Source organism: Odocoileus virginianus, chromosome 30 (genome assembly GCF_023699985.2).
Source record: "Odocoileus virginianus isolate 20LAN1187 ecotype Illinois chromosome 30, Ovbor_1.2, whole genome shotgun sequence".
Taxonomy (NCBI): Eukaryota; Metazoa; Chordata; class Mammalia; order Artiodactyla; family Cervidae; genus Odocoileus; species Odocoileus virginianus.
The window spans coordinates 36,862,452-37,004,516 of NC_069703.1; the positions used below are offsets into that span (position 1 = coordinate 36,862,452).

Genomic DNA, 142,065 nt, shown 5'->3' on the forward strand with positions numbered 1-142,065 from the left:
AGCCCATAGTTAGCATTCCCTCTTCCACTGATTCATTCCATCAACAAGTGTTTATAGGGTACCCAGACAAATCTGAAACTGGACCCACCCTGCTTGCCATCCATTGGTGACCTCCCAGTCAAGCCAAACCCCTTGTCCCGACGGACAACACCTTGCATGGCCTCCCAGACTCCTGCCTCCCTAGGGCCCCTCCATCCAATCACCCTCACGTTGCCACCTCGCCTCCCTCAGTCCGCAATGTGCTGCTCCTTTGCTGAAACACTCATTGCTGCTTTTTTTTTTTTTTAACCTGCCCAACTCCTACTTCTCCTCTGATCCTCAGCTCAGATGTGAACTCCTCCAGGAAGCCCTCCCTGACTGATCCCCATTACACCAGTCTGACTTGGTTCCCCTTTCCTATGCTTCTGTTGACTCCTCTGATAACGAACATCCATCACACTGTGATGCATATTAATTACCCATCCCCCTCCTGGGCTGGGTGTGTTCAAACTCAACATGACTCCATTAGCTCTAGCTGTATGCAGTGACACAGAGTGAAAAGCCACACAACAGTGGCTTGAACTAGTAAACGGATTAACTTGTTTCACAGAACAAGAACTTGGGGGCGGACAGTCCAAGACTGGTATGTCAGCTCGTGTGTATAACCACAGACTCAGGCTCCATCTACCACTCGGCTCCAACCATCTTATCATATGGCTTTTACCCTCATGGTCACAAGGTGGATGTTGTATCTCTAGTATGATGTTTCCATTCCAGGCAGGAAGGAGGAGGATGGGAAAAGGGCAAAAGCCCTTAAAAGTTCATCAGGTACTTAAAGAAAAATTCATCAGGTTTCTGCTACCAGGAAGGAGAGAATGGATACCGAGAGGCAGTTAGCAAGGTCTGCTGTGATGGCTAGACAGAATCGTTGCTTCTTCCAAGCCCACAGCCCCCACATATGTTCTGTCTCCAGATTTCTTTACTGGAGTAGATGACATCTCCACTCAGCTGCCCAAGTGAAAAACTCAGGGGTCATCCCTTACTCCACAGCCCACATCCAGCCCATCAGCATACTGCTGTTTCCATCATGACACAGATCCGGAACCCAACTTTGCCTCTCCAGCCTGTTGACCCCACCTTAGGCCAAACTTCCTTCCTCTCTCCCTCCTGCACTCCTGATAACTTTACATCCTTTACATCCTTCACAGTGGTTGAAGGCTTCTTTACAGACATAACCCCATCACATCCCTAGAGCCCCTAGAGGCTTTACATTACGCAGAATATATATACTGCACCCCTACCCTGGCCCACAGGCTTGCATGGCTGGGCCCTTCCCACCTCCCGGCAGCAGACCCTCTTGCTTACCCTATCCAGCCTAGCAGGCCTTGTGTGTGCCCTTTTCTCACACCTGCGGGCTCTTGCCTTTGGACCTTTGCACAGGCTGTTTCGTGTGCCAGGAATGCACTACCCTCTGCCCATCCACAAGAGGTGGCTCCTCACTCTCTGCCACGGGTCACTGCCTATGACATCAGCCCTTTTGTTTTCTCCACGCACTGCTCATAAGCCGTCCTGTTGTCTTTCTCCTCCACAGAATGTAAGCTCTTGAGGGCAGGACCCCATCTGCCTTGCGCACAGCCACATCCCCAAGGCCTAAGACTGCCTGGCGTGGCAGAGGATTCAGTATTTGTTCAGAGAATAAATGAATGAATGGAGAGGTTTGTTTGGGTGTTCCCTTAGAGGACCTTTCAGCTCTTAGACATCTAAAGAGGAAGGACAGGAAGGAGATTGAGGGTAGGGAACGTTGTCGGGAGCCGCCGGGATGCGCCCAGTCCATGACAAGGTCATGGGATGAGAGAGGAACCTGCAAGGCAGCTCTTCCCCTCAGGGTTGTCCCGGGGGCCCGATATGTCTCTTTCCTCTTTCTGCCTTACTGTTGTTGGGCTTTCTATTAATTTTTGGAAATATAACATGTAGTGATCAGGCCTCCCTGGAAAAGTCCAAGCCTATTTAGAAATGCTCATGATTGCTCTGGCTCAGGACCCGACCATAAACATCAAGTCAAAAAGGAAAAGGCCATAGGCATAGTTTGGCTGCTTGCTTAAAAGATTATAATGTTCTAGAACAGAAAAGAGTAGAAGCATTTAGGTTTAGAAGTAGATATACTGCTTCAGTTTACTTGCTCCTTGGTTGAGAGGGTTTTCATTGTTGCTATTTCCTTGCTGCTATTTGTCCATTGTTTCCCTTCCTTTAAACAGCATGGAATATTATGGGTATTTTTGTAGAATTAGGAAACTGGGTACATAGGATTTCAGTAGAAGATTTATATTAATCAGCTTACTGCCATTACCTCACTATTAATAGAGGTGTTTTGCTGCTTTAGAGGTGTTCTGCCGCTTCATAGTTAATCATTTTAAACTTTGTAACTTCAGGTAAAGAGAAATATCAGGGTTTTCACATGGTACTACTCTCAGAAATGTCAAACATGTTTGTGTAGCCCTTCCCATGTATTGTTTTATTGTCTAAAGAATTCATACTATACCTGAAATTTGTGGAATGTTGTTTTTGTTAGAGTGAAAATGTTAGGCCATTGAGGCAAGAAGACTAATGTATGGGACATTTAAGAAAAAAACCCTGTAATTGGAAATGTTCCAGATGAATACATAGGGGGAAAACATGGGAAAGAAAAATATTGACAGAAGCACAAAACCAATATCTGATGTAATATGTGGTGACTTAAGGGGGAGGTAACATTCATCCTATAAAAACTGAGCTGTCCTAAAAATAAAAAAAGCTTTTTCTTCCACGCAGCCTTCTGTGTGTGTCTGTCTTCTTCTTCGCCGATGCCACCCATCCCTTGGGTACTCCTGGGTCCGCTGGGACTGGACTCCAGCAAAACGTGATAACTTGAGATTCAAGTCAGAAACAGGAACCAATGAGTGACCATCTTTCCACCAACATCCAAACCCTTCCCGCTGACTTCCAACCTAGACAGCATATTAAAAAGCGGAGACATTACGTCGTCAACAAAGGTTTGTCTAGTCGAAGCTACGGTTTTTCCAGTAGTCATGTATGGATGTGAGAGTTGGACTATAAAGAAAGCTGATCGACAAGGAATTGATGCTTTTGAACTGTGGTGCTGGAGAAGACTCTTGAGAGTCCCTTGGACGGCAGGGAGATCTAACCAGTCCATCCTAAAGGAAATCAGTCCTGAATATTCATTGGAAGCACTGATGCTGAAGCTGAAACTCCAATACTTTGGCCACCTATGTGAAGAACTGACTCATTAGAAAAGACCCTGATGCTGGGAAAGATTGAAGGCAGGAGGAGAAGAGGACGACAGAGGATGAGATGGTTGGATGGCATCACCGACTCAACTGACGTGAATTTGAGTAAACTCCGGGAGTTGGTGATGGGCAGGGAAGCCTGGGTGCTGCAGTCCATGGGGTTGCAAAGAGTTGGACACGACTGAGCAACTGAACTGAACTGACTGCCCAAGTGATCCTGCCAGGCAGAGTGTCTCTGGGGTGGGAGCGAGGAGATGAGCACAGGCAGACAACATATGCAGCCAGCTCTATTCTGGCCAGAAGATGACCTCACCATCTGGGTAATAATGTTGAGAGCGCCCCCTGCTGGCTCAGCCACTAACCAACTCTGGAGTTGGTGACTGGAAGCTCCCTGAACTTGTTTCCTCCATGGAAATGGAATAATAATATTTAATTCACAAGAAAGTCTTAAGGATTCAGTAGGATGGAATATGCAAAACGCGTACACAATGTGGAGCAAATAGTACGTGCTCAAAACCCCTTAACCACAAAAGGAGGAAAGAGAGATAGGAAAGAGTCAGAAAGGGTCAGAAAATCCAAAGAGAAAGAGATGACAATCAAAAGAGGCAGGTGGCTGTAAACCAGGGGCAGCCCAGTCTGGCCCGCTGGGAGTTTGACTCTCCCACAAAATATACAGAAATATAAAGCACCCAAAACTAGTACCCACTCTCTGAAACTGACTTGAGTTCCACTGGTTCAACCCTCTCCTTTTACAAATGTTCTGAGCCCCAGAAGGAGCAAAAATGTCTCCAAGATGCCCAGAGAGTCAGCAGAAGAGCCCTGCGCGGAGGGGTGGCAAGTTGGGGGAGGAGTCGCGCAGGTGGGCCGGTGCAGGGGTTTATGTTTCCTGTTCTCTGCAGTCCAGAGGGAGAGGGCCTGCCTTCCTCTGTCCCCGCGGCCGCAGCGAGGGAAAATGGCAGACTCGGAACAGGGTCACTGGGCAAGAAGGGACAGGGCAGGCAGGCGACTGGCTTGTTCCTGCCCATGCCCAGCGCTAGGCGCTTCACTTAACCCAGCACAGACTCAATACTCATCCATCCTGCGAGGGATTATCCTCATTTCACAGGTGAGGGCACAGATGCCCCCGGGACCTGAAGAGCTAACAGGGCTCCATTCGGTGTGATTCCAAAAAGCTCCACCGCGCCTCTGCCTGGAATTGAAAGGCCTGGATTTGGGACCAAAACAAAGTGGCTGTAACCTTGGGTAATCCTTTCTCTCCAGTCTCAAGCTCTTCCTCTAAACAAGGAGGGTAGGCACTGGTCACTGAGGGCCCTTCCAGCCGGAGCTGACATTCTTAGAATTCTGAACAACAGCCTCCCACGACTGAGTCAGGAGATAGGCCTGCCAGACACCCCGCAGCTCTCATCTGGCCTTCCTGCCCCTGGAGAACTGGGCAGCCCCGCCCAGGGAGAGCCCCTCCTCCTGCCCTGGCCTCGGGCAGCACAGTGCCTCCTCTTCTCCCTTTCAGGGTGGTGCCCGTGCCCCCACACCTCTAGCCCAGGGAGCCTGGCCCTCAGCCCCCATCACTCTCTGGGGCAAATCTCAACCGTCTGGGGAAACGAAACTAAACAATGAATTCAGCCCTTCAATTTCCTCCAAATCTTCAAGGCTTTGGGGAGCCCACAGGTCAAGATTTAGATCAGGGCTTCTCCAACTTAAAAAAAAGGTTTTTAATCTAAGAACTTAGATTTTTTATAAAATTTAATATACTCGATAGTGGTAATGGTTACAGAACATTGTGGATGTTCTTAATGCCACTGCAATATACATTTAAAATGATTAGTATGGTACATTTTATGTTATGTATATTACAATAAAAAATTGATGAAATAACAAATTTTTTTTTTTTTTTGCTAGCCTCAACTTGGATAGTCTTCAACAGACCTTGTAAGGTTGTTATAAATGTCCCTAAATGCTTAACTTTCAATTTCTGTTCTTATCTTATTGCAGATGGCTAATGTTTTATGGACTGGTAGCAGTCCCAGGGCTGCTCTTTGATAGAGGTAGACTCTGGTTTTGCAGTTCCTTCCAGAAGGAACATTTCTGTACCCGCTGCTTCTCAAGCAGAAGCTTCTGGATACCAAGCCAGTCAATCCCAAGCAGCCCCAGACCAGACACACTGATCTGACTTATGCCTGGACTCCTCCTTCCACCCTAGTCTGTCTCTCAGGGTCTTCTTGATGTGCATTACAAATAACGTGTCCCTGTTGGTGGCCCCTGATAAGCAGAGGGAAGTGTGAGGTAGGGGAAGGAGTGGGGTGAACTACACGAGAGGAGTAAAGTTGTGCCGTCTTTGCTTCTAACCCCTATAGCAAACTTGGCCCAAGCATCACCTGCTACAGGAAGTCACCCTGGGCTCACAGCGGAACCGAGGAGCCCCCATCTGTGTCCCTGCACAGTAGCACAGTCTCTCTGCATGTATTCTCACTGAATGGTTGATGTGGAAAATCTGAAAGCGGGGCCTACTCCTCTGGGTGGGGTGGGCCTTGGTTTGAGGGCCTGGCTAGATTTCAGGTCTTGGCTAGGTGCTCCTGTGCCCAGGGTCTAGTCTGCACAGCTCTGAGCAGCTGCCCTGATGGTTGGGACTCCGGGCGCATCTCCACCAGGCTGTGGGGGACTGCAGAGTGGGACCTGTGTTTGGAGTGTTGTGTCAGAGTACAGTGGTCTCTGCTTGGCTGAGCAACAGAAAACATTGTGGGTTTTTGAAACATCTAGACACCTGGGCTCCAATTTTAGAAAGTCTACCTGCAAAGGTCTGATGAGCATCCTGAGTTTCTGTATTTTGAAAAAGTGCCATGTGACTCTGATGCCCAGTTGGTGTCTGGCCCATGAGAGGTGCCAGCGAGTGGTTTGGTGGCCATGATCACAGTTATGCAACATATCTGAAGAAGGGAACACAGGGACCTCCAGCCTGGAGGATGTTAGAAGGGAGTGTTACTTTTATCTATCCTTTTGTACCAGTTGGACTTTTGACTTAAAAAAAATCTGATGGACTGATAAAGTGACTACCATTTATGTCAAGAACTGCAGGGACTTCCCTGGCTGTCCAGTGGTTAAAATTCTGTGCTTCCAATGCATGGGGCACAGGTTCAATCCCTGGTTGGGGAACTAAGCTCCCACATGCCACAGTGGCCAAAAAAAGAAAACCCTGCAAACTCTCACCTCTTTTTATATCTGGGGCCTGCCATCCCTAAGGACAGAAGAGGGTGGGCCAGAGGCACAGAAGTGCTGTAATGTGCAAGCGCCACCTCAAGAGGGCAGCAGCTGCTCAGAGCTTGCTGATTACCTCTGGGTGGGACTGTGAGCACAGGGTTGCAGGATTTTCTGGCTTTTCAAGATAAGCCTGAAATCACATTTTCAACTGTAATTAATTGTCAACTAATTAAAAAAAATTAAAGCCTGGCACAGAGACAACAAGCCTGTGGACGGACTCTGGCTGCAGGCCAGCAGTTGGTGCGTTTGAATCTTGAATCTGAGAAGGATGTTAAGGACTGGGCACCTTCAAGGCCTGTCTACAGAGCCAGGACAGAGCCAGCCTTTGTTTCTAGAAAATTGGGTTGACTCCCCACGGGTCCACACAGGACAGGAACAATTCAGGTGCCCAGAGGAGTCACCGCCCACTGACAGTCATCTAATTCAGCACACATTAACCTCCCCCCATATGCCAGGCTCAGTGCTGGAGATCCAGTGACGTGACAGGCACAGCTCCTGCTCTGGGGGAACCCTTCCTTCTAACTGGAGACACGCGGTTGAAACAAATAATCAGGATAATGAATTCATTGTGAAACATGAGGAGCTGCTGTATAGCACAGGGTTGAGGTTGGAGTCCTGACTCCACTGATCAGCTATGTCACTTCTGGCAAATACCCTGATCTGTCTCAGTGGCCTCCTTTCCTACCTGTGAAATGGGCATGAAAATGTCATAGGGTTGTCTTGGAGATCCCCTGAGATCATGCAAATAATTATTAGTCACGGCTACGAAGTAGAGAGAACTGTAAGAGCATCTAAGAGGGAGACTAGGCTTCTCAGAGAACCCCATCAAGCCCTTCCCCAATCCCAGAAGCTTCTCCCCCAAGGTGTGAGGTCACATGTTGGACGTCTGGGCCCAAGGATCGCTGCACCCCCAGGGCTGTCCCCCGTGTGCTCTCCATTCTGCTGTGGCAGCCATGGGCATCTGGGTAATCTCCTACACTTGCCCCTGGTAGGATTTGGTGCCCAAGGAAGGTACTGCCCTTGATCTCACTGGGAGAAGGCTAGGCCTTTACCATCATGGACCAGTGCCCCTCCAAGACTGCTGCATTTGATGAGACAGCTCATCAAATCCTACAATTAAGTATTACAAATCTGGGTGCCTGTATAAAATGAGTCAGAAAACCTTCCTTGTGCCACCAAACTGCAGAATGCTAGCTTCCACTGGCAGAGACCTCAGCCATTGGGACACTATGGACCTTCTACTTGACCTGGGCAAAGAGGGAGGAAGGCAGATGGCAAGAGACTTAAATGCCAGTAATGTTTCTGGTGCCTTAAAGTTCAGCTCAGTGGAGGAACCCTCAATGGCCAAGATAGGATTCCTGATCTAATCAGGTAGAGAAGACCTGGAATTAGGCTTGAACATGGAAGGCAATTTCCAGGGTACCTAATCCAACCTCCCATTCAAAGCGTGAAGCTCCTCTCTAAGGAGCCTAGCCTTATCTTCTTGTTTGCAAGCAAATCACTTTCAACAGTGACTCAGAAACGCAACTAACAGTAAGGTGGCCAAGCAGTTATCTGGGAGGACAAAGCGGTGCTAAAATGTCACTGGAAATCAACACTCTTCATGGGGAGGAAAACAGAAGAAAGCAACACCTTTAAAAAGGGCTGGCGGGTGGGGTGAAATCTTGCTTCCTTAGAGTAACAGAAGATGGTCACTCATGGCCTTTTTGAGTGTGGCAGCACTGGCTGAATCCAGGGCAAGGGGGGATGTTTCAGGACAAGAGGGGACATTGAAATGCCAGGGCAGCCCCCCTTCCCAGAAGGGCCTGGACTCAGTGCCCCGGTTAGACCCTGACCAGCTTAGACCTGTGGGCGTTACCTCACCTCCCTAGACCTGTTCACTTCTCTGTCCTGTAGCAGCACCCACCTCACACCTTTGGACCTGAGGAGACGTCACAATGCCCGAAAGGAACTGCTCACCCTACCGTAGCCTCAGACCAGCAGCACCACTCTCCAGCCAGCCCTGGAGCGGTTTATTTCTCCTCCCGTTCCCACGGTCAGCAGTTAAGTCTCCCAGTTCCTTGGTGCGGTGTTTCCAGAGCCCAGTGGCCCCATCCAGCTCAGAGGCTCCTCACCTCATCCCCATGGTGCTTCGACAGCCTCCCACTGTGGTCTCCGTCACCTTTTCTCCAATTCACCCTGCCCTACGCCTCCATTCTCTCCCTCAGAATGGCTTTGTTCTCTGAACACTTCTGTTCTGTGCTCTGAAGCCCCCACAGCTCAGGATAAAGGGAATAGAGAGAGCATCTCTATGAGAGCCTGCAGTGAGCCAGTAACCATGGCAGGTCCTCATAAAGTACATGTTAACAACTTACTCGCCAGAGACGTATTAATGTCTTTTGCTTACCGGAACGTTATTGACCAGTGTTTCAAAATTCACTCATTTAACAAATTGTCAATTAGTTTCTGCAAAAACCTCCCAGTCAGTGAAGTGTTATTAAGTCCATATCTGACTCCTCAGAGGACTGGCTCGTCTTCCCTCCTCTATTAAGCTCCCCAGACTACCGAATCCTGTGGTTACACCCTCCACCAAACTACTGAAGCACACTTGGCTGAGTAGAAGCATGTGGTTGAGGCCATATTCTCACCAAGGCGTTCCACAATCCCCCCTGCCCGCTTCAGGTGTAAACACAAGATGTGCTGGGACCCCAATTCATCTTTGTGTCACTAGCACATAGATCAAAGTTGGGTACCTTCTAGCTATTTGTTCAATGTGGATTTAAGGGCTTTCTTCCCATTCCTTAAGCCCCTCCTTTCTGCCGAGGCCAATCACCACATCCAAGTACAAAAGGCTCAAGAGGAAGGGATGCATCTCATTTTTCCACTCAAGTCAAAGGAAACAGTGTGCTCTATGGTGACAGCCCCAGGCTGCAGTCAAACCTCTTCTGACCTCTGACGGAAGGGCTGCCGGGAGAGGCTGGCCTGGCTCACTCTGGGGACAGGACAGCACGGATGCCCCCCCAGGAGCTCCTGGACCCCCACTCCTTCCCTCCACGTTGTGCAGGTGTGCCTATGCTCAGGTGCTCAGTCAGGCCCAACTCTGAGACCCCAGGAGGACAGGTTCTTCTGTCCACGGGGTTCTCCAGGCCGGAATACTGGAGTAGGTTACCATTTCCTCCTCCAGGGGATCGAACCCGAGTCTCCTGCGTCTCCTGCATTGGCAGGTGGATTCTTTACCACTGAGCCATCTGGGAAGCCCTCCTTCCAAGTCACAGGCAAAGAATTTGAGTGGCAATTATCTAACCTAATTCAGTCCTCTCTTTTTGTTTGAGAAAACTGAGGCCCAGGACAAGTACCTCTCCGAAGGTCAAAGGTAAAATAGAAAAGCCAGGGCTTCTGATTTTATGGGTAAGATGGACCTTCAGTTCCATGACAATTGCTATCACAAGGTGGGAACTTTTGACGCTAAGTCAGGGCCACCACGGGGTTGGCTATAACCAACTGGGGGATCCCTCCTCAGGCGCACCTTAGACCCTCTTCTTATTTTTTCCTGAGCTCTGTTCTGTTCCCCACATGTCCCACAGAAACAAAAACCTACTGCTCTCTGTAGGACATCTAGTATCAAAACTGATGAATTACTACTTTCAGGCCATCTTTATATCCAAGCTACTCAGAAGTGGTGCTTTAAGGGTTCCCATGGGTACCGTCTCACCCACGCAAACCTCTAATACCTACTATAGGACAGACCGAAGACAGACAACGGTGCATTTCTGCACACAAGCTTTACCTCGACCTATGTGTTTAGATATTGCCATCGTTATACTGAACTACACTTGATCTTTTTCCTGTTTGCCTTATACAGCCATGACTCTTTAAATTCAATCTTCTTTCTGAACCCCTACAATTCATCACCTTATAAAATTTTAAGTCAATTCAAGGCACTTAAAAGCTGCACAGTCATTTCCAACTCAATGTAAACTTATTAGCTCCCTCACTAGCCTCTGGTTAAAAATGGTTATCATTTTTAGTGCTAAATATATACTAAATACAGTGCTTTACTACACACACACACACACACACACACACACACACACACACACACACACACCTTTAATCCTAACAACAAAGGAAGGTTGATAGGCTATTATTATCCTTATAAGTTTGATAAAACCCAAATCAAGAGCTGCAGAAGTATAAGCGTGGCAACATGCTGACCCCACTGCAGTATTAGCAGTCATCCTGGAAACTCTTTCACCGTAGGCGTGTAGCTTCCAAGAGCTTTTCTGCAGATAGTCTGAGAAGCAAATAATCATATGTAATTAAGGCTATTTCCCAAATAGCCTAGGAAAGCTGCCAAAGGCTTTCCCGGAATTCAGAGGCAAGCTGGTGAAAACTGTAAATACTGTAGCCTCTGGATGCAAGACAAAGCAACCACCAACCTTCACCACCCAAGTCAATGCTGCTCTAGAGAATAAGTTTCCCTCTATCACTTCACAGGGGGTGCTAGAGGGGTACAGAAAGTTTTACTAATCTTTTGATTCTTGAGAAATGGTACTTATGGCAGGCAAGTGTTAGGATTCACCCCCAACCCCAGCCTGTAACATAAAGCAAATAAAAGCATCTAATATCTCTAACTAGGATCTTAAGGTTTCTCTAAACTGTTCTCTAGAAACACCGTTCGCATCTCTAAACTGTTCTCTAGAAACACCGTTTGCGCCTTCAGTCTGCTTTTTTAATGGGGACACAGAAAACAAAAACTGCTTGTTTGAAAATAAACATCTGAAAGACTATCATAACAGCTGATCTGGGCTGAGGCATCACAACAAAGTGATGATTGTGGAAGAAGACAATGCAAACAACTCTGGAGCAAGAAACTCCAGGGCAGAGGACTCGCAGTGATGTGTGTGCTGGGTGTTTCTACCAGCCTCAAGGTCCCATCTGGAACAAATATAAACTAGGAGAGTCTCTATCTCTGGACAACTTATTACCTGGGCAGAAAGAAGTCACTGCCACCAACAGCACTGTGCAGCTTTATTAACCATTCAAGTACAGTAGCGTCTGTAAGATCGGGACAGAATTGGGATTTAAAAGTGAACAGATAATCAGCATCTAACAATTTGAAAGAAGCCACTACATACTCTTTTCACAGACATGTTTTCACGGAGCCAATACAGTACTAGCCATTAACCCAGCACACCAGGTGTACTGAGGTAGAAAAGATGCAACAAGAAAAATAGCTACATTAGAAAGACTTCAACACTTTAGAAAAAGAGTAAAACACTTTTCGTTTCTCCCCTTTAGCCCCTAGAACAACATCATACCGTCTGGATCTACCTATACAGTCCTACATTAGCTTCTAGAATATTTGTCAGGAGGGCAAAAGTAAAATGACACTGGCCAGTACAGTCTTTGGATATTTAGGAAGGGGAGGGGGAGAAAGTCAGTTCTCAGATCAAATTAGTCAGCTTCAGTCTCATCAGCAGGGTCTTTGGATTCTTTGTTCTTCCGCACTTCTTCAATGTGCTTGTCCTGTAAAGAAACAGTATATACCACCAGTCAAGTAAAAAAGTCTGCCAGGCCATGCCCCCAAGAGGCCCAAACCAGCATTAGTATGTACGTTATATGACATGTATAATAATATACTATTATTATATAAGTATATATCATGGGAATCACATAATTAAGAGTTATAAGTCATCATCTTCAAATTTCCTAGGTCACTCATTGAACCTAATGATTCAGCCTTCTGCTGCTCTTCCCAACAACATGCAATTGTGCTGCAAATTAGTGAATATTCCTTATTTTAAAATAAGACACCTCTGATTTAACTTGTTAACCACAAAATGGATGACAAAGATACCAAGCACGTGTGATCAAGGCAGAGTTCGAGCCATTTCACTGGTGCATCAAACCTCAGGCTCGTAAGCCTCTCAAAGCCAGGAGGAGACACCAACCTTCTCTCGCAAACGCTCCAGTTTGGCAGCCATTTGTGCCTCCCGGTTCTCTTTGTTGGCTTCCATCTTGTGGGTCAGCTTCTCTTCCGCCATTTTACTGAAGTTGTTGTTCTCCTCTATCGCTTTCTGAAGCACTTCTTTCTCGTGCTCCCGTTTCTCAGCAAGCTGCTTCAAGACCTCAGCTTCATGGGACTGGAAAAAAGTTTAATAGGCTAGGCTCTCTGAAATGTGATATAGCATTAGGTCAAATCACAGAAGAAAATTAATTGAGCAGACTGAAGATAGAAAGTTAGATCCCTTTAAATAATACTGAAGTCAGGACCTGAATTATTTGTATCAGAATACCGTAAAAATGATACTCTTTTTCTAGTGTTTGTATTTACTTTGGAAAACTGCCCATATTTGTTCAGAGATTCTTGCCCAATTAGTCCTTAAGGAAATCTTTGTAAGATTTACTGCTTAATGGTATCAAGACGATTTGAGTGATATATACTTAGAAATGGCACTTTATTGTGAAGACTTTTGATTTTTCAACTTCAAAGGCTACCTAAAGAAAATGAGCTCATTGTAAAAAAATGTAACCATATTGATAAAAAGGAAATCCACAGAAATGTTAGAAATATTAAAACTAAGCCTCCAGATTACTATTTAAGCCAAAGATTTGTTTTAAGGAAAAGCTTATTAGCATTTTTCTATGGACACTGCATTAACTTCCAGACCAATGGAGCTCTGTTACCATGGTGTACCTCCTTCAACAGACTCAGAATAGCTATTACCAGATTCCGATGTGTTTGGAAGCATCAGCTTGCAGGAAAACTTCAGAGCATCTGCCATTGGTTCTGTTAATTCTCCTCTTCAAAATCCCAGTCATGGTAAGAGTTTCACTATATTTAGCCAGTAACTATGTAAAGCTCTGGCTAATGACTACAGGGACAGCATTGATTCCTTAAAAAAAAAAATTATCTGTCCTGCCTTCGGCTGCATCTCTTCCATGAACTCAAACTACATGAAATCCATCAACTGGGACTAAACAGAAGAGCAGGTAGGAGGTGAAACACCATTGCAAACAGAGCCACTCCTCCTGAGGAGGTAATTCACTGTTGACAGCGGGTCAGCGCACACACAGCAAACGCATGGCTCTGAAACGTGCACAGCACGTGCTACAGCAGCTTAAAGGGGCCCCGAAGCGCATGTGTTCGCTTAAAGGTGCCGGACTTCAAAGCGCCAAACTGTGTTGGTTGCAGGCAGGTTACTACTTCACCTTTTTGTGCCTTCATTTACCTAATTTTAAAATTAAACCTATACATCCCAATCAAGAGTTGCTAGAAAAAGGACCTAAATGAGAATTTGTGTGTAATTCTTAACGACTAGAAGGACAATGAAGAGAGAGATACACCAACATGTTACCAATAGTGATTTCTGCGAAGCAGGATATGAATTTTCTTATTTATAAGCTTCTGTGGTTCTGTTTTTCTATAACAAGCATATTAATATTTGCTGACTCTTCTGATTAGTTCTTTTTAAAGATACCTACTTTAAAACAGAAGTACTAGGTAAAAGCTACCATAATACCCGTATGACAGCTGAGCAACACAATCATGTCACTGCCATTTAAGATGTTTTCATTGTACTGATCTCAAAAAACAAAACAAAAACTAAAAAACCACAGATTTACACACAACTTAAAAAACCAAACCCCAAAACCTTAAGAGACAAAAAAATGAATCAAAACAATTTATTTTCCAAAGAGAAAGCATGAAAAGCATGAATTTTGGTTTCAGACAGAACTGGGCTTAAACTCTAGCCCCAGTACTCACTAACTGTATGATTCAGGAAAACGAGTCAACGTTCCTGAGAACATTTTCTAATCCAGTATCTCAGACAACACCTACCCTGTAGGGTCAAGGTAGAAAAGGAGAACTATGTAAGTGCAGGAGATGGTCCACAATAGGAGCTCAATAAATGACGGCTGGTATTCTCTCCCTGCCACTGGCACTGTAATTTTCATAGTTATAGTCACCATCTAACTACAATTCTGTTTTCCTCCTCTTCTAAAACAGATTTGCCACGTTACATTAATAAATATCTGCTTTTCTGTTAAATTGGTGTTTACCTTGCGTCTTTCTTCTGCAGCTTCTAATTTCTTCTGAATTTCCTCCAGGGAAAGATCCTTCTTCTTAGGAGGGGAAAGGGGAAATTCTGGGACAGATTCTTTTGATCGAGGGCTGAGAATCAGCTCAAAAGCCTGGCCTGAGGCACGCTTCTCCAGTTCCTTCACCTGGATATCTGGATTTGATCATATTTATAATATATTCAGAAAAATGGAGTTTTTCCTATTCTAATGAACTGTTCTATCGTTTTCTAAAAACCAAATCAATTTAATGAATAGAATTAGGGCTGGTGAAGCAGCTGTGTTTACAGGCAAGAAATTATTATCTAAATACCATGTCCCAGAAAAGCAAAGCTCAACATTTTTGGATTGATAAATACCATTCTGAGACATCAGTATTTGACAATCATTTCCCCGAACAGAACAAAAACATGCAAAACTCCACATTTTCCTTTAGACCAAACCAAATCGTCTAATAATGAAATAATTAACTATGTACTCTCAGTACATTCAAGTGGTAATTTTTCTTCTTTAATTACTCTTCAATTTATAAGATAAGATTTTTTTTCTTGGTAAGACCAAAACACATGTGTCAAATTAAGATGGCTTAAGACCTGAGCCATCTCCTATTCTAAAATTAGAAGCCCATCACAATCTCAGCTTTTCCAAATAGATCACCTACCAGAAGAAGCCATGGTGAAGAGAAGACAAGAGACTGGCAGTGTACTCTACACGATTCACTGGCAAGGATAACCCTGAAAACGATTTTCAAAAGCATGCAATCAATTTCTTTGCATTTCCATGTCATTGATTCAAAGGGACCTCAAATCACATCCATATAAATCAATGTCAAAAAACCCCACTATTGTGGAATTAAATATGACATCATTTGTCAGAAAATTATTTAAAAATCTATAAAATACTCCAACACTGGGAAATCTGAATTGAATAGAATGTTGGTTGTACAAGATGAGGTTAACTGAGCGTGCCCGTTCAAAACATACTTTTTTAAAACGAGACAGGGATTTAAATCACGAGGTCCCCGCCCCTCAGTATATTCTCCCCCTGGTGAGAAGACAGTGCAGATTCAACGCCTAGTGAGACCGGAGCCATCTTGACACTGCCTACCACTCATTGTGCAAACGAGAACTACCCACCCCTGCTTTGTCTGTCTGCCATGTGGAAAACAGAACGCCCAAACTACTATTAACCAATAAAGTCGCACTTCTATTGTTCCTGCGGTTTAAGGTCCTCATTCAACAGCGGGTTAACATGAATTATCAACAATTTTATGAAGCTTCAGGTCTTAGGTTACACCTATTTGCTGCCTTGTGCAGAATTTTTCCACGGAGAAAAACCTCTACATCACTTGATCTTTTCAAAGGTCATGATTCCTGCAGACCCAAGTCTAGTGTCAAACACGTAGGAATACAAGTTCTCAACAGCGGGAACTTAAAATCCGAGGCAGGGAAACCGTCTAAGCCCGTCGGACGAGCATGAGACTCCCAGCACCAGACCCAGCATGGGCGTGGCCCTGGTCCGGGCGAGGAATAGCGGCAGGCCTCCCCCCGGCCAATCAGAGCCCGCCCTGCACTCCGGCCCCGGGCCCCGCCCCTTCCTCCCCGCGCCTTTTCGAATCTCCCCGAACTCTCAACACCCCGGAGCCCGCGCGCGTGGGAAGGGGAGGGGTGGGCGGGGCTAACGGTCCCATCCGGGTAACTCCGCCCACCCCGGGCTCTCCCCGCGCGCACTAGCCCCCCATCAACTCCCGCCAAAAACACCTTGAGGCGGGCCCCCGTCCCCCGTCCCCCGCCCCGCCGCAGCTGGCCGGGAGGTGCCAGTACTCGGGAGGAAACCGTGGGATACCCGCCATCAGCTCGCCACCTCTTTCCTTTGCTCCCAATCTTCCGCCACCCAAAGCCGTCCGCGCCCCCGGGCCGAACAGCTCTCGTAGGGGTATTAGCCTTCCGTGGGCAGCCTCACGAACCCTGGGCGGGGGCGCTGCCCTTTCCCGCCCCGCAGTCTGGCCCTCAGGTCGCTCCCTGGGGGCGCCGCCCCGCCCCTTCAAACAATGGGGACCCCGGCGGGGGCCGCGCCTGCAGGGGGGCGGGCCTACGCCCCCTATTGTCTTCTCGAAGACAACTCGGGGGCTACCTCGTCGGGCTCGCCCAGCTGGCCGCACCCCCTCCCCACCACAGCCGCGCCCCCAGGGAGCCAGGGACAAAGCCGAGGCTCCGCCCGAGCCACACACAAAGCGGAGCGACCCCCACCCCGCCCTCCAGCCCCTTCACGGCCCGCGGCCCCGCCCGCCGGCCTCCAGCAGGGGGTCGCTGCCCCAGGGCCGGCCCCTCCCGCTGGCCGCGTCCCTCTCGCTGCCCCCGGCCGGCCGCCGCCGCCTCCTCCCGAGAGTCCCACACCCACCTGCTTAGTCCGAGCCGCCTGGCCACACTCTGAGCACCAACAGACCCGGGCGCGCACAAAAGCGCCAAACAGCGGCACGTGACCTCCCCGCCGGGCTCCGCATTGGCTGGGAGCGGCGGCACGTGCCGACCCCTCCCCACCCCCTCCACCGCCCAAGCGGACCCCGCCCCTGGGGACCCCGGAGCACCTCGGGAAGTGTAGTTCAGGCTGGTGGGACAGGCGGACAATGCCAGGGGTGAGGGCTGCTTTGGGGCGGGGATGTCTCCAGGTGTGAGCCGGGGGGGCCGGGATGGTCATCTGGCCGGGGAAGGGGGTGATGCAGTGAGCTCCCGCCTGGGTTTGAACCAGTTCTCCCCTTCTTAGAAAAAGGGCGGGGCAAGGTCCCTTTCCACGTCTCAAGACAGTGGCCCCCCTGGACTCCACCTCTGTGGAGCCCCTTGCCCAACATAACACCCAAAGCACAGCCCTTCTTTGGGATAGAGCATTGCCCTTCCGGGGGCCCCTCGGTGCAGTCACCTAAGATGACCAAGCCCTTGTGACGGGACAATGCCACTCGACGCCTCCACCTGTCACCTGTATTGTGACATCATCATAATCTAACCTACTCAGCCCCAACAGGGCACGGGCGTGGCCCTTAACTCACTGTGTGCGTTCTTGCTACCCTCTAAGGGTCCCCGAGCTGTTGACCCTCTATAGAGACCTGTGGGGGAAAAGCAAAAGGCTCTGGAATTTGATCTCCTCTGGTGTAACAAAGTCACTCGGCTTAAATGCAGACTCCATCTGTTCTGCCAAGCCTTTTACCGGACGATAGGGAAGGAAGCTCAATTGCAGTTCTAGACTACACAGACTGCAGTTAAGTGTTGCTTTTGTTCTTGAAGCACGTGCTCCCGCATCAGTGCTGGGTCCTTATAAAGAATCAAAACAAAAGAAGCCACAAGGTCACGGTTCCCCCTGCCCTGGATAGATCAGATGCACAGCAGAAACACAAAAGAAAATTGCTCTGACCCTGGCTATCTTAGAACGGCTGGCCTCATTCTTAAAACACAGAAAGGCCAGAGGAAAAATAAATCAAATGAACATGGTTCCCTCAACCAAGGCTCTGTCCTTGGGGCTGGTCATTACACCAAAGCAGCTGCCTTGAGATCCTGACAAGGCAGAAGGACATCCTCATTTTACTGCTCAATGGGCTCCACCTCCCCCAACCAAGAAACAAACATGACCTACTTTGATGGAGCAGGAGTCCTAATTTAAAGCTATTTACTATGGATATGCAAGAGTTAAATACAATTCATAGGTGCTTGAGACAAGGAAAACTGGATTATACAGGCAGCAGACACACCACACAAAGCAAACAATTAGCAATGCACTGTTGCCTGAAATATGCTTGTTGCAGCATTTTCTCCAACAATTGCCCTTGTGTGGGGTCGGCCTCTCCCCCGCCCCCAATCTAAGTGGTTTTCCCTTAGCATGTGAGCAGGACCAGCAATAATTCAGATTCTCAGAGCCCTGAGAACCTTCTCCTTCTCAGACCAAACTTAGCCACCAAACAACCGGCTGTTTCCGTCAGTTTTCTGAGCAAAACCTCAGAAATCGTCAGGAAGACTGGAGGGGAGTTGGGATAAGACCTCATTGAAAAGTGATAGATTAACAGGCAACACACACGAGCAAGAAACCCAAGGCTGAGAAGTCTGTTATACCCTGAACCACGCTTTATCTACAAGTCTTTGTACTTGATCTGGAGGTTTGCAGAGGAAGGTCCCACCCATTTGATGCTTTTTTAAAAAAATTTATAAGAAATTGCCACAAAAATCTCACCTTTCTGACTATTAATGTTGTGACAGAAAAAATAAATCTTTCAAAACACTGATTATTTTAAAGCACTTATACCGTCCCCCCCCCCCCCCTTTTCTTTCTCCCTAGAGCAGATGTCTATTTCCATGGAAACCATGGCTAGGAACGAAGATGTTAGAACTCATGTAGATTTTTCATCTTTTTTAACGATGCCACTTGGCTTCTGGGTTTGTTGTTAGATGCCTGGTCCTGACAGTCTCTGTGATGAGGATTTCCTGAGATCCCCACTGCTCCTTGAGGACTGAGGAGACTGGAGTCGGGTTTCCCCCAAGAATGATCCTATGAATAAGAGAGGGTTTGGTGGGGCTTTAGGGTGGGGCTGCCTTTCTGAGAGCTAGACCACAGCTACGTATTGTCAGTTCTTCTGAGTGTTCATGAATGAGCTTTGGAATCGGAAGGGCTTTCAACTGTGAGAAAGAAAACAGCTTTGCCATCTCACTTTGGAAAGGGGCAGAAGCTCCCTTCTTGGAAGATTCCAAGAACTAACTTCAAAACCCACTCCCTCCTGAAGTGACAGCAAGGAGTTAACATTCGCATCCTGGGATTATCTGTCTTTGCCGATAGAATTATTTTTGCCTCTGCTCAGATGGTTTGGTCGAATTGCTGGGGAGCTGGCTGTGACTATGGAGTAACACAAAGTGAAGTTGAGATATGGCAGCCATCCAGCTTATTTGATCTGTGTAGACAGCTAAAGGAGAGCCCTTCAGGCTTCAAAGTCCAAAAGGATGTCTATGCTGATCAAACAAGTCGGGCTGTTGTCAGATCTGCTCTGTTCTTACAGAGCACCGGCTGCCTTTGTTCATTGTTGGTTCTGAGGCTGCAGGGTTTTCTCCCACAGAGGCGCCACTGAGTTCCACTGCTGTTTATAAGGCCTGTCCTTGGCCGAAGGTGTCGTGGGAGAGGTTTCCTCCGTGTCCCCAGCTCGCTGTTCCCTTTGTCCCCTAATCCTTAGGCATCATGCTCTAACACTCCCTTCCCTGTTCAAAACCTCTCTGTGAATCTGCTTTTTCACTTGCTTGTCTCCCTCACTAGACAACTAAGCCTAAGAAGGCAGGAGTTGTGTCTCTGTCTCTGGTATCCATCGTGCCTGCGCAGAACAGAGCCTGGCCTGGAGGGTGGGGCCTGGATGGTTGCAGGTGACTTTAGGCAAGAACCACCTCACTCATCCTCAGCTTCCACTTCTGTGATGCTCGACACCTGCACCAGCAGAGGTGGTGAGGATTGAGTGAGATAATGTATGTGGAAGTGCTTAGCACTATGCCTGGCCCCTCTCAGTGCTAAGACTTGTTAACCATTATTGCTAGAGAAGTTTCTTGATTGCTATAGGTTACTGAATAAATGAATTAATGATGACTAGTAGACTTTCTCCTTTGGGTGGAAATCATAGTCTCTGGGTTAACTCTTTCCCATGGAGTATTTTTAAAAATTCAATTAATTTAACATTTGGAATAAATAAACACATTCACACAGTTGAGACATAAAGTATGAAAATTCCTTCTCCTTCCCTCCCTCATCTATCCCCATCTGCCAAATCCTCTACTCACCCTTTCCCTACTTTAAGCACTGTCACTAGTTTCTTGTGTGTCCTAGGGTTTTCTTCAGGTAAGCAACTCTGCTTACATGTATGTTAGCAAATTTGTAGTCGCATAGTCTTAATCCCCCCTGCATAAGAAAATGGCAGTTTACTGTAACTGTTCTACACTTAGTGTTTTTTCACTTAAGAACACATATCAGGGATCTTTTCCATATTCATATATCAAGCATTTCCTGGATCTGGGATCCAATGCTCCATAATCTAGTTAACCAGTGTCCTGTCCACGGTCCTTAGATTAATATTTGCTATTTCAAACAATGCTGTAATGAACAAGCTAATATAGATGGTATTTCCCATCTGGGTAAGTATATCTGAGGGGTAAATATAGCTGAAACTCCAACACTTTGGCCACCTGATGCGAAGAACTGACTCATTGGAAAAGACCCTGATGCTGGGAAAGGTTGAAGGTGGGAGGAGAAGGGGACGACAGAGGATGAGATGGTTGGATGGCATCACCAACTCGGTGGGCATGAATTTGAGTAAGCTCCGGGAGTTGGTGATGGACAGGGAAGCTTGATGTGCCACAGTCCATGGGGTCGCAAAGAGTCAGACATGGCTGAGCAACTGAACTGAAGTATATCTGAAACATATTCCTAGAGTAGTATTGCTAGGTCAAAGGACAAACACATTTGTAATTTGGATAGTGCCAAATTGCCTTTCATAGAAGTTGTACCAGTTCAGCACCCACCATGTGGTATTTTAGTTCATTATCTCAATTCATTCAAAAATGATTTGAAAGGTTCTGTCCCCAGAAATTTCAGGCATTAGGGAAAAGGAGGGGGAGGAGTAGAAATTCCGAAAAAGACATGCTGTCAGTTTTGTCTGTGTTAATAATGCCTATAAATACTTGACAAGCAGCAACTGATCTTAGAGCAGCTCTGGTACCTACACTATATCAGTGTCTCAGTCTTTTGGTAGAAGTATCTGCAAGTGTCATCATGAGATTGGAAGCTTTTTGAAGGCAGGGTCTTTTTCATAGCTGTATCCCACTCCCCCCCCTCCATGATGCCTGACACAGTGGCTGGCACATATCTTATTTAATCAGTTCTAAGATGTATTTTGTCCCCGCATTTGTGTATCTTTAAAATCAGAGTGCTCATAGTCCATGAATACCATTTCATAATTGCTGACCACATATTTTCTCAGTGGTACATAAAATAACATCTTAAAAATAAACGGGATTTGTGACTCAACAAAATATGGTAAAGGGCACACATATTAAGTGTGTGAGTGGAATGGGGCCAAGATGTCACTGCCCATGCCATCTTCTCACTCTGTGTTCTAACCTTCATCCCTCTTATCTAAGTCCATGCCTTCTTCTAATGATGCCTTTTATGGGGATGCCTTCTTGAGCTGCCATCTCTCCCCTGAACTCTAACAAACATTTCCAGCTACCTAAAGGACAAGGACCCCTCCGTATGGATGCTCCATAAAGCTCTCAAATTCAGTATGACCCCACATTGAACTAACATCTTCCTATCAACCACATCTTGCTTTTCCATTCTGTTAGAGGCTTTGCTAGGCTCTCACCCTTCAGGCCTAAAACTTCAGTTAAATTCAACTCTTCCAGGACTTCCCTGATGAGCCAGTAGTTAAGAATTTGCCTCCCAATGCAGGGGATGGAGGTTTGAACCCTGGTTAAGGAAGTAAGATCCCACATGCTGCAGAGTAACTAAGCCTGCACGCTGCAACTAGAGAGAGGCTCCCAGATGCCACCATTAGAAAAAGCCCATGTACCACAAATAAAGACCCAGCACAACCAAAATTTTTTAAAAACACACACACAAATGGACTTTCCTGGTGGTCCAGTGGTTGGGAATCCACCTGCCAATGCAAGGGACATGGATTTGATCCCTGGTCCAGGAAGAGCCCACATGCCTTGGGGCAATCAAGCCTGGGCACCACAACTACTGAAGCCCATGCCCATAGAACCCAAGCTCTGCAACAAGAGAAGCCACCACAGTGAGACGCCCACACCCTGTAACGAGACAGTAGCCCCTGCTTTCCCCAACTACAGAGAGTCTGTGCACAGCAACAAAACCCAGCCCCCTCAAAAAGAGAGTCAACTCTTCCCTCTTTCTGTAAGCTTCCACTTATAGAAACAGCATTTTCTAATACAATGGAGCATTTAAAATGATAGTAACTCAAAGAATGAAGCTGGAGGACTCACACTTCTTGATTTTGAAACTTGCAGTAAAGTTACAGGAATCAAAACAGTGTGGTACTGGCATAGTAGTTGTGTCTGACTCTTTGTGACTCCATGGACCATGGAACTCTCCAGGCCAGAATACTGGAATGGGTAGCCTTTCCCTTCTCCAGGGGATCTTCCTAACCCAGGGATTGAACCCAGGTCTCCCGCATTGCAGGCAGATTGTTTACCCAGTTGAGCCACAAGAGAAACCCTTCTAATACAATGGAATGTTTAAAATGATAGTAACTAAAAGAATGAAGCTGGAGGACTCATAGTTCTTGATTTTGAAACTTGCAGCAAAGTTACAGGAATCAAAACAATGTGGTACTGGCATAAAGATAGACATTTAGACCAATAGAACAGAGTATCAAGCCTAGAAATAAGCCCTTGCATATATGGTCAAATGATTTTTGACAAGAGTGCTAAGATCCATTCAGTGGGGGAAAGGACAGTCTTTTCAACTAATAGTGCTGGAAAACTGGATGGCCACATGCAAAGAAATGAAGTTGAACTTTTACTTCACATCATATACAAAAAAATTAACTCAAAATCAATCAAGGATCTAAATATAAAGCCTAAAACTATAAAACTCTTAGAAGAAAACATAGGAAAATAGCTTCATAATACTGGATTTAGCAATGATTTCTTAGATGTGACACCAGGCAGCAAAAGAAAAACACAGACAAATTGAACTTTGGGGAAATTACAAATTTTGTGTGTCAAAATACATTATCAACAGAGTAAAAAGGCAACCCACAGAATGTAAGAAAATATTTTCAAATTATATATCTGATAAGGCATTAATATCACACTGAGGACATTATGCTAAGTGAAATAAGTCAGACAAAGAAAGACAAATTCCCTGTGATCTTACTTGTATGTACAATCTAAAACAATCCCCCACCCCTTGAAAAGAAAGAAGCTCATAGACACAGAAAAAGCTTGGTAGTTGGTGGAGTAGAGGGGGTGGCATGAGTGGGTGAAATGGGTGAAAGGGGTCAAAAGGTATAAACTTTCAGTTGTAAAATAAATAAGTCATGGAGATGTAAGGTACAGCATGGTGCCTATAGTTAATAATATTGCATTGCATACTTGAAAGTTACTAAGAAAGTAAATCTTAAAAAGTCCTCATCACAAGAAGACAAAATTTTGTAACATACAGTGACAGATATTAATTAGATGTTATGCTGGTAACGATTTTGCTACATACAAATATCCAAATCATGATGTTGTATACTTAAAACTAACATAATGTTAGTTGTCAGTTATACCTCAATGACGTTTTTATAAAAAATAAGCAAAAAGAAAATGGGCAAAGTATTTGAATAGACATTCCTCCAAAAGAGATATACACAATGCAGATAAACAGTATCACTAGTCATTAGGTAAATGCAAATCAAAATTAGGATGACTACTGTCAAAAATCCAGTAAATAGCAAGTGTTGGTGAGGGTGCAGAGAAATTGAACCCCCTGTGCACTGTTGGTGAGAATGAGATGGTACAGTTGCTGTGGAAAACAGTATGGAGGTTCACCCTGAAATTAAAAAGGGAACTATCACGGACTGGTGGTACAGTGGATAGGAATCCGCCTGCCAGTGCAGAGGACACAGGTCTGATCCCTGGTCCAGGAACTCCACGTGCCGCAGAGCAACGAAAGCCCGTGCTCCACAAATACTCAGCCCATGTGCAGCAACTACCGAAGCCCGTGCTTTAGAGCCTGTGCTCCACAAGAGGAACCGCCTCAGTGAGAAGCCTGTGCACTGCAATGAAGAATAACTCCTGCTCACAGCAACTAGAGAAAGCCCATACTCAGCAACGAAGACCCAGCACAGCCGCCCCCCCCCAAAAAAAAGCAAAAGCAGACATATTCTATGTTCCAGCAAGTACAGTTCTGGGAATACCTCTGCCAGGAGCTGGTGGGGAAGAGCGAATGAGGGATACTGTTTAATGAGGATAGAATTTCAGTTTCATAAGATGAAAAGAGTTAAGGAGATGGATGGTGGTGACGGTTGCATAACATTATGAATGTATTTAATATCACTGAACTGTATACTTTAAAATGGTCATGACTTTTTACGGTACTTTTTATGTTATGTATGTTTTCCTACAATAAAAAAGTTTTTTGAAAAAAAATGTTAACAGCCTGAACATACTCACAGACCACTTACCACAGGGCAGGTACTGGTCTAAACACTCCATGTTTGTTAATTGATGCTAACCCCCACAACAATCTTACGAGATTTATTAACTTGAATTGTAAAGATGAGGAAGTGAGGGTGACCAGTTGTCCCAATTTGCCTGGGACTAAGGGTTTTTCCTAGAATTCAGGACTTTCAGTGCTACAACCATGAAAGCTCTGTGCTTCAGAGCTAGGGAAAACCCTAATGAGTGGGTCCCTCTAAAAATAACTGAGGCCCAAAGAGACAGCATCTTCCTAGACATGTCAACAGGGTCCTTGTCCTAGGCTCTGCATGTCCAAGGGCTTCGCTCTGATCTGCTTCCTGCTGTGCCCATTTTCATAGGCAAGGAGTCCCCTGGGTCCAAGAAGCCATGCCCACCCTGAGCCTGGGCATTCTTCTAGACTACACTGTGAGAACCAGGACTCCAGAACTCACTGTCCAAATAGCCAGGGTCCACTTGCAGCAACTGTACCAACCCTTCCCTGGGTCTGTCCTCCCAAGGGCAAACTTCCTTGCCATTGAGTACACCCCATACCCAGGGCTGGCTACTCATAAGAGGTGTGGATACACTCTGGCCATGTGGTCTGGGGTGTGGAAGGTGCATACAGGAGCCATAAATAGGAAGAGAAGGGATCTATCTCAGCCACTTTCTGACCTGGAACTCCAAGGAACTCAAGAATTCTCAACTCAAAACTCAGTTTCTAGGTTACTTTGGAGGTATATTTGTCAAAGTATTGGGTTGACCAAACAGCTCAGTTGGTCTTTCCATACCACCTCATGGGAAAGTTCAAATGAAATTTTTGGCCAACTCAGTTCAGTTGAGTCATGCAGTCATGTCCACCTCTTTCCGACCCCATGGACTGCAGCACGTCAGGCCTCCCTGTCCATCGCCATCTCCTGGCTTTTACTCAAACTCATGTCCATTGAGTCGGTGATGCCATCCAACCATCTCAACCTCTGTCGTCCCCTTCTCCTCCTGCCTTCAATCTTTCCCAGCATCAGGGTCTTTTCAAATGAGTCAGCTCTTTGCATCAGGTGGCCAAAGTATTGGAGTTTCAGCTTTAACATCAGTCCTTCCAATGAATATTCAGGACTGATTTCCTTTAGGATGGACTGGTTGGACCTCCTTGCAATTCAAGGGACTCTCCAACACCACAGTTAAAAAGCATCAATTATTGGGCACTCAGCTTCCTTTATAGTCCAACACTCAGATCCATACATGACCACTGGAAAAACCATAGCCTTGACTAGACGGACCTTTGTTGGCAAACTAATGTCTCTGCTTTTTTTGTTGTTGTTCTTTTTTTTTGTCTCTGCTTTTTAATATGCTGTCTAAGTTGGTCATAACTTTTCTTCCAAGGAGTAAGCGTCTTTTAATTTCATGGCTGCAGTCGCCATCTGCAGTGATTTTGGAGCCCCGCAAAATAAAGTCTGCCACTGCTTCCACTGTTTCCCCATCTATCTGCCATGAATTGATGGGACCAGATGCCATGATCTTAGTTTTCTGAATGTTGAGCTTTAAGCCAACTTTTTCACTCTCCTCTTTCACTTTCACCAAGAGGCTCTTCAGTTCTTCTTTGCTTTCTGCCATAAGGGTGGTGTCATCTGCATATCTGAGGTTATTGACATTTCTCCTGGCAATCTTCATCCAGCCTGCATTTCTCATGATGTACTCTTTAACTTATATGTTAAATAAGCAGGGTGACAATATACAGCCTTGACCTACTCCTTTTCCTATTTGGAACTAGTCTATTGTTCCATGTCCAGTTCTAACTGTTGCTTCCTGACCTGCATACAGATTTCTCAAGATGCAGGTCAGGTGGTCTGGTATTTCCTTCTCTTTAAGAATTTTACACAGTTTATTGTGATTCACACAGTCAAAGGCTTTGGTATAGTCAATAAAGCAGAAATAGATGTTTTTCTGGAACTCTCTTGTTTTTTTGATGATCCAATGGATGTTGGCAATTTGATCTCTGGTTCCTCTCTTTTCTAAAACCAGCTTGAACATCTGGAAGTTCATGGTTCACGTACTGTTGAAGCCTGGCTTGGAGAATTTTGAGCATTACTTCACTAGAGTGTGAGATGAGTACAATTGTGCAGTAGTTTGAGCATTCTTTAGCATTGCCTTTCTTTGGGACTGGAATGAAAACTAACCTTTTCCAGTTCCGTGGCCACTGCTGAGTTTTCCAAATTTGCTGGCATATTGAGCGCAGCACTTTCACAGCATCATCTTTCAGGATTTGAAACAACTCAGCTGGAATTCCATCACCTTCACTAGCTTTGTTCATAGTGATGCTTCCTAAGGTCCACTTGACTTCACATTCCAGGATGTTTGGCTCTAGGTGAGTGATCACACCATCGTGATTATCTGGGCCGTGAAGATCTTTTTTGTATAGTTCTTCTGTGTATTCTTGCCACCTCTTCTTAATATCTTCTGCTTCTGTTAGGTCCATACAATTTCTGTCCTTTATTGTGCCCATCTTTGCATGAAATGTTCCCTTGGTATCTCTAATTTTCTTGAAGAGATTTCTAGTCTTTCCCATTCTATTGTTTTCCTCTATTTCTTTGCACTGATCACTGAGGAAGGCTTTTTTATCTCTCCTTGCTATTCTTTGGAACTCTGCTTTCAGATGGGTATATCTTTCCTTTTTACCTTTGCTTTTCACTTCTCTTCTTTTCACAGCTATTTGTAAAGCCTCCTCAGACAGCCATTTTGCTTTTTTGCATTTCCTTCTCTTGGGGATGGTCTTGATCCCTGTCTCCTGCACAATGTCACAAACCTCCATCCATAGTTCATCAGGCACTCTATCAGATCTAGTCTCTTAAATCTATTTCTCACTTCCACTGTATAATCGTAAGAGCTTTGATTGAGGTCATACCTGAATGGTCTAGTGGTTTTCCCTACTTTCTTCAATTTCAGTCTGAATTTGGCAATAAGGAGTTCATGATCTGAGCCACAGTCAGCTCCTAGTCTTGTTTTTGCTGACTGTATAGAGCTTCTCCACCTTTGGCTGCAAAGAATATAATCAGTCTGATTTTGGTATTGACCATCTGGTGATGTTCATGTGTAGAGTCTTCTCTTGTGTTGTTGGAAGAGGGTGTTGGCTATGACCAGTGTGTTCTCTTGGCAAAAATCTGTTAGCCTTTGCCCTGCTCCATTCTGTACTCCAAGGCCAAATTTGCCTGTTACACCAGGCAATTTTGCTATACCAAATTGTACTGGCCAACTCAGTACAAGGGTAAAACATACATTAAAAAAAAAACATTTGTTAGCTTGACTTATAACTCTTAAATGCTTCGACATTAGATACGTGGGCTTCCCTTTCATACTCCTGCCTTGGGTCTAGCAAATGCTAGCAGCAGGCCCCCAAAGAGATTTAAGTCATGTGACTAACCATGCCCCAGGGGAGCACAGAGGTTTTGCAGTCTGGTTCCAAGTCTAGGCTTTTAGCTATCACTCTAAACTGTTTTATTAGCCTAACCCTATAATTTTACAATGGGGGAGAAAAGCCAGACAGAGAACTTTAGACATTTGTCCAGGGTCACACAACTAACTCAGGTCACAGCAGAAATTTGAAGCTGTGCTTTATTTTTTTTAAAAATATTTATTTTTTGCTTCACTGGGTCTTTGTTACTGTGCACAGATTTTCTCCAGTTGCGGGGGGTGGGGAGTTACCCCCTAGATGCGGTACACAGGCTTCTCATTGTTGTGGTCTCTCTTGTAGGGCTCCCCTGGTGGCTAAGACAGTAAAGAATCTGCCTGTAATGCAGGAGACCCAGATTCAATCCCTGGGTCGGGAAGATCCCCTGGAGAAGGGAATGGCAACCGACTCCAGTATTCTTGCCTGGAGAATCCCACGGACAGAGGAATCTGGCAGGTTACAGCCCATGGAGTCACTTCCTAAAAAGTCACATTCCTGTGTGTTTTGCTGACAGCAATTCTCAGTCTTGAGTCCTTGGATTTTGTTTGTATCGAAATTCTCTCCACCTTCAAGGTCTTGATCAATCTTTCTGATCCCCATACACTCTCCTATAGTGTAGCTATCCATACCTACGTTTGCCCTCCTCAGTAGAAAGTAAGCTTCTTCAGGGCAGGATTCTATACGGTTTTGTCTTTGTATCCCTACAGTGCCATGAATAGACACTCACCAAATGTTAACCAGCTGGTTGATGTCTTTTTGGCCATTAAACCACACTTAGGGCTGAGGGTCAAACAGGACAAAACTAAGTATATGTATATATAATCTGCACCAACTATCACAGAGACATTTAAATATATTTATAAAATATATATATTTAACTTCTTTTTAAACTTTTAAATTTGAAATCATTTTAGATTTCCAGAACGTTTCGAAGGTAGTACACCTAGTTTCCATAGACCTTTCAGCCAGCTCCCTGCTAGGTTAACATCTTACATAGTCATGGTACATTTATCCAAACCAAAAGATTAAATCTAGCACAATACCATTAGCTAAATGACTGGCTTTATATGGATTCCCCGGTTGCCTACTGGGGTTCTTTCTGTGTTCCGGATCCTATTCAGGATACCACCTTGCATGTAGCATCTTATTTCCTTAGCCGTTGACATTTCTTTTACTGGTGAGGCTGGAGGCGGGGTGGGGGGTTGGATTGCTTTCTATGTTTCTTGGAATCCTTTTTCCAAATAATCAAAATGTGAGCAAGAAAGATGGCATAGGGATGGTGAGGTAGCAGCACTCGCCCTCTATTGGGCTGCTGGGGTTTCAAACAGGGAAGTGCCTGGAAGGATGATTTTCATCTGAGACCTCGTCTTTTTCTTGAATGGACACACGTGAGCCTAAAAACAGTATTACTTTAATTCATTAAATTTCTGGGCCATTCCATAGCCCATTTTCCCATGGACTGGCACAAAACACGTTCCCAGTTACTTATAAAAACTTCCAAGCAGTTGGCATTTATCAGCAATCTTAGCAATTCAGCGAGAACAGAGGTTACAGCTGTCACAGGAAGTTGAAACCAAGGCTGCTGAATCACACCCACCCAGGAGAAAGTGTTCACGGAGTAGTATTCAAGCTTGGAAGAGGGGGGTGTAGTTGGGGTGTCAGATGGAGGAGGGTGGGATGCTGTGTAAGAGAAAAGCGAGAGAAAAGCCCCTGTGTCTCCGGAATTCAGAGCTGATTTCCAGCCCTTCTGGGCTTATTGCTAAGCCCTTGCGTCAGTCAGTGAGCACCAGCACCATGGTGCACTCATGACTGCCCGCTTCCCGCCACTTGACTGGGTCACCACAGACCACCACCTCGATGGGCTTCAGTCTGCTCCCTGCCTCGAATCCATTACCAACAAGGGCACTTAACAACTCAAACCACTGGAGGATGGGGGCACCATCTAAGGGGGCAGAATGGGGTGTATTACTTTCATGGGGTTGCCTTAACAGGGTGCCACAAACTGGGTGGCCCAAACAACAGAAATATATTGCCTCTCATGGTTCCAGGGCTCAGAAATCCAAAATCTAGACGACAACAGGTTACTTCTGAGGGATGGGAGGGAGAATCCGCCACGCTCTCTTCTAGCTTCTGGCAGCCTCAGCTGTTGCTTGGCTTATAGATAGCAACCCCCTCCCCAAGCCCACATCCTCATATCATCTTCTTCTATGTGCATCTGTCTGTCCAAATTTCCCCTTTATATAAGGATACCAGTTGTACTGGATTAAGGCCTCCCCTGGGGACTTCCCTGGTGGTCTGGTGGTTAAGAATCCGCCTTCCAATGCAGTGGGTAGGGGTTCGATCCCTGGTCTGGGGACTAAGATACCACATGCTGCAGGGCAACTAAGGCCAGGTGCCACAACGCCTGTAGCCTGAGCACTCTAGAGCTCTTGCTCTGCAACCAGAGATGCCCCGGGCAATGCAACTAGAGAAAGCCTGCCCTACGCAGCAAAGAACCAGTGCAGCAAAAAAAAAAGAGGGCCTACCCTGCTGACCTTATCTTCTCCTGGTCATCTGAACAGACCCAATTTACAAATAAGGTCATGTTCAAGGTTACAGGTAGGACTTCAACATTTTGGTGGGAGGCAGGGATCCAATTCAATTCATAACAGGAAGCTTCCATAACAGATAGCTTTGGCTGAAGTCTATCCTGGAACAACGTGTGGCTTAAGAAGCTGGAATTTAGGCTTTCTTGTGAAATCTCCTGAATTTTAAATATCAGCACCTAATTAAATATAAGTAAACTGTTTCTAGGGGCTTCCTAGGTAAAGAACCCGACCTGCCAACACAGGAGAGGTAAGAGACTCAAATTTGCTCCCTGGGTGAGGCAGATACCCTGGAGGAGGGCATGGGAACCCACTCTAGCCTTCTTGCCTGGAGAATCCCATGAACAGAGAAGCCCGGCAGACTACAGTCCATGGGGTTGCAAAGAGTCAGACATGACTAAAGCAATTTAGCATGCACACGTGCACAAACTGTTTCTAGGGTTTCCCAGGTGGTGCTAGGGATTAAAAACAAAAACAAACCATCTATCAATGCAGGAGATGTAAGAGATGCCGGTTGGATCCCTGGGTCAAGGAAGATCCCCTGGAAGAGGGCATGGCAACCCACCCCAGTTATTCTTGCCTGGAGAATCCCATAGTCAGAGGAACCTGTGGGGCTACGGTCCATAGGGTCACAAAAAGTCGGACACCACTGAAGCGACTTAGCTCATGCACAAACTATTTCTAAAACCATGACTGCCAAAAGCAAGTCAGCCTCTAGACCACTGTCTCCACAGGGTTCTCTCTAAAAGTCTGATCCCATCCTTCCCCTTAACCCCGGGTGTATGGCCAAGGTCCCTAGCCTGGCACACGGGCTCTCCTCAGTCCACTTTTTCCCGTCTCTCCAGGATCTTTTCCTGCCATTGTTCTTTGCTGTGCCTCCACCCACCATACCGCCACATCAAAAGACCTGCCCTTTTCCAAACACGCTTGCTGTTCTACACCTCTGGGACTCTCTGTCCTCCCTCTGCTGATGCCTTCTCTCCTCCAGGCCACCGGAAAACTCCTGGCCATCTTTCAAGTGCTGTGTCATTGCCACCCACCCCCACTTCCCCAGTAAAATCTTCCCTGTTCATCCCCAAGGAGTTAACCTCTTCCTTCTGTAAGCCTCCACTGCACCCTACATTTCTCTAGCACAGCACTTGACATTTGATTTGCTATTATTTGATTACCCGTTTGCCTCCTGTCTGGACCACGAACTCTTTGAGGGTAGGGACTGCTGATCTGGATCACCTTGCACAGATCCCAGCCCGATGCAAGTACTCAGTAAGTAAGGAGTAAATGAACAGTCTGCATAGCCAATCAGTATCACGGGGACCCGAAGAAACACCATGTGGAGTCCCTGCCTTTAAGGTCCTTAGAGTCCAGCTGGGTTCATACGGTACCCACCAAAGAAAGGGCAAACCATCCTGGTGGTATTGACAACTGGCAGAAGAGGCTACTGGGGCCTATTGTCACTGTTGCTGTTCAGTTGCTGAGTCATGTGACCCCACGGACTGCATCACGCCAGGCTTCCCTGTCCTTCACCATCTCCCGGAGCTTGCTCATACTCATGTCCGTAGAGTTGGTGATGCCATCCAACCATCTCATCCTCTGTCGTCTTCTCCTCCTGCCTTCAATCTTTCCCAGCATCAGGATCTTTTTTAATGAGTCAGCTCTTCACATTAGGTGGCCAAAGTTTGGAGCTTCAGCTTCAGTGTCAGTCCTTCCAAAGAATACTCAGGGTTGATATCCTTAAGGTTGATTATGGTGGCTCATTACAAGAAGAGAGAGTGGGGTAAGGAAAAGAAAGTAGGAGAAAACCCAGGGAAACAAAGCTGCAGAAAGAGGAGCGGTAGAGGTACAAAAAAGAGGACCTGGGACCCACACTTGTGCCACATCCCTCTCCTGAATCAATTTTCCCTGCCTCAGTATGTTTCCAGGCTGCAATTCATTCCACCTTAAACCCTCTGATGACTCCTTCCAGAATCCCCTATTTCTCTGCCCACCCCACAACAATGCTCTCCAAAAAGGATGTCTTTGTTGCTGTCTCCTCTTAGCCTTTTCTCTTCAAACCCTCCTCATGCAAATTCATGTCCCACCTCTGTCTACAGACACTGTTCTTGCCAAGATCACCAATGACATCTATATTACCACACCCAAGGGGCAACTCCACTTTCTCATCATCCTTGCCACAGTTGACCTTGGGGATTTCATGAGTCACACAGTCACTCTTGGGCTTCCCAGGTGGCACTAGTGGTAAAGAACCCATCTGCCAATGCAAGGAGACATAAGAGACATGGGTTCAATCCCTGGGTTGGGAAGATCCCCTGGAGGAGAGAGCATGGCAACCCATTTCAGTATTCTTGCCTGGAGAATCCCATGGACAGATGAGCCTGGAGAGCTATAGTCCACAGCGTAGCAAAGAGTGGGACACAACCGAAGCCACTTAGCATACACACACACACACACACACACACACACACACACACACACACACAGAGTCACTCTTGAACCCCATCACTGCTTTTTTCCCTCTTCTTTAGGTAGACAAGTCACCATTTATTTGTCTGAAATGATTTGCAAACACAATCTGTTCCAAAGACAAAGGACAGGTGTGTTACAATTAAAAACCAATCTGGGGATTTCCCTCTTGGTTAAGTGGTTAAGACGAGATCCCACACGCAGCAACTAAGACCCAGCACAACCAAAAAAGAAAAAAAAAAAAACAAAAACCAATCTGAACTTTGCAGGTGGATTTTAAAAGGTGATCATTTAGTATATAAATTGCTTACCATATTCTTTTTGAATCTAAGATACATTTTAAAAATTACCATCTTTGGAATAGAATGTGTCAGTTGATATCACAGTTTAATTGGTACCAGTTTTTCTTTCTTGGTATTACATAAAATAATGGTGCATTCTGCAGTTGACATATTTGATGATGTATGGTACTAGATTGATGGAATGTCTAATAGCAGGATTTTGTTAAATAGAATTGTCTTCTACTGTATTTTTTTTTACAATTTTTTATTCTGTTGAAATACACATGACATAAAATTTACCATCTTACCCATTTTAAGTGTACAGTTCAGTGGTACTAAATACATGTATTTGGAATTCCCTAGCGGTCCAGTGTTTAGGACCAAGTGTTTAGAGCCACTGCCATGGCTCTGGGTTCAATCCCTGGTCAGGGAACTAAGATCCTGCAAGCCTTGGGGCACAGCCAATAAATAAATAAATACACGTATATTGTTGTGCAAGCATCGGCCCTATTTGTTTCTGTTGTTTAGCTGCTAAGTCGTGTCCAACTCTTTTGTGGACTGTAGCCACAAAAGCTACAGTAGCTTTTTTTGTGGACTGTAGCCCACCAGGCTCCTCCGTCCATGGGAATTTCCAGGCAAGAACACTGGAGAGGGTTGATGTTTCCTCCTGCAGGGGATCTTCTCCCCCCAGGGACCAAACCTGCATCTCCTGCATTGCAGGCAGATTTTTACCACGGAGCCACCTGGGAAGCCCTCATCAGCACCATCCATGCATGCCCAAAACTCTTGTACATCTGAAACCCTACCCCTGTTAAACAATAACTCTCTCCTCTCCCCCAGCCCCTGGCAGCCATCATTCTATTTTCTGTTTCTGTGATTTTTGACTACCCGGTACCTCACATGAGCAAAATCATACACTATTTGTCTTTTTGTGGCTGCATGATTTCACTGAGCATAATGTCCTCAAGGCTCATCCCTGTTGTAGCATATGTCAGCAATTACTTCCTTTTTAAGGCAGAGTTAAATATTCCATTGCAACATTTTGTTTATCCACTCATCCATTGATGGACATTTGGATTGCTTCCACCTTTTGGCTATTGTGAATAATGGTGCTACGGACACTTGTGTACAAATATCCCTGCATTAAAAAAAAAAAAAACTAAAGTAAATCCCCAAAAGCATAAAGAAGAAAATAACAGTTACTCATATTTCCCATCACCTAGAATTAACCATCATTTACATTTTGACATTTGTTTCCAGTGTTTTATGACTGTGCAGTTTAAAATTCACGAGAAGAGTTGACTCATTGGAAAAGACCCTGATGCTGGGAGGGATTGGGGGCAGGAGGAAAAGGGGACAACAGAGGATGAGATGGCTGGATGGCATCACCAACATGAGTTTGAGTAAAGTCCAGGAGTTGGTGATGGACAGGGAGGCCTGGCGTGCTGCTATTCATGGGGTCGCAGAGAGTCAGACATGACTGAGTGACTGAACTGAACTGAACTAAAGGTAGGAATGTAGTGTCACTTTTTTAAGAAAAAATTAGGAGTTACAAAGAAAGTTGAGGTTCCTGTTCACCTCTACTTACTCTCCCAACTCCCTGCCCCTCCTCCCCAGAGAAAGCCACGCTTGAGCTATGAGTGTATTCTGCAGTCCTTTCATTAAAAAAAAATAATTTTTTACATCTGTTTGAAGATAACATAGAAAATCCACAGTTCTAATATGTTGCAAAAACTGCATTATGCACATTATTCTATAACTTTGTTTTTATTTAATAGATTTTGAGCTCTATCCATGTCTCTGCATGTATAGATCTAAGTTATTCCTTCTAACTGCAATATTGTTACTCATTATGAATACGGGTCCTATTTTATTTGTACTTTCCCTATTGATGGCCATTGAGCTGTTTCACTGGTTTCTTATTAGGTATGATCCTGCAATGGACAGCCTTCTTGAATACATGTGCAAGTATTTCTCTAGGGTAGAAACCAAGAAAGAGAATTTTCAGGGCACAGGGCATGAATATTTTCAATTTTACTAGATAAGGACAAATCGAGAGAATGGATTTCCCCACAACCTCACCAGTCCTTGATATGGTCTGTTTTTATTCCTTCTCTGCATTTTTTTAAATGAGAAGAATGAAATCTGGGGTTGTACTGCTTTCTCGAAATCACCGAGCAGGTTAAGGACAGGGCCAAGACTAGACCCCACTTCAACTGGCACCGGAGGCACACTTTTTGCACCACTTTGTATTGCCCCTTGTCAGCTCTCCATGGAAAAATCCAGAAAAGACCCCAGTGTAAGGAGGGTGGGGAAGTCGGGGGGCAGGATGACTAAAATTCTCAACATGGTGATTATACCGCGACTAGAAATGATTGCACATCCTCCCAGAAAATGGCTTCGCCCCGCAGATCCGCGCTCCCACCAGAAGCAGTTGCAACCTGCGGCTCTCAGAGCTGCACCCAGGGTGGTGATTGGCTCTTATTCGGCCGACACAGGGTGGGACCAGAAATGGCGTCTCCAGCAGCTGGTTTTTCAGGGCAGCGGCTCTGTTCTGGGAGGAGGGGGCGGCCGAGCCTCGCTGGGCGTGGGGGTGCCCCCGTGGCCGACCTGCATTCGAGCTGGACCGCAGCATCCAGCACCAGCCCTGGCGACACCTCCCAGCCCCTTGCAGCCCCTCCAGCCGGCGCCCGGAGGGGCTGGAAGGGGGAGAGAGCGGCACGACGGAGATTTCCCGCGGACCTCCCAGCCGCGCCCACCCGGGCTGCTCCGAAAGGGTTCATCCCGGACACAGGCAGCCGCCGCCCGCCGTTAGCTTTGCGGGAGACGAGAAAGGCTGGACCGCCACTTCTCTCTTCCCAGTCTCCTCCGATCACGGTGTCAGCTCCGCAGCAGGGACCTCCAGGGAGGGCGACGACTAAACTCTGCCTGGGCCCCTCCGAGTGGAGTCCGGTGAAGCTGGGTGAGGTCCCAGACCCCAAGCCTTTCCTAAGGGCCAGTCCTGGCGTGGGGTTGTGTCTCCCCACGAGCTGGTGGCCTGGTTTCCTTTTTCCTCCCCAAGGCAGGAAAGAGCAGTGGGACAATTTGAGGAAAAGAACAAAGCTGGCACCGCCCAGGTCACTTCAAGAGCCTGGAAGGCTCCCTTTCTCTCCCAGTTGGGATTACTTGGAGAGCTGGCATTTTTTTTTCCCCTTTAAAATTTTCTTCTTAGCTACCACCGTTTGAGACCTTGCTACGTGCCAAGCACTGTACTAAGTGTATTAGCTTATTTCCTCCCCATGCCAACTCTTAGGACAGGATCAAAGGGGATGAGGAATTTCCCCAGGGTCACACCTATCGAGGGGCAACACTGGGATTAGAAATTTCCTCCAGATTCTGTGTTTTTATTTATTTTTATTTAAAAAAGTAATTATTTGCTCACTTTTGATGATCTTACACAGATCCTTTTGGGGAAAAAAATGAGAACACTGCAAACATCACCGTACTCTTTACTGAGTGGGAGGAATGAACAGGGCACTCTATTGCTGGTGAGAGTAGAAACAGGTAACACTTTTCGGGAAAGCAGTTTGGCTATTTGAATGGAGAGCTTTAAAAACTGTCCACACCCTTTAGTGAAGAAATGGTCACCCTCTATAGACAGCCATAGCTATCAAGATGTAAAATACATATTCCCTGGGACCCAGCAATTCCACCCAAAGGTACAGATGGATGCAGTAACACATGGACAAAATGGCATATATGTGAGGACATCATTACTGCACTGCTCGAATAGCAACAGATGGGAGACATCTAAAAATGTACCAATAGAATTGATTCGGTTAACCATGGCACACCCATTTAGGGCAATTCTGTGCACCATTTCTAGAAAATAAGGCAGTTTTCTATTTTACATGTGGAACAATCATCAAGAAATTTTAAGTGAAAAGAGAAAAAAGTATATGATGTGCTACTGTTTTTATATGAAAAAAGAATATATATACATACATGTACATAATATGTTTTTTTTTTCCTAAGAAAGATACACAAAAAGACAGGTGATATTCTTGCTTGTAAGAAGGAAACCCACAACTGAGGGACACATTTTTTTTTCCATTGTGTAATCTTTAGTACTTTTGGAATTTTGTATCATGTGCACATATTAGCAATTCAAAATTCAACTTAAAAAAAAAAAACAGATTCAGCAAAATTCCTATCTCTAGACCCAGTAATTCTCCTTCTGAGAATCTTGCTTAAGGAAATTATCAGATTTCAGATAAAGATTAATGCAAAAAGATATTCACTGAGGTGTTATCATAGTGAAAAAATGTAGGCAACTTAGAAGTCCAACAATGGAGAAAAGAAAATTATGGTGTGTACATATAATATTATCATGTAATCATAAAAAGGATGTCTACAAAAATATCTTAGTGACATAGGAAGATGCTTATACTGCTAAGTTTTTTTTAAAAAGCCAGGCAGAAAATTATCTATGCAATATGCTCTGATAGCTGTAACAATAGCAGGCATAGACAATAATTGTCAAAAAGTGAACAGTCAGGACTGCTGTGTGGAGGGAGTGTAAGTGATTTTGTTCCCCCCAGATAGCTTTTTATACCTTTCCACTTTTTTGTAGTGGGCATCTATTCCTTGAGTGGTCTTTAAAAAACAAAACAAAAACTTAAGAATAAAACCTCATAGTACTTAGAAAAATTAAAGACATATTCAGTAACCCACAAATACTACTTCTAGAAATAAACCCTGCATAAATAGATGAACAAGTTTGCAAAGTGTTATTACTAACCACAAAAGATGGTAAACAACTCAAGTGTCTATGGAAGGAGATGACTTCAACAAGTACAGAACATCCATCCTGCAGAATATTACGTAGCAATTATGGAGAATGGGGTAGGTAAACCAACCTGCAAAAAATCTGCAGAGTAACATATTATCGTAGCAGGGAAAGCAACTTGCAGAACAACATGGATGCAATGACTGCATTTAAGCTCAAGAAAGAAAAGCTGAAGCTCTGTGTGTTTGGACATTAATGTATGAAGGACATTAAATTGTTAACAATAGCTCTCTCTGGCAAAGGGAACACACTAAAAGAATATCTTCACATTTGACTCGACGTATGTCTGTGGTATTTGCATCTTTTATAAATGTGTTCTCATATCATTTGTGTGATTATAAAACAGCAATAACATAGGAGGAAAAGTATAAGCGTAGAGAAAGATCTGAAAAGATACACAACAAAATGATCAGTAGTTTCCAGCAGGGATGAGGGACTGGGATTTAAGGTGATGGGTCATTTTCTCAATTTACTCTATATACAGTGAGTTTTCCCCTGTAATTACGCCCACATGTGAACTACCTTCATAATTATAGCAGCAACATCAAAAGCCTGCCTGTTTGGCAGTAGCCTCTACATTTTCCCAGCTCTGTTCTTCCTCCGCGCTAAGGCTGTTTTCAGATGACCACCTTGCTGACATGCAACGCCTAGGAGCCCAAAGCCCGGGATGACTCCAGGACCTCAGCCTCGTTTCTCCTCTTACCAGAGAGGAGGAACCTGAGATGCTGAGCCACAGCCTTCTGGCAGCTCAGCTGGGAAAGGGGACTCGGGCAACCTGGATCCCAGGCCCCTTCTCTCCCACCTTCAGTTTCCAGAGATAACCCACAGGAGCCGGGCGAGGGAGGACAGGGCTTGAAGCCACAAATTAATGATATCAGTGTAGCATCAAATGCGGGAACAATAAACCCCATCATTTACCGAGTTGCCTCTGGGCTCAGCTTCAAGCTCCCTTCCCAGACAATGAATGGCTGGTCAGAGCCCCTGCCAGGTTTTCCGGAGAGACCGCGACGGAGCACGGGGCCAAATTGGCCTCTGGTGGCCAGCACTCTGGGATTCACCTCCAGTGACTTATCACCTCCAAGGCGGGAGCTGGGGAACCCTCCCGGGGCCCAGGAGCTCAGCGCCGGAAGATCTGTTTGCTCCAAAAGCTGAGCAGGGCAGCGGGAGGGCGCTGGCCTGGAAGCAGAAAATCGAGGCTTGGGGCGCCAGCACTGCCGCGTCTCCCTCTGTGACCCTGGCAACTCACCAGATCCTGGGAGTCTCGGACGTTGGGGGGCAGACAGGAGCCTCTGTATCTGGGGGAGAAAGGGCGGTGCCGAGCCCCTCCCCCACCAGGGCTGTCTCAGTCCTGGATGTAGGCGAAGCTGCTGTTCCCACTTCCCGCGCAGCTGCTGCCTGTCTGTCTCCATGGCAACCAGGCCAAAAGACTGATTTGCCAGTGTCCAGGCTCTAGAGCTTACCTCGAGGCTGGGTTTTCGTGTGTCTTTCTGGAAGCCGGTCCATTGCCACTCCCAGGTGCCTCCAACAGCATCCTCTAGCCATTGCGTGGGAGGCACCCTGGGCCAGCTAGAAAGAGCGCACAACTTATCCTTTATAAACCTCATCCCTTTGGAGAGAGGAAACGCAGCCTTAGGCCTAATGGCCTTGTAATCGCTGGTGATTGATCTTTCAAAGGCCCGAGGTCCCTATCCTTAGTTGCTCTGGGCTGCTAGTAGGGATTTGCAACAACAGATGGCTTAGGGGGCCAGGTCACTTGCACCGAGGTACCCCCATCTTCAGTTCAGTTCAGTCGCTCAGTTCAGTCTGACTCTTTGCGACCCCCTGGACTGCAGCATGCCAGGCCTCCCTGTCCATCACCAACTCCCGGAGTTTACTCAAACTCATGTCCATTGAGTCAGTGATGCCATCCAACCATCTCATCCTCTGCCATCCCCTTCTCCTGCCTTCAATCTTTCCCAGTATCAGGGTCTTTTCAAATAAGTCAGTTCTTCGCATCAGGTGGCCAAAATATTGCAGCTTCAACTTCAGCATCAGTCCTTCCAATGAATATTCAGGACTGATTTCCTTTAGGATGGACTGGTTGGATCTCCTTGCAGTCCAAGGGACTCTCAAGAGTCTTCTCTAACACCGCAGTTCAAAAGCATCAATTCTTCTGTGCTCAGCTTTCTGTATAGTCCAACTCTCACGTCCATACAAGACTACTGGAAAAATCATAGCTTTGACTAGATTGACCTTTGTTGGCAAAGTAACATCTCTGCTTTTTAATATGCTGTCTAGGATGGTCATAACTTTTCTTCCAAGGAGCAAGCGTCTTTTAATTTCATGGCGACAGTCACCATGTGCAGTGATTTTGGAGCCCAAGGAAATAAAGTCTGTCACTGTTTCCATTGTTTCCCCGTCTATTTGCCATAGAGTGATGGGAAAGACTAGAGATCTCTTCAAGAAAATTAGAGATACCAAGGGAACATTTCCTGCAAAAATGGGCTCAATAAAGGACAGAAATGGTATAGACCTAACAGAAGCAGAAGATATTAAGAAGAGGTGGCAAGAATACACAGAAGAACTATACAAAAAAGATCTTCAGGACCCAGATAATCACGATGGTGTGATCACTCACCTAGAGCCAGACATCCTGGAATGTGAAGTCAAGTGGGCCTTAGAAAGCATCACTACGAACAAAGCTAGTGGATGTGATGGAATTCCAGTTGAGCTATTTCAAATCCTGAAAGATGATGCTGTGAAAGTGCTGCACTCAATATGCCAGCAAATTTGGAAAGCTCAGCAGTGGCCACAGGACTGGAAAAAGTCCGTTTTCATCCCAATCCCTACAAAAGGAAATCCCAAAGAATACTCAAACTACCGCACAATTGCACTCATCTCACACACTAGTAAAGTAATGCTCAAAATTCTGTAAGCCAGGCTTCAACAGTACGTGAACCGAGAACTTCCAGATGTTCAAGCTGGTTTTAGAAAAGGCAGAGGAACCAGAGATCAAATTGCCAATATCCGCTGGATCATCGAAAAAGCAAGAGAGTTCCAGAAAAACATCTATTTCTGCTTTATTGACTATGCCAAAGCTTTCGACTGTGTGGATCACAGTAAACTGTGGAAAATTCTGAAAGAGATGGGGATACCAGACCACCTGACCTGCATCTTGAGAAACCTGTATGCAGGTCAGGAAGCAACAGTTAGAATTGGACATGGAATAACAGACTGGTTCCAAATAGGAAAAGGAGTAGGTCAAAGCTGTATATTGTCATCCTGCTTATTTAACTTATATGCAGAGTACATCATGAGAAACGCTGGGCTGGAAGACGCACAAGCTGGAATTAAGATTGCTGGGAGAAATATAAATAACCTCAGATATGCAGATGACACCACCCTTATGGCAGAAAGTGAAGAGGAACTAAAAAGCCTCTTGATGAAAGTGAAAGAGGAGAGTGAAAAAGTTGGCTTAAAGCTCAACATTCAGAAAACTAAGATCCTGGCATCTGGTCCCATCAATTCATGGCAGATAGATGGGGAGACAGTGGAAACAGTGTCAGACTTAATTTTGGGGGGCTCCAAAATCACTGCAGATGGTGACTGCAGCCATGAAATTAAAAGATGCTTACTCCTTGGAAGAAAAGTTATGACCAACCTAGATAGCATATTGAAAAGCAGAGACATTACTTTGCCAACAAAGGTTCGTCTGGTCAAGGCTATGGTTTTTCCAGTGGTCATGTATGGATGGGAGAGTTGGACTGTGAAGAAAGCTGAGCGCCGAAAAATTGATGCTTTTGAACCGTGGTGTTGGAGAAGACTCTTGAGAGTCCCTTGGACTGCAAGGAGATCCAACCAGTCCATCCTGAAGGAAATAAGTCCTGGATGTTCATTGGAAGGACTGATGCTGAAGCTGAAACTCCAATACTTTGGCCACCTGATGCAAAGAGCTGACTCATTTGAAAAGACCCTGATGCTGGGAAAGATTGAAGGCAGGAGGAGAAGAGGACGACAGAGGATGAGATGGCTGGATGGCATCACTGACTTGATGGGCATGAGTTTGAGTAAACTCCGGGAGTTTGTGATGAACAGGGAGGCCTGGCGTGCTGCAATTCATGGGGTTGCAAAGAGTCAGACACAACTGAGCGACTGAACTGACTGAATTGAACTGAACTGACTGAATTGAACTGAACTGATTGAACCAGATGCCATGATTTTTACTTTTCTGAATGTTGAGTTTTAAGCCAACTTTTTACTCTCCTCTTTCACTTTCATCAATAGGCTCTTTTATTGTTCTTCGCTTTCTGCCATAAGGGTGGTGTCATCTGCATATCTGAGGTTATTGATATTTCTCCTGGCAATCTTGATTCCAGCTTGTGCTTTATCAGCCCAGTGTTTCTCATGATGTACTCTGCATAACAGTTAAATAAGCAGGGTGACAATATACAGCCTTGATGTACTCCTTTCCTGGTTTGGAACCAGTCTGCTGTTCCATGTCCAGTTCTAACTGCTGCTTCCTGACCTGCATACAGATTTCTCAGGAGGCAGGTCAGGTGGTCTGGTATTCCATCTCTTTCAGAATTTTCCAGAGTTTGTGATGGTCCACACACTCAAAGGCTTTGCCATAGTCGATAAGGCAGAAGTAGATGGTTTTCTGGAACTCTCTTGCTTTTTCGATGATCCAGCGGATGTTGGCAATTTGATCTCTGGTTCCTCTGCCTTTTCTAAAACGAGCTTGAACATCTGGAAGTTCTCGGTTCACGTACTGTTGAAGCCTGGCTTAGAGAATTTTGAGCATTACTCTACTAGCATGTGAGATGACTACAATTGTGCAGTAGTTTCAGCATTCTTTGGCATTGCCTTTCTTAGGGATTGGAATGAAAACTGACCTTTTCCAGTCCTGTGGTCACTGCTGAGTTTTCCAAATTTGCTGGCATATTGAGTGCAGCACTTTCACAGCATCATCTTTCAGAATTTGAAATAGCTCAACTGGAATTCCATCACATCCACTAGCTTTGTTCGTAGTGATGCTTTCTAAGGCCCACTTGACTTCACATTCCAGGATGTCTGGCTCTAGGTGAGTGATCACACCATCGTGATTATCTGGGTCCTGAAGATCTTTTTTGTATAGTTCTTCTGTGTATTCTTGCCACCTCTTCTTAATATCTTCTGCTTCTGTTAAGTCCATACCATTTCTGTCCTTTACTGTGCTCATCTTTGCAGGAAATGTTCCCTTGGTATCTCTAATTTTCTTGAAGAGATCTCTAGACTTTCTCATTCTATTGTTTTCCCTCATCTATTGTTTTCCCCCATCCTACCCCTTTCCATTCCCTCAGGCTCCTCACTGCTCTTTGCTGACCTGTGGCTGGGTCCAGGAGTCCTACTGTGGCCTTTTCGGTTCTAACAATACTGAAATATAAAATATCTTGATGATATCCTTTCTTAGAGGGTCACAGAGGGTCAGGCAGGTATTCAGAGCTTTATAGACCTCTCCGTTTGACATTGATCTGCTGGAGAAGGGAGAGGCTGCCCACTCCAATATTCTTGGGCTTCCCTTGTAGCTCAGCTGGTAAAGAATCTGCCTACAATGCAGGAGACCTGGGTTTGATCCCTGGGTTGGGAAGATTCCCTAGAGAAGGGAAAGGCTACCCACTCAAGTATTCTGGCCTGGAGAATTCCCTGGACTGTATTGTCCATGGGGTCACAAACTGTCGGACACGACTGAGGGACTTTCACTTTGACATAGCAGTATTTGCCTAACTTTCTAATTTGCCTGGCTTCTCCCAAGGCCATGTTTAATTAGACAGATATCTTTTCCTATCTGTGCTCTGATACCCTGGCTATAAGCTTCCTAGAAGACAGGAATCTGCCTGCCAATGCAGGAGACTCCAGAGATGCAGGTTCGATCCCTGGGTCTAGAAGACCCCCTGGAATAGGAAATGCTAAACTATTCACATACTCCCCCATGCCTTGTACATCTGGTTTCCCCTGCACATACCCCACCCCCAACCCCAGTACCCTCCTTTTCATCTTCCCATTGGGGGACCTTCTCTGGCTCTAATTGTTGCTCATGGTACCCCTCTCTAAACTTCATAGCACTTCTGGACCACTGAGTAAATGGTCTCCCCAATTGCAGTCATCTCTTTAAAAGCCCTCACATCTATATGCTAATTATTTTTTTAGATCTGTCTTTCCTCCCTTTGAATTCCTCAAAGCCTGGGGTTTTCCTTGGGTCCCCGTACTCACCACAGTATCTGGCACAAAGGAAGTATTCAACAGAGACATTTCCATCACTGAGTGAATGAATGAAAGAAACAGTCTGAAGGCCACCAGTCCTCACTTTTGTATGAAGATGTTTAGAATCATACTTTGAATTTGTTAGCATGTTTTTAATGACCTCAAAACATTTCTGACATCACTCATTACTTTGATTCTCATCATACCCAAGAGGTAGGCAGGGAGAGGAATAGAACTCCCTCTGGCAGACAAGGACCCCAGGATGCTGAGAGATACAGTATTTGCTCAAGGTCATGGAAGAGATGGCCTAGAGTCATAGAGAGTTCCAACCTTCTGACTCTGGAGCTGGGGCTCATTCCACCACCACCACTGGCTTCCTCATGTTCCTGTGACCTCCCACATGAAAAGGGACATCAGGAAAAGAAAGAGCACTTGAGGCCAAGGATCCTTTGGTCTTCTGAGGGAGGATCCTTTGGTCTTCCTTCTTAGCCAAAGCCCAAATCCACAGCCCAAGGAAACAGGCATCTGAAACAATGGAAGCGCTGGGCTCAGAGCCAGCAGAGCTAGGTCCAGTCTTGGGGTTTCCACTTTCTAGCTATTTGATCTTGGATATGTCATTTACTTTCTCTGAGCCCCAGTTTCCTAAGAAGTGGCATGTGTCTGCTTCACAGGGTGATTAGAGGAAAAGCCACACTAACTTCTTCAGCTACTCAACGGTTTAAGGCCTTGCTGAGGATAAAATGGAATATCTGGCCACTGTGACATTTTATACCCTCTCCCTGGAAATGGCCAGTTGCTATCTGCTATTATATGCTCAGCCGCTTCAGTCGTGTCCTACTCTTTGTGACCCTGTGGACTGTATCCTGCCAGGCTCCTCTGTCCATGGGCTTCTCCAGGCAAGAATACTAGAGTGGGTTGCCATCTCCTTTTCCAGGGAATTTTCCTAACCTGGGGATTGAACCCACATCTCCTGCATTGCAGGCAGATTCTTAACCCATTGAGCCACCTGGGAAGCCCATCTGCTATTATTGTTATTAATATTTATGTTCCTATTATTAAGGTCATGAGTTCAGTCTCTGTTCTCATATAATCAACTTCACCTAGAGACAAGGAGGTTTATCCCAAAGCTATGGACACTGCCATTCCTTTGCACTGTTTGGTAAATATTCACTTGCCTGTTCTACCCACAAAATAAACTCCTCAGAGGTGAAGAATCTGCTTTTCTCAACTATTTCCAGGAACTGGTACACTGCCTAGCACACTGTAAACATTTAATAATCATAGCTATTGTTTACTGTACACTGTGCTAATCACTTTCTTATGTATCAGCTCATGTAATCCTTACAACTCTACAAGGTAAAAATATCATCATTCCCATTTTACAGATGTAGAAACTGAGGCTCAGAGAGCAAAATAACTTGTCCAGGCTAACAAAGCTAGGAAATATCAGGATTGGATAGAGGCTGACTAGCTTCAGAGTCTGTCTTCTTGCCATTCTGGTAGTTGACTCACTGCCATCCACCTCCACCACTGGAAACCCCTTCCTTCATAAAGCCATTTCTCTAGCTGAGAGGCAGAAGCTGGCTCTGATTCTCTTTTCTGTACTATCTGGGAATCTTACTCCTGGTTTTCCCAATACCAGGATGAGCCACTTTTCCTTTTCCTTTCCTTATCCCTGATGTCTGCAATGGTGGGGGCAAGAATTTCTTATCACAAGTACATGGAGGCTGATGGAAAAGAAATCTTCATCATGATTAAAATGATGAGGAAGCCAAGGGACACTTCAAGCTCCAGTCTGTCCTCAGGGAGGCCTTGCATCCTAATTTGGACCAAGTCACTGACTCTCTCCCCAGGGGGACTGCTGTGATTGTCTGTAAAATGATGACAATCCCACTGACCCTTCTGGGAAGGAGAAGAGGAGGTAGGCGGGAGGAATTAAAGCTTGGATGTGAGGAGGTTAAAGATGAAAAAGCAAGAGTTTCAGGCTGAATTTAGAGCATGATATCATTCTTTTTAGAAATCAAGAGTCTCTTTTAACTCATGTTTATGAAACTGCTTTTTGGAGTTTCTTGAATTTCTCATTTTGTTGACTTTCCATCTCTTATAATAAGAGTCAAAAGGGGGGAGACTTAAGTCCAGAGGGTACTTATGATGTAAGTCTTCACAGGAGAAACAAGAGACTCAAAAGGCTCACAAAGCCCTCCTGCTGCCACCAAGGAGTGAAAGATGGTGACCACAGAAGGAGGAAGTGGTGACAGCTTGGAAGGTGGCTTTGGCTAGCTGCAGGTACAGGAGAATTTTCAGTGGGAGACAAACAGGTCTTGGGGGACGGGGAGAGCTCACTCTGAGCTAGGGAGGGGTCCTTCAACACCCCTGTATTCCCACAGGCCCACGCGTGGACCGCTAAAGCGGACACTGTCGTCTGAGGGCTTGTGGGTTCAGCAAAGATAAAAATGGGACTTAACAGAAGAGAGAAAAATGCATTGAACACTCAACCCAGTTATGATTTAGGCGCAGCCGTGGGCAGAATAGCAATGAGCTCCTTATTTTAAGCAAGTGATAGAGAGATGAAAATAGATCAAGTGCATTGAATCAACCCAGGTTTTTGCAATCAGTGAACTGGATCGACCACACCCTTCTCAGAGAGAGAAGAGAGAAATATGAGGAAAAGGAAGAGCCTCTCTTTTCAGAGTGGAGTGTTCCAATTGCTGCCAAGTGACTTTCACCTAAATCATCACTGGAGAAGGTGTAGACCCCATCCTGGTGCTGAACTCAGAAAAGGAAGGAGATTCTAGTCCCTCCCCTTGGGCCTCTGGATCCAAGTAATACAGTCCAAAAACAAGAGAATCCTGGGCTGAGTGGACCTCCAGGTCATGTAGCAAAAGCTATGACAGTGTTTCCCATGTATGGTTTTGGTGCCAGATACTTTATATATATTATCACATTCCAACATCCTCATAAAGTAGGTATTTTACTTGCATTGCCGTAAATGGAGAGACTAAAGCTCAGGGTAAGGGTCTAGCCCAAGGTCACACAATTGAAAGTACAGAGCCAAGATCTGAACTTAGGCCTGTCTGACCCCCAAACTGTTGTTTTTTCTACTACACCACAGAGATCTCTATTCAACTGCCACTTCTCAGTGAGACCTTCCCTGACTCCTGAAGTAAACATGCACTGCCTTCTCCCTGGCACTCTCTATGCCCTGCCCCTATTTTATTTCTCATCTCAGCACTTAAAAGCATCTGGATTGTGTTAGTCATTCAGTCGTGTCCAACTCTTTGAAACCCCATGAACTGTAGCCTGCCAGGAGCCTGTGTCCATGGGATTCTCCAGGCAATAAAACTGGAGTGGGTTTCCTTTTCCTTCTCTAGGGAATCTTCCCAAACCAGGGATGGAACCCAGGTCTTCTGCATTGCAGGCAGATTCTTTACCATCTGAGCCATCAGCACTTAAAAGCATCTGGCTTAGTATAACTTTATTTATTTATTCGTTTATTGTCTGTGTTCTTCCCCTTACAACCTAGGCTCTGTGAAGGCAAAGACTTTTCTCCATAGTCCCAGTGTGTCAAGGAACAGTGTCTGGTAAAATGAATGAATTATTCAGTGAATAAGTGAATGTGGAATAATTTCTTGCCTGACTTTCTACTGGAATGCTGGCACCAATGCCCTCCACTTTTGATAAAAAGCAACCCAATGGTCCTTTAGAAAACCTGAAGGTTCTAGATTCTGACAGACTAAAAGGGAGAATAAACAGACAGCAGGCCTGCATTTTAAAAGAAAGGGCATTTATATGAGGAGCTGACATCCAAGCTGTCAAAGTGGGTGAGATGCAGATACGAGGTGCTAGTTCACAAGTTAATTTGAGTGCACAAGGGATCTGTGTATGAGAAAATAAAACAGGTAATTAGAGATGCTGGGCAGACAACGGAGCTCAGTCTCTAGGAAGAATTAACAAAGCCAATCCACAGCTTTGTTTGGCATGGATCATGTGTATGCTCATTCGTTGCCAATAACTTTCTTCTTCATTTAGGAAGATAAAATGGGGTGGGGGGGTGCAGATAAGACTTCCCTGCAGTACAGACATTGACTGTACCAGAGAAGAGATTTACAAAGTCACTTTTTTTTTCTGCCATGCCACATGACTTGCAGGATCTTAGCTCCCCAGCCAGGAATCCAAGACAGGCCGCAGCAGTGAAAGCTCTGAGTCCTAACTACTGGACCACCAGGCAATTCAGTGAAGTCACTTTAAAGCAGTAGTTCTTTAATTTGCCAAAACTGATAACTTGTGGAAAAGTTTCTTAACCTCAAGGGGGATTATATGAAATAATGTATGTAAAACCCTCAGTACAAAGCCTGGACCCTGGGGGCCACCTGATATTTACTATTAAATTAATATCATTTCTTGATAATCCAATAAACACAGCAAACTCTCCCTCCAGAAAAATGTACATTTGACCATACACTCAAAACTTTGCATATACTTTCAGAGGGGATGGGCACCTTCCAAAGGACCACTGAACCAGGAATTAAGGACAAGTGCCTTAAAGAAACAGATGGACTCCCAGGCCAGCAACATTTGGCTGTAACTTGTTAGAATATATTCACACACATAAAGAGACAATGTAGTATATAGAACAGGGTTAGTAAACCTCAGGAGCACAGAAATGGAGAGTTACAGAGGCAAATATAGGCTGGCCCCATTCAAGCACTACTAAGTGAAGGGTGCCTTGGTCCAAAAACCCATTTGTGGGACTTCCCTGGTGGTCCAGAGGTTAAGAATCTGTTTCCACTGTAGGGGGCATGGGTTCAATCCCTAACTGGGAAACTAAGATCCTGCCTGTCACATGGTGCAGCAACAAAACAAAACAAAACAAAACAAAACAAAACCATTTGTCTGTCCCTGGTGGCAATGGTTTAGCCCTTACTATGGAGATGTGTGTGGCAGTCCTTATGCCTGATATCTTTAACATTTGCATCATGACACCTAATTCCCCTTGCACTAACTGCATCCAATCACCAATCAATCTTCTGACTAGAACATGGCTTTACCTCTGGAGGGCCTATGGGGAGAGATAGAGGGGGCCTGGTCCCCTCCACTAACATTTCTCACTGTAAATTAGTGAATAGGCATTCAGGATTTGTAGAACAGTCTATGAGTATGGCTAACCCACTCCTCCTCTGCTAACATAAAGATCAATTTTCTATGCCCACAAGGTTTCTTGGGTGATAGCCAATAAACCCCAGGGTGCTGTGATTGAGAGCTCTGAATTTTCTTAAGAGTAATTTCTCTCTTAGGAATCTACCCTAGGGAAATAACTAGGAGTTGTGATGTATACATGCACATACAAAAGAGGTCCACCATAGTGGATTTACAGAAACATTTCGAGTTAATTTTTTAAATTGACATGCAGTTTTAAGAAATAACATTAAGAGATTCCATATACCCTTATGTGTAACTGTGTCAGTCTGTTTGGGCTGCTAGAACAAAATTACCATAGACTTGGGTGGTTTAAAAAACAAACACTTGGGACTTCCCTGGTGGTCCAGTGGCTAAGATGCTGAACTGTAGACATGGACATCACCAAATGGCCAATACCAAAATCAAATTGATTACATTCTTTGTAGCTGAAGATGGAGAGACTGTGGTGGTAGTCGCTTAGTCATGTCCAACTCTTGCGACCCCATGGACTGTAGCCTGCCAGGCTCCTTTGTCCATGGGATTATCCAGGCAAGAATACTGGAGTGGATTGCCATTTCCTTCTGCAGGGGATCTTCCTGACCCAGGGATCGAAGCTGGGTCTCCTGCATTGCAGACAGATTCTTTACTGACTGAGCTATGAGGGGAGCCTGAGGAGAAGCTGTATACAGTCAGCAAAAACAAGACCTGGAGCTGACTGTGGTTCAGATCATCAGCTTCACTAGCAAAATTCAGGCTTAAATTAAAGAAAGAGGAGAAAACCACTAGGCCAGTCTGGTATGGCTTAAACCAAATCCTCTATGAATATGCAGTAGAGGTAGCAAATAGATTCAAGGAATTAGATCTGGTAGACAGAGAGCCTGAAGAACTATGGACGGAGGTCTGTAATATTGTACAGGAGACCACGAACAAAACCATCCCAAAGAAAAAGAAAAGCAAGAAGGCAAAGTGGTTATCTGAGGAGGCCTTACAAATAGCTAAAGAAAGAAGAGAAATGAAAAGCAAAGGAGAAAGGGAAAGGTATATCCAACGAAATGCAGGTTTCCAGAGAACAGCCCGGAGAGACAAGAAGGCCTTCTTCAATGAACAGTGTGTAAAACTAGCAGGAATCCACAGACGGGGAAAGACTAGAAATCTCTTCAGGAAAATTGGAGCTATCAAGGGAATATATTGCCCAAAGATGGGTACAATAAAGGACATAAACTGTAGAAACCTAGTAGATGCTGAAAAGTTCAAGAAGAGATGGAAATAATACACAAAAGAACTGTACAAAAAAAGATCCAAATAAGCCGGATTGCTATGATGGTGTGGTCAGTCATCCAGAGCCAGACATTCTAGACAGCAAAGTCAAGTGGGCCTTAGGAAGCACTGCTGTTAATAAAGCTAGTGGATGCAATGGAATTCCAGTAGAACTATTCACAATCCTAAAGGATGATGCCATCAAGGTGTTGTATCCAATAAGTCAGCACATCTGGAAGACCCAGCCGTGGCCACAGGACTGGAAAAGGTCAGTCCTCATCCCAGTTCCCAAGAAGGGTAGTACTAAAGAATGTGCTAGCCATCAGACAATCACACTCCTCTCCCGTGCTAGTAAGGTCAGCTTAAAATCTCGCATGCTAGGCTTCAGCCTTATGCAAACCAAGAACTTCCAGATGCCAAAGCTGGGTTTAGAAAGGAAAGGGGAACCAGAGATCAAATTGCCAACATTTGCCGGATCATAGACGAAGCTAGGGAATTCCAGAAAAACACCTGCCTCTGTTTCGCTGACTACACTAAAGCCTTTGACTGTGTGGATCATGACGAACTGTGGGAAGGCTGTTAGAGTGATGGGAATACCAGACCATCTTACCTGTCTCCTGAGAAAGCTGATTGGTTTCTGAGAAACATGACTGGTTCAAGATTGAGCAAGGAGTATGACAGGGCTGTCTGCTGTCACCCTATTTGTTTTTGTATACCCTAGTGAATTTGTATCTATACACTGAGCACATCATGAGAAATGCTGGGCTAGATGAGTTACAAGCTGGAATTAAGATAGGCAGGAGAAACATCAACAACCTGAGATACGTGGATGAATAGCATTCTAATGGCAGAAAGTGAAGAACTAAAGAGCCTCTTGATGAGGGTGAAGGAGGACAGTAAACGAGCCGGCTTAAAACTAAATATTAAAAAAACTAAGATCATGGCATCCAGCCCCATTATTGCATGGCAAATAGAAGGGGAAAAGGTGGAAGTAGTGACAGATTTCCTCTCCTTGGGCTCTAAAATCACTGCAGAAGGTGACTGCTGCCATGAAACCAGAAAACATTTGCTTCTTGGCAGGAAAGCTATGACAAACCTAGACAGTGTGTTGAAAAGCAGAGACATTATTTTGCCAACAAAGGTCTGTATAGGTGAGGCTATAGTCTTCCCAGTGGTCATATATGGTTGTGAGAGCTGAACCCTAAAGAAGATGGAGAGCCAAAGAATTGATGCCTTCAAACTGGGGTGTTGGACAAGACTCCTGAGAGTCCCTTGGACAGCAAGGAGATCGAATCAGTCAGTCTTCAAGGAAATCAACCATGAATACTCATTTGAAGGACTATGCTGAAGCTGAACTCCAGTAATTTGGTCATCTGATGCAAACAGCTGACTCATTGGAAAAGTCCCTGATGCTGGGAAAGATTGAGGGCAGAAGGAGAAGAGGGTGTCAGAGGATGAGATGTCTGGATGGCATCACCGATGCAATGGACATGAACTTCAGCAAACTTCAGGAGGTGGTGAGGGACAGGGAGGCCTGGCGTGCTGCAGTCCATGGGATCAAAAAGAGTTGGACATGACTGGGTGACTGAACAACAACTGTGTCAGTCTGTTTGGGCTGCTAGAACAAAAATACCATAGACTTGGGTCGTTTAAAAAAACAAACACTTGGGACTTCCCTTGTGGTCCAGTGGCTAAGACACTGCACTCCCAACGCAGGGGACCAGAGTTCGATCCCTGATCAGTGAACTAGATCCCACATGCTGCAACTAAAGAACCTGCATGTTACAGTGAAGATCAAAAGATCCTGCATGCTGCAACTAAGACCTGGTGTAGCGAAATAAATAAATATTTTTAAAAACCACATTTCTCAGAGTTCTGGAGACTGGGAAGTCCAAGATCAAGGCCATTTTTCTTGATTCATAGACAGCTGTTTTCTCACTTGCTCTCACACAATGGCAGAGGGGGAGGAACTCTCCAGTATCCTTTTTATAAGGGCACTAATCCCCATCATGAGGGCACCATCCTCTTGAATATCCTCTTAATCACCTCCCCAAAGCCCCACTTCCAAACACCATCATATTGGGGATTAGATTCAATATATGAATTCTGAGGAGACACAAACATCCAGTCTATGGCAATAATGTCTTGTGTAACCACAATCAAGGAATTACTCAAACAATCCACACACTTTGTTCAGATTTCACTATTTTATGTGTACTCATTTGTGTTTATGGAAATTTATCACATATAGATCTGTGGGATCACCACCATAGTCAAGACATAGAATAGTTCCATCATAAGAAATTACACTAATTTTTACAGTAAAAAAGTAAAATCAACTTCAGCATCCAGCATCAGGAGACAGCTTACACAAATTGTGGTACAGTTATAGAGTAAACTATTATTCAGTCATTTAAGATGGTGAGTACGTAAATATTATGAAATGTTTGCAAAGATTATTTAGTATGGGAAAATGCTTATAGGGCTTCCCAGGTGGTGCTAGTGGTAAATAACCCACCTGCCAATGCAGGAGACTTAAGCGAGGTGGGTTTGATTCCTGGATCAGGGAAGGTCCCCTGGAGAGGGAAATGGTAACCACTCCAGTCTTCTTGCTTGGAGAAACCCATGGACAGAAGAGCCTGGTGGGCTACAGTCCACAGTGTCACAAAGAGTTGGACATGACTGAAGTGACTTAGCACTTAGCAGAAAGTTATAAGACACAAGGTTTTTTTTTTTTAAGACACAAAGTTTTATGTATGATATATATGTATATTTTAAAGTAAATGTTGAGGAATACTTGATGGAAATATACCATAAGTTTCTAACACTATTTCCCTTTTGATGGTAGGTTATGCTTTTCCTGTTTTATTTTTGTGTATTTTTCAAATATTTCTATAATAAGCACCTTTTGTGGGTTGAATGTGTTGTTGTTCAGTTGTTAAGTCATGACCGACTCTTTGTAACCCCATGGTCTGCAGCACACCAGGCTCCTCTGTCCTTCACTGTTTCCCAGAGTTTGCTCAAATTCATGTCCATTGAATGGGGTGGGATGTGGGAAAACACATGGGGGGAAAAACAAAGGAAAATCAAAGCAAAAGAAATAACCTGATAAAAATAGCAACTCAAGGTTGAGACTCAATCACGAAGAGGGACTGCTCCCAGGGGAGGCAATTGCTCTGTTTACACCAGGTGTCTGGGAATGCAGGGGGCTGTGGCCTCTTTTCCCAGCACCCAGCGCAGTTTAGAGGAAGTCTTACAGGCTCTGCAGCTCCCAAGCCTAAACTGCGTCCAGCAGGAAAATGAGAAAGTGAGGGCATCCTCTGGGTCTCAGCCTTGTTTATCAAAGACAAAAGAGGCTAACAAACTGAGTGGCAGGGCTCAGAGACTTGGGGCTGGGGGTGGAAGCAGCTGGTTTACCCTTGCCCGGCCCACACTCGCCTTCCAGATCTGCAACCCTGGAGGGAGAGGAAGGGAGTGTGGAAAGTGAGACAGAGGATGGGTGGAGCCTCTGCTCTGGCCAACTGCTCAGGCAGTGACCTGTGGGAGACAAATGAGGGCAGAACCTGGAATCTGCCCGGCCCTGGCCCACACCCAATGGCCAGGACACCGTGCCCTATCTGATAAGAGTATTGGCCTGGGAGTCAGCCATCTGAGTCTCAGGCCAACTGTGCTTCAAAGCAGGGCAGTTTGGCAAAGCCAACTTGATATGGGAGATATTCTGATAGAACTGAGTCAAAATACAAAATTACCATTCGAAAGTTATCAAGTAGCCTATAAAAGACAAACCCAATCCTTCCTTTCTCTCTGATGCTCACCCTACCCCTGACTTTCATTCCTTCATTAACCTTGACTCCATTCCTAATTCCTACCATGTCACTGAGCCCCTTCCCATCCTGGATTTCCAGAGGCGAAAGCTGGCACTGGGTGGGGCTCAGAGTGGAATTGAGGATGTCTGCTTAGCACATACCACTTGAAAGCAAAATATACATATAAATTTAGTGGTTTAATTTTAGGGTAAATTTCCTCATATGAATATAGGGCTGCATCAAAGCATCCACAGTTGAATGGCTGCTGGAAAATCTGCCAAAGGGATTGGAAGTATTTTCTAAATAAAGTGAGAGATCTTCGGGAGAATTTCCAGGGGAAAAAGCCGGAGAGGTCCCAGAAGAGAAAGAAAGAGATGATGCCACCTGGGAACTGAATACCCTGGAATTCTTATGAGGATGTGGGTGGTCGGTCTACCTGGAACTTTGCCCTTAAGGGTTCTGGCCCTTCTGCCATCCCACACGGTTCTGTAAACAGTCAGTCACAGTGCCATGCCTGCCCCGGGCATCAGAGGGGGCCATGGCTCAGGCCTGGCCAATTTCAGTGCCTAAATCCTGTCCACAGTGGCTGGTCCAAGAAGGGGGTACAGAGTCGAAACAGAGGCAGCCTCCTTCCACGGGGTCTAACAATAAGGTCCCCGGAGAGGACATCTCCAGGGGCTCCCTCTGGGGTCACGGGCTACAAGGATGAGGAGATTTGGGGCTGCTGGCGGCCATCTTGCCACCATGCAGTCAGCCAGCAACCCCACTTCAAACTTCCTAAGTCGAAAAAGTTCTTTTTGCTTAAACTGGATCAAGTCTGTTTTCTGTCGGTGGCAACAAACAGAGCCCTAACACATTCCACTCTCTATTTTGGCACTTATGGAGACCCCAAGGCTGCTAAAGGGAAGCCTGCTTAATAAGCCCAGGCCACTTATTAGAGCCCACAATCAGACCTCCCACTCAGGAAAGAGATCCTCTGTGAAAGGAAAACTTAGATGCCTCAGAAGAAACCTAAACCAAGGTTTAGGTTTGATTAGGGTTGATTATCAATCAGCCGAGTCCTTCATTCATAAATGTCTTTCAATCAAAAAGAGATGCATAACTAGATATGTATTAGTGAAGTGTCTGACCTTGGAGGATAAAGGTCAGCCTCCAAAGGTTTTAGAAGTAAAGAATCAAGATGTAGATTGACATCAGATCTCTTACCCACAAGACTAAATGCTGGCAGACAAAAGAGTGAGGTCTTCAAAGTTCTGAGGGGAAAAATGAATTTGAACCTAGAATTCAAATTCATTTAGCATACATGAGGTTGAGGTCCTAGAACTTTCCCTCTCATGCTTCATTTCAAAAAAGTACTCATGCTCTAGCAAAATGAAAAAAGTACTCATACTCAAACAAAATGGACCTGAGTGGGAGACAGGAAACAGGGGAACTAACCTCAGAGACCTATGAAGGTGGCATTTCATAAACTGCGTGAAGAAGAGCCTCCAAATTATTAAACCCGGGGGGTGAGTTTGCAGGTGTTACTTGTATTATTATTTTAACCTTTCTCTCCATTTTAATTTTTTCATAATTTAAAAGCTGGAAAAAATAAAAAAGTTCAGAACGAAAAAAATGATACATATCTATTATGTCAACATGAAAAAAGAGGCAGTTAAATGCTAAGATGAATTAAAATATTAGTAACTTAATGTTTCCTAACTTATAAGTTTCTGCCATCTAGATATTTAAACATATGCTCATTAAAAAAACATGTGATTTTAGGGTTGTACAACAAACTGAAAGTACTTAATAGCATAGAACTATACACATAAAAATGGTTAAAATGGTAAATTTTATGTTACATATATTTTACCACAAGAAAAAATTTCACAAAGTGTGACTTTAAACCATTCAATATTTTAACTATTCCTAAAAACTCTAGCTGGAACTTTCTGGGAAACAATAGCTTTAGCTGTGAGGAAATATTTATACACTGCAGAACCATTTTTGTGTGTGTTTCCTTGCACATGTGCATGCATGAGCAAGGGTTTCTTTAGGCGTACGCCTAGGGGTAGACTTGTTGGTTGGAGGATATGACCATTTGGAGCTCTGTATTCCAACTCACCAACTCCCACAGCAGGGTGTGAGTGGTCCAGTGCTCCGGCACTCATGTTTTCAGACTTGTCCATTTTGGGTGTGAAATCTGAGTCTCATTTTTTAAAATCTCTCATTTATTTATTTACTTATGGCTGTGCTGGGTCTTCCTTGCAGCACAAGGGCTTTCTCTAGTTGCAGCGAGCAGGGGCTACTCTCTAGTTGGGGTACATGGGCTTCTTATTGAGGTGGCATCTCTTGTTGCGAAGCACAGGCTCTAGGGCATGTGGGCATCAGCAGTTGTGATGCATGAGATTAGATGTCCCACAGAAAGGGATCTTAGTTCCCAATCAGGGATTGAACTCAAGTCTCTGGCATTGGCAGGTGGATTCCTAACCCCTGGGTCACCAGGGAAGTCCCTTGAGTCTCATTTTTATAGAGTAGGAGTAAGTGGTGTGTGATTGGTCAGCTTGGCTTAAAGGGTCAGGATAGCACCCAGCATCTGGTCCAGAAGGGACACAAGCAGGTATGATGTTGGTTGAATTGCATTCGTCAGGGATATTTGTCCCTTGGGAAGTGCTTTGTGTTAAGGGGAACCAGAGTGCACCCCCAAGCTCCTGGATCGGAGATGCACACCAAGGAAAGTAAAACTAACAAATGGAGATACACACCAAGAAAAGTAAAACTAACAAACCAGAGAGAAGGTGCTGGGCTAGCTGATGTGAGGTTTGCAGGTAGGATTCTTGGAGGAGGAGAGCCAGAAGCAACGCTAGGAAGAGAGGAGGAACAGAACGCAGTGAAGAGCAGGGGAAAGGGGGTATTTCAGAGATTAAAGCCTGTTACAAAGCTCAAAAGCAGGAGAAAATTCTTAGGCACTGAGGGAGAGAAGTGGGGTGTGTTTGACAGAAAAGAATTCAAACTAGAGAATAATCAGAAAATAAATTGATTCATGCCTCAGTATCTTCATTCATAAAATCTGGATGTTGATGTTACCTATCTCAAAAAATTGTTGGGAAAGTTACATGAAGTAATATATCTAAGGCATTTGGCATATTGCTTGGAACAAGAAAATTCAGTAAGTACTAGCTCTTGTTAATTAAGATCTCGTTAGGACTTCCCCAGTGGTCCAGTGGTTAAGAATCCATCTCTCAGTGCAGAGATGGGTTCAATCCCTGGTCTGGGAAGATCCACAACAGGAGAAGCCACTGCAATGAGAAGCCAACACACCACAAAACAGAGTCGCCTCTGCTTGCGGCAACTAGAGAAAGCCTTCTCACAGCAACAAAGACTAAACAGCCAAAAGAAAATTAATCAAAAAAAGATCTCATTAAACTAAGTCATCCAAGATCACACAGCTGATAAGTATGTGTCTAGGATGTGAATCAGTTCAGTTCAGTCGCCGAGTCGTGTCCTGGACCCCATGGACTGCAGCATGCTGGGCTTCCCTGTCCATCACCAAGATTCTCTGATTCCAAAGCCCAAACTCTAAACCACTGGGCTCTACCTAATAACTTCCATTTACTGAGCACAGTGCTCTATACTCTGTATTCCTTATCTCATTTAAACTTCATAACATCCCCAAGCTGGGTGTGGCTATTTTACAGAAAAGGAAATTCAGGATCATTTAACTCACTTGCCCAAGCTCACGCAGTTGGGACTCACACCCAGGCCTGCCCAGCACCACACTGGGAGTTAGGAGGCTCGGGTCCCAGCCCTAGATCTGCCACTGATCAACCTGGTATCACTGAGCCTGTTTCCTCATTTTTTTTTTTAATAACAGAAGCTAGGTTAGAGAACGGTCCCTCTGGTCCCTTTAAGCTCTACTGTTCTGGGAAGGTAGATTTAATGAAGTCACAGAGCGGTCCGGGAAGGAGGGAGGGGTGTGTCTGAGCCAGACAGGATCCCCATCCCCAGCTGATGGCACAACATCCACCAACAGAGATCCAGAGGCGCCAAGGGACAGGCCCGGGTCTCCAAAGCATTAGTCATCGTCTGCTCCCACTTCCCAGGGGACCAGCTGGGAAGCTGCTCCAATTATACTGGGATGATGAGGGATCTCTAGGATGATGAAAGTGTAGGAGAGGAGATGTCAAAATACACGGTGGGAGATCTGACTTATTCAGCCTGGAGAAGGGAAGCCAAGAAGGGCCAGTTTTCAAGTCTCCAGTGAGTACGGGGCTGGGTGGAAAGGTTAAGACTTGGGGTGTCTGAGACCTGGGCCCTAGTCCTGGCTCAGCCACCAACAAGCAGTATGACTTCTGTTTGGCAAGTTACTTCACCACCCAATCTTCAATTTCCATGTTAATAAGTTAGGGAAATAACTTTAAAACACACTCCACCAATTTATACCAAAAAAAAAAAAAAAGTATAATATTACATCCAAAAACAACTAGAAATGCTCAAACACCCTAGCAACAGAGAACACTTGTTAAGCAGGCCTGGGGGTGGGAGAGGTGTTGATGCAACAGAATGTTAAAATGCCATTTGAGACACTGAATAATAACAAACATTGATTGAACACTATTTGCTAGGTGCTAGGCAAAGGTCCTGACACACATGACCTCGTCTAACTAACATCCTCAAGCATCTTCTGAGGGAGGTGTTACCACCATCTTTCAGATGAGTTAGCTGAAGCCCCGAGAGGTTAAGTTACCCAACAAGTTAATAAATGAGGTCCGCAGGACTTCAGTCCAGAGGTCCCTCTGATTCAGGGAGCCGTGCCCCTAACCTTTACACTCACTGCCTCAGACTTGGGTATGAGGACCATGCAGAAATAGAGAAATGTACATATAAAGGTTAAGCAAAGGGGAAAAAAATCCTCCAGACTGATTATGTTAATACAAGAATGTTGTCATCCATGTTAGGTTTGGAAGTTTATAAAAATGGGCAATTTAGAATGCTGAGAACTTATTTAGGACTGCTCAAGTTTAGCTATTTCTGCTTGATTTTTGGTCATAGAGATGATAAAACATATAATACCTGGCTGAGGAGGTGAGCACTGATGATAGGGTCTTTCTAGTTTTAGTATTTCATTTCCAAGGTGATCAGAGGAGGAAAGTACAGCTACATTTCCTCATCAGTGAGAAGATACTGGAAATCTGAGGATATGACTCTCTTGTAACAAGCTTCTCTGTTACTTCACGTTGCCTACCGCACTGCTTCTCGGCCTTGACTGCATATTGGAATCATGTGAAAAATTTTAGGACCTGCTGGTGTCCAGGTCCACTCCCAGAGATTCTTACTGAATTGATATGGGTACAGCTTGGGCATCGGAAGTTTTAAAATTTCCTCACAATATTCCTTAATGCAGAAACATGTGAAAACCCCTGACCCACCCAATAAAGGCCTAACTCCTTCACTTGGCAGAGAAGGCCTTCTCTGATTTCTTCAGTAAACTTCCCTATATTCCTACTTTTCACCCGTTTTCTACAACCCAATTAGAATGTCCTGAACATGCTCTGTTCTACTATTTATATTTCTGTGCCTTTACCTGTTACTTCCTCTGACTGAAATAATTTCCTCTGTTTCTTCTCCCTTGTCTATCTGGAAAAATCCATTCATCTTCAATAGCAGGGCAGTCAGCCTCCAAGATGGCCCCCAATTATCCCCACTTTGTATTCCTGCCTTTCTGTGGTTCCCTTCCCACGCTGAATAGTCCTGACCTGTGTGATAATGACATTGCGGATAATGATGGAGTATGACTTCCAACGGTGGGTCATCCGAGACATCACAACCACAACCCTAACCCTCTCTTGGATCACTTGCTCTCACAGAAGCCAACTACCATGTCTTCAGCAGCCCTATGGAGAACTCCACGTGGTAAGGAACTGAGGCCTCCCGCCACCAGCCATGTGAGTGAGCCAGCTTGGATCCTTCGATCCCAGTCAAGGCTTCAGATGACAGATATCCCAGCTGACATCTTGACTACAACCTCATGAAAGATCTTAAGCCCGAATCACCCAGCTAAGCCATTCTGGAATCCCTGAGTCCTAAATTGTGAGATAATGTTTGTTGTTCTAAGCTGCTAAATTTGGGGATAATTTATTATACAGCAATAGATAACTTATACAAATACCAAGCTCAGGTATGTGACACTCAGTGAAGCCTTTTTAGCTTCTCCTCTGCTGAAGTTGAATTGAACCCCGTGTGCCGTTGCTGAGACTGACACCCTCTCCCTCCCCAGCCTCATCATAGCATCAGCACACAGGGCCTACCTGTGACTTGCCTTTTTTGCCCACTGCATTCTGTTCCAGGAGGAAAGGGGCAGCCACAGTGCAGGCTTCAGTAAGCATGTATGGAATGAATGAACACACGTGAGAACGGCTACCCGAGTTTAGCCCAGGCTTCTTCCCTACAGAAACTCCAAGGTATGCTGACCAGAAATCATGGATGTCATGGTGGATGGGTCCTGATGATTTTCTTAAAAACTTGACAAAACTCTGGCACCCATGGGTATATCTAAAGCACTGGACTGGAAGTCAGAAAATCTGGATTTTAATTCTAGTCTGTCAACTACCTGCTGAACTTCTCTGAGCGTTGGTTTCATCCCCTCAAATGAGGGGATGAGGTGGGCAAGGCAGACACGAGTGACCCCATTTTACAGAAAAAGGAAAAAAGGCTCTGAAGGGTTCCCTGGCTCTAGATCATATGGCAAAAAAACGTGTCAGTGTCTGAATTCAGACTTGGGTGTGATTCCATGAAAATGAATAATTATATATGCACACTTGGCAGGCTGAGCATCTAGGGACCATCTGGCTTAGCAGGCTGAGGAGGGCTGCATTTCTGAGCAGCTTCTTTTTTTAGATGAAAGCAAGATGGAAAAATAAGCTGTCAAACTACTTTCCCTCATTTTCCACATTGGTGAGATGTGCACTCAGTTTTGCCGTCTTTTTTAACTCTCAAATGCTGTATGTCCACGTATCTCAGTTCACTCCACCTGTCTTTGGCTACTCTGTCACTGACTCTGCCCTGGGCCCCACAGCTGGGATCTGGGAAACCCCTCTCCCCCCAAAAAAGGAAGCAGGGGCAGCTGGAGACATCTGAGGGTGGGCACACACCAGCTGTTCCCAAGTCTGGATGGGGAACAAGAAGCCTGCAGATGGGGGGATTCAGAGGAGGGACAGTGATCCCTGCTCCCCGTGTCAGTCAACAGGCAGATGCTTTTCCATCCAACAGATGGGTCCCGCTCCGGGAATAATATAGCAAAGTGTAATACTAACTATGACCCAGAATCTGTGTCTTCTGGGGAGCAGGAGGCCAAGAGATCAGATGTTAGCCGAATCTAATCAAGAAGGCTCTCGCAGGCAAAGTGGAACTCGAAATGAGCCTAAAGGAAGAGCAGGTGTTTGGATATACAGATGGGAGATTGGGAAGGCCCTGCAAGCAAGAAAACATTGTGAGAAAGGGCACACACGTTTTTTGGGGGGATGGGTATGCATATTAAGGGAACTGAGGAAAAAGAAGGCACAGCAAGAAGCAGAGAACTGAAGAGGTGGGGCAAGAATAGTGACGGGAGGAGATGCAATTCTACAGAGAAAAAGGAGTCCCAAAGATTCTTGACAACTCAAGTGATGGAGACTCGACCACCAGCCCATATTCCCACTGACAGGGAAACTGAAGTCATGAAAGGAAAGCATGCACACGGGTCACAGAGTGAGGGAGACAGGGGGACAAGAACCTGGGGTTCTGGGCATCAGCTTGGTCATCTTCCCGTGATACCACCCTTGCAGGCTGGTGGTGGTACACAAGCGGTGTTTCAGGCAGATCTGGCAGCAGAATGCAAAGGAAGACAGAGGTTTGAGTCCAGGAGACTGTAAAAATTATTCCAGGGCGAGTTGATGGAGGGACGAAACTCAAGTGAAGTGGGGAAGATGTGCTGGGTGTGAGGATCATGGCAAAGGGAGAAACAAGAGGACCTGGCAGGAATCAGACCCAGCAGTAAGGCTGAGAGCTGTGGACAGGTCATTCACAGGACATCCTCAGGCCTGGGAGTCTCTCCTGAGGAGGTCACAGGACATTTTATCTCCCTGACCTCAGACTCAAAGGCAGCAGACAAAAATTTACCAAATGGCCTCTACAATCACCTCCCTATCCCCAGGTCCTTTTCCCTTTCCCACCCTTTACACAGATCTTCTTTCTGAGTCTTCCACTCCAGATTTCCAGACCTTCGGTTTACATCTGCTGCTTAGGTGTCTGTGTTTGGATGATCAGGTGTGAAACTAAAACTCAAACCAGAACCTAAGAGTGTAGACTCTCCCTAGTGGTGAAGAAAACTGCAAAACTAGAACTGTGGTGTGAATTTTTATTTTTGAGGTGAGGAGCAGGGAGATCAGAGTGGAGAGAATGGGAAAACTCTCTTCATCTAGCTCCACCCTCCCATTACAGTGGGGCAATTAGCAGGGAGCTCACTGAAACTGGAGAAGCTGGAATGAGAATTAGACCAAGACCATCTTGGGCCATTCAGCACAAGGGCAGACTATCCCTAAACTTACAGGTATGTAAGAAGGGCCAAATAAAACAATAGTTATGATCACTAACTTTTAAAAAATTATTTATTTGGCTGTGCAGGGTCTTAGTTGTGCCATGCACTCTTAGTTGTGGTATGTGGGATCTGGTTCCCTGACCAGGGATTGAACCTGGGACCCCTGCATTGGGAGCATGGAGTCTTAGCCACTGGACCATCAGGGAGGTCCTCGTGGCTAATGTTATTAAGCCCTTAAAATAGACACTGTGCTAAGCACTTAACATACACTGTCTCATTTAACTATTACAACAACCCTAAGTTATACTATTGGAATTCCCATTTTACAAATGAGGAAGTTAAAGCTTGTAAAAGTTAACAAATTAGCATAAAGTCACAGGACTAATAGTGTTGGTGCTGTCTGATTTCAAATCATGTTCTTCGACCCTGAACTGCTTTCCTCATCTGTCAAATCAACAGAGCACCTGGCCCACAGTTCTCGGCAAAGCTCAGTTCTCTCCCAGATCTGCTTCTCAGGATATCATTAAATCTCAATGCAAGTCACACAGAAATTGCTGGGGAGTTTAACCTTCTTGATTCACTCTCATTAAATTACATTCCTTATAACCTGAGAGTTTAAGGAGAAGGTGTGTATGTGTATGCTTAGTTATGTCTGACTCTATGTGACCCCATGGACTGTAGCCTGCCAAGCTCCTCTGTCCATGGAATTTTCCAGGCATGAATATTGGATTAGATCACCATTTCCTACTCCAGAGGATCTTTCTGACCCAGGGAATCAAACCTGTGTCTCCTGCATCTCCTGCATTGGCAGGCAGATTCTTTACCACTGCCCTACTTGGGAAGTCCTTTTAAAGAGAAGGGTTATCTATGAGGCAAAACCAAGGTTATCTATTAGGCCATGGGGCCTGGTGATTAAGAGTTTAGATTTTGATGCCTGAATTCCAGTTTTGTCAAATTCTTTCTGTGAAAGCTGGATCAAATAATTTCTCTACGACCCTGTTTCCTCACACATAAAATGAGGCTAATACCATCTGACCTCATGGGCTTACTGTGAACAGCAAATGAAATGATGCATGTAAAGCCCTGGTCACAGTCTGGGACACATAGTAAGGGCCCAGTAAGTGTTGGCTATTATGATGATGATGATCATCATCAGTGTCATCAGTTTCCATGCAGCTATGGCCAGGGACACTTGGCTTTTGCATCCACTTTGATGGGACAGAAAGTGAGCTTCCTACTGAGGCTAGGTCCCAAGTACAGAGTAAGGCCTCTCCTGTCCCTCTGTCACTTTGCAGGCCCAGGGGTAAGTGGCGACCCAGAAGGCAAAAGAGGACAGACAAAGGTTCCTACAAGGCCAAGACACAGAGTTGGAGTCCATCAATTGACATTACAAGAGCCCAGTGGTCTTCTTGAAGAAGGGCAAGCAGGACACATACTGGAAACGGGCTTGGGAACCGCTGAGAGCATAACAAGAACCCGGTCAATCTTAGTCTGACATGTCCAGGACCTGGGAGGGATGGGGACACTCATTCCATCCCGTATTTACTTACTGGCTGTCCTGATGCACCACCCTGCACGCAGCAATGTCACAATATACCTTACCACTAGGATGCCTCCGCAGGTGTGGTCCAACAATGGGATGGGAAACAAGAATATGCAAGAGAAACCCAGGACATCTTTGCTTTTGGAAAGGATTCACTAGAATGCAATTTATGAGCACATACCAGTTACTTTGCAGGATTACTTTACCTATCTAAAAGGCCATTTAACTGCGGCCCTTCAGTTTGCTGGCAGCTAACAAAAAACTAGGACAAAAGACCAAAGACCTGTGGTACCCACTCTGAGAGTGAAAGGAATGATTACCAAGTCTAAGCACTAAAGGCTATGCATTCTAGTTGCAGGAGTGTCCCTAAAGCCCTCTCTCAGTAAACTAAGCCCTCTTAGCTTTACTTTGTTGTTATTGCTGTCCAGTCGCTAAGTCATGTCCAACTCTGAGACCCCAAGGGACTGCAGCACACCAGGCTCCTCTGTCCTCCACTCTCTCAGGGAGTTTGCTCAAACTCATGTCTATTGAATCAGTGATGCCACCCAACCACCTCATCCTCTGTCACCCCCTTCTCCTCCTGCCTTCAATCTTTCCCAGCATCAGGATCTTTTCCAAAGAGTTGGCTCTTCACATCAGGTGGCTAAAGTATTGGAGCTTCAGCAACAGTTGTTCCAATGAATATTCAGGATTGATTTCCTTGGACTGACTGGTTTGATCTTATTGCAGTCCAAGGGACTCTCGAGCGTCTTCCCCAGCATCACAGTTCAAAAGCATCAATTCTTCAGCACTCAGCCTTCTTTATGCACCGACTCTCACATTTACTTTAGATGGTTGAAAAGCAATGAAAAGAGCTAAGAGGCTAGCAGCTGGGAGCCTGGAGCAAAGGTGCAAACAGCTCTCCACATCTTCACAGACCAGAGGGCGCCATTGCGCTGATAACAGATCTGGACACAGGTGGTTTTGTTCTCTGGGGACTGAATGGAATGTTAGCTACAGCCAGATGACTAGCTTTGACCAATGAACTGTAAATGGAAATGATGATGGTCACCTCTGCGCAGGAGCTTTAAGGACTTAGCAGTGCTTCTCCACTCTCTCTTCCTGCTCCACCACAGCCAATGGGAACACCTCCAGAGAGTGGCAGCTCTCCTGGCCTGGGTCTCCAGGTAAGGATAAAAATGACACCGAGGAGAGCCTTGAGCCAACACACAGAGGACAAATAGCGTGGACAAGAAGTAAACGTTTATCCCTTTGGGGTCTGTTTGTTCCCACCGTACCATCTAGTCTATCCCAATGGAAACATCCTAAGAAGAGGTCAGATCACAGTAAGAAGTATGTGCGTTATATTTTTGGCAAATTACTGTTCAAATTACTGTTCAAAATAGTCAATACGACATTTTGTGACTTAAAGGATCATTTTCAGTGGGGAAGATTCCTCTACTCCAGTGACACTGGATCAATGAGTCATTGCCAGAACATGAACTGAATGGAGGAGATGGGTCCAGTTTCTAAACAACTTCCTTCTTTAGGAAGTTTCAGGTCTTCACAAGATATATTATTGTTATGGGTCTAAGGCAGATGCTGGGTCTCAGGTGCTCAAGCTGTTAGCACTGACTTCTCAGCATCTGCACAACCATCCCCAGGCATGAGGGATGGCTTCTGCTGGTTCTGTGAGTGCTGATGGGCTCTGGTCCCTGTCTGGGGCTTGGAAGGCACTTCTATGCGCTCTCACAGAAGGAAATCCATCATGTATGCTTGAGTAAAACAGCAAGCCAAAAAACCTCAGAATGTACGGTGTTGCTAAGCAGACATGGAACATTTACAAAATTGACCTCACACTGGGTCAACAAGCAGGTCTCAGGATATGTGGGTCATTTTCTCTGACCAAAAGCAGTTAAGGTAGAAAACAGCTATAGGGTAAGGACAAAAATCTCCCAAGTTTGGAAAGTAGGAAACATACTTTAAATAACACATGAGTTATACATCCTTTCACTTAATCCTAAGTGTGCATAATGCAGATCCTCATTTTAGAAATGCAGGAACTGAGACACTGTAATTTGCTCAAATGTACGCAGTGAGCAGTGGTGGAGCCTGGCTATAGGAAACCAGGTTATAGAACTCTAGAGCCTGGGGCTTTCATGACATCCTCCTCACGCTACGTCTCACTGGAATCCACAGATGCTTCCCAGGTAGGTCCACAGCCTCACTGGATGTGGTGCTTCACCTCTGAGAAAGAACAGCTGTTGACAGATGAGAGACACAGTCCCAGCTTGCCCTGGTGACACTGACCTTGGACCTGTCATATATAGTCGCATTTCCCTCTTTCTCTGGGGTCTCCCACTTGGACTGAAGTGAGAGGTCTAGAGTAGTGGAGAGGGGTGTCTGAGTTTGATATTCCCAGACAGCTTTGAACTAGATCCCTAGGAAGACTTCCTTTCCTTTTAAAGATCGTTTTCCACACTGGCACCCGTGGTAAGCAATCAAAGAAAGACAGAAGGAAAAGTTACTTCCAGATGGCTCCCCATCTTGCTGTAATGAAGATTAAATATAGAAAATACTCCAACATATCATTAGGCAAACATGAGTATTAATATCATTCACATTACAAATGGGACAAAACGGAAATTCAGTCTATAGCTTGACTTAACTCTGAGACTAGGACCTCAGAGCCAGAAGACAGACAACTAGAGCACCCAGATTCTGAGCAGGTTGGAGGCTCACAATACCTGGTAAGAGGCGAAACCAAAGTGTTTCTAGGCTTCTCTTTAGAGATGGCTTCCTGCAATCGAACTGACCAAACTCTCTCCCTTTTGCGGTGAGGGCCTGTTCAAATGGCTACTTACCACTGTCATACTACTTTCTCCATCAACCTATTTGTGTTGTTTCCTGTCAAGCAAGATTTTTAGCAAGACATCCAGAGCTTATGGGGTACCTCTTGTCCCTCAGCCTCTCTCCCTGTGCTATCATGACAAGGCTATCTGCCCCTTCTACAGGCTAACAAGTATACCTTCTCCTGACTAAATGCCCAGGACTATGCTTCATGCGATGAGCAGGCTTGAAAATAAACAGAAAAATCTGATGGTGGTCCAGATCCTAGAAAGCTACCTAAAGTGCTCAGAACTCACCGAGCAGCCCTGGGGAGGAGGGAAAGGCAGAGGAGGAGGAGGCGGTGCCAAGCTGAGCTAGAGGTCCGGAAGGTGGGAATTTTCCCTCCGTCCTTTGGCTTCATTTCTTCCACTGCAGAAGCCACACTGGTCCAAGGCGAGGGCGTTGGCTGGCTGGGTTAACAGGGCTCATAGTGCTCATCTTAGGGCTGAGGTCTTCCCCAGCCCCATCCCACTGCTTGTTCCCCACACCATCAAGTCTCAGTCCTCAGAATGTCCATTTGCCCATCAGTAAGTGACCCAAGTCCCAGCAGGAGTTTAAGATCAACAAGTCTGAGATTCAGGTACCCCGTTACCAATCAGCAGTCTGATTATATCCTCTCAATCAACACAGAGGGGTCATGGCAATTACTTCCTGACAGGAGGCAAGGGTGTCCCTGGGCAGGCCCCACGCGGAAACTCAGCTCAGTGACTTTCCACAATGACCAGTTGAGCCTACAGGCTGGACAAATGGTGTGGGGCCCCTGGGGTTAGTGATGGTCCAATGCCTTCAATGAGGTTGTTCCACTGGTCATAGTCCTCTTTCAGGTCTGAATGGGGAAAAAAAAAAAAACACAGAACGGTTAGGTAAACTTGTAAAGGAAGATCAGAGAGTAGCTTCCATGGATTTAGTGGGTCATCCCAGAGACAGGAGCACCTGGGATACTACAAGGACTGGTTATGGTGGCTGCGACTGGTAGGAGCAATAATGGAAACTACTATTCTTTCAGTGCTTTTATGCATGTGCTTCTTAAACAACTTCCTTAACCCGTAACAACTCAGTAATGACAATAATAACAGAAGGGAGCATTGATTGAAGGGCAATTCATTCCAGGAACTTTGCTAAACATGTATTGTTTCATTTAATTTTCATAATATCACTATGTGTCAAGTGCTGCATGCATGCTAAGTTACTTCAGTTGTGTCCAACTCTTTGCAACCCCATGGACTGTAGCCCACCAGGCTCCTCTGTCCATGGGATTCTCCAGGCAAGAATAATGGAATGGGTTGCCATGCACTTCTCCAGGGGATCTTCCCAACCCAGGGATGGAACTTGTGTCTCTTAAGTCTCCTGCATTGTAGGCAGGTCCTTTACCACTAGCGCCACCTGGGGAGCCCTGTGTCTTGGCCCAATTTTACAGCTGAGGAAACAGGCTCAGTGAAGATACCAGATTCATCCTATGTCAATACAACAGGTTAAGTGGCAGAGACAGAATTCAAACCCCGATGAGAAAGGGTGAGAAAGTGGAAACGCCACTTCCAAGTTCATGGATGTTGCTGAGCAAGAAGAGATCCTCCATAAGCCAGCCAGTGAATATGAATCCATGGCTGCCTCAGGGAACGGCAGAAAGAAGAGGACAGTAACATCATGAAGCAGCACAAACTAGGTATGATTCCAGAGAAGGCCCTGGGGCCACAGGCAGATGGAGCTAATGACATGGTAAGAACAGTCAGGAAGGGCCCAAGGCCGCAGGCTGAGGGAGCAGGACACAGCTGAGCAGGCAAATGGTGTTTCTGTTCAAAACAGACAAAAACCTGGGACATGGGTAGTAACCACTCTCCTTCATCTTCAGATCCCCAAGGCCCTGCCAAGGACCTGGCAGGGAATAGGTCCTCGACAAACAGTGTGCCATATTCATCACTTAAAAAAGTACAGAGCACGCTGCTGTGTGCCACAGTTTGTTCCTGATGCCAGAAATACAGCCACAGACAAATAGAAACCCTCATCCTCATAGAGTTCACAATCTAGGAGGCAGAGATAACAATAAACAGAACAACCTACACAGGATATGAAAAGGTGAGCAGCGCTGTGGCCAAAAAGCGAGCCAGACAGAGGCAATGCTGGCGGCCGGGGACCCGCGGTGAGGGGAGGAAGGGACGGCACAATGTTTCTAAAAAGGGCTGTCAACACAGGCCTCCCTGGGAAGGTGAGATGTGAGTGCAAAAGTGAAGGAGGTGAGAGGGAGCCACAAGATTACACAGGAAGAACGTTCGGGGCAGCAGGAACAGCGGGGCAAAGGCCTGAAGCAGGACTGTGCCTGGGACCTGGAGGCCTGTGCGGCGAGAGGGAAGCAGGCCCGGGGAAGAGCCACAGGAGGGACGCCGGGCGTTGACTTTGCCTCTCAGAGAAACAGGAGCCCCTGTAGGATCCTGAGCAGTGGAGTGACAAGATACGGCTTTCCTTCTACAAGGGGGCTTCCCCGGTGGCTCAGCTGGTAAAGAATCCACCCGCAATGCGGGAGACCTGGGTTCGATCCCTGAGTGGGGAAGATCCCCTGGAGAAGAAAACGGCTACCCATTCCAGTGTTCTGGCCTGGAGAATTTCATGGACTGTATAGTCCATGGGATCACGAAGCATCGGACATGACCAGGCGACTTTCATTTTCTTTCTAAAAGGATCACTCTGAAGGCTTGATAAAGAAAGGAGTGTGGGGACTTCCCTGGTAGTCGAGTGGTTAAGAATCTCCCTTCCAGGCTTTCTTGGTGGCTCAGCGGTAAAGAATCCGCCTGCCAAGGTAGGAGACAAGGGTTTGATCTCTGACCTAGGAAAATCCCACATGCCGTGGAGCAACTAAGCCTGTGCACCATAACTACCGAGCCTGTGCTCTAAGAGCCCACGTAGGACAACTACCGAAGCCTGAGAGCCCCAGAGCCCGTGCTCTGCAACAGGAGACGCCATCACAATGAGAAGCCCACGAACTGCAACTAGAGAGCAGCCTGCATGGCAAAGAAGACCCAGCACAGTCAAAAAGAAAGTTTAAACATTTTATTCAATGTGCAGGACTTCCCTGGTGGTACAGTGAACAAGAGTCCACCTGGCAATGCAGGGGCATGGGTTCGATCCCTGGTCCAGGAAGATTCTACACGTCTCAGGACCTCTAAGCCCGTGTACCACAGCTACTGAGTCCGTGCTCCAGAGCCTGCAGCTGCTGAGCCTGCATGCCACAACTCCCGAAGCCCATGCACCTAGAGCCCACGCTCTGCAACAAGAGCAGGTACCGCCATGAGAGGGCTGAGTACTACAACCAGAGCAGCCCCTGCTCAATGAAACCAGAGAACGCCGGCACGCAGCAGTGAAGATCAAGGGCAGCCCAGGGTAAAATAAGGAATTTTTTTAAGGTGCAACATCTCAAGGCACAAAATACAAAGTATTATTAGGAAAAACAAAAAAAGAACCCACATTCCAATGCAGAGGACATGGGTTCGATTCCTGGTTAGGAACTAGGATCCCACATACCATGGGGCAACTAAGCCAGAGCACCACAGCTAGGAAGCCCATGCACTGCAGTGAAGACCCCACATGCCACAAGTAAAACCTGATGCAGCCAAATAAATACATAAATTAGTTTAAAAAAGAAAAAAAGGACTGTGTGGGGACGCAGGGGTGGCAATAGGGAGTGGGCTGCCAATCCCTTCTCCAGTGGACCTTCCCGACCCAGGAATCAAACTGGGGTCTCTTGCATTGCAGGCGGATTCTTTACCAGCTGAGCTAACAGGGAAGCCCTTAAAAAGAAAGGACTGTGTGGGGAGGCAGGGGTGGTAATAGGGGGATCAGTTAGGAAACTCTTAAGTGAGAGACGAGTTGGATAGGATGATAGCTGTGGGGGTGGTGACAAATGATGACTTTCTATTTGTATTCTGAAGGTAGGGCCAATAGGATTTTCTGAGGGACTAGATGGGAGGTGTAAGAGAAGAGACAAGAATGGGACTTTGGCTTGAGTAACTTGAAGGATGGAGTTACTATTAACTGACAAAGGAAAGACTTGCAGTTGAAAGCTGTTTTTGTGTGTGATTCCCCTTAGAAGGCCAAGTAGAGATGTTGAGTTAATAAATCTGATGCTCATGGGAAAGCTCGAACTGGAGACAAACTGTAGAGTTTTCAGCATGGAGATGGCATTTAAAGCCAGAAGACCAGAGGGCATCGGGGGATACAGGTACAGAAGAGGTCCAAGCCCTGAGCGCTGGAAACACCAAGGCAGACAGAGGAGTAGCGGACACTGAGAGGGGAGAAAATCTGCAGTGAGGTGTCCTGGAAACAAAGACGGGGCTTCACGGAGGAGGGCCTCACCAGCTCTCCCAGCAGCTGCTGGGAATTCCAATGACATGAGGCATGAGAGGTGACCGCTGGATTTAGTACTGTGAATGTTTCATGGAGGAGTGGGATGCAAAAGCCTGACAGGTGTAAGTTCAAGAGAGAATGGGAAGAGAAGGATCAGAGAAAGTGAAGACACTTGTGTGAGTTCTGCTATCATGAGGGACAGGGAAATAGGGTGGTAACTGGGGGCCAAAGTGTGGGTCAAGACAGATTTTTTTAAAAGAGAAATTTCAGCAATGAGATGAGCCCACAGAGAGGGAAAAACTGATGATCTAATGTAAAGAGAAAGAAAATTGTTGACACAGTCCTCTTGAGCAGACCAGAGGGTGAAATCCAGTGCACAAGTGGAAGGGTTGGCCCAGTAAGACAACTGACTAGGAACCTCTAGGAACCAGATGGAAAGCTGAGTCTCTGCAAGAAGGTAGGGAGAGGCGGTGTTGGGATTCGAAGACGTACTGATGGCTTCCATTTTCTGAGTGAAGTGGAAGACAGAATTAATCAGCTGAGAGACTGAATAGGGGAAGAAGGTAATAGAGGTTTCAAGAGAAAGAAGGTGTGAAATTGTCTTCCAGGAGCGAGTGAGGGAGGATAAGCAGGTGGAAACAGGAGCTGCATGCAGTTAATATGAAAGACGCACCAAATCTTCTTAACAGAAGGTAACACAACCCCTGTGTCAGCAGAATGCTGCTCTCAGAGGTAATTTTTAGGATCAAAGGTAATTTTTTTTTAAGTTTTCTATTTTATTTTTTAATTTTAAGCATAATTGCTTCACAATTTTGTGTTGGTTTTTGCTGTCCAACAACGTGAATCAGCTATAAGTATATTTTTACTTCCTCCCTCTTGAGACTCCCTCCCACCCCCCAACCCCTCTGGTTTATCACAGAGCAATGAGCTGAGCTCCCAGGATCAGAGAGGTTTTTTAGGAATGGTGAGAGGTTCAGCTGAACCATTTACAACCTATTTTAGTTTCTCACATGACACGTACTGTATGGTCACCAAAAGGCTTTTCTCTCTTTGCAAAACTAATTACCCCAAGCTGAGAGTCTTTGCCTTTTTTCACCACCTTCTCTCTTATCAAGTGAAAACTGCAAGAGCCTCCTACCTGGGCTCTTTCCCTCTCAACCCACCCCATCTTGCCCATCCTCCATGACGCAGTCAGACTACAAACACAAGTCTAATGATGACAATCCCCTGCTTATCCATGAAGGGCACTCACAGCCCATGGAATAAAATTCAAACATATTTCAGGCATACATGGCTTCTAGATCTGGCTTCTGCCCACTTCTCTACCTTTATTTTCCAACAATTCCACTATCCTGAATGCCAGATACACTAAACATAGCTTCACAAAACTGACCAGGGCCACACCAGCCCTTGTGCCTTCTGTCTAGAAGACTCTTGCCTGCTGAGCCTTACTCATCTCTGACATTGAAGTCAAGTATCATTTTGTCCAGAGAGGCTCCTCTCCTGGCTGTCCTTTCCCTCCCGTCAGAGTTAGGATCTGTCTTCTGGGTCTCCTGAAGACTGAGAGTATCCCTGGGAGCCACTGGCAAAACAGTGCAGCCATGAAGCACCTGGGCTTTCCAATCAGAGAGCCTAGCAGGCATTCTAGCTTTGTTGTTGTTTAGTCACTAAGTCATGTCCAACTCTTTTGCGACCCCATGGCCCAGCCTCCTCTGTCCATGGGATTTTCCAGGCAAGAATATTGGAGTGGGTTGCCATTTCCTTCTCCAGGGGAATCTTCCTGGCCCAGGGATCAAACCCACACCTCCTGAATTGGTAAGCAGATTCTTTACCACTGAGCCACCTGCAAAGTCCCAATTCTTGCTTTGCCACTTACTAACCAGATAACCTTGACAAATTACTTAAATTCTCTAAGCTTTAGTATCCTCATCTGTAAAACAGAGTTAATAATACAAGTACTCACTGGAAAGGGCCATCTTCAGGATTATACATGCTGAAGTAACTGAAGTAGTTTAGCAGAAGGACTGGCATCAAGCCTGTCCTCAACAATCTTCCTCAGTCTAAGACTCTCCTAATCATCTGCTGGTCTCCAATAATGACTATCTTAGTTCAGAAGACATGGCTACTCAACGGAATCCAATCATGCCATAGAGAGGGCCCCTGTCATCTTTAATTTTTTAAAAAAATTTTTATTGGTCTCATCATGAGTCATGTGCGATCTTAGTTTCCAGACCAGAGATTGAATGCATGCTCCCTACACTGGAAGTATAGCATCTTAAGCTCTGGACCACCAGGGAAATCCCTCCCCTGTCATCTTTAGCTCTTCCCTAATGATACGGTTTTCAATCTGTCTGCCCTCTGATGGAGAAGGATCATTTCCAGTAGTCATGTATGGATGTGAGAGTTGGACTGTAAAGAAAGCTGAGTGCCGAAGAACTGATGCTTTTGAACTGTGGTGTTGGAGAAGACTCTTGAGAGTCCCTTGGACAGCAAGGAGATCCAACCAATCCATCCTAAAGGAGATCAGTCCTGGGTATTCATTGGCAGGACTGATGTTGAAGCCGAAACTCCAATACTTTGGCCATCTGATGAGAAGAACTGACTCATTTGAAAAGACCCTGATGCTGGGAGGGATTGGGGGCAGGAGGAGAAGGGGATGACAGAGGATGAGGTGGTTGGATGTAATCACTGACTCAATGGGTATGAGTTTGAGTAAACTCTGGGAGTTGGTGATGGACAGGGAGGCCTGGCGTGCTGCAGTTCATGGGGTTGCAGAATAGGACATGACTGAGTGACTGCACTGAACTGAACTGAATGATACAGTGCCTAAGAGGAAACAGGGAAAGTGAGTAGCAGACCATGTAGTCAGGGCCCATTAAAGTCTTGAGACAGATCCATTCTTCTCTTACCAGGGGATAAGAATGATGCTCTAAGGTCTCTACTAACCCTAAAGGCTCTAAACTCATCCTAGTATAATGGCTCACGATGAGCAAGATGAAACGAACAGCCATAAATACTGAAATGCAAATTTAGATTTAAAAAGTCCACACATTCAAAACAGGACAGATTCAGAGACCTCCCTGGTGGTCCAATGACTCAGACTCCACACTGCCAATGCAGGGGGCCTGGGTTCGATCCTTGGTCAGGGAACTAGATACCACATGCCCCAACTAAGAGTTCACGTGCCGCAGCTAAGGTTCAACGCAGCCAAATAAAGAAATAACAAAATAAGATAGATGCATTTTTAAAGGAAACTCAATCCAAATTAAATTTTTTCAGCATTTAGTGGAAAGGTTAATACACTCAGGCCATCCAGCTGGAAGTCTAATGTCCAGAACACGAGGCCACAGTCCCACTGAACCAGGCACTGGCCAGACCATATCTGGCATGTTGTATTCAAGTCAGGGCAGCATACATTCAAAGGCACACCAATGAACAGCCCATTCAAAGGGGGAAATTGCACAGGGAACAGGTGGAGGTACCAGGAACATTTAGCGTAATGAACAGAAAACTCAGAGGGACACCAGAGGTGACTTCAAATATCTAAAGAGCTGCCATGTGCAATGGTCTGAGGCTTCTTGGGGTGGTTCTTGAGGGAGATACCCAGGGCAAGTGGGGTGGATTTACAAAGAATCAGGTCTTGGTCTTAGGTTAGAGTTAGGTCAAGCCTTAGAATCCCAGTCCAGCGTGGTTCCCTTCTGAAGGATGCTGCCCTCTGCATAGCACGTGCTGAGGGGTCAGCCTGGCATAGTAGGGTAGCCTCCTCCATTCTGACTGGATCAAAAAGAGACATCTGATCGAGAGAGCTCCGGGCCCAGGCTGAGCAGTGGCCCACAATATGTTTTGGCAGGTAAAGATGGGCTGGTACCACCAAGCTATCTCTCTTGGGAATCTAGTCTAAGAAATTCCCAAAAATGCAGCGGTTAACAGTAGGAGCTGAAGATGAAAGGATGCAACGAGGGAGGGAACAAGATGCAAGTGGTTCAAGTCAACCAAACTGATGAGGAAGTAGAAGCTACGAATAAGCAGATGTTCTCAGCAAGAGAAAAAGCACGGCAGAGAAAGTACAGAGGAAACTGGAGCAAAGAGAAACCGAAATATCATGAGAGGAAGAGAGAGACAGACTGAGCCCAAGAGAGACAGAGAGAGAAGTCAGTCCTACAAACTTCCTCTGTTCCTGTAAATTTTCCCTTCCCACCTGGCCAGGTGTACTCTCAGAAACAAACTCCCCTTTTTCCTCGAGGTAAATTAGTGAATCTCTAGTCCTTTTAACCAAAAAGCACCTAACTAGAATATCAGTTCTTCAAAATATTAAAAGTTTCCAGGGACAGAGCGGGCTGACCCTTGAAGCAGTGTACTCCCCACGCTGCATGACCACATGGCAGAGAAGATATGACAGGACGTGTCCCTTGGGTTGGAGGCCGGACCAAAGACCCCTACAGGCCTGGCCATTTGCTGGCCTATGATTTATGACATTAGTCATCATCCTAACCCACAAATGTAGCCCATCTATCATCATAACCTCCTCCACAACACAGATAAAGTGAGTGATAATGAGTCAGAACAGAGAGGGTAGAGTACAGCAAGGTGAATGTTCCATTGACAATGAGGAAACCAAGGCTCAGAGAAGTTAAATGACTAGGCTAAGGTTACCCAGGTGGTTAAGAGACACAATCGGGATTTCCAAAATTTCAGCTAAGTGTTCTTTCTAGAATCCTATGCCATTCCTTCACTCAGGTTTTGCCATAAATCTCCCTGATCCAAGACATGTCAGAATAGACCACCGTGCAGGGAAATCTAAGAGACCCCTCCCCGCCAGCTTCCCCATAAGCTCCAGTTCTCTGCTTACCAAGATGCTTCTGCAGGAAGGCCAACATGGCCTGCACCACGGTCTCCTGACCTTCATAGGGGTCCAAGCTTCCACGGGTCTGACTGGAGAAGAATTTACTAATCCAGTTACCAGCCACAAAAACAAAGTCAGTTAGACTCCGATGAACAGAACCACTAGAGGAAAAGAAAAACAAGCATTTGGTAGGGGTCTAGAAGCCAAGGCACACAAATATTTAAGCACCCACATATTTAAGCACCCACAATGTGCAAGGTGCTTTACATGCATTATCTCACTTAATTTTCACAACAATCTAGTAAGGGAAGTATTTTCCTCTTTGAAAGAACCAAAGGAGAAAAACTATCTACCCAAGTTCACACAGTAAGAGACAGAGCTAAGGTTTGAAAGCAGGTGAGCCTGGCTTCAAAGCTGCCTCAACTCTGAGACCACAAGGCCTGACCGTGCAGGGAAAAGGCAGAGTCAGCTGGAGAGGGGTCAGGGCAAGGAGGTAAGGTCTGGAGCCCCTGCCACTCCCATGTAATTATGAACTATCACCCCACGGCTTTTACCCCATGACTTCTGAACATTGACAAAGCATATCAGCTCCTTCTTTAGCTCAGAACTGCACCACAAAGTAAACCAGAAAAAACAAAAACTTGCCTTTAAATAATCAGGAAAGTTAGGGCAAGTGCTTATAAAAGAGGGTTTCTGGATTACAATTTGTCATTTGACATCAACTGCACTTACTTTGAAGGTGAAATTCTCACTAGGTTCATTTCGAGCTAAATTACTCAAATAATTTACTAGTCAATTCAATGAGGGAAGGAAGATCTAAATGCCAAACTCTGTTTGATATGGTGAAGAAAAGCTGACTTTAAAATGTATTATTTAAGGCACACAGGAAAGTATAAAGAAAAACATAATGGATACTTTGAGTACCCAGCACTCAGTTTAAGAAATAATACGTTGTCAAGAGTTAAATCCACAGTCCCTGCATACATTTTTCCAACTGCTCTCACCCGCCCTTCCCTCTAGAGGTCACAATTATCCTGAATCTCAGGGACTTGGGGAAACTCTCCAGCATTTCTCTGCTGCCATGAAATCAAAATGAAAGGGGAGAGGCTGGCCCCACGGAAGACAGCATGGGCCAGCGTGGGCAAGGGAAGAAGCCAGGGCCTACTGAGCAGACCCCTAGCAGTCCGCCTCTCGGATCTGGCATTTCAAACACCTGAATGAGTCCGGAGGTCCATGACACGTAGTTACTTGTTGTTTTGCTGATTTGGGCTCCTTGAAGCACGTGTGTTATTTGGCTGACGTACAGGGCAGATCAAGTCGGAAACTTATCAGTGAGACTTTAGCCCTTCAACTGTAGCTGTAAGCCACTTCCTAGGTAAAGTTCATTTCTTAAAGTCACTCAAAATCTTCTCTCTGTGAAAAAGGGCTCCTAAAATCAAACTATCTGACAGTGCTAAGGATGGACATGAAGAGAATGTGGCTTTTCTAAGGCAAGAAATACATGGTTTAAGAAAGATACCTGAATTTAGGTATTCATGAAGGTCTCTAAAAATCTGTCTTGTGAATGTCATAGGTCTGCTATCTCCACACTTTCCAAAAGACTCAATAAAATTCCCAAAGGAGATAAGAGATTCCTGGAGTCCACCCAGACCCACACCTCTTCCTCTGCAATGCACAATCCCACAGTATCCTTTTCCAAAAAAGCAAAAGGTAAATCCTGCCATAAAGTCACACCGACTAGTGAAGAAATCACTGCAGGTAGAGCTAAGTGGAGCAGGACAGATATGAAATTTGAAAGGCATTAAGATATTGAGATACAGGAGGTAAACATTCTATCCATGGGTAGAACTTCCAGATAATTTAGAGGGAGCCACACAGCTGAGTAGAAAATGGAGCAGACCCTGGAGATTAGGCATGACCTTGGGGCTTACTCACAGGACAGTTATGATCCTGGATTGGTCGTGCTGGTCACAAATCTTCTTCATCAAGTTGACAGTTTCCGCTGTTTGGAACTTCTCAGCATTGATGAAGAAGATAGGGCCCCGGGCTGTGGGGTAAAAGTCACGTTCCAGAGGAAACATCCAAGCATCCAAAGCCACAGCACACCTGGAACAAGACCAGACATGTGGGATGGCCATGGAGAAACCCAAGCAAGAACAGTTAGGGTAGTGAGGGGAGAGTGGAGTTCTTCCTTTAGTGAGGCAAAGGTTCAGAGAGCCGGGAAGGGGAACCAGGGCCCACATCCTTCGGTTAGGATCTTTTTTAGAGATCACTTTTCAGTTGAGTTCAGTTCAGTTGCTCAGTCGTGTCTGACTTTTTGCAACCCCATGTACTGCAGCACGCCAGGCTTCCCTGTCCATCACCAACTCCCGGAGCTTATTCAAACTCATGTCCATTGAGCTGGTGATGCCATCCAACCATCTCATCCTCTGTCGTCCCCTTCTCCTCTTGCCCCCAATCCCTCCCAGCATCAGGGTCTTTTCAAATGAGTCAGCTCTTCGCATCAGGTGGCCACAGTATTGGAGTTTCAGCTTCAGCATCAGTCCTTCCAATGAATATTCAGGACTGATTTCCTTTAGGATGGACTGGGTGGATCTCCTTGCAGTCCAAGGGAGTCTCAAGATTCTTTTCCAACACCACAGTTCAAAAGCATCAACTCTTCAGTGCTCAGCTTTGTTTATAGGCCACCAAAAATTCTTCTAGATTTTTAAACTCTCTGAAAGCATGGATCTGATCTCCTCCTTCTCGTGGCTCTACTCTCAGGCAGCAGACTTGAGTCACACAGAATGACACTTCATTCATTACTCACTCATTCATTCCACTCATCCGGTACCTACTTGGTGCTTAAGCCTTGTGTTGTGGATACAGAGACAAATGACACAGTTCTGGGAGCTCCGGGAGCAGTGGAGACAGAACACACAAGGCAGCAGAATATAGCTCAGCGCTCTGATCATACAAGCTGCTAAGTCAGCCCAGAGCATACACGGCAGGTGGTCAGGGAAAGCCTCCCTGGGGCCACAACTCCAAGTCATGGCCACTTTGTCAAGCAGCAATCTCTGTCACCAAGGGCAAAACTAAGGTCCTAAGATTAGCATCCTACCCCCCCGCCAATGCTCCCCCCAGCTCAATAAAGGATGATCATCGTCCCCTCAAATGATGGGTGCACAAATGGAAAACCTCAATTCCTCTCTTTCCTTCTTCTCATACATCACTAAGTCTGGAAAATTCTAAAACCGATCCCGACTCCATCACCTCTCTCCATCCCCCTCCTCCATCCTAACGCAAATCCCTCATCCCTCACCTTGACTCTGAAATCACCTCCCTCTAACCAGACTCCTCGTTTTCAGTCTTGTCCTACAGCCTGCTCTTCACATGTATGCATGCATGCTAAGTTGCTTCGGTTGTGTCAGGCTCTTTGGGACCCCAAGGACTGCAGCCTGCTAGGCTGCTCTGTCCAGGGAAGAATACTGGAGTGGGTTGCCATGCCCTCCTCATGGGATCTTCCCAACCCAGGAATCGAATCCGCATCTCCTGCAACTCCTGCATAACAGGCTCTTTCTTCACCGCTGAACTACTGGAGAAGCCCTCATTCTTCACAGAGTGGTTTTTAAATGTAAATAAGATTTTTCTATACTTAAATTTTTTCAGTAGTTTCCCATCACACTTAGAATAAAATCTAACTTCCTTATCTGGCCAAAAGGCCCTGTGATCTGGCCGGTTTATCTTCCTAATCACATAGTTCCCCATCCTGCCCTGCTCCCCCATACCCCCCACCCCTGCCCCCTCTATGCTCTTCCCACACTAACACAGCAAGCTTCTTTCCACCTCAGGGCCTTTAGCTGTTCCCTGTGCCTAGACTGATCTTCTAGACCATTAAGTAGGTTGACTTCTTTTCCTTAGTCTCAGCTTTTGTCACTTTCTCAAGGAAGCCTCCAGATACCCTAGCTTTTCAGCCTGTTTCCTTCTCTTCTTTGCACTTGCCTGCAGGGGATCTGATTACTTGTTACTTTGTTTACCTTGCTTTCTTCTTCACCACTGAATCCCCACCTCCCAAAACAGTGCTGGCATGTGGAGCTAACTGCAGCATCACTGGGAAACTCACCTAAATTGCGTCTCCTTGGCCAAGGCCAGAATAGCTGTGGCCCCTCCAAACGAATGTCCCATTACAGCCACGCGGCTCACGTCAATGCTGCCCTGAAGGAAGCCAAGTCAGAAAGGTAGAGGTGCTTTTTTAGGGACTCTTCAGGGCAAAAGGAAGAAACAGGGAGACGATGACACAGAAGCACAATACAGAGCCCTCCAAAACCACGTGATTAAGCACCTCTTGCCCACTGGAGAGTAGCCACTGAGGCCACCCCTGGACCAAACAGCCTTCTCTGGGCAGGAATCCTGGAAACCGCATCTTCCATCTTTATTTTTATAATCTTACCATCTGTAATAGCTGGACCAGGTAGATACTCGAATATCTATCAATAAATGAATAAACTGAAATTATGTGACCAATCAGTGGAAGAGCACATTAAGGATGAGAACTCTCAGGAATTCCCTGACAGTCCAGTGCTTAGGACTCAGCACTTTGACTGCAGGGGCCTGGGTTCAACCCCAGGTCAGGGAACTAAGATCTTGGAAGCCACACAGCGCAGCCAAGAAAAAAGAATAAGAATTCTCTTCATCTAGATCCTTGCCTTGTAACAGGAGGGATGATAAATGCACCAAATCAAGGGCAGAATGGGGGCGCTCCTGCTGCCCCTCCACTTTGCTCTGAAGCAAGGACTGCTTGTACTGAAACCACCTCAGGTTCTACTTCCTCTGATATATGTCCTGACTTTTACCCAGCAGAGTGAGTCTGCTCACTCTAACAAGCTCTGCACGTGTCTATTTCTGGTTGTCCCCAGAAGCCTTCAGGACATGGTTATATAAACAGCAACTGCAGCTGCCTGCTAAAGGGCTCGGGAAATCTCTCTTGGATTCACTGTCCAGCCTCTGCCCTGAACCTGTGCCCTCCTTTGCTCTCTGCAAAATCTAGCCCAAGATTTTGTATCTAAATTCTCCCCTTCACGGGACTTCCTTGGCGATCCAGCAGTTAAGACTTTGCCTTCCAGTGGTTAAGACTTTGCCTTTCAATGCCAGGGGTGCAGAATCCTGGTGGGGAAGCTAAGATTCCTACATCATTTCAGTTCAGTTCAGTCGCTCAGTTGTCCTACATGCTTTCAGGTCAAAAAACCAAAACATAAAACAGAAACAATGTTGTAACAAATTCAACAGAGACTTTGAAAGTGGTCCGCATTTAAAAAAAAAAAAATTAAAAAAAAAAAAATTTCTCCCCACTTTGCTAAATTCCTCCAGATTGGTCCAGGCCTCTTCAGCTTTTTTAATGGTAATATATTCACATAACTCTAAAATCAGGAGCATACAGAAGTCTTCCCTTTCCACACAGTTGCCCACTCCCTACCCAGACAGGTGAGTTTCTTGTGCCTTTGCAGAGCTTACTTATCCTATACAGGTACACATGAATATATAATTTCTTGCTTTTACGTAAGTGATACTGTACCTTACTTTTTAATATAAGAATATTAGTATATCAAGAGTTTCCTTATCCTTTTTTACAGCCACATTTGATTTCACCATGCTACAGACCACTAGTGATCACCAAAACTGTTCTTCTTCCTGGACACACAGCTAGACTCTATTTCCCAGCAGTTAGATGCGGCCTTGTGATCGGATGTGGTAGTGGTTTTGTGATAAAATGTGAAAGTGATTATCTCCATTTCCCGGCCTGGTCTATAAACACTCTTCTGTACCAGCCTCTACACCCTTTCCCATTCCTGGCTTAGTGCACATGGTAAAGGTGGGTTTCACAGGTGGAAGAGAGTGGAGCAATTAGAGGAAGGTAGCCGGTTCCCTGAGTCAGTCCTTGTACAGAAGCACCCATTTTGGACTTCATGTGGGAGAGAAATAAATCTCTTCTTGTGTAAGCCACTGAGATTTGGGGCTTACATGTTATAGCAATTGCTTCCAAGTGGCTCAGTGGTAAAGAACCCGCCTGCCAATGCAGGAGCCGTAGGAAACTCAGGTTTGATCTCTGGGACAGGAATATCCCCTGGAGGTGGAAATGTCAACACACTCCAGTGTTCTTGCCTGAAAAACATCTCATGGACAGAGGAGCCTGGCAGGATACAGTCCATGGGGTCGCAAAGACTTGGACACAACTGAGCGACTGGGCATGGATGTTACAGCAATTAGTATTATCCAAAATAATACAACCGTTGTTCCATAATCTATTAGACCAGTTGTGCTCACTTATGGGTGAACATTTAGGATACTATCAATCTTCTGTTACAACACACAACACTGGGATGAATAACCTTGTACATACATCATGTCGCAAGTGTGCAAGGATATGTAAAATAAATTCACAGCATTGGAAATGGCTGAGTCCAACACAATGTGTATCTGTGCTGTTGACAGCTATTGCCAAACTGCCATGCAAGGGACAAGCTGCACTCACGCCAGTTACAGAGCAGTGCCTACTTCCCCACAGCTTTGCCAACAGGGTGAGTAATCAATTTTTGGATCTTGCCCAATCTGACAGATGAAAATTTACTTAGCTTTTTTTAAAAAAAATATTTATTTTATTCACTTGGCTGCACCGGGTCTTAGTTGCAATATGCAAGACGCTCTAGTTGAGGCATGTGACTCTCAGTTGCGACACATGGGATGTAGTTTCTGGACCAGGGATCAAACCTGGGCCCCCTACGTTGGGAGCATGGAGTCCCAGCCACTGAATATTAGGGAATCCCCTTCTTAGCTTTTTTTTTTTTAATTATTCTCTATTTCTCCAAAAGGCTGACTCTGGAACTAATCCAGCTACATGTAGCCTGCCATTCCCCAATGCCTGTTTCAGGCCCACAGGCCTGAACTGCAGTGCCTGGGGCCTACTTCTCCAGTGGGAACTGACAACACACGCTGGTAAAGTTCTCTGGATTTCAGGTCCTGCCTTATTTATTGGCTATCCAGGCTGATGCTTCTTCCTGGAAGACTTTACCAGAGCCTTTACAAGATATTGTCTAGAGAGACTCTGGGGCACAGGTTTTGGAGTCAAAAAGCCCCAGTGTAAAGTCTGACTCTACCACTTACTTAGCTATGTAACCTTGGGCAGATACTTGGCCTATTGGACCCTTGGTTTCTTTCTATGTAAAGAGATAACAATGTGTGTTTGTGAAAAGAGCTCTTATCATAGAAAGTATTCATAAAGGACTCACTGTTATTTTATATATATATATACACACATACAAACCATTTTATAAATTTACGATTCTCATTCATACAATGGAATGTTACACGGCTATTAAAAAATCACACCACAGGAAAATATTAACTGGCATAAGAAGACATACATACTGTTTTGCTAAATGAAAAAAAGGCCACAAACTAGCTTATATTAAATAATAATATTATTGTTTTTTTAAAAGCATTTTTAAAAGACCTAGAAGGACCAACATCAAAAAATTCTGTTTCATTTTCTTTCATGCTTATGTGTGCTTTCTTGGCTCTCTAAATAAAGGCTGAGCTACTTTTCAGATTATGGGGAAAAGGATAGGATGCAGGAGGAAAATATACTTTTATAGGCACCAAATTTCATAGCAGGGATAGCTTCTCTCCTTCTAGGGGTTCTTAGGAGTCCCTTAAGAGAAGGAACAAGCCTGCAGTAGACAGCACAGTGTCTGCAGCTCCACAGGCCTTCCTATGTGAATGAACCATCTCTCCCTCATCCGTGTGGCCCCAACGGACTGTCAGCCCTGGTGCTCAGGTTCCCCTAATGCAGAACTGGGTGTATAACCTAGGCAGGCCAACCAGAATACCCTATCCCTCTGACATAGTAACTGGCTCAGAATGGGCATATGACCCAAGAAGAGCCATGGCCTTTCCAGATCACTGGAAGTTAAAAAGTCTCTTTTCCTTTTAAATCTACAGCTGAGTTGAAATGCAGGCTTGGAATGCCAGCAACCACCTGTCTTGCCTGACGGAGAGAGTCTGGTGAGAATGAAGCCCATATACATAGAATGGAGCTGAGCCAGGAGAAGGGAGACAGTGCCAAGAGCTTTGATGACAATGCTTGAGACCCTGGATCTAGCTACACTGGCCTAAAGCCAATCTGCCTTTGGTCTTCCTACTTATTTGAGCCAATAAATTACCTTTTGGTTGAAGCTAGTGAGTTAGGTTTCTGTTATTTGTAACCAAGAAAGTCTTGATGAATAAAAAATGTTCCAGGTTATACCAACTGCTGCCATACCTTCAAGGTCATCAGATCCAACCCGCCAGGCAAGATGTTGAGCACAGTCTGCCCAGCAGTGACCTCTTGTAGGATCCTCAACACCCTCACACACTCGCTCACCCTCTGATGTACCTGCAATAGAGACAGTTCTGGAGGGAGTGGAATGCCACGCAGCCATCCAGTGGGAACCTCAGTCCCCCTCAGAGCCACGAAGAACACAGGGATGGCGTGCCCACCCACATCTCAGCAAGCACTGCAGGCCCCACATCCTGAGAAAGCCTCAGCTCCCTCACAGCCACTCACGTCAGCCCCACCTTCAGCACAATGGAGTCAACCCAGCTGTTCAGACTCTACCTACCTATCCATGGCAAAGAGAGGTGTAATATGGGTATACTGTGTGGCATACGAAAGCATCTCAAAAACAAAAGCACATAAAAGGGTTCCTATTTTCAACCCTGTACTGGATTCTGCTTGCCCATTTACAGCATATGTCTACTGCTTTTGTCTGCTAGTACTCATCCACCCTTACTTCTATTAACCTTGACTTCTGAGGATTGCCCCTCACCAAAAATCTAGCAATGCATTTCTGATGGGAACTTCATATTTTGGTACTTCTCCCCAGCCTAAGAGTCTCTATCCAGGATCTTTCATATTATATCTTGGGGAAGAAATTGGGGACAACCCCCAAACAACCCTATTCTATTGGATGGTGAGGGCGGACATGCAACCTCGTAAGGTAAGCCGGTTAGTAGATGAGACCAACCAGCAAGGGGACAGAAATGACAGTGGTTCCAGTGCCTGTCCTTCCTACAGTCTGCTATGTAAACCAACCAATTCTCCTTTTGTGGAACAAGCTTGAGTTGGGTTTTTGTCACTTGCAATTGTTAAGAGTTTTGATTAAGACCTCATTTCTCAGCTGTGACGAGCTCAGGACCACTCTGAGTGAGATTTCAAAAGAAGTTAGTTCAAAGTCTTCTTAGTGAGTGTCTTATATAGAAGACAGGCTTAGTAAACTCTCCCCCCCTATTGGCATAAGCCTACCTGGTAGTTCCGAACATAGAATTCCTTCTCCCCTTCCTCAATTTGACGGTGGGGGATCCACTCCTCCTCCAGGGCCTCATCGTCAGGCTGGTTCTCCTCTGGGGTCTGCTTGCAGAAACAGGTGGCCGCAGCTGACCCATCCCTGCAATACATGTGCCCCCAGGGACTTATCTCTCCCCTTTACCAAATCCTCCTTTTCAGCCAAGCCAGTCTAGCTTATTCTCTGGCTAAATGCGAAAAAGATAGGGGGCAGACATAGGAGAGTAGAAAAACATGGGGATTTGGGGGACTGACCTGGGTTTGAACCCCAATTCAGCTGTGTCACTTTCAGCAATGTTAGTCAATATCTTTGAACCCTGGTGTTCTCATGTTTTAAAATGGATATAATTCCTACCTTGCCTAACACTAGGACTGGAAATAATAAATCCACAGGAAACTAGCCTATACCCAAGCCCAGGATGGCAGGCACCTGACCCATGATGGTTCGTTGTGACTGTCATCCTTACCTGTGCTCTGGTACAGCAACCACAAAGCCACGAGAAGCCAGCTCCATGCAGAAGGCCGAATACAGTGTCCTAGAGATCCAGGAAGGAACCGAGAGAAGTGATCAAAGAATGGCCTGCCCTTAGCCTCCCGTCCAAACACACTCTGCTAGTAGCCCATCACAAAAGATGGAATGGAGGAAGCTTCATCTGCAGCAACCCTTCTTCAGGAGCTTTCCCCAGACAACATACCCCAACTCTCACCAAAGCTCCAAGTGTCCTCCTCCAGGGAGCATGTGCAGATTGATCCACCATGTTTTGCAACCCCATACACTGATTCATCTCCCTCATCCCAACCCCAATACAGTTTGGCTACTTCAAATAATTGCTTTTTTATTGTCTATATATTGTGCATGCTGCATGCCAAGTCGCTTCAGTTGCATCTGACTCTTTGCAACCCTATGGACCATACCCTGCCAGGCTCCTCTGTCCGCAGGGTTCTCCAGGCAAGAATACAAGCCCACTCCAGGCAAGGAGTGGGCTTCCATGCCCTCTGCATATTGTACATCTCCCTCCTTGAGCACAGCTAGAGCTAAGCAACCTCCCTAGGTCATGATATATTCTCAGAAGCAGACGCCACACACACAGAGCAAGATTATAAAAGAAGTCTGTTTTTTTACTTTATAGAACTACCATATTAGCTCTGTCTAGTTTTACTTTATCTGAGCAAAAAATAAACTTTATATTATTTATGTCACTATTGTTTGAAGTTTGTCTATTAAATACAACTTGCCTGTACCCTAACTGATTCAGGAAGGTCAGTTACTTAAATTTCTTTTCACCTTCTCTCACTTCTCCTGGGGAGGCAATGAACAGGATTTAAGAGCTAGAGATTTCTGATCCCTCCCCAGTTCAGACTGTAACCTTGAGCAAGTCCACCTTTCAGAGTTGGTTTGCTCATCTGTAAAATATTCTTCCACCCACCTACCTCACAAGACTATGTGGGAACCAAAGAAGACAGAGGCACATTACAAATGGTTAGGTAATATTTAAAAATACACACGCCTCACTGCGATGGAAAGTCACAAGTCTGTGACCCATGAGAAGGATTTCAGATCCTGAATTAACCATGGATACAATGAGAGGAAACCATGACCCTTTACCTCCCTGCCTTTTTTTCTTGGAATTTCACTACGGTTAATGAAGAGTATTTATAATTGATTCACCCAAGTCTATTTAGATGTGAAACCTCAAGACAAAGTCTTAGACCAAAAAGACTATGCTAAAGTCATGCACTCACCTGTTCTCTTGAGAAAATACCTGTGAGCTTAGGAAAGAGTATTTCTTAGCTTCTTTTCTCCACTAGACTACAATCTGAAGGCAGGGGCTCTATCTTATTCACTGCTGAACACCCAGCCACAGCATAGGCCCTCGCACATTGCAGGTACTAAATTTACTGAATAAGAAAGCAACATTGAAAACCATCTTGCTGTCCTTCTAGCCTCATCTCTACATCTGCTCTCCACTTCCTGCCATAGACTATAATTATGTGCATCTAGATGCAGTCTCCTGTGGATTAAATTCCTTGATTTGTTTTATTTCTGTATGTCCAACCTTTTTTTCATGCCAAGAAACTGGCACAGAGCAGGTGCTCAACAGAAATCTGCTGAATGTCTGGAACCTAGCAAAACATAAATATTTATTGGGAAACTACTGTTTTCCAGGTACTGCCCTAGACATCAGGAAAGAGAGCAGACAGACATGGTCTCTGCCTTCATGGAACTTACAATCTAGTAAAAAAGACATATTTTAAAGAATAATCACATAAATAATTAATTCATTACAATTATGTTAAGTACTGAGAAGTACAGATTGTCTTATGAAAGCAAGTCAGGATGGGTGTCCCTAAGAAGGTGACACCCAAACTAAGACCCTGAAGGTAATTTGGAATTAGCCAGGCAAAAGACTAAAGGTGGGGAGAAGAAGAGAGGAATAGAACAGGAAATATTCCAAGCAAAGGGAACAGCCACAGAGCACAGCACAGATGAAAACCCTAAGGCAGACATTTGCAGCATCATGGATGGACTGACTGAAGTAGTGAAAGGTTGTTGCTAAGCCGTAAAAGATGCCGGGATTCTTGGCTTCTGGAGGAGAAGAATTCAATCCAGGGCCAGTGATGAGGCTTGATCACTCAAAGCTTTTGCGTAGTAAAGTTCTATTAAAGTAGAAAAGAGATAGAGAAAGCTTCTGATGTAGACTTCAGAAGGGGGCAGAAAGAGTGCCCCCTGCTAGTCTTTAGCCAAATGTTATACAGCTACTAGCAGTCTGCTAATTAGAGAAAGAAAATGTCTCAAAACTCAGAGAATGGCACCAGGCCCTTCACCTACAACATGCCTTTTGAGATAACATAGGCACAGGTGAGTTGTCGGGGCCATAAAATGATTGACAGGAATCTTGAAGAAAGGCAGGATTCCAAGCAAATATAGCCTCATTAACATAGCTTAAGAGAACATTTGCATGAGTAAAATAAACTGGTTCTGAGTCTTAGGCGGTACCAACTAGAAGACAGAGTCTAGAGTAAATACATGGTTCATTAACATAACTTAAGACAAACATTTCCATAAGAAAAAAGCACTGGTTAGTTCAAGGTTTGAGAAAAGTTAAGTTCTGTGAGAGTTGGACTATAAAGAAAGCTGAGCGCTGAAGAACTGATGCTTTTGAACTGTGGTGTTGGAGAAGACTCTTGAGAGTCCCTTGGACTGCAAGGAGATCCAACCAGTCCATCCTAAAGGAGATGAGTCCTGAATATTCAGTGGAAGGACTGATGTTGAAGCTGAAACTCCAATACTTTGGCCACCTGATGTGAAGAACTGACTCATTGGAAAAGACCCTGAGGCTGGGAAAGATTGAGGGCAGGAGGAGAAGGGGACGACAGAGGATGAGATGGTTGGATGGCATCACTGACTCAATGGACATGAGTTTGAGTAAGCTCCAAGAGTTGGCGATGGACAGGGAGACCTGTCATACTGCAGTCCATGGGGTCACAAAGAATTGGACTCGACTGAGCAACTGAACTGAACTGAAGTTCTGGTGGAACCAGGTGCCCTCATGGCAACACAGAATTTTAAAAGATACCTCTTTTTAAACTTGTATAGAGAAGGGGGAAAAAAATCTAACACTTGTAGTTTGTTCCCTCCTGCTGCTTAAGAGAGAGATAAAAAATGTCTGACACTTGCCACCTATTTCCTCCATGTGGAGACCCCTGGCCTTCCTGCCTGTTACCCTCTTAGTAAGACAAAGAAATACTGTTAATTATATGTGGAATCTTAAAACAAAAAAAAAAGATACAAATGAACTTATTTACAAAACAGACTCACAGATTAAAAAACAAAGTTTTGGTTACCAGGGGGAAAGGGATAGTTAGGGAGTTTGGGATTGACATGTACACACTGCTATATCTAAAATGGGTAAGCAACAAGAACCTACTGTATAGCACAGGGAAATCTGCTTGATGTTATATAACAACCTAAGAAAAGAAATTTGAAAAAAAATAGATATATGTATATGTATAACTGAATTGCTTTGCTGTACACCTCAAACTAATGCTACACTGTTCATCAACTGTACTCTAATCTAAAACATAGAATTTTTATAATTAATTAAAAATTTATAATTTTTTAATTAAATATTTTATAATATTTATTTTATTAAATAAAATTTTATAATCTAATTTAAAAAATAGAGCATGTCTCAAAGACAAAAAAATAAAATAAAAATTCCAGTATCTTCAAACAATGAAAAAAACTCAAAAACTCTGAGGCAGAAACTAACATAGTACCTTTAGGGCTGTTTGCCTGGAAAGCTGGAGGTGGGCAAGTCGCAAGGAATGAGGCCAGAAACTTTGCCCTGTACCTGCCTTCAGATAAGATCATGACAAGAGCTGAATTAAGTTCAAAGGGCTACTAAATATAAAAAGGAATGCATTTGAGTTGGTTCTAATGAGGTGGACGAACCTAGAGCCTATTATACAAAGTGAAGTAAGTCAGAAAGAGAAAGACAAATATCGTATACTAACATTCCATATATGGAATACACCTAGGTGCAGAAATAAGAATTCATGGGGAGAATTCTGAATGGATACTAACTTGAAAGGGTGGTACTGATGAACCTATCAATAGGGCAGTGATGGAGATGCAGACATAGAGAACAGACTTTTGGACACAGCTGGGGAGGGAGGTGGATGATTTGAGAAAGTAGCACTGAAACATATACATGACCATAAGCAAAATAGATAGCCATTGGGAATCTGCTGAATGACATAGGAACCCAAAGCTCATGCTCTGCGACAACCTAGAGGGGTGGGATAGGGAGGGAGGTGGGAGGCGGGCTTAAGAGGGAGGGGACGTTTGTATACCTATGGCTGATTCATGTTGATGTATGGCAAAAGCCAACAAAATATTGTAGAGCAACTATCCTCCAATTAAAAATAAATAACTTTTTAAATAAATAAGAAGAACTTACTGATGTTCCTCAGAGCAGGAATATGCCAAAGCAAAAAATAATAATAATAAAATAAAATAGAGTGCTCGCTTTGGCAGCACATATACTAAAAATTGGAACAATACAAGAGAAGATTAGCATGGCCCCTATGCAAGGATGACACACAAATTCGTGAAGCATTCCATATTTTTTAAGAGCACCATGGGCAAGACCCAGCATCTGTACTAAGGCACAGCTTAATAAACCATACTAAACCATCAATAAATAAATAAATAAATAAAATAAAATAGAGCTCCCTGGCTACAGTGTAGACAGTCGTTCCAGTGGAGGTGGGCTGTGTTAAGGCAAAAATAGATGACGTTGTGTAACACTCTTGGACATAAACTAGATTTAATATGTTGATGAATGAACATACAGTGAGAATATTCACAAGCTTAAATAAGAACCACATGCACAGTAGTTAATACATAACTACACAACACACCAAGGGGCAGAAACAAGAATTCATGGGGAGAATTCTGAATGGATACTGACTTGTAAGGGCTTCCTGTTATCTCAGTTGGTAAAGAATCCGCCTGCAATTCCGCCTGCAATGCAGGAGACCCTGGTTCAATTCCTGAGTCAGAAAGATCCACTGGAGAAGAGATAGGCTACCCACACCAGTATTCTTGGGCTTCCCTTGTAGCTCAGCTGGTAAAGAATTCACCCAAAATGTGAGACCTGGGTTCGAACCCTGGGTTGGGAAGATCCCCTGGAGAAGGGAAAGGCTATCCACTCCAGTATTCTGGCCTGGAGAATTCCACGGACTGTATAATCCATAGGGTCGCAAAAAGTCAGACATGACTGAGTGACTTTCACTTTCACAGTTTCACTGTCTTGTAAAACTTAGGCCAGTGTTCCCTGAAGTATGATGAAGGGGATCTTACAGTTCATCACCCCACAATCCTCCATGCAGAGAGACGGAGAGGAGTACGGGCATAAGTGTGCACCTACTCGGTACCTGTCTGTGAGTCCTCACTTGGTGCCTCATCTGAGTCTGTCTGACAGATGAGGAAATCTAGGCTCAGACTCCTACCACGGTCCTGAGTTCACACAGCACAATGGTATGGCTGAGATCAACAGCTGAGGCTGCAAGCTCCACAGGAGCAGGGAGCGAGTCTGTCTTCATCACTGCTGTCCCCGATGCATGTCAACATGCATAATTGACTCTCTGAACATAAAGCTCAAGATCCTTCAAGCACTTCTGGGCTGTTATAAGAAAAGAAGGCTAAAACAAGTATTTATATAAATGCTAGAACATGAGAAGGGAAAAATATGAAGGTTGCTGAAAGGCTCCACCAGGTAAAAGGGGCTTGGGGAAGACCTTCTAAAAAAGGTGGACCCAGTGCTTTGGGATGAAGCAGATGATAGATAAGACAGCAGACAGATGGAAATATGGGTAGCTCTGCCTTTTGAGAACATGCTGAGAGTCAGAAGCTGCAACCAGGAGAGGAATGTGACAAGGTCTGGGGAAGAGCAACTCTTACCTGAAGGCTCCCATGCCATGAGAGAAGATGATCAAGGGGTATCCAGAGTCCTTTGTCTTAAAGGGGCCATTCCAGCTAACAGGCAGGTGACAAGATCCTAGCGGAGACATGGAATGTAGAATCTCTGGCTGCCCCCAAACTGTAATCCCAAAGGCAGCCTGGGCAGAAGCATGGTGGGGACCCAATGGTCCTCCTCTCAAGAGACCCACCTTTCACCCGAGCAGCCCAGGAAAATCAGTTATTTATTCTTTTCCTTCTTCTCTCCTCGGGAGCATGAACACAACAGAAAATGGGAAAACAAATCCAAACGGGAAGTACTGAACAACTTATGGGGTAAATCCCTGAGATGCTAAGGCAGTGGGCAAAGTTCCTAATGGTGAGGTCTTTGGGGGAAGTGGATGACTCAGTGTGATCTGACCCAGAGGAGGAGCTAGAGGGGTAACTGCAGGAGACGGTATGCTCCTTGGTGGTCAAGAGTGTTTCTTTAATCTACATTATAGCTGACACAGAGGGAAATAATGCATTCTGGATAAATGAGTAATAGCTGCCACCTATGGAACACACTCTGCATCCCAAGGACAGCACTAGAATGCATCTTTTATATATGTCCGACATTACAATCCTGCAAAGGTAGATATTCAAACACATTAAGTAACTGGCCCAAGCCCCATGCTCGTAAAGGATAAGGACTGGATTCGAATCCAGGGCAGTCTAACCCTGTAACTAAAGCTCTTATGTTTGTAATTCTCTCCACTCTCTATACCACACTGACTAACGGATGCCCCACTACAAAAGGGCTGGACAACACAAACTATAAGGTACTGTGTCTGCCTGGGGATCTCCAAGGGACATAATCAAGCAGCTGGGACAGCACCCAGAGGTGAGGCCAGCTCTTACCCACAGCCAGGTTGAAGAGCAAACCCCCCCAGCGCTTATTAAATTTCAGGTATTCGGCCAGGCCAGCGCAGTACTCATAGCGGGGAATCCACAGGGGCTGCTCCGAGGTCTCCTCTGCCTCTTGGCAGGGGTAGAACAGTCTAAAGAAGCTGCCCTGTAAGAAAAATAAAGACAGCAGCTGCTCAGAGCAAGAAGCCAAAGTATGGCTACGTTTCCCAACGGACACGATCAGCAATTGTGCGGGGTGCCAGTCAAGTGCTAAAACAGGGAAACCAAATAAAAATTAAAAAAAAAAACTGGGAAACTTTACCTTCAATTCACATACCTGCATTTTGCACTCAGAAAATCCAGAAAGAAGCAATTTTATGTTCAGCATTCATGTAAGGCTTATGTTATTTCAAACAGCCAACTGTATTTTGAATTACATCGGAGGGGTACTAAAATATTTCCAGTGCTTGGGCTATCAAAAGATTTCAATTTGGCCAGAAGCCCAGGCCGGGAGGAGCCCCAGAAGTGAAGGAGTAGCTCTTGTGTTGAATGGGGTGACATTGGTGGCACCCAGGGCAACCCTGGAGCCTGGCCCCTGGGAAGCAGCAGCAGCACATTCATTCCACATGGGAGTAAATGCCTCTCACAAGGGAGAGGGAGAGGGAGAGTTCAAGGGCCAGCCGGGAATGACCTAGGAACTGAAGGAGGGAAAGTCCCAGACTAAAGTAGGAGGCGGGGAACAGATGAGAGCAGAAGAGAAGAAAAAGGAGACTGTCTTCCTATGTGGGGCCAGGGAGTCAAAGGTCAATGGGTACATAGCCCACTGCTCCTCCTCTCATACACTCAGATTAGGGCGAGATCCAAAACCTTTCCAGGATCAGGCACCTGCTCTCATGACATCAGAGAGCTACGTTTGAAGTTAGAGGCCCCAATTCCTCCAAGTTGGGAAAGAGAACCCATCATCTCTTGTCTATGGAGATGTTTTTAATTGAAAAGAGGAGAAAAGTTCAGGGGAAAGAGACCTGGGCGCTCGATGATCAAATCCAGACCAGCTCTAACTCAGGTTTCCCCTAGCTGGAATTATATCATCAGACTTGCTGACAGACGCAGCGGGGACGTGCTGGAGACACTTACCTGGAGGCTCTGACCCTCCATCACATCCCCACAGCCTACGAGGTGGGGTCCTGTGACAGGTGGAAAGCTCACGGACTGGTTGACCCCCATCTCATCACCAGTTGAACTGAACAACGACTTGGGCAGTGGCTGAACTTGACGGCTGGAGGGTGGAACACAGAACAGCCTCTTGCTGGTTTCCTCTCGGCTTCCTGTTGCTTATTCATGTCATCAGCCACCCCTCTCTACCCCTCCTACCACTCCTCCTCCCTGCCAGTGACTCAGCCGATCTCTCACATCATCCACCTTGCTACACTGCCCTCACTAAGGTTTGCTGTGCTATGCTTAGTCACTCAGTCGTGTCCGACCCTCTGCAACCCCATGGACTGTAGCCAGGCTCCTCTGTCCATGGGGATTCTCCAGGCAAGAATACTCGAGTGGGATCCTCCTGGGGATCTTCCCAACCCAGGGACCAAACCCAAGTCTAGGGGGCTGCTTTTTCTGTTGCTATTGGTGGAGAGGTGAGGAGAAGATCATGGAAAGGAAGCCTCCATACCCCTCAAAACCCACTAGCAAGTGTTCATTTAGCACTATGTGCCCAGCACAGCAGCAACTGCGGCAGAGAACATAACACAGACCTTGTCCTCAGGAGGCTAAGAATAACAAAAACAACCACTAACATCTATTATTTACTATGTGTCAGCACTGACCTAAGATTTTTACATACTCTATGTCATTTCATCCTCTCAACAACCATCTGAGGAAGGTACTATTTAGACCCTGTTTTACAACCAAGAAAACTAGGGCATGAAGAGGTTGAATAACTTTCCCAAGTCACACTGCTTCTAGGTGGCAAACTCGGGTCTGTCTAATCTAGACCTGAGCTCTTAACCTGCACTGATCCTGCTAGTGGGGAGACTCAATGACATACGTACAAAATCACTGACCTAAACTATAAACTATAAAAGGCACTTATCTGGGTCTTAAATATGAGGAAGATTTTAGAGGCAGGGGAGAGGGAAGCATTTTTATAAAGGACATAATGTAAGAGCAGAAAGGGCCGGAAATAGGTTAGAGTATAATGTGGGCAGGAGATCAAACAGGAGCTTTCCACATGGCAGGCGTGCATGCTCTGACTAGAAAGCATTCCTATAACTTGGTTGCTTCTTGTTTGTTTTTTTAAAAACAAGGATGTCTTTTTTTTTTTTTTTTTTTAACCGTGCCGGGTCTTAGCTGCAGCATGTGAGATCTAGCGCCCCTGGCCAGGCCCTTGCATTGGGAGCATGGAGTCTTAACCACTGGACCACCAGGGAAGTTGAGGTTACTTTTTCAAATGGGACTAACACCACTGCTCTCCCTCCCTCTTCAATTACATCACCGCCAGCAGCAGTACCAGCATCAGCACGCTTACTCTGTGCCAGGAACTATAGCAAGGGCTTCACATACATGTATTATTTAATGAAATCCTTATAATAATCCCCTGGGATATGAACTGTTAGCTCATGAGGATGCTGATGCTTAACAAAGTGAGGCAATTTAGCCAAGAACAGTGAACAGAGCCAGAATTTGATCATGGGCAGTGTGGCTGTGACAGTAGAGACTGTGGTCCAACTTCCTAACATTCATCCTACCCTGCCCTCCTACGAAGATCCCTGGTGATCTGGGTGGGGTTGACACCTCCCTAACCTCTAGAGTTGGACCAATCAGCCCTACATATCCCCATCAGTATCTGGATGAAGAGTGGGCTCATGACACATGTTGGGCCAACCAGGGCAAAGCCCAGGACTTTGGTTTGACGGTCGAGTATGGACAAGTTCTTTCCTGTTTTGAACTAACATGATGTGTGGATGTGAAGCCTTGAACTGTTGCAACCACTGTGTTACCTTGTGAATGAAGTTACCCCTGGAGGATGCAGAGCTGAGAGAATCATAGAGAAATGGACTTATTTGTGAAGACATTAAGAATCTCTGGATTAGACCAGAGATCAAATTGCCAATATCCACTGGATCATCGAAAAAGCAAGAGAGTTCCAGAAAAACATCTATTTCTGCTTTATTGACTACGCCAAAGCCTTCGACTGTGTGAATCACAATTAACTGTGGAAAATTCTGAAAGAGATGGGAATACCAGAACATCTGACCTGCCTCTTGAGAAACCTGTATGCAGGTCAGGAAGCAACAGTTAGAATTGGACATGGAACAACAGACTGGTTCCAAATAGGAAGAGGAGTACATCAAGGCTGTATATTGTCACCCTGCTTATTTAACTTATATGCAGAGTACATCATGAGAAACGCTGGGCTGGAAGATGCACAAGCTGGAATCAAGATTGCCGGGAGAAATATCAATAACCTCAGATATGCAGATGACACCATCCTTATGGCAGAAAGTGAAGAGGAACTAAAAAGCCTCTTGATGAAAGTGAAAGAGGAGAGTCAAAAAGTGGGCTTAAAGCCTAACATTCAGAAAACTAAGATCATGGCATCTGGTCCCATCACCTCATGGGAAATAGATGGGGAGACAGTGGAAACAGTGTCAGATTTTATTTTTGGGGGCTCCAAAATCACTGCAGATGGTGACTTCAGCCATGAAATTAAAAGACGCTTACTCCCTGGAAGGAAAGTTATGACCAACCTAGACAGCATATTAAAAAGCAGAGACATTACTTTGCCAACAAAGGTCCATCTGTTCAAGACTATGGTTTTTCCAATGGTCATGTATGGATGTGAGGGTTGGACTGTGAAGGAAGCTGAGCACTGAAAATTTGATGCTTTTGAACTATGGTATTGGAGAAGACTCGAGAGTCCCTTGAACTGCAAGGAGATCCAACAAGTGCATCCTGAAGGAGATAAGTCCTGGGTGTTCATTGGAAGGACTGATGCTGAAGCTGAAACTTCAATACTTTGGCCACCTGATGTGAAAAGCTGATTCACTGGAAAAGATTCTGATGCTGGGAAAGATTTGAGGGCAGGAGGAGAAGGGGGTGACAGAGGATAAGATGGCTGGATGGCATCACCGACTCGATGGGCATGAGTTTGAGTAAACTCCGGGAGTTTGTGATGGACAGGGAGGCCTGGCGCGCTGCGATTCATGGGGTCGCAAAGAGTCGGACATGATTGAGCGACTGAACTGAACTGAACTAAAACTTGGGTCACTCCTAGACCGTCTGGTTACAGGAGCCAATAAATCCCTTTTTATCGTTTAAACCAACTGGGTTTAGATTTCTACTGCTTGAACCAAAAGCAACTAAAGTGACCCACTGAGTCCTGGGCCACATTTTCAGTCATTGCGTTATTCTGCTTTCTTTAAGACACTCTGGGATGGATTAGGTAGTTGGAGTCAAAAGATGCCTGGGCAAGAGACCTCAGGGATCACTTCTCCCCACAGTCAGCCCTGCACCACCACCTCGACGCAGCTCAGGACAGAACTGTGCTTTACTGATGAAGAGATCATGGTCCCAAGAGGTTAAGTGAAATGCTCAAGGTCACCAGAATTATTATTACACTTAGATCTCCTCATTTCCAACTTCCAGTTGTCTGGCCTAATGGAAAACTACAGACAAGCAATAATCTTAATGCCATTCTACTCAACTTTGGAAGACAATAAGTGGTATTCTTTCTACTACAGACTTGCTTCATCTTGTTTCTCTGAAGCAAATTTAAAAACTGAATTCTTTTTAAAAAGAAGCTAAGCTCCTGATGTAGTCAGTGGACTATTTAGCCAAAGGGAAGTCGAACATGTGCTGCTTAGTCGCAGACCCTGACCTTCTCCACTTGAGGGCAAATGCACAGAGGACCCACAGGGAGGGGAGGAGGCATAAGACAGGTCGCCCACAAGACAATGAAGCAGCTGACAGGTCACCCACAAGACAATGAGGCAGCTGAAGTTTTGTTAATATTTGCTGATTGAGTGAAAAGGAGAAACAATAGGATTTAGGCAACTAAGTGGATTTGGGGAGTTATGCAAGGAGGGAGAGCCAAAGATGAGTCAGGTTTCAGGACTGGGTGACCAGAATGATAATAGCTTATAGGAAGAGATGCTAGTCTTAATCCAAAAACAGAACACTGCATGAGGTAGGAATCAGGACAAGGACACTTGAAAATGCCGATAACAGAAGGGGAGCAGAATTCTCTGGTAATCCTGGCAAGTTTCTGGGAAGGACATCAACTAAATTGAATTTGGAAAGAAATAAAAATTAAAGAAGCTAACAGGACAGAGTAAGGATAACATGAAAATGGTGCCTGGCTCATATTGACTGATGCTCAAGTAGAACGGGGAGATGGGAAATCCAATCTAACCTGCAAATTTTTGTCTAAGAAACATTCACACAGAGCATCCAGTGTCATATCTAATAAATGTCAAGGAGTTCTCCAAGGAAATCAGTCCACATGTCTCTACCTATTTTGGTTCACCTTATCTAAACAATTTGGGGTGATGGCTACCTAAAAGCCTCTCTACCCATCTAAACCTACCCCACCCATCAAAGCCTAGTGAAATCTCTGGTACTCTGTGAGGCTTCCCAAGTACTTCCAATCTTCCTTCCTCTCAACTCGAGTATGTCTGCATCACTCACTTGATAACCAATCACAAGCTGCCTCAGGACAGCTCTTGAATTAGTTCCTACTCTAGCAGTGGAAACAGTGACCGATTTTATTTTCTTGGGCTCCAAAACCACTTCAGATGGTTACTGCAGTCAGGGAATTAAAAGACACTTGCTCCTCAGAAGAAAGATATGACAACCCTAGATAGCGTATTAAAAAGCAGAGGCATCACTTTGCCAACAAAGGTCCATATAGTCAAAGCTATGGTTTTTCTGGTAGTCATGTACAGATGTGCGAGTTGGACCATAAAAAAAGGCTGAGCACCAAAGAATTGATGCTTTCAAATTGTGGAGCTGGAGAAGACTCTTGAGAGTCCCTTGGACTGCAAGGAGATCAAACTAGTCAATCCTAAAGGAAATCCACCCTGAATATCTATTGGAAGGACTGATGCTGAAGCTCCAATACTTTGGCCACCTGATGTGAAAAGCTGATTCATTGGAAAAGACTCTGATGCTGGGAAAGATTTGAGGGCAGGAGGAGAAAGGGGTGACAGAGGATGAGATGGTTGGATGGCATCACCAACTCAATGTACGTGAGTTTGTGCAAACTCCAGGAAATAGTGAAGGACAGGGAAGACTGGCATGCTTCAGTCCATGGGGTTGGAAAGAGTCAGACACAACTTAGCAACTGAACAACAACTAGCAGTTTTCAATCAGCAACTTGCCTCCAAGAAGTGGTCCAAGTAAAATCTAGATCAGAGGGTCCTGAATCTATTATCACAATCATCTGGAAAACTTTTCAAAAACAAAGCTTTTAGGGCCCCCACTGCCAGAGGTCAATTAGTTTATAAAGCTTCCCAAGTTTTCTGATCTGCAAGGTTCGAGAACCTCTGGTCTAGACGGTACCCAGGATTTTTCTTTTTTTGAGACGTGTGCAAACAATAAACATTTACTGAGGGGATATGGTATTCCAGTCCACCATTTTCATATTAATGAAAAGATAATGATTATGATATCACTTGGTTTAATCCCCACAGCCACCTAGAAGCATGTTCCTGGCAGTTCCTGGCTTAATGTAGTGATTTGCATAGAACTGGTCTCAGTAATTAATTGACCCAATGCATGCTATTTAATTTTTTACACACTTATGCCTTATTTCTTCAGATATGCTACAGAGGTAGAATGTGTTTTATATTTCTTTGGAGGATAAACCATCTATCCTCATGTTTTCCCCACACAGAGGAACCCCATAAATGCTTCCTTTATTTGGCTTTGATTTAAACCCTTTCAATTCTTTAATCTCTGTCTTTTTGATCTAAAAATTAGACTACATGGTATAGTGGGAAAACAAAGGCTTTGGTGACAGTCTGAATTCCACCTCCACCATTTAATTGGCTGTTTAACCTTGAGCAAGTTCCTTCAATTCTAAGCCTCTGATAATTTTTCCACATTATAGAAATAACAGTCACTCATGAAGTTGCTGATGAGGATTAAATGAAAGTATGTGAAACACTTAACATATAGAAGGCATAATAACCATAACTAGCTACATGACCTCTTAGCCTAAGTTCCTTGAGAGTAAAATGAAGACACTTCATAAGTGAAATTTAGTAACAAAGTGATATTGCAGAGGGTCTGGTACATCTTAAGTGCTCATAAAATGTTAGGAATTAATTAACAATGTTATGTCTCTCTTTCATTATACCCAGCCAAGCTTTTTTGGGGGGAGGAGTGGTATTTGTAGTTTTCTGGATTAAATCCTTTGACAAAATGGTTTCTTTTCTTCCAGTCTTATCAGGTCTGAGACACCTATTCCAAAATCAGTCCCAGGTCTCCTGCATTGCAGGCAGATTCTTTATCGTCTGAGCCACAAGGGAAGCCCTTAAACAGGCCCAGAAGAGCCCAAAGTGAACAGAGAGGGTTTACATTGCAGCTGTCCATCTCCTGCTGGGGCCCCAATTCCAGTGAGCAGGGACCACCCTTCTGCCAGCTGTGTGGACTTATCATCCCTGGCTATTTCAGGACACAGTCCAAGATAAGCACTTCTCTGGGGCTTCCTTTCAGACAAAGCTCTCATTAGCCTGTGGTCTCTGGGGAAGTGAGGAAATATCATCCCGTTCTTAGAGAAAGCAGACGCCAGGCACTCAAGGGGCAGGTCTGAGCAACAAAGGGGCAGAGCTATAAAAGGAGCCAGGATGAGAGTATTTCAGAGCATTAATAATTACAGTAAAAATAATCTCTCTCGCTTGTGGAGGCTTTACAGTTTACAAAGTACTTTCACACATATTAGCTTATTGGCTCCAGAACATAGCCTCAAGCTGAGACTGAGAGCAACTGTCATCTCCACTTTGTAGATGAAGAGAGAGAGTCCCAGAGAGGGGGATATGATCTGCCCAAGGTCACGCAGCAAAGGAGTTGCAGAGCTGCAATAATAAAACCCAGCTCTGCTGAATTCCAGTTCTGAGCAACTCCGTGGATTGGGAAGAAGGAATGGTGACCCTTGTTCCATTAGCATGAAAACCAAGAAAGTGAGGCTAAGAGTGAAGCACATAGAAGGTGCGGAGCACAAAGAAGCCCAAGTTTCAGAAAGGGGATGCTGAGAGCTCACGGTGGGGCTCCAGGGGCACCAGGAGTGACAATGCAAGATGACAGTGGGAGAATAAAGGGTGCGGGTGGATATTGGCGGTGTCTCAACAGGAAACAGAAAAGGTGAAAGACTAATGGGGAGCTCCTGGGATTGAGACGAGGATCCCCCAAACAGGGCTGGAATGTGGCAAAATCCGCAGACACCTCCGTTCAGAATAGAGGTTTTCTCCAAACTTACCCAGTCTCGTTGATCTCTCAAAAGCAGCCCAGAAGGTCAACTCGACGGAAACGAGAAACTGCCCAGGAGCCGGTGGCCCCTTGGTAATTGTAGTTTCCAGAACTCGACATTGGCACTTACAAGCATTTCCCGCCTCTGTCCAGAACTATAACTCCCGAGGTGCACCGCGAAGATTGCCCATAAGATCCCAGGACTACAATTCCCAGAGTTCTACACGGCCCCCTCCTCGTTCTGTGAAACCGTCCAAAGTTCGGAATGAAGCACGATTCCTCCCCCTGGTGGTCGAGGAGCCGCCACCAGGATGACAAAGCCGGAGCGGAGGGTTACTGTATATAGTCCCGGTTAGTAACCCTCCGCCTCAGCGTTCCTCAAATAATTCCTGGGTGTGCCTGGAGCTAAGCAGGGATTAGCTTTATTCACAGGGGAGTTGAGGAGGAGATCTGAGCATGTCTTGTGTCCTTTACGAACCTGTACCTGTTGACACGTGTGATATTCAGTTGTCCTTCAGAAACTCCTGGCCAAGAACTGAGAGGAAACAGAGATTCCTCCCTGTCCCTCTGTCCCTAGCCCCTCCTCCATCCACCCGCACTTTGCTGGCCCTACGCTGGTTCTTAGAGACACCCTGGTGAACAAGTTAGTGTTGCTAACCTCAGAAGAATTCACAGTCCAGGGGAGAATTCCGACAAACGAAGAATTACACTGCGATAGTTGCTCTAATGGGGAAAGCGCAAGGGGTTATGGGAGCCTTCTTGAAACTGCGAACCTACGCAGGCTTGGGGGAAATAGGACAGTGTCTTCAAGGCTTCGTAGAGATCTTAGAGAAATGTTAACATTGCGAACTGAGGGAATAGGACTTGGCCAGGAATACAGAGAGTATGAAGAATATTTAACACTCTGGCTGGAGCACAGAGTGAGGAATGGAATCTCGAGGCACGCCTGAGGGGGGAGGCAGGGTCACGTCCTCAGGATTCTGTAAACTTTATAAGAAAATTGGATCATCCAAGCAACTTAGAAACTTTCAAAGACTTCCTACTCCTTGCTGAATGAGGTCCCAGCTTCTTACATTCTAGGTCCTCCCCAACCTGCCCCAAACCACCACTTACTCTGAAGTGTTGCTCATGGTTTTTTTTTTTCTGACAGGAATCGCTCTTCTGCCCTGCCCCCAGCTACGTTCACCCACTCTCAAGATGTCGTAGGTTCTCATTGTTCCCTCCACGCTTTTAGCTTTTATTCACGCTCTTCTCTCCACCAAACACTCTGCCCTGCTTTGCGGCTATCTAATCCAATTCTTCTTTACAATTCCTCTTGATCCTCCCTCTCCACGGAGCTTCCCTGATTCCCCTCCAGTCTAAACGACCTCTGCCCCCTCTCCGTTGATGGGATATTTGTCTGCACCTCACTCTGCCCTGGGCCATCTCCTCAGTGGGAAGTCTTGACTCTCCATTAAACTGTGAGTTCTTTGAGGGCAGATGATGAGTCCTACAGCTGGTCCCTCCTCCCTCCCAACCACATACCCTCAAATTGCCAGTGTCCAGATTCCATGCTCCAGACTTTTAGACCTTCGTCTCCTCCTGACACGCTGTCACCACCTCCAACCTTCCAGGAACCAAAATAAAGGCATCAGGAGAGAGTGATTGTAGCACCACACTGTGTAATCAAGCCCAGATTTAATTAAAGCTGTGGTTGGTGGCCGTGATGGCAGAACATAAAAAGCTTAGTGCACATCAGAGATGGTTCTCTTCGGCTAATTAATTAGAGCTCTGCAGCTGGCACAGAACTCATGACTAATCAGAGTCCCTAGTTAAGAGAGGGGCCACTGCAGTTTGTTTCTCTGTCTCCGACTCCCAGACTAGGCCATGCTGGGGACATCTGCTGGCCAAAAGTTTTAAACTTCCCAGGAAGAGGAATGTCACAGCCTCCTTTGTCAGTGTTAGGAAGATCTACCTTGGGCCCAAACTCCTGTTGCAAAATAAAATACTTGAGTTCAAATGCATTTCCTTCCAGTCTAGTCTTTTTGGAGATAAACAACCCAAATACTTTAAGTTTTTAACAAGTGCTTAATTTCCCAGGCTGTCACTCTAGATCCCATCTTCCAGTCATCCAAGGATCTCTTCTGGTTGACTACCATCCCACTCCAGCCTTTACCTTGTTGCTGAATTACTTTATTCATTTTTAAATATTTGTTTGTTTATTTGGCTGTTCCAGGTCTTAGTTGCAGCACTCCAGATCTTTGATCTTCATTTCAGTGTGCTGATTTTTTGGTTGTGGCATATTTAGTTGCAACGTGCAAACTCTTAGTTGAGGCATGTGGGATCTAGTTCCCTAACCAGGGATCCAACCCAGGCCCCCTGCATTGGGAGCTTGTACTCTTAAGCACTGGACCACCAGCGAAGTCCCTAAGTTACTTTAAGTTGGCATCTGGGTGACCAGTTTTAGATTTCCTCTTCTCCTCCCTACCTGCTGAAGTTGATGGACAACACTTTGAAATCAAACTATAACATGCATTCAATAAAGTGTGTGAAGTTCACTAATTGTACAGCTCAACCTTAAAAAAAAAATCTGATGTAACCGTCACCCAATTTGATATGTAGAACATTTCCAATGCCCCCAAGATGTTGTCTCTATCCCTTCCCAGTTTACAGTCACTCATCCCCTCAAGAGAGCCGTCAGCTTTTGTCTCTATCATCTCTGGACCCATTTGGAGTCCAGATGAATCCTCTTTTAATGTCTTCCTAACAGGCAGAGTGTATACGTTTAATAAAGATCAACATGACTTAGCGACTGAACAACAACAAACAGGCAGAGCGTGTATGCTTAATAAAGATAAAGAACAGTAACTGTCCTTCTCTATTATTGTTGCCATAATAATAATAGGACCTATTATTGGTACTGTAGTAACAAAATTAAGTGCTGGAAATAGGGCAGCAGTGAATAGAGAGGTTAATTCCCTACCCACATGGTACTTTCATTCTGTTGAGTGGAGACAGATAATAAACAGATAAACAAGGTAATTGCATACTCTTTAAATTTTATTTATTTATTTTTGGCAGTGCTGCATCTTGATTGCTATGTGTGTGGGCTTTCTCTAGTTGCAGTGAACAGGGGCTACTCCCCAGTTATGGTGTGCAGGTTTTTCATTGTGGTGATTTCTCTTGTTGAGGAGCACTAGCTCTAGGCTCTCGGACTTCAGTGTTTGCTGTCTGACTGCTCAGTAGTTGCGGAGCGTAGGCTTAGGTGCCCTGCGGCTTATGGGATCTTCCCGGACCAGGGATTGAACTGGTGCTCCCTTATTTGCAAGGTGGATTCTTAACCACTGGACCACCAGGGAAGCCTGATTGCATACTCTTAAATGTTCTAAAGGAAATTAAGATGCTTTGATGGAGAATAAAAGGAGCGAGTTATTCTCAATAGGATAATCAGGGAAGGATTCTCTGAGGACCTGGCATCAGAGCTCAGCCTAACCACACCTACTGTTTCTTTTACCTACTACATGTCAGACACGTCATTAGGGACTTTCAAATCCTTTAGGGAAGTACGTCAAATCCTCCTGGGAAGTATGTCATAGTCTTTCTGTTTTTCAGGCAAGAAAACAGAGGCTCAAAGAGGTAGTAGCAGACAGTGTTGATCCCTCTCTCCTATCCCCTCATCCCTTATGAGCCCCGATGCCAGTGTGGTGGTCTCCAGCAGCTGGGAGTCCCTCCACTCCAAGTCCCTTTTATCTCTGCTTCCTTGATTGAGGGCTTTCTTAGGCATCTATGAACGAGGAAAGGAGAGGCATGTGCCCCCTACCTCAAAGGCATCCTTCAGCCATCATGGAAACTGATGACTCCCCATCCTTAGATAGGATGATTCTGAGATGCAGTTCATGTTGTCTCTTAGAGTTTCCAGGGAACTGAACCCAACTGATGTGCCTCATCTTATTTTCTCCCCTCCTTGTCTCACTTTCCCCATGCTCTCCCTTCTGCTTTGAAATCACTTTCCAAATAGATCATGAGCACCCAAGTCTCAGGGTCTGCTTTTGGGGGAACTCAAGCCACCCCTTGATCCAAGCACAGCAAAGTAATTGGGTACATAATAATCTCTAATTGTGCCACGTCCTTTCACCCTCCATGCCTTTGCAAGTGCTGTCTCCTCTGCCAAAACATGTGTTGAATCCACTGTGATCCATACAACATCCACTTCACTCCATCCCTGCCACCCTCCACCCAATCATCTCCAGCTTCCAGTGTTCAGAACTGGTAAGAATTGTGTTTGTGCCAAGTGCTTGGCAAACCCCATCTCATTCAGTTGGCACAGAGATTCTGAGGCATCAGTAGTACCATTCCTGGTTTGCAGGTCAGGAAACTGAGATTCCTGGAGGCCAGGAGACTTGCCCAAGTTTTGCAGTTAGTAACTGGCAAAACCAGGGACCTAAATGCAGATCTACTTATTAACTCTGGGCTGGAGGGAAAGGGTAGGAATCGGGGTCTCTGAAGTTGTTTCAGCATTTTCTGCCCATCAGGTTCACTCCTCCTCATCCACAGTGACAAGCTGGTCCATGGACAGGCATGCACTCAGCCACTCACATGTGTTTGTTTGTGCTCTTCCCATTTGCTGGTGCTGTGTCTTTCCTGTCTGCTCTCTGTCCAGTTTTTCAAACTGAGCAGAGATGTCAGTTCCTCTGGGAAATCCTTCCTAGTTGAATCCCCCTGGGCTATCCTGACACTGGCATCCCTGTGACAGCACATATCACAAGGCAGTGAGGTGCCCTGTGTGCCTGTCTCCTCTGAACACAGCCTTGGGCTCTGGAGGGCATGGATGCCATCTTATTCATCTCTGTGGGTCTGGCACTGTACCTGGCACAGTGGGTGTTGGTTAAAAGATTGAGTGAAGAATTTCCCTGGCGGTCCAGTGGTTAAGACTCCACTCTTACAATGCAGGGAGAACAGGTTCTATCCCCAGTCAAGGGACTAAGATCTCACATGCCTTGAGGCATGGACAATATACTATATATATATATATATATATATATATATATATACATATGTACATAATATATTATATACATATATATTTGTGTATATATATATATATATATATATATATATAAAATGAGTGAATGAGTAAGAGGCACCCAGTAGAGATTGCAAACATGAATGCCTTCAGGGTCCAAGCAAGTCAAGTAAATCGGTGCAAGACGATAGGAAGCAAGAGGGGCTACCGCAAACTGGACAGCCAGTGGCTCACCTGACGTATTCATATTCAATTAAAGAACATGGGTGGGTGAAATTCAGCCTCTGTTCAGGAAAATAGTAATCATAATAGTTATAGTCAGCGTACTCTGCACCAGGAGATAAGGTGCATGATTCAGAGGGTGGGCTCTGAAAACTGGCTGCTGGATTTGAATCTCGGCTCTCGTACCTATTAGCTGTGAAACGTTGGTCAAGTCACTCAACCTCTCTGAGCAGCAGTTTCCTCACTTGCAGATGGAAATGATAGCACCTACCTTACAGAGTCGCTGGGAGGACTCAAAGCGCAAGTAATGGAAAGGACATAAAACGGTGCCCGGCACATGCGAACACCTGAGATGACAGGCTGTTGCCACTCCTTGACAGTGAGTGCTCAGAGAAGGCCTCCCTGAGGGGGTGACATGTAAACTGAGCCCTCATGTCCATAAGGAGCCACCCATGATGAGCTCTGGGAGGAGAACACTCCAGGCAGAGGGAACAGACGGGTGAAAGGTCCTCAAGCAGAAATGGCTTTGCTGGGTCTGGAGCACAGTGGCCAGAGAGGGGGGCTGGAGACAAGCTCTTGAGAGCAGACAGAGCCCAGATCACGGAGGGTCTTCTAAGCTGTGGAAAGAATATTCTCGGTGATGGAAGCCACTGGGGCAAGTTTGTTTCAAAACATAGCTTTTATTATTATTTAGGTGCTGTGAGGCTGACGGACCAGGAAACAACTACCCCTGAAAAAACAGTCTGGGACTTTTTTGGCGGTCCAGTGGTCAAGACTCCATGCTTCTACCACAGAGGCCCCGGGTTCCGTCTCTGATCTGGGAACTAAGATCACACATGCCATGCAATGCAGCCAAAAAACAAGAAAAAAGAGTTTGTTATACACACAGGCAGCAAGAGGAAGGGGCACAGCATGCCACAGAGGGGCCACATGGGAAGCATCAGGGTCAGTCAGGTGGAAGAGGGAGGGAGGGAGGGGAAAACACGGGCAAGGACCTTTATTGTGGTTTCCATGGGAGGAGCTGGTGAGAGAGCAGGCAGGCTTAGAATTGGCTGGTGTGAATAATTTCAGTGACTCTGAGGCATGGGGACTATTTCCAGTTGTTTCTGGTACCTGACCCTGGAGTGCATAGGGCGGTGGAATAGTGGCCCTGAGTGTGAAAGCCCGTGTGAAAGGATGTGATGGATTCAGTTCAGTTCACTCAGTGCTGTCCAACTCTTTGCGACCCCATGGACTGCAGTACACCAGGCTTCCCTGTCCATCACTAAATCCCGGAGCTTGCTCAAACTCATGTCCATCAAGTCAGTCATGCCCTCCAGCCATCTCATCCTCTGTCATCCCCTTCTCCTGCCTTCAGTCTTTCCCAGCATCGGTATCTTTTCAAATGAGTCAGTTCTTCACATCAGGTGGCCAAAGTATTGGAGCTTCAGCTTCAACATCAGTCCTTCCAATGAATATTCAGGACTGATTTCATTTAGGATGGACTGATTGGATCTCCTTGCAGTCCAAGGGACTCTCAAGAGTCTTCTCCAACACCACAACACTAACTTTTCCAACAGTTCGAAAGCATCCATTCTTTGGCACTTAGCTTCCTTTATGGTCCAACTCTCACATCCATACTACTGGAAAAACCATAGCTTTGACTAGACAGACCTTTGTCGGCAGTGGTTGGTTTTGCCTGGATTGGTTGGGATTTTCTTTTTTTTTTTTGGATTGGCTTTGTCTGGATTTGTTGGTTTGCATTTGAAAAGCAGGCTCAAAAGATGAGCTGTTTACTGTCTGTAGGAAATGGCAACCCTAGGAGGGGAAGTCCCTCCCAGGTCAGCAAGGCCCTGGTGTCAAACATCAAAACACAGAAACTAAAAACACAGGGTTAACATGGAATTACAGCCAAGGCGGCATGGGGTTTACATTTTGTCAAATCCCCCTGGTTGCTGTGAGGACACAGTGAGCAAGAGAAAAGCAGAGACCAGAGCCCAGTGCAATGATCCAGGTGTGAAATGATGGTGGCCTGGACTACAGAGGATGCAGGGGACGTGGGAGCTGGCTAGCATCAGGGTCTGTATGAGGCGGGGCTACAGGACCTGATGGACATCCAATGAGGACACCTTTGGATTATAAGAAGTGACCTGAAGCCCATCTTGTTCTTATTTCTGGAGTTCACACCTGTGTTTCCTTCCCCAGTTATGGACTGTACTATCTCACTTTTTTGACGTTGATGGTGTAGCAAAGGGATTCTCGGAAATACTTCTGGATTAGAGATTGAAATAAAGTGTTCAACATAGTGCCTGACACACAGTAGGTACTCAACAAATCAGTAGCCTTTTGTCCCATGAGGGAAAGTAGAAAGCCAAGCAGATCTGATGTCAAACAGATTGTGGTTTGGCCCCAGTTCTACCGCCCACTAGCTGGGTGGCCCTAGACAAGTGATTTCACCTCTGCATTTTCTGTCCCTAATCTGGAAACAGGAGTAAGAGCCCCTCACCCTTCTGGTGCTTGTAAGAATTCAATGAGGCGATGTACAATATGTCAGGGTCTCCATCAATTGCAGTAATAATAATCGCATCTTTAGGAATGTCAGTCTAAGCCAGACTCCCAAGGTAGGGTCCAGACTCCAGAAAAAGGGGACTGAACCCCTTTCAACTCCACCTTGGAGCACCTCTAGGCTTGATCCCTGCCCCTAGCTCCCACCCCTTTGCTGAACATCTCCTGAAAGAGCCAACAGAAAGCTGTGTTTACTCTGCCAAGCAGCATCCCTGGGGAGGGAGGTGAGGACAAATAAATTTTCCTGCCTCAGCTCTGGAAAGCAGGCTGTTAGTTACCTGTGGTTCCAGGCAGCCTGCCTGCTAGGTAAACACTTGCTAAGCTGGCCCCAGTGCTTAACCCCTTGGCACCCAGGGCTGAGGTGGAGATGTCCAGGCGTGGACAGCTCTGGGAGGTTCCAGGAACTAGAGGAGGCTGGGCATGGCTTCTGGAGTCTACAGAGAAGGTCTAATTCATGTGAAATATTCAGGAAGATGGCACAGAATGACTTCAGAACTAGGGTTTAAATTGACTTTATCTGGCCTGTCCAGATCAGCTGTCCACCAGTCCCTACCCTCAACCCCTGCCCCAGGAATGCAGGCTCCAAAGGAGCAGCAGGAGCTGAAAGCTCAGCCTACGGTTTTCAGCAGGCATTCTGGTTTGTGAGGGACTGGACCAGAGATGCCCACACACCTCAATCTCCACTGGCTTTCTCCAGATAACAGAAAAACCACCATGCAGGAAGTAGAGGCCTGCCTCCCTGGGGAGAGGAGCCAGACCCTGGGCCACAACTGGGTGGGCCAGTTAGAAGGTAGTCTTGGGCTGACTATCATTATTCATATATGTGTATCCCTGTAAAGTTTGCCAAGCACTTTCCCACATGTTGTCTCATTTAAGGAGCCCCATAATGAACCTGTGAAGCTGAAATTAGCCCCCCACCCCCCGCTGTGATGTAGTGGCTCAAAACCAGGCTCTATTACTCACTAGCTGTGATGCCTTGGAGCAATCGCTTCACCTCTCTGAACCTCATTAACCTCACCTGTGAAATGGGGCTGATAGTTGCCCTGGAAGTTTCGCTGCCCTGGATCCAAAGAGCTCAACATCAGCTGGCATGTGGTCAGCAAATCTGTAAGCCCTTCTCTCAGATCCCTCATTTTATAGAAGAGGAAAATGAGGCTCAGTGAGCTGTCAACTTATAGTCTTCAAAATGTTTTTAAAAAATTATTTGAAAATTATTTGAAATTTTATTTGAAAATTATTTGAAAGCATAGTGAGGGGCTTCCCTGGTGGCTTAGTGGTAAAGAATCCACCTGCCAATGCAGGAGACTCGGGTTTACATCCTGATGGGGGAAGATCCCACGCCATTGAACGACTAAGCCTGTGTGCCACAACTATCGAGCCTGTGCTGAAAAGCCCAGGAGCCATGACTACTGAAGCTCTCGTGCCCTAGAGCCCTGCTTCTCCACAACAAGAGGAGCCACTGCAATAAGCCCGAGCATCACAGGTGGAAAGTAGCCCCCACTCACCATAACTAGAGAAAAGCCCATGCAACAACGAAAACCCAGCACAGCCATATGTAAATAAATGTTTTTGTTTTTTTAAATTCATCATACTGCTGCTGCTTAGTCTCTTCAGTCATGTCTGACTCTGTGCGACCCCATAGACAGAAGTCCACCAGGCTCCTCCGTCCCTGGGATTCTCCAGGCAAGAACATGGGAGTGGGTTTCCATTTCCTTCTCCAATACATGAAAGTGAAAAGTGAAAGGGAAGTCGCTCAGTCGTGTCCGACTCTTAGCGACCTTGTGGACTGCAGCCTACCAGGCTCCTCCGCCCATGGGATTTTCCAGAGTACTGGAGTGGGGTGCCATTGCCTTCTCCAAAATGCATCGTGAGCACCTGTCAAAGTTGTATTTCACTCATTCATGAGGACTCTTTCAGGATGACAAAGCTTGTTCAGAGGGGTACATGCTAATCCACTTCAGTAGTGTTAGACTCTTTGCAACCCCTATGGACTATAGCCCCCCAGACACCTCTGTCTGTGGGATTCTTCGGTCAGACTACTGGAGTGTGTTGTCATGCCCTCCTCCAGGGGATCTTCCTGACCCAGAGATTGAACCCACTTCTCCTGTGTCTCCTGCATTGGCAGGCGGGTTCTTTACCCTAGCACCATCTGGGAAGCCCCTGGTTCAGAGGGATCATTGATCAGCAAAGCACAGAGAAGGTTGAAATAAGATCGCTAATCAGAGTCCCAACTGGCAAATGCCCTACAGCAGAGGTCCCCAACCTCCGGGCCGAGGATGACATCTCCTTGTCAGATCAGTGGCCGCATGGGATTGAACACAAAGTACACAATAAGTCTGGGTGGAAGGGGAGTTTGGAGAATGGATACATGTGTGTGTATGGCTGAGTTCCTTCGCTGTTCACCTGAAACTACCACAACACTGTTAATCAGCTATCCACAAATTGTTGTTGTCGTTAACCCAAGGACTGTAGCCCATGAGGCTCCTCTGTCCATGGGATTTCCCAAGCAAGAATACTGGAGTGGGTTGCCGTTTCCTTCTCCAGAGGATCTTCCCGACCCACAGATCAAACAGCGTCTCCTGCATTGGCAGGCGGACTCTTTACCACTGAGTGACCAGGGAAGCCCTTACCCGAATACAAAAGTTTAAAAATAAAGTGCACAATAAATGCAATGCACTTGAATCATCCCCAAACCATGCCCACCATCCCTGATCCACGGAAAAATTGTCTTCCATGAAATTGGTCCCTGGTGCCAAAAAGGTTGGGGACCGCCACCCTACAGCACATGACTGTAACCTTTGAGGTGATCTCTGCTGGTCAGAAATCATTTGTATCACTACTGGACAAATGTCCTTTCTATCTTATCTGTTTTCTATAAGTTAGCATCTTAGTCTCAGGCTTATAAAACATCTGGACCCTAATGTGACCCTCAGGGTCTATTAGACGATGCCCCAGTGGACAGATGAAGGTCAAGCACTATCCCCATTGCCTCACTTCCAAGTTCGTATACTCTTCCTTAATAAAGTCAAGTGTTGACAGGATGGGAAAGGGAAGGACTGACTTGCAACCTATATTAGGATTACTTCTGAGTGAGAATTCCAGATCTTGTTGCTCTGGAAAGCCTAGTCCTGCTACCATATTAGGCTGATGGTAAGAAATTGAAGGCCCAGGAAGAAAGGGTGTGACTTGTCCAAGGTCACAAAGCATGCCTGGGGGAGAAGCAGAGGGCAGACCTGCTTTCCCAACTCCCCTCCCAGAGTCCCTTGGGCTGCTCCCCTGGCCCTCCCCCAGGTGTGAATTATCCGCTGTGGGCCTAGTGGGACAGACACATTTTAGCAGGAGCTGGATTGATACTGCAGGGCCCTGTAGGTCTTCACCATGGTTTGGGGTTATCTGTGCTCCAGCAAGTGGAAGCTGAGACCCCAGAGCCTCCCAAAGCCTTCAGCCCCCGCTCCTATTAATTCTGCAGTGAGACACCCAGATGGTTCCAAGCAGGAGGAAAAAACACCAGCAGATAAGAAGCAGCAGATGGGTTTCCACGGTGATAGCTCCAAGTGTCTTTCTTCTGGAACGGAGATGGGCTTGCAGGAGGGAAAACACAGGGGCGGGAAGGAAAACCCAAATCCTGGCCCCAATCTACCCAGATGGACAGCTTGGAAACCTTTTGTGCAAATCATCTTCCTGCCCCGGGACCTAAGGGGGGACAGAGGACTTCATTTGTTGGGTGCCTGAGGGTCAGGCATGGTGTTCTGAATGCCAAACATTCATGATCTCATCTAATTCTCTTCCCAGCAAGCCTTTGAGGAAGGAGCTATTAGCAGCATTTTACAGATGAAGAAGCAGAAGCACAGAGAGATGAAGCCGCTTGCATAGAAACACAAACTTGCTAAGTACTCTTGACCACAGCACTCTACAGGGCACCAAGCCCCTTCTCCCTGGGAGACTAGATATAATCTTTCTGGAAATTTCAGCCCAACCCAGAGAAGGAAGGCCCGGAGGGAGGCAGACTCAGGGTGCAAAAAGGGAACACTTCAGATCAAATACAAAGATGTTAGTGCCCATTTTCTACCTGGGCACCTTGGCCAACATGACCCCTGGCACTTCAGGTAAGAAGAAATCCCATGCTTAGGCAGCCCCCAGGCAGCATGATGCCACTATGGAAATGAAACAAACACGGTAGTGCTCAGAGCTCCCGAACGCCAGCGAGAGCACCTCCTTGTCCCCAAATCCTAATAAAAGGCCTGCTGCAAACTTACCCTGCAGGAAACAAGACTTCTGCCTCCTCCCAGAAGCCTCCAGGCAGGAGCCAGACCCCAGGCCTTCTGTCTTCCTCTCCTCGCTTGTCTTCCTCCTCCTATTCACTGCTCTCTACTCCTTCCTGCCCTGTCCCACTCCCCTCTCCCCGAAGTGGTAATTTCTCTCCCACTGATCAGAGCCCAGGTATGGGACTGGGACTCCTGGAGGCTTCTATGAACACTGAAGAGCCTGATGGAGGCCCTGGAGCACTTGGCAGAGCCCAGAGGTATATTTTTAGGATAAGCCCAGGGCAGTCCTGCCTGGCAGGATGCCCTGCCTTCTCTTCCTCCAACCAAGCCCCAGAGCAACTGCGTGATTTGCTTCTGGCCAAGTCCAGGCCCCAGCTGGCCTGAGAGCCCCGCTGCAGAGATGGAAGTAGGAGAGGCCTTGTGTACGGATGCAAGTGTGGGTGTGGGCACGAGCCAGCCAGTGTGCCCAGGGCTGGGGCTAGGGGAGCTGGAGCCATATCCCCACAAACCCCTCACCAGCTGGCCTTGGCCTCCTACCCTTCCAACATCGTCCATCATCCATTCATTCACTCATTCAACAAGCATGTGTTGGCCATTTATTATACTAATTCTGGGAATGAGAAGGATGAATGGGATATGACTCTCAGCCTCAGAACCGAAATCCTGACCGTCTTCCCCTAAGCGGCTCCCCACTCAGTTCATCTCAGTTGACAGCAGCTCCATCCTGTCTGCGGCTCAGGCTCAAGCCAAACCTCACATCTGACCCATCAGTACATTCGTTGTTTCACCCTGGCTCAAAATAGATCCAGGATCTAACTGCTTCTTACTCCTTTCACCCGTGTCGCCCTAGTCCAAACCACCATCACAGCTCACCTGCCTGACTTACCTGGACCCACGAGACTCCCTGCTTCTGTCTCTGCTGCCAAATCAGCCTCTTGCCTGGAGTCCCAGCGGTGCTGGGAAAACAAGGTCAGACCAAGCACACAGCAGACAGAGGCCCCACCAGAACCTGCGCCCTGGCGGGAATGACCTTCCCCTACAAATACCTTCTGCTTACTCCCTCACCTCAAAGGTCAGCTTTTCCTGCCTTTTTTTTTTTTAATGTTTATGTATTTATTTGGCTGCATCACGCCTCACTCGCAGCACATAGAATCTTTTACTTGCGACATGGGAACACTTTAGTTGCCGCATGTGAAATCTGGTTCCCCGACCAGGGATCAAACCCAGGCCCCCTGCATGGGGAGCTTGTAGTCTTAGCCACTGAACCACCAGGGAAGGCCCCACAGAGGCCTGCCTTTAACATTGAACAGTGCAGGCCCTTCCCTTCTCCAGAGCACTATTGCCAACTATCGCGTGGGGTATGTTACGTGTCTGTTTTGTTTATTGCTGATTTTCCCTCTCAGGAAAGCAAACTCCACCAGAGCAAGATTTTGCTTGGTTCACTCCCTGAGGGCCTGCCTGGCGCAGAGTAGGGGCTCATTAAGTAGCTGTGGAATGACTGAGTGACTTGTGGGGTGACCCAGAAAAAAAAGTCCCTGCCTCCACTTCTGCTGTTTCCTGTCTGTCCCCACAAAGGCAACCACAGTGATGTCACTGCCTCACACAGCTTTTCTGGCCCGCTGCGTTAGGCAGCCTCTCTGGGCCCTCCCAGAGTCCCCTTCCGTCGTCCTGTAATTGCCTGGTAGCTGACCTCTCTTTCCCTAGAACAGTGAATTTCGGGGGAGAGAGTGCATAATGTTTGTCTCGCTCAGGAACTAGAATGGTCCAGAGGTGAAAGGAATGGACAGCCTGGGTCTAAGTCCAGGCTGAGGTGTGGAAATTGAGGCAAGTTACCTAAGCTGGGGCTTCCCTGGCAGTCCAGTGGTTAAGGTCCTTGCTTCCAACACAGGAGGTGCAGGTTCGGTCCCTGATCTGGGAACTCAGATCCCATATACCAAGGGGTGAGGCCCCCCAAAAGAAGTTACCTGTGCTCCCTGGGTCCATTTCCTTACCTGGAAAATGGGGATAATAATAGTATCTCCCTCAAAACCCCCTCAGGAGAGGATTAAATAAGCAAATGGGCTGACCCGTAGAGCCACAGATGGCCCTAAGTATACTATGAATGTTAGCTATTATTGTTCTTCAGAATTATATCTCCAGAGCCTGGCACAAAACCTAGCCTGTGTTTAGTACTTATTAAGAGTTTGCTGGATGAGGGACTTCCCTCGTAGTCCAGTGGCTAAAAACCCACCTTCCAATGCAGCGGACACAAATTCAATCCCTGATCAGGGAACTAAGATCCCAGATGCCGAGGGGCAACTACTGAGCCCATGCTCTCTGTGGAGACCAAACACCACAAATCCTGTGTGCTGCAACTAAGACCAGAAGTAGCCAAAATAAATAAATATAAATATATTTTTAAAAAGTATTTGCTGGATGAATGAATGAGTGTGTACAGGCAGGCAGGAACGGCACGAGAACCTAAAGGAGGGCCGGAGGAGAGTCAGGGAAGCTTGCTGTAGGAAGGAAGCTTTGGGCTAATCCCTGTAGGAGGAGGAGGAGTTAGTGGAGGAAGGTGAAAGGCAGGAGCAGCGAGCGTAAAGTCCCCTTTCTCTTGCTGCAGGAGAGAGCCTGATGCCTGTGGAAAGTCAGCGCCTCACTTAGTGACTGACCCTTAGTGTGAAGAGGCCAGAGTCCCCCTGTGTGGGCCATTTTGAGGACATTCTTGAGTGTGTGAATGGTGCCCCACCCCAGGCTGGCTGCCCCCTGAGGCCCTAACATCCCCCTGACGGAGCCTGTGGTGGCTCCCTCATCGCATCAGCAGCCCTCTGAGATCAGGGGAAGGCAAGAAGGCAGGAGGCTAGGACTTCCCTGGTGGTCCAGGGGTTTAGAATCCACCTTCCAACGTGAGGGATGCTGGACCAGTCCCTTGTTGGGGAACTAGGATCCCAGTTGACTTGTGGCAACTAGACCCGCATAGCAACTGCTTGGCCCTCATGCCACCCCACACCACAACGGAGAACCCATGTGCCGCAATGAAGATCTGATGCAGCCAAATAAGTAAGTAAATATTTTTAAATTAAAAAAAAGAAAGAAGCCAGGAGACTGCTACTTGTTGAGGGACCCCCCCTACCACAGGGTAGGCCTGGGTTTTAACTAGGCTATGGTCTTAAAGTGGATATTATTATTCCCTCCCTAGAGAAGAAGGGACAGAGGCCCAACATTGTCCAGCCAGTAAGAGAGAGAAGCAGAGGCCACTCCAGGTCAGACGGGGCTCCTGGGAGCCAGTCTGTCTGTCTATCACTTCAGTGACTCCCCAGTGGGTGACATCACCCATTCCTGACTCCCCTCACAGAGCACAGACCCAAGAACTGAGAGGTGGGGGGTGGCTGGGGGAACCCTCAGTGGCGTGTGGATTAATTGAGAGTCAGGAAATGGAGCCTTCAGGGAAAAGAAGGTGCTGGTCACTTAGTCATGTCAGACTGTTTGCGGCTCCTCTGTCCATGGAATTCTTCAGGCAAGAATCCTGGAGTGGGCTGCCATTTCCTTTCTCCATGGGATCTTCCCAACCCAGGGATCTAACCCAGATCTCCTGCACTGCAGGCAGATTCTTTACCATCTGAGCCACCAGGAAAACCCTTCACCCTCAGTCCACATATGGACTGGAACAAGGATCCAGTGCTACAGACCCTTCCGACAGTTCCAGGTAAGGGCTAACCCATGGGCCTGAGTGTAAGGTGTCAGGAAAGGTGCTGAAAAAGCTGGAGCTAGAGTTGGATTGGCAGAGGGTAAGGGCGAGGGGCTGAAGGAAGAGAGACCAATCCTGGGAATAGTTAGAAGCATCTTATCCAATATCACACACCCACCCCGCAGCAACTTGATGCCTCACTTATCTCATCTGTTGATGGAAGGGGTTAAAACGTGGAGAGCCTGTATCCCAGCCAGAAGCAAGTCCCCCAGCTGCAGTGACCAGTGGGAAGCTCTAAGGACTCTAGTCAGGAGCTCAAGGTTCAAATCCCACCCTACCACTCCTTAGCAGGGTCTCCTTAGAAGATACCATTCCTCTCTCTGAGTTTCACTTTGCTCATCCATAGGAAATGGCAGTGATTAAACCTTGGCCTCGGAAGGCTGATGTGAGATAGATGTTGGAATAGCTCAAGGCCAACCATGAGTTGTGGGCCCTGCTGGTTATCATTATTAGCAATCCAGAAAACTGGTTTGGAAGGGGTTAAGTGGAAAGCGTGCCTCCCAGACAGGAGCCAATCAGAGCTGGCAGGGGAGGAGTCAGGCTGCCACTGGGAAAGAGATCTAGATTGACCAAACGCTGCCCTAAGAGGAGAGGCGAGACACAGCAAGGCTTGGGAGCCATGGGGCAGGGGCTTGGCAGGGGGTCCCCGGCCTCTGCACCCTGATAGCTCCAAGCCAGAGGGTGCAAGACCAGCTGCTAGAGGTGGAGGGAAGATGGACTGAGCTGCCTGGGCTGGGACAGCGGCAGGGTGGGAGAGGACCAGGACTCAGAGCCCTCCCAGCCCCCCAGGCAGGGGGCACTGCCTGCGCTCAGGCCTTGCCCTCAGCTGACCCTGAGAGCCCACATGAGATGTAGGGTCTAATTTTAGCTCCAGCCACAGGGCCCTCAGTTCAGGAGTGCTTGCCAGTGGACACAGGGTGGCCGGGCTGCTCAGGGGCTCCTCAGAAAGGGGGAGGATTGGGGAAACCAGCCCTGCTTCCGTCCAACCCTGTACCCTGGCCAAACCGCCTCGTGTGGGAGTCCTGACGGGTCCCCCATGGCCTGGCAGACCGCCCTCCTCTCCCTCAAGGCCAAGGTCAGGGGGTGCAGCCAGGAGGGCAGAAGGACACTGGCTGGCAGTCTGGACAGGGGTTGCATCAGCCTGAGCAGCGCCCAGGGGCAGGGGGCCCTGCTGGGAAGGGCAAAAGTTGTCCAAAGGCGGAGGAAGCAGAGTCCAGACCACAAGAAGGCAGGGCCAGAGAGCGGGGTCCTCCCTGGCCCGTGACTTGTGACTTGCTGTTGGATCTTGCCCTCCGTAGGCCTCAGTCTTCCCATCTGTACAATGAGGGCGCTGACCTAGAAGGTGGATCCCCATCCCAGAGGTGCCCCCCCTCTGAGTCCCTGGCTTCCCCTGCTTCCTGCAGCCCTGGCTGTGGGTGGCCACATGCAGTCATGGAGAAGAAAGTCCCTCTGGCTGGCCCTGTCGGCCTCCTGGCTCCTCATCCTGCTAAGAGTCTTCCCAGTTCTCCGCCTGAAAGAGCCCGCCAGACGCCAGGCAGGGTCCCCCCAAGGCTGGCCCCACTGGCTGGACACAGAGCTCCTGCAGAGTTTCTCCCAGCCTGGGGAGCTCCTGGAAGACGGTCTTCAACCTCCTCAAGCCCCCCGTGGCGGCAGCTGCACCCAGGGAGCTTGCTTTGATGCCTCGAGGTGCAGAGGTGGTGGCCTCAAGGTGTTCGTGTACCCGGCGGTTGGACCCATCTCTGAGACTCCACGCAAGGTCCTGACTTCCATCGAGGGCTCCCGCTACCACACAGCCAGCGCTACGGAGGCCTGCCTCCTCATCCTCGTCCTCGGCCCCGACACCCCTGCGGGAGAGTGCCACCCGGTGCCCCCGCAGTGGGATGGGGGCAAGAACCATCTGGTCCTCAGTCTCCACCCCGCCCCTTGCCTCCGGATCTTCCAGCTGGGACAGGCGATGGTGGCCGAGGCCAGCCCCACGGTGGACACCTTCCGGCCCGGCTTTGACGTGGCCCTCCCTCTTCTCCCTGAAGCCCACCCTTTGCGAGGGGGGGCCCTTGGCCAGCTGCGGCAGCACAGCCCCCTCCCTGGGGTGGCCCTGATAGCCGTGGCAGAAGAGAGGGGCGGGTGGCGCACGGCGGGCACCAACTTCTCTGCCTGCCCCTGGGATGGGCGCTGTGAGCAGGACCATGGACCCAAGCAGTAAGTGGACCTCTCCCCTCGGGGGCTGGATGGGAGGGGTCTGTGGTGGGAGTGAGCCCAGGAGCTGGGGTAGGATTGAGATGGGCAAATTTAGACCTCAGCTGCAGCAGGAGGGAATCGGGTTAGACAACAGAGAACATGACCACCAAGATGGTGATCTGCTGCAAGGGGTGTTCAAAGCAGATTTTGGAATTTTTTCCTGGGGATCTTTAAAAGCATAAAATGTGACTCACTCCTATTTACTCTTCTTTTATGCCAATCCTTCCTTCCCTAACATTTTATTTAACATACAAGTCTATAGTGCTTCCTATGTGCTCGTGCTAGTCGCTCAATCATGTCCAACTCTTTGAGATCCTATGGACTGTAGCCTGCCAGCTCCTCTGTCCATGGATTTCTCCAGGCAAAAATACTGGAGTGGGTAGCCATTCCCTTCTCCAGGGGAATCTTCCTGACCCAGGGATTGAACCTGGGTCTCTTGCCTTGCAGGCAGATTCTTTACCATCTGAGCCACCAGGGAAGTCCCGCTATGTGCTAAGCACTTTTTATAAATGATTGTCATAAAATAATACTAATGTCTATCTTTTAAGTATTGGTGTACCAGACACTAAAGCCCAGAGAGGTTAAGTAACTTTCCTGAGGCCACCCAGCCAGAAAGAGTACAGCCAGTATTTTAACCTAGGATTGCCTGGCTCCAAAGCCTTCAGCATTAGAGTTCTGGGTTTTAAGCAGGAGTTTATGATCAATTCTGTCACATGCCTCTGGGCCATGATCACAGATGGAAGCTGCTCCTATGTCTCATTTTGGGGATTAACCTCTAGCCTTTGGCTATAGCAAATATGGATTAAATCAGACCTGCAAAAGAATTCCGACCAGTGAGAGTGTCTGAATACATACAAGGGACATGGGGACCCATGGGGACATGGAGAACTCATTCAAAAATGTCTCTACCTGGGCTAGTTGGGGTGATACATCTCAGGTGGTAAAGCAGTTAACCCCTAAGCACCCTAACTCCTCCTGGCACCCCCAGGAAGCCAGCAATATCCACAGGCTGGCTGGGCAGACTGGAGTTGGAACCTGTCACTCTAGAATCCTTCTCTTGTCCGCTATGTCAGATATCTCCCTGTTCTTTGCTAGAACAACATGGCTTATTCTGAGCTCCACGTCCCTCCCAGGAATTCTTCACGTGGCCAAGCTCCATTTTTGCCTCTGCCTGGCGCTTCTGGGGCTTCTCTCAGCCACAGGGCTCTTGTGGGAATGGAATCTCTCTACCTCCCAAAGGCATGTGGTCTCCAGGGAGCCCCGCAGCCAGGTTAGGAATAGCAGACCTGCCCTTCAGTCCCCATGGCCCTTCTGCCAGGACCCATCCCTAGCAGGCTTCTTCTGGACCTCACCTGAAATGCTGGGGATCCCCCCAGGCACCTCAAGCTCCAAATTCAGACAGAGCTGACCTTTGGTGACAATGTTCTCCACTCACTTGCCCGGCCTTACTTCTGATTAGACACTTAGCCATTCTTAATTACAGGAAGTTCTTTCAGCTGACTTTAGTGACTGCTAAATGCTGTTGATTACTGGTGAATCTGAAAGGTATTTTAGCCTGAACTTTGAGAAACTGAAACCTGGGGCGTGCACACTGTAGGTAGGAGGACTCACTAAATGTTTACTGATTGAATCCAAACTGGCCAGAACCGGCCAAGGTTTTCTAATAGTTGCGGGCCACCGTCTGAGCTGCCTTTTCGATGAGTTTATTTCCAAGGTGTCATGCCTGGCAGCCGCTAACTGTCCCCCGAACTTCAAGCAGTTCTGTCTTTGGCCTCCACCCACTTGTAGGCGTCAGGACTTGTTATCTCTGGAGTAGCTGGAGCCTCAGTTTCCCTGAAGTGCCAGGCAGCTGTCTGAACAGCCAGTCAAGTATACGGACAGAGAGAAGGAGGCCCACAGCCATGGGCCAGCCCCCAGAAGGTGGCCTGAATAAACAAGTGCTGGCCAGAGAAAGAGGCAATTCACGTCCCTGCCACTGGCCCACATTCACTCCGCTGGGGGTGGGGGGAAGGGAGGAAAGGAGCATATGGGGAGAGCCCACTCTCCAGGGCCAGGTGCTGGGCCAGCCATGGCCAATCCTCTCAAGCACCTTTCAAGGGAGGTGTTACTATCCCCATTTCAGGGAACAGGAAACTGAGGCTCAGAGAGGTGGAGGGAGCCAGCTAAGGGCCTTTGGTGACAAGCTCCTTGGTTCACCAGGGCCTCCCTCACCAGGGCTGACCTGGCATTTATGAGCTGCAGAGCTTGAGATTAAACCACACACTTCTGGCTCCAAAGCCCATATTTTCCACCTTCGTTGAACAGTCTCCTGTTGCTTTGGAATAAGCCTCTAACAGTTTAAATTGTTATTTATTTACTTTTATGAATAGGGGATTCATTCACACAGTACAAAATTCCAAACGCACAAAAGGGCATACAGTAATAACTCCCTGCCATTCGTGCCTCGGGCCACCCAGTTTTCCTTCCTGGAGCCAAACACCGTTGCCAGTCTCTCTTGTGTCTTTTCTGAAGTGCTCTGTGTGGATATAAACATGCACAGGTTCTTTCCTGCTTTGGTTTTTTTTTTAACATAAATTTAATGGATGTTATAAGATCCCCTGGCCTGTCGCCACTGCGCCCCGAAGGTGCAGTGCCTAGGGCCCATGATCTTGTAGGAGCCCATGAAACTGTTTTCATTTCTTTGAAAATCAGAAGGAAAAAAGAAATGAACTTTTGAATAGAAGAAAATGCTTTAATATATAATACTAGTATGTTCATTTTTATACCAACGCAGTTGTCGAATATAATTTTTATATTTTTATGGTTGAGGGGCTGCAAAGGCCAAAGCCTAGGGCATTGCAAATTGCAATGCGGCCCTGCCTGGGGCCATGGGTGGAGTCACCTCGTCAGCAGCCTTGGGCACTGAGGCCCCAAGTCCATGGCAAACACTTTACAGAGTCACAGATGATCAGCAGTCACCATGACATCCCTTCTACAACACACACGCATGTGCGCACGCGCACACACACACATGCAGTGCTCAACCAGCCTCCGATAGGGAACTCAAGCCCTCCCAAGGCCACCCACTGACTACTCTCAGCCAGCTCCAGTCCTAGAATTTGTGCCCAAACTGACCTTTCAGACATCTGGTCCACTGGTCCTGAGTCTCTCCTCTGTCACACACTGAGCTTTCATCTGTCTAGCCCCACGAGTGCCCCTTCTCTGCCAGGCGCTCTGCTTGGCCCTGGGGATACCGGCTGAGAGAGACACAGCCCCGTCCCTCAAGCAGCTCGGTCTCATTAGAGAGACAGACAAGTCCCTGGTTATGACAGACGTTGTTAAGCAGAGAGAGGCTGGGCCAGCTGCCTGCCTGGCCCCTCTACTTCAGAGCTGCGGAACCTCTTTAGGCCTCAGTTTCCTCACCTGTAGAATGGAGCATACACATCCCTCTCATCTAATAGGGTTGCTGTGAGAATGAAGCGAGTCTAAGTACTTAAAGCACTTAGAACAAAGGACATGCTCAGTGAAGGCTAGCTTGGTTCTTTTCTACTTCAGGGCACAGAGAGGCTGTGGGAGCAGAGGAAGGCACCATCTCTAGAGAGACCATGGAGGGCTTCCCAGAGGAGGTGATCTTTGAACTTCAGACAGTAAGACGGAGTAGGGGGGGCTCTTCAGGCTGCAAGGCAGGGAAAGGCGCTCCAGGCTGAGGGAGAAGGGTGAGCCAACGCACAGAGGGGACGGCCGAGGTTGACGAGGACTGACTGGCACAGTTTACTCAGCAAGGCCCCTGGCTCTGGCTTCTCTGCAGCCTTACACTTAGGAGTCTTCAGTCCTTTAGGGGTTCACTGAGGGAGGGAGAGAGGACTGTGGCCGGCTGGCGCTGTGGCTTTTAGTGAGATGGAGGGTGTCCTGGTTTTAACTTGTAGCTTCTTCCAGGAGAAGCCTGGCGGACACCTGAGCATCAGACCAAGAAAGCAGGGTCCGCTGGGAGACCCCTGGGTAGTAGCTCCGGGGTGGCTCAGATAACCCAGGGTCAGGGGTCAGCACACTGTGGCTCTAGTTCCAGCTCAGCCCCCACGCTCTCTGAGACCCTGAGCCAGTCCTCGGGCTCTCTGACACTCAGTCTCCCCATCTGTTCAACGAAGGTTGGTCCAGAGGCTAAGTACTCCTAGGATTGCTTCCTGAAGGTTCAGACTCAGGACCAGACAGGCTGTAGCTGAGGAGGGTCCTGGGATTCTCTCGGCCCTACTCCTCAGTCCCACTCAGGGCAGGTCTATGGGCCCCAGAGTCCTGTGCACAGCCATACGTGCACATACACACACACCACACCACACACACAGACACACACACACACACGACACCACACTACACACACCCCATAGCCCAGAGTCTTGTGCACACCTATGCGTGTACACATACCACACCACACCACACACACACACACGCAGTGTGGAGTCCTGTGCACACCCCTGCGTCAGTGCACACACACACATGCACACACACACACACCGGTAGCCAGGTCATGGCAATCCTTTCCTGGCCGGTAGTCCCAGGGTAGTGGCTCTGCGGAGGCTGTGACTCCTACCCCACCCCCCACAGACACACGCGGCCTGAGGGTGGCCCTGGGCCTGGGAGGAGGGGAGGGGGAGGAACAGAGGAGGCCTGTCCTCTGGGCGAGGGGGCCTCTCTGGGCAGCCGCTTCCTGTGTGGTTCCAGGCTGGGGGCCCAGCCCACCTTTGGACAGAAGAGCCTTTCATGGGCCTGGGCTCTGAGGATGGGGGGAGGGCAGGGCATGGAGGCCACTCAGGTGATGGGTGCCCAGAAGTCTGCGTGTGGCGAGCGGTGGGAGGGCAAACACGTGCGTGCCCAAGTCAGTGGAAACAGCAGCTCGGCTGCCTCCCATTTTGCAAATGAGCGAACCGTAGTCCAGAGAAGAGAAGGGAGGTGCCTAATCCTGAGGGCAGCGGGGGGAGCTTGAGCTCGAGATTCCTGCCTGCTGCCTCTGCAGTGGGACAGGGACAGTGTGCAGCTGTGAGTGTGCAAGAATGTTAACATATGAAAACATGATGGTGGGCTTGCACACTGTGAATTTGGGAATGTTAGTGTGGAGGGCTGGGGGGGGCCATCAAGGGAGCTGGGGTGGGGGGCAGCTGTCTTAGGCTTTCTATGTGCAGGACCCCTTCCTGTGCCTCCTTAGGACCCACCCGGGGGCGATGCTACCCAATGCCACCTTCTGCCTCATCCCTGGTCGCAGTCCTGATGCCTTGCACTTCCTTCAAGCCCTGCAGGTACAGCCCCAATGGGGGTGCCCCCCAGCCCTGTCCCCCCACACTCTTGAACTGGAAAGGTAGTCTGAGCCCAGACCAATGGGAAGGGGCGGTGAGCTGCCCACTCCTTTACTCTGAGACTCAGGTGTGTCTCCGGCCATATTCACTGCACATTGTGTAGACCAACACCCCATCCCCACTTTTCTCTCCTCTTTACCCCTTGCCCCCAGTGCAGCAGAGAGGAGGGGTGAGTGTGTGCAGGGTGGAACTGGGCTCCCCAGTGACCCCCCTACCCCTCAGGCTGGCTGCATTCCTGTGCTTCTCAGCCCTCGCTGGGAGCTGCCCTTCTCGGAGGTCATCGACTGGACCAAGGCGGCTGTTGTAGCTGATGAGAGGCTCCCACTTCAGGTAGCTCAGGGCCCTGCCCCTGGGGTGGGGACTGGACTCGGGATGTGGGGGGACCCTGGGATCCCAGCCCTAACTCCTATATATTGAGGACTTTACCCCCAGCCCCAAGCCTCTGGGGTTCTGAGAGCAAGTCCTCAGCCTCTTTCAGCCTCAGTTTTCCCATCTGTACAATGGGATAAATTAGACTAGATGAACTCCTTGGGCTCAATCCCATGGGTCCATGAACTGATTGAATACCTAGTTTTAGGAAACGTCACAAAAAATAAAAAAATATGAGTGTCTCTACATGGAGCTTGTAGTGGGAAAGCAAAACACCCAGTGATTTTCCCATCTGATTAAACTAACTTTGCCTATCTCTGAAAAATATAAACATAAGCCTTGAATCTCCTGAGAAGTAGAGAACGGGGTAAGAAGCTAACAGGAATAGATTCCTTTCACTGAGCCTCTACAATGTGCTAAGCACTTAATATATATCATCTAATTTAATCCTTGCAACCACCCTATGAGGCCAGTACTATCCGTCCACTTTACAGATGAGGAAACAGACTCAGAGAGGTTAAGCGCTTCACCCACAGTCACACGGTTACGAAGTGGCATTTAAACCCAGCTCTGTGTAACCCTTGAACACTTGATTGCTAAATTACCTGGGATTTTGCCAAGGATGACAGCTGCCAACCCATGTAGAGAACCGTGGGGAGCCGGCTTCTGGTTCCAGACCCCCACCCTAGGCTGTCCCCACGCCAGGTGAGCCAGAGCCTGCCAGGGCCCCATGCCGCCTCCTTTTCTCCCTCTGGCCCCAGGTCCTGGCTGCCCTCCAGGAGATGCCCCTCACGCGAGTCCTCGCTCTGCGTCAGCAGGCCCAGTTTCTGTGGGATGCGTACTTCTCCTCCATGGAGAAAGTCATCCACACCACTCTGGAGGTGAGTGGGACTCACCCAGGGGGGGCTCGGATGCTTGGCTCCACCCCATCCCTGTCCCCTAGCCATGCCCCTCTCTTCAAACACCTCCTCTGCCCTGGTGCCTAGGCTTCCCCCTTGAAGATGCTTCTGGGAGGAATCAGACTTGGCTCCGAGCTCTTGAATGAGCTCCTTCTCTAGTCTTGGCCCAGTTTCCCCCTCTCTAGAGCGACATCTGTAGCAAACAGATTTCCAAGCATGGGCCAGCTCCAGCTGATGGGCGCTGGTTGCCTGGGGCTGGTGTTGGGAGGTATTCTGGGTCCGGAAAGAATGTCATGGCCTGTTCGTGGTGTCTTTCATGAGTGCAGACAGCATCAGGCAGTGACCCCTACTCTGGACTCTGAACCCTGCTGTCCCCAACCATCTGGTGATGCAGATGCTGCCCTCCCCGGATTCCTGGAGGGGGAGGTGTGGGGCTGCACCGGGTCCTCGCTTCCTCAGGCCCCGCCCACCGCCCCACTGGCCACGCCCTCTGCCCAGCCTTCTCTCCTTACGCAGATTATTCAGGACCGGATCTCTGGAGCATCTGCTCACCCCTCGCTCCTGTGGAACAGCCCCCCAGGGGCACTCCTGGCCCTGTCCACTTTCTCCACAAGCCCCTCGGACTTTCCCTTCTACCACCTACAACAGGGTGAGTGCCCTAGGGGTGGGACAACTTGAAGTCCCCTCGTCAACTCACCCCGAGTCTGACCCAGCCTCAACCCTAGAGTCCCACCAACCCCCCCTCCAAATCTCCCACCTCTCCCGGCTCCCCAGGTTCCCAACTCAGGTCATTCTCCAGGGGGTTCTGTTCCTTCCGACCCTAACAGCCTGTGTCTCATTCCTCCAGGCTCTCGTCCTCTGGGCAGGTTCAGTGCCCTGATTTGGGTGGGGGCTCCAGACCAGCCCCCCCTGAAGCTCATCCAGGCAGTGGCAGGCGCCCAACACTGTGCCCAGGTCTGCCCCCTTGCCAGCTGGGGTGCTTGGATCGGGGTGGGGTCAAGGAACAGGGCGGGGCCCTTGAAGACGTCTGGACACCAAGGATAACCACACATTGTGGGAGAGCCATGGGAAGGATTTTCAAGTACCATTGCTGCCTTCCTCTTTAGGTTCCAAGTTCCTCCTAGGTCCTTTCCCTCACTTCTGTCCCCTCTTCCCTCACAGAAACTGATGAAGCCCCCTGAAAAACAGGCACCTCTTGGGAGGTTGAAATAAACGTACATGCATTCATTTGCTCATCTGGCATTTTCTGAGCACCCTGGGCTTGATGCTGAGGATGCAGAGAAAAAGCAGGAAAGGATTCTGCCCCAGATTCATATTTAGTTAGCATCTCCCAGCACACAGACTGTCAAATGTCACTTCCAGAGAAACCAGATAGGCTCTTGAGAGTACTTGAAAAGCAAACAAGCAGTTTGTTCAGCCAGAGCACAGATGGAGCAACTTCAAAGATGGGACACTTGAGCTGGGCTGGGAATGATAAAAGAGCAAGAGGAAGAGAATAAAAGCCTTTGAGAAAAGATGGGGGTGGGGGATGGGGTCAGGGTCCAGGCTAGGAGCTGAGCTCTAACCTGTGTGTCGCTGGAATTCATGCCTTCCAGAAGCCCAGAGGCAAAAACAGGGCAACCATGCAAGCACCTTGGCTCCAACTAAACTCCTTCCAAACTCACATACAACAGTGGCTCCCCTAAACGTCTTCCATCCTGAGAAAGAGTACTCCTGGGACACCCCCACCACCACCTTCTGCCCCAGACTTCAGGACACCCTCCCCACTCTTTCCTTCTAGATCTTGGTTCTCTGGAGCAGTAAGAAGCCACCCCCACCCAGGTGGCCTGAGACAGCAGTGCCCTTGACAGTCCTTGATGGGCACAGGAAGGTGAGGATGGGGAGGGGCACGGGAAGGACAGAGGCCGGGATCTGGGGAACACACACGCGGCAGGATTGACTTGGGCCTGAGCCAACAGCTGGACAAGTTGGGCCTGGAGAAATCAGACTGTGGGTTTCAGCTGCAGGCCTAATAGAAATGATTCTCTTCCATTCTTGTGAATTGTACAGCCAGAGAACCGGGGTTTCGTGTGATGAGGGAAGGCTGTCTCAGGTAAGGGAGAGAGGGGAAACTTGGACAGGTAGCAGCATTTGGCACGGGGGTGGGGATGGGACAGGATGCTTCTGAGAATCTGGGTTGGTATGACCCAACCGCTTGCTGTGCCATCCTGGGCAAGTCCATCTTTCCGAACCTGTCTCTTTGAAACAAAGGATGTTTAACAAGCCTTTCCAGGGCTGAGGTGAGCATCTGATATGACACTAGAGGAATCCTGAAATGTCAAACCTGGAAGGGTCCTAGACACCAATGGCCCCATTTTACCAAAGGGAAAGCGAGGTCCTAGGGTCCGAGTCCCTTGCAGACTTGTTTTCATGGCTCTTCCTTTTATACCATGCCTGTGTGTGTGTGTGTGTGTGTGTGGCGGGGGGGTGGTTCATGCTTAGCAGATATTCAGATTCTCACCATGGGAGCCTAGGGAGGGGTCCCACAGCTGAGCTGCCCTCCACCCCTTCCCCCTGCAGGCCAGTGACCGCTTCCTCCCGTACAGCGCCATCAGCACCGATGCCATCCTGAGCCTGGACGCCCACAGCAGTCTTTCCACAAGTGAGGTGAGGACCCCCAAGAGAAGCCCTGTGTGGGTCCTGGCAGCCCCGCAGATTCCGGGAGCTGGGATGATCAAAGATCAAGAGGTCCAGCCTCCTGCTTTAGACATCACCTGGGTGAGCCAGCAGCCCCCTCCTTAGAAGTCTAATAGAGGCTTTCCACAGATTCTTTGGGCTCCCCTGGTGGCTCAGATGGTGGATCTGCCTGCAAAGCAGGAGACCTCAGTTCAATCCCTGGGTCAGGAAGATCCCCTGGAGAAGGGAATGGCTACGCACTCCAGTATTTTTGCCTGGAGAATTCCATGGACAGAGGAGCCTGGCAGGCTACAGTCCATGGGGTCGCAAAGGATCGGACACAACTGAGTGACTTTCACTTCACAGACTCTTTGAAAACATTTTCAGTTCCCCAGCTGCAAAAGCACTGTTTCAATTTCCCAGTTGGGAAGTTCTTAAGCAACCCCTGGACATTTTCAGGCTCCCATCTCCTCTCCCTTGAGTCCCCTCAGCCGGGCTGGCCTTGACTCCATGTCTCTGATGTTCCTGGCTGGGCAGAAAGTCCTTCCTCACACCTCACTTCAATATCTCCCCAGGTGGACTTCGCTTTCACGGTATGGCAGAGCTTCCCGGAGCGGATGGTCGGCTTTCTCACATGGAGCCACTTCTGGGATGAGGCCCAGGGGGGCTGGGGCTACACTGGCGAGAGGGCCAATGAATTCTCCATGGTTCTCACCTCAGCTGCCTTTTACCACAGGTACCGATGGTAACCCCAGCGCTGGACTCAGAGGGTCACAGAGACCCCCCTCTTTGAACCAGGAGCAGGGTGGTATGGGAGTGAACACATACAGCCAGCATATAGCCCAAAGATCCAGGTTCAAGGCCACTTCCCAGTGCTGTGATGGGCAAGTCTCCCCACCTCTCCTGACGTTCAGTTTCCTCATTTGTAAAGTGTATTCACCGCACAGGGCTGGAGTGACCATCAAATAAGAAAAGTACATGAAGTCCTTCACACACAGACAGTCAAGCAAAGGCAGCTAGTGGTATTTTAAGCAGAGCCATGCAGAGGGCATGGACACGGTTTGGATTTGGGGGAGGCGTGGTTAACCCACAGCCTCCCTGAAGCTACTCTTTGGGCTGCCATCTTTGAAGGCCTGGGAACCAGCTGATCCTTTCCTCCTTCTGACTCTGCCTGAATTCAGACTCAGAGCCCAGGGGAGGGGCCCCAAGGAGCCTGAGGGAGAGGAGAGTTCAGTTCAGTTCAGTTGCTTTAGTCCTGTCCGACCCTCTGCAACCCCATGGACTGCAGCACGCCAGGCTTCTCTGTCCATCACCATCTCCCAGAGCTTGCTCAAACTCATGTCCATTGAGTCGGTGATGCCATCCAACCATCTCATCCTCTGTCATCCCCTTCGGCTACTGCCTTCAATCTTTCCCAGTATCAGGGTCTTTTCCAATCAGGCAGTTCTTCACATCAGGTGGCCAAAGTATTGGAGTTTCAACTTCAGCATCAGTCCTTCCAATGAGCACCCGGGACTGATCTCCTTTAGGATGGACTGGTTGGATCTCCTTGCAGTCTAAGGGACTCTCAAGAGTCTTCTCTAACACCACAGTTCAAAAGCATCAATTCTTTGGTGCTCAGCTTTCTCTATAGTCCAACTCTCACATCCATACATGACCACTGGAAAAACCATAGCCTTGACTAGACGGACCTTCGTTGACAAAGTAATGTCTCTGCTTTTTATTTATTTGTGCGTGTGTGTGTGTGTGTTTTGTCTCTGCTTTTTAATATGCTGTCTAGGTTGGTCATAACTTTCCTTTGAAGGAATACACGTCTTTTAATTTCATGGCTGCAATCACCATCTGCAGTGATTTTGGAGCCCAGAAAAATAAAGTCAGCCACTCTTTCCACTGTTTCCCCATCTATTTGCCATGAAGTGATGGGACTGGATGCCATGATCTTAGTGTTCTGAGTGCTGAGTTTTAAGCCAGCTTTTTCACTCTCCTCTTTCACTTTCATCAAGAGGCTCTTTAGTTCTTCTTTGCTTTCTGTCATAAGGGTGGTGTCATCTGCATATCTGAGGTTATTGATATTTCTCCAAGCAATCTTGATTCCAGCTTGTGCTTCATCCAGCCCAGCATTTTGCATGAAGTACTCTGCATATAAGTTAAATAAGCAGGGTAACAATATACAGCCTTGACATACTCCTTTCCCAATTTGGAACCAATCCATTGTTCCATGTCTGGTTCTAACTGTTGCTTCTTGACCTGGAAACCTCCTGAGGTTTCTCAGGAGACAGGTAAGGTGGTCTCTTTAAGAATTTTCCACAGTTTGTGGTAATCCACACAGTCAAAGGCTTTGGCATAGTCAATAAAGCAGAAGTAGATATTTTTCTGGAACTCTCTTGCTTTTTCTATGATCCAATGGATGTTGGCAATTTGATCTCTAGTTCCTCTGCCTTTTCTAAATCCAGCTTGAACATCTGGCAATTCTTGGTTCATGTACTGTTGGAAGACTGGCTTGGAGAATTTTGAGCATTACTTTGCTAGTGTATGAGATGAGTGCAATTGTGTGGTAGTTTGAACATTCTTTGGCATTGCTTTTCTTTGGGATTGGAATAAAAACTGACCTTTTCCAGTCCTGTGGCCACTGCTGAGTTTTCCAAATTTGCTGACATACTGAGTGCAGCACTTTCACAGCATCATCTTTTAGGATTTGAAATCGCTCAACTGGAATTCCATCACCTCCACTAGCTTTGTTCATAGTGATGCTTCCTAAGGCCGGCTTCACTTTGGACCCCAGGATGTCTGGCTCTAGGTGAGTGATCACACCATCATGGTTATCTGGGTCGTTAAAATCTTTTTTGTATGGTTCTGCTGTGTATTCTTGCCACCTTTTCTTAATACCTTCTATTTCTGTTAGGTCCATACCATTTCTGTCCTTTATTGTGCCCATCTTTGCATGAAATGTTCCCTTGCTATCTCTAATTTTCCGGAAGAGATCTCTACCCTTTTCCATTCTATTGTTTTCCTCTATTTCTTTGCACTGATCCCTAAGGAAGGCTTCTCCTTGCCATTCTTTGGCACCCTGCATTTAGATGGGTATATCTTCCCTTTGCTCCTTTGCCTTTAGCTTCTCTTCTTTTCTCAGTTATTTGGAAGGCCGCCTCAGACAACCATTTTGCCTTTTTGCATTTCTTTTTCTTTTGTATTTCATTTCTCTGTTGGCTGCAGAGAAGCCACAGGGTGCAGAGTAGTAGAGAGCAGAGCATTCTTGGGGTGGGAGCTCTCCGAGGTGGCCAGGGCTCAGCAAAGGGTGCAGGGCTTTCACAAGAAGCTTAGGAATTGAGGTCAATGGGAGAGTGAGGCCAGGAGGGAGAAGAATGGGGCCTTGGGGGAGAATCGGGCTGCAGACTCTTCTGCTCCTCTCCTCTCCCCCAGGTATTACCACACCCTCTTCACCCACTCCCTGCCCAAGGCTCTGAGGACCCTGGCAGATGAGTCACCCCGCTGCGTGGATGTCCTGATGAACTTTCTAGTAGCAGCCGTCACCAAGTTGCCGCCTATCAAGGTGCCCTATGGGCCGTGGCATCAGGAGGCCAGGCCTCCTCCACTGGTGAGGACCCAGGGGTGGCACTGGGAGCCCTGGCTAGGGAAGCTCTGCTCTCTCTAACCCAAATCCTTTGTGCTGCCGGGGACCGGTGGGGTGGGACGGCAGGGCGGGGTTCCAAGTAAGAGAAGCCCCCCCCCCCCCCCGCCCCCCCCCCCAACACATTCCTCCGCCCCGCTCTTAGGCGCCTGGGAGTCCGCGGCTCAGAGCGGAGCCTCAGCCGGCCGCCCAGAACTGCATCAACCGGATGGCGGCAGGGTTCGGCCACATGTCCCTGGTGTCCTCCCGCCTCCGTCTAGACCCAGTGCTCTTCAAGGACCCGGTGTCCGTGCTGCGTAAGAAGTATCGCAGCCTGGAGAAGCCCTAGAAGGAACCAACCAGCTGAGACGGGGGCCCCGCTCCCAGGGGGAGCTGCAACCTGCCCGGGGTTGGGGACAGGCATGGAGCCGCAGCCCCCACCCCTGGGATATCTGGAGACCCAATCCGGGCTGCCAGTGAGCCTAACACGGCCGATCCCTATTGGCCAGCGACAGCCTCGCCCCACCCTCCCGCCCGGGGCAGTTCCCATGTGCTTGGCCTCTGCCTTCGCAGACCGTTTACCTGCAATGCCTTTCTCGGCGTTTCTGCCGAACTAACAGCTGCTTCTCTTTCGGGTCCTCGCCTCCTCCACGAACCTGCCCGACCCCCACCCCCGCCCCGATCCTCAGCGCTTTCGCAGCTGGTGTGTCCCTAGTGCCCTTATTCGTGCTGCCTTGAAAAGGTACAGTCGGGCCCCCAGGCCTGACCCGGGAGCCCCGGGAGGGCAGACCATGGCCTCTTCTCTCTGGCCTGGCAGGTACGCCACAAATATTTGACCATCAGATAGACATCAGCTACGTGCCTGGGCCCTCGGCCCAGTGGGCCGGGGCGTGGACGAGGTGTGTGGAGTAAACTCCACGCCTACAGCCTGGAAGGCATCTTTGCCGCAGGTTCCTGGCTTACCGGACGCAATCCTCGAGCCCCAGGGATGAAGCAAAGGAGCCAATTTCAGGGCTTCCTTCTCGACCGGGCTGAGCAAAATTGGGAGGGGAGGGGATGGGAACGCCGCTGGCCCGTCAGCTCAGGCACTGCTGTTGTCCCGCACTACCAGCCTCGTCCATTAGAGGTCAGCACCGAGCCGCGCTCCCTCCTCTGGGACCGAGAATGACAGTCTCTCAGTCGTGTCCTACTCTTTGCGACAGCATGGACTATAGTTCATGGAATTCTCCAGGCCAGAATACTGGAGTGGGTAGCCTTTCCCTTCTTCAGGGGAATATTCCCAACCCAGGGATCGAACCCAGGTCTCCCGCATTGCAGGCGGATCCAGGACCGAGGAGGGAGTTCTAAACGCCCACCGGGTGGGATTAGCGGGCGCGGGGTCTTGGGGGTTGGTGGTGCCCAGTTTGACGTCTGAAACCGGTTTGGCCCACACACTTGGCACTAAGAAGGGGGCCGTTTTTAGGTGGGCTGAGGGGTAGCAGGGGCGGTCCCTAGGGCCCTGGTAGTAAGAGTAGAGCGGGGGAGGGGGCGCTGGGTCCTCCTGGGCTCACCCACCTGGAACTGGAATTATCACTTCCGAAATAAAAGCGCGTGTCCTTGCCGCCTCACGCTCAGGCTATAAATACCATCACAGCAGCTGCGCGGGGGAGGGGGACTCAGGTCTCGCCTGGGATCTGGGGCCACTCCGACAGAGAGGGACGGGGATGGTGGGTCCAATCCAGGTCCAGGGTATCAGGTGTTTTTCTGCTTTGATGGCCTCGCAGCTCTGGAAACTCCCGTGACTAGTGACTAGCTCGCTGGCCAGAACATGCTGTCCCCAAGGCCACTCCAAGGCCTCCCACCTCCATCCTCCAGTTTGACCTCTGGCCCCTGGATGACTCGAGTCATCCCTGGAGCCGCTTACAGCGTGGGGGTGCCGAGAAGGCTCTCTCTCTGGGGAGGCATGGGGCTGCTAGATTGTTGAGGTGGAGGGGGGACAGTCTGGCCCTGAGTCAAGGACAGTGGGTGAGGAAGCACACAGCTGCAGTCCAGGCAGCCTTCCCAGGGTGGGGAGGACTCCAAGTGCCAGGCCCAGATGGGGAAAGAGGCACCTTTTCCCTCCCAACTCCTAGCTGCTGCACCCAGAACACTGAACTGCCTTGGCCAGGCCTCGCCTGTGGGCTGCCAAGCCAAAAGGCTCATACTGTACCAACACGCAGCCCAGAGCAGGTCCCCAGCCCCTGCTGTAGGGGGAGGCCTAGGGGAACAAAGCAGAAATCCCAGACCTGCCTCACACCAGCTGTGTGACTTTGGGCATGTGACTCAACCTCTCTGAGCCTCGGTTTTCTCATCTATAAAAAAGGAGGACAGCAATGGCTGTCTCTTGAGATGGGTGTACAGACTTGGCATACAGCACAGCCTAGGATCTGGGTTCTTGTGGCCTGTGATGGCTGGGAGGAGGAAGACTGGGGTGGAATGGAGCTCCGTCAATCAGAAGTCTCTCTCACACACACGCATCCAAGCCAACACAACTTCCCACTGATTTTAAGGGGCTGAAGAACCTGCAGATAGACTGAGATCACAGGCAACCCCAGATGGGAGTGCCGAAAAGGCACAAAGAGGTCATTTCACAGATGGGAAGAGAGAGGCTCAGAGGGGAAGGCGAAAGTGACCAGCCCCTCCTGCTCCCACCGTAGGTCACGACAGGGTCAGGACAAACCCAGTGCTGCCCCAGGAGGCTGGAAACCCAGCTGATTTCTCCGGCCATCCTTCCAGAATGATGAGAAAAGGAACCACTCTTCCATAACCACCATGTGCTCAGCCCACTTTGGCTCCAAGCCTCACAACAACCCTGTGAGGTGGGTGTCCACATTCTCAGTCCGCAGATGAGACAGGCCCTGACCCTCCTGAGGTCAGAGACAGACCATTAGATCAGGGCCACCTGCCGACTGTGCGCGCTGCCTCCTCTGCGACACAGACTGGGGACAGGTCCCTTCACTTCATCGCGGGGTGCAAGCCACCTCCTAATTCAGGAAGCCAGGGGCTCCTATTTAGGTTGTACACACTTTGTCGTCCAGGACGACACGCAGGCCAGGACACACAGACAATGGAGCTGGCCCAACCATATCTGACGTCAGGCTCCTTGACCCAGGACACAGTCAGAGCAAGAGGAGTGGCCAACGAGCTCTGGGGCTGCTGGGGGCAGAACCCAAGCTGAAATCTCAGCCCATCTCCACCTCTCCTGCCAGGGCACCTTTGCATTGGCACAGCTTCCTGGGGGAGGGAGGGATAAGGAAAGAAGAATCCAGCAGGTCCTTACCTAGTCAGAAGCCCCCTCCCTCCAGGAAAAGGAAATGTGAAATGAAATCATAGTGAGATGATTCAGGCACAGATCAGCCTCAGGTGCCTTCTGGGGCCCGTGGCCTCCTTAAAGCGTATTGTCAGAGGCAGAGGAAGGGGACTGGGTTTGCAGAGCTGCTTCACAGATGCATGAGGCAGAGGCCAGACAGACCGAAGATGGGGAATGAAGCAGGCAGGTGAGGAGACAGCGAGGCCGGCCTCCCCTCTGCCACCCGTCTCTGTGCCTCACTGCCTTTCCAGAGGCTGGTGGTGGGGTGGCATTAGCTGAGGACTAGGCCTAAACTCTGCCCCGCCAGGAGCCGGAGGAACGTGGTCACACCAGCTCCATACCTGCCAGGTTCCCCTCCTGGGGCTGGGGGTAGTCAGATGAGGGAGGCGAGGGAAGAACCCGTTCCCAGAGATGGACAATGCCCCTTGACACTGAACATGGAGCAGCGATTAGGAGAAGGACCTGGTTCTCCAGGGCAGGCAGAGACCTGGCTGAGCCTGGCAGGGGCGGGGGGGGGGGGGGGGGGGTAGGTGAGGGGGGCCAGCCATCGGCAGGCCTATCCCCGCCCCGTTGGTGCCTGGCCAGGTGGTCAGTCTGAGGGGCCCCTGCATGACTGACAGTCCTTCATGTCCTCAGAGTAGTTCTCGATCTGGATGGTCATGGTGTGGAAGTGGAACGTCTCCTGCAGGCGGTTGCTGGCTGCCTTCAGCACAGCCTGGGCATCTGCGTTCTCAGCTGGGGGCCGAAAAGACATGTGGCGGGGGAGAGGGGAGGCACCAGAGAACCAATTACTCACTCTTGGGCCCTTAGGAGTGAGTAGAAGGCAAGTCTCAAATCCTATCCCCAGCAGAACAAGATAGGGGGCTGTGAACATCAAGAAACCCCCAGACTCACTCCTGTACCAGGCAACCCTCTGGTTCCCCCACCTGGCACATACAACCCTGAAAGAGCCGGAAAAGCTCTGGCTTTAAGGCTCGGAGTCTTTCCTCTGCCACTTACTAGCTGTAAAAGCCAGGGCCAGTGCCTTTAGCACCTCCCACCCCGCCTCAGTTTCTTCATCTATAAATGGGACATTGATGATCAAATAAATAAAAGGTGCCCAGTACTCAGCATGGGGTCAGCTCCAAAGCACTGGCACTGTGGGCACCAGGCATCATCTGGACCCATCGGGCGGGGATGGCCCGGGTCCCCGGCTGCCTCTCCCGCACCCACCCTGAGTGCCTCCGCCACTCACCGATGGCGATGTGGACAGACAGGATAGGCTGGGCCATGGTCAGCGCCCAGATGTGCAGGCTGTGCAAGGCTTCCACGCCCTCCATGGACAGCAGCAGATTCCGCACGGCTGTGAAGTCCACGCCCTTGGGGGTCCCTGAGGACGACAGGGACAGGGGCTGAAGGACAGGGCTCCCTCCTACCCACGCTGCTTCCTGCTCCTCGCACGGCGCCTCATTCAGACCTCCTTGGCCAGCAGAGCTGAGGTTGCCCCTGCCCCCCGAAACGAGCCCCATCGTGTCACCCTGTTGTATTTTCCTCCTCACACTTGACACTGTCAGAAATGATCTTATTTGTTAGTTTCTTGCTATCTCCCTGTCTCAGATGGAAACTCTATATGCGAGCAGGACAACTGTTTGGTTTATCACCCTATTCTCAGTGTCTCTTCCCCTAGTATATGCTTGATATAAAAATTGTTTTAAGATAAAGAAGGCAACCCAGGGCTCCCTGCACCCCCATGGGGCATCCTTGTCATCACTTTTATCTGGGTCCATCACTTGGAGAAAATGCTCTGACCTGCAGCTGAACACTCAGGCTGACCCCAAACCAGGACCCAGACTGATTCCAATAACAGAGACGTATGGCCCCAGACCCAGAGCACCAGAAAGCCAGGTAAGTAGGTGTTGTAACTTGGGGTAGACCATTCGCTACCACTAAGCACCCCTCAAAGCCCTGCCACGTCTTCCCGAGGCGGGAGCACCTCAGGAAAGAAGGCCTGAGCTGGAGTGGATTCAGTAGTCTTTCTTGTCCAGCTCCGACTATCTTTTTCTCATCCTCAGTCTGGCCCCGCAGCACTGTGCAATGAGAAGCATAATCCTCACCCCAAAAGGGAAGGCAAGTGGAGACTCAGGAAGCATATGAGGAAGGGCAGGAGGGCCAGGTGCTAAAGACATACTTGGAAGCCCCCAGACTTGGCAGTGAGGACACATCCCAGCAGGGAGGAGGCACCCTTGGGGTAGGGGGATGGAAAGGACGATCCAGGGGACATTTCCGGAACAACCACACCAGAGGACCCTGCTCAATGTCAAGATTAGTCTGGGCCCCAGGAGGTTCTCCAGACCTTGCCCCCCCCCATGTGCTGTGATGCACCCCCCCCCCCACACACACACAATGCATGGTCAGTCATGTCTGACTCTTTGTGACCCCATTGACTGTAGCCCGCCAGCCTCCTCTATCCATGGGATTTCCCAGGCAAGAATACTGGAGTGGGTTGCCAGCTCCTCCTCCAGGGGAACCTTCCCAACCCAGGGATCAAACTGGTGTCTGCTCGATTGGCAGGCAGATTCTTTGCCCCTGAGTCACCTGGGAAGCCCACATATACACAGACTCGAGCTTATCTTAGCACTGGAAAATAAAGAGCAAAAAGGGAGCCCCAAGCTCAGGTTACCTTCCATCAGCACCAGGATCACATCTCTCAGGACGGTCAAGGTTGTCCCCACGACGAGGATGGAGAAGAGGAAGGTGCAGATGGGGTCTATAAACTTGTACTCTGGCTACAAGGAAAGAGAGGCAGAGCTGAGGGTCACCAGCCAACACTTCAGCCTTCCTTCTCCCCTCCCACCCAGTAGTGAGTCAGGGAGAAGGGCTTTTTCTGCAGGGTGGGCACGAGCTTCACCCCGACCCTGCCGTCCAGTTCTCTGCCTTTTATTCTGTGTCCAGAAGGACAGGCAGGACATACCACAGTTCAGGATAAGACACCATGCCTCCCCACCCCTCCCTGCCCAAGGGGCTAAGCCACAGACAGAGCTAAGTGGAATCTTAGGCACCATCTGGCCCAACATCCCAGCTTTATAGGTGGGGTAACAGAGGCTCAATTAGAGCAAGGGACTCCTCTACATCATGCAGCTAGCAAGGGATGATCTAAGTTTCAAACCCAATGCTGGGCTCTTTCCATTACACCCCACTGCCTCTATGTAATGGGCAATGCCCAGGCTTCAGCAACCTACAGTCCAGGATTTGAATCTGACTCTACAACTTACCAGCTAAGTGATGCTGTGCAAGTCATTGAGCCTTTCTGGGCAGCAGAAAACACCACCACCTCCCTTCAGGGTTCTCATCAAGATCAGAAGCGCTAATGCTTCGTGGGTATTGGGTAAATGTTTCTTCCCTCTCCCACCCTCTGCCTGGAGCTGGGAGGGAGCTAGAACTGGAAAGGGTCCTGCGCAGAGAGAAGCTCCCAGGTGACCTACACTCCCTCCCCTACTTCCCCCTGTCCCCAGCTCTAACCTTGAAGTATAAAATAAAGGCTGCCACCAAAACACCCAAGCTCTGCAGAAAGTCTCCAATGACGTGGATAAAGGCAGCTCGGACACTGGGGCTTCCCTGCTCCTGGCTGGCGTTGTGGCCGTGCTCGGGATTGTGGCTGTGTCCATGGCCAGACTGGTGAAGAATCAACCCCATTCTATGGGAGTGGAGACAAGGCCCAGGGGCTTGCTGAGGGAGCAGATGGAAGCTTCAAATTTGGCTAGGCAGAGGCCCCCATCAGAACTAACCTCCCTGTGGGGGTCAAAATCCCAGCCCCCACCCAAGACTGCATGCTCCCTTTGGCCACAGAAGGAGCCCAACGAATGTGGCCTTGGTTCAGAGTTTTGCCAATGGGAGGAGGGGCTCAGCTCCATCCAATGCCAGGCTGAACCTGGGCACAAAGCTGCCCCAGTGTCAAACCTCAGAGCAGAAGGGCGCTACAGAGGAGATCAAGTTCCCTCCAGCATGTCACAGAGGGTGAAGCTGAGGCCCAGAGAGGGAAGTGGCTTGCCCAAGGCCACTGGGCAAGGGGGAGAGAACCCAGAATAGACACCCCTGCTCTACACAACTTACGTCTCGATGAGACCAACTTCAGGCACATCAGATTGAAACGGGCTTTGAGATTCTGTCCCTAGGGACCCCTGCTCCTGTAAGCACTAGACTCACCCCTCCCCACAACAGGTAGGAAGCCTGTCTCTGGTTATTCACTACACATCTAGGGTGGGGACTTGATGTCGCCCCAGGTTTACAGTTTCTGATGGCCTGGCCCTAGGCCTCAGGCAGGACCTAGGTGTTCCAGGTGCCAGAGCTCAGACCACGAGGGAGATTCTGATCCTGCAGCCATCCTGGTGTGAGGCATGGCCCCCTCCTAACAAGAGCAGGCCTGTAGGTATGCCTGTGAGGAGGGGGAGGGTTCACAGGGACCCCAGGCCACACTCACATGATGTTCATGACCACAGCACAGCCCGACGTGATCAGCATAGTCTCCTTCTCAATCTCATAGTGTCCAGAGATCAGCCGTTCCACCGCCAAGTACAGCAACACCCCCGTCATGACCCAGATGGACAGCATAGAGAGCAGGGCACCCAGGATCTCTGAGGAAGAACCCGGCCCCCAATACCAATCTTAGCATGGGGCCCTGAGGCTAAGGAGCCCCTCCTCTCCCTTCCCACAAAATCTGAGCCTGGGTCTGATTGTAGGTATGACTCTGCTGGAGGTACCATGGCTGGCACCTCACCCCACCACTCATACATCTGAAAAGGTTAGAGCTAGAAGAAACCCAAGACATCATCTGGGGCAACTTTTTCTGTTGAAGCTGACTCATTGCTCATCTGGCAAACTGAGGCTCTGAAGAACAGAGGCTGGGCCATCTCCCACCAAGAAGAGAATGAGAATGCAGCCCAGAGATGAACTTCAGAAAGCTTTCCTGACCTGTCCCTCCCCGCTAAAGCCGATCCATGGCGTTATGTGCAAAGTGAACACCACCATCATTTATTCTTAAATAAATAAAATTTATCCTCTTAGGAAGGTGGACTTTCCTTCCCTGCAGGGTGGGAACTCCCAGAGGACAGGGGACCAGGGTTCCCCCATCAGACTGGAAGCTCTCAAAGGACAAAAGTCATGGTTGACATCCTCTTCCCCCACCCAAGTCACCCTCCTGGTTTTACTCAGGGACCCAATGCACTCACCTAAGAACTTTCATCTTAACCCACCCCCTCCTCCCCCAACTCCACCCCCCATCCCAATCAGGGCCCTCACCAGCTCGATGCCAACCAAAGTTCATGGTCTTGGTGGCTGGCCGGGAAGACATCCACAGGGAGAAGAGGCTGATAAGCAAGCTGGCAAAGTCAGTGAACATATGGGCTGCATCTGTCATGATCGCCAAGCTATGTGCCAGGTACCCACCTGCAGAGCCAAGAGGAGGGAGGGTCCTTATCGGCTCCCCAAGGAGCCAGTTTCCCAGAGTGTGTGCGCAGCAGGGAAACCATGAGCTCTAGAGAAAGACAAAGGATTCCAGATCTCTCCACCATTAGCTATGTAACCATGAACAAGTGACTTCCTTTCTCCGAGCCTCAACCAGCATCTGTGAAATGGGATTAGCAAAATCTACTTAGAGGATGAACGTGAAAATTGAGTTCAAATTGGGCCTGGAGGGGAATACCGCCGCGGTCCAGTGGTTCGAACTCCCCACTTTCATTGCACCCTTGGCTCGGGTTC

The 142,065-nt window shown here is 47.3% G+C and overlaps 4 protein-coding genes, 1 long non-coding RNA gene and 2 other non-coding genes across 13 annotated transcripts in view; 3 read left to right on the forward strand and 4 right to left on the reverse strand.

Moving 5' to 3' along the window:
- Positions 1-11,475: 11,475 nt before the first annotated feature.
- STMN1 (stathmin 1) lies at positions 11,476-39,990 on the reverse strand. Of its 4 annotated transcripts, none has more exons than XM_020909234.2 (5): positions 39,618-39,750; positions 15,241-15,313; positions 14,562-14,734; positions 12,449-12,640; positions 11,476-12,023 (listed from the first exon to the last, which is right to left on the reverse strand). In XM_020909234.2, exons 2-5 carry the CDS (start codon positions 15,251-15,253, stop codon positions 11,952-11,954), a joined length of 450 nt encoding a protein of 149 aa, XP_020764893.1. In that variant the 5' UTR covers positions 15,254-15,313; positions 39,618-39,750; the 3' UTR covers positions 11,476-11,951. The 4 variants fall into 4 exon arrangements, with proteins under 4 accessions (XP_020764893.1, XP_020764892.1, XP_020764894.2 ...); XM_020909233.2 differs by lacking the exon at positions 39,618-39,750 and adding an exon at positions 16,980-17,074; XM_020909235.2 differs by lacking the exons at positions 14,562-14,734; positions 39,618-39,750 and adding an exon at positions 17,167-17,291.
- A 23,531-nt stretch (positions 39,991-63,521) lies between these two features.
- Positions 63,522-63,594, reverse strand: TRNAW-CCA (transfer RNA tryptophan (anticodon CCA)). Its single transcript has one exon. It is a non-coding gene; the product is annotated as a tRNA-Trp (tRNA).
- A 3,119-nt stretch (positions 63,595-66,713) lies between these two features.
- LOC139032233 (uncharacterized) lies at positions 66,714-85,177 on the forward strand. The gene is made up of 3 exons (XR_011484760.1): positions 66,714-67,120; positions 83,446-83,531; positions 84,952-85,177. It is a non-coding gene; the product is annotated as an uncharacterized lncRNA (long non-coding RNA).
- On the reverse strand, positions 67,435-102,271 carry PAFAH2 (platelet activating factor acetylhydrolase 2). 2 transcript variants are annotated; one of them, XM_020909231.2, is made up of 11 exons: positions 102,163-102,271; positions 94,821-94,962; positions 93,699-93,852; positions 92,802-92,898; positions 86,800-86,868; positions 86,294-86,435; positions 85,271-85,384; positions 81,080-81,171; positions 78,913-79,083; positions 76,984-77,138; positions 67,435-68,625 (listed from the first exon to the last, which is right to left on the reverse strand). In XM_020909231.2, exons 2-11 carry the CDS (start codon positions 94,908-94,910, stop codon positions 68,531-68,533), a joined length of 1,179 nt encoding a protein of 392 aa, XP_020764890.2. In that variant the 5' UTR covers positions 94,911-94,962; positions 102,163-102,271; the 3' UTR covers positions 67,435-68,530. The 2 variants fall into 2 exon arrangements, with proteins under 2 accessions (XP_020764890.2, XP_020764891.2); XM_020909232.2 differs by lacking the exon at positions 85,271-85,384.
- Positions 91,358-91,466, forward strand: LOC139032291 (U6 spliceosomal RNA). The gene has a single exon (XR_011484826.1). It is a non-coding gene; the product is annotated as a U6 spliceosomal RNA (small nuclear RNA).
- A 16,202-nt stretch (positions 102,272-118,473) lies between the features above and the next one.
- EXTL1 (exostosin like glycosyltransferase 1) lies at positions 118,474-134,611 on the forward strand. 3 transcript variants are annotated; one of them, XM_020909230.2, is made up of 11 exons: positions 118,474-120,111; positions 125,327-125,417; positions 125,697-125,804; positions 126,605-126,724; positions 127,259-127,391; positions 127,590-127,696; positions 128,523-128,612; positions 129,302-129,388; positions 129,973-130,133; positions 132,818-132,992; positions 133,171-134,611. In XM_020909230.2, exons 1-11 carry the CDS (start codon positions 119,336-119,338, stop codon positions 133,351-133,353), a joined length of 2,031 nt encoding a protein of 676 aa, XP_020764889.2. In that variant the 5' UTR covers positions 118,474-119,335; the 3' UTR covers positions 133,354-134,611. The 3 variants fall into 3 exon arrangements, with proteins under 3 accessions (XP_020764889.2, XP_070315063.1, XP_070315062.1); XM_070458962.1 differs by lacking the exon at positions 132,818-132,992; XM_070458961.1 differs by lacking the exon at positions 126,605-126,724.
- Positions 134,612-136,858: 2,247 nt separating this feature from the next.
- Positions 136,859-142,065, reverse strand: part of SLC30A2 (solute carrier family 30 member 2) — a 7,360-nt gene continuing 2,153 nt past the window's right edge. The window contains exons 3-8 of the mRNA XM_020909319.2: positions 141,607-141,753; positions 140,789-140,942; positions 139,831-140,005; positions 138,992-139,097; positions 137,567-137,701; positions 136,859-137,067 (exon numbers count right to left, since the gene is read on the reverse strand). Of these exons, the coding sequence (XP_020764978.2) occupies positions 136,922-137,067; positions 137,567-137,701; positions 138,992-139,097; positions 139,831-140,005; positions 140,789-140,942; positions 141,607-141,753 (863 nt within the window). The 3' untranslated portion in view covers positions 136,859-136,921. The remainder of the gene's footprint in view (positions 137,068-137,566; positions 137,702-138,991; positions 139,098-139,830; positions 140,006-140,788; positions 140,943-141,606; positions 141,754-142,065) is intronic.

Excerpts from the sequence above, each read along its gene's own strand:
- STMN1 (XM_020909234.2), bottom strand. Across the intron at positions 12,641-14,561 it reads CTGCAGAAGAAAGACGCAAG|TCCCATGAAGCTGAGGTCTT; the intron begins GTAAACACCAAT and ends ACTTTTTTCCAG. Across the intron at positions 12,024-12,448 it reads TGGAGCGTTTGCGAGAGAAG|GACAAGCACATTGAAGAAGT; the intron begins GTTGGTGTCTCC and ends GTTTCTTTACAG.
- PAFAH2 (XM_020909231.2), bottom strand. The coding sequence starts at position 94,910 with ATGGGGGTCAACCAGTCCGTGAGCTTTCCACCTGTCACAGGACCCCAC. Across the intron at positions 92,899-93,698 it reads GCTCTTCAACCTGGCTGTGG|GATCTTGTCACCTGCCTGTT; the intron begins GTAAGAGCTGGC and ends TGTCTCCGCTAG. Across the intron at positions 79,084-81,079 it reads GCCAAGGAGACGCAATTTAG|GTGTGCTGTGGCTTTGGATG; the intron begins GTGAGTTTCCCA and ends GTCTTGTTCCAG.
- EXTL1 (XM_020909230.2), top strand. The coding sequence starts at position 119,336 with ATGCAGTCATGGAGAAGAAAGTCCCTCTGGCTGGCCCTGTCGGCCTCC. Across the intron at positions 130,134-132,817 it reads TCAGCTGCCTTTTACCACAG|GTATTACCACACCCTCTTCA; the intron begins GTACCGATGGTA and ends CCTCTCCCCCAG. Across the intron at positions 132,993-133,170 it reads AGGCCAGGCCTCCTCCACTG|GCGCCTGGGAGTCCGCGGCT; the intron begins GTGAGGACCCAG and ends CCCCGCTCTTAG.